The sequence below is a fragment of the Chaetodon auriga genome, chromosome 10, assembly GCF_051107435.1.
Source record: "Chaetodon auriga isolate fChaAug3 chromosome 10, fChaAug3.hap1, whole genome shotgun sequence".
NCBI lineage: Eukaryota > Metazoa > Chordata > Actinopteri > Chaetodontiformes > Chaetodontidae > Chaetodon > Chaetodon auriga.
This window is the reverse complement of record NC_135083.1, coordinates 4,173,400-4,286,089: the sequence shown is the minus strand read 5'-3', so window position 1 is coordinate 4,286,089 and position 112,690 is coordinate 4,173,400. Positions and strand designations below refer to the sequence as shown.

The window sequence follows — 112,690 nt, the reverse complement described above, 5'->3', positions numbered from 1 at the left end:
TTAACGCCAGTGAGAGACTCACATCAACGAGTAATTGTCCCAACTTAACGTCCCAGTGTTAAGTGACAAAGATGTGAAGACTCTGGATGTAGTGACACGTGAACATCATTTAATGTTTTAAAATGTTTTTGACATGAGAGCTGAACGATGAGTCGATTCTCCACTTCAGGCTTCCCAAATGTAATCATTTGCTGCTTTTCTCTCGTTTTTTAAATTATCGTAAATATTATATATTTAAGTTTTAGACTGCTGATCGGACCTAAGAGTATTCTTAACATGTCAGACAAGACGATGTGAGATTCACGAGCCTCCTCTGTGTCACAGTCTCCTTCTCTGTGAACTGAATGTCAATCAGATTATAAACACTTTGTTTCAGACAGCCAACACTTGCCCGGTGGATCGCATCAGCTTTGCTTACATCCACCAGAGACGGTGTGCCGGAGGGGACTTTCAAAGGAAGGTGATTATTTGCAGCGTGCTGAGGGAAGCTTTCTGCAAAGTGTTTGGAAATATGTGGACGGTGTTGGGGAATGAAAAGTTTGTGTTGCTGCAGATCAAAGTGATGATACAGAAAACGGAGGAGGAGGAGGAGGAGGAGAGCGATGTCTGTGAGCAGTGTGGGAGCAGTGACCGCAGGCACCGAATGCTCCTGTGCATCATGTGTGATTCAGGGTATGGCTTTACACTCCTTTAAAAACTCTGTCTGAGCAGCTGGAAATACAGCTGACACTCAGTGAACTGCAGCTCTGTGGTTGTACTATTGTTCCAGGTTTCATATGGACTGCTTGACACCATCAGTGAACACATTCCCTGAAGGTGACTGGGTTTGTCCAGAGTGTGTATTCTGTCATCAGCGTGAAGGTAAAGATTTTTTTTTTTCTTTTCTTTTTCTTTTTTTTTTTACTGACAACAGTTTTCCAAAATCTTCCTGAGTTCATGTATTGCACCAATCAACCTGTTTACCTGTGGAATGATCCAAACAGGTGTTTTTGGAGCATCGCACATCTTTCCCAGTCTTTAGTTGTTCCTGTCCCAAAATGTTTGAAACATGTTGCTGCATCACATTCAGAATAAACATATTTAAAAAAATCAATGAAGCTGAGGTCAGACATTAAATATATCGTCTTTGTGCTGTTTTCAGTTGAGTATACATCAGATTATCACATTCTGTATTATTTATGGATGTAAATAAAGTATGAAAGTCAATGTTTAAAAATCAAATAACACAAACAAACCAAAAGACATGTAAATGTTGAAGGTGAAGGCCTAAAGGAAGTTGATTTTTGTACCACATTGACATGAACTGACACTTGCAGTTGCCTGAAATTGTCCCCGTGCAGAAGGCTCCGTGGTGGAGGAGGACATCAGTGATGGAGAACTGACGGACCTCCTCGCTGAAGTCGGTGAAACTGCATCCACCAGCACTCGCCTTCGGCTCTCCACCATCAGCCGTCCCAGCAACTCCCCTGAACGACGCCGCAGCCAGAGGCTCCAGAGCAGAGCCAGCAGGGGTCCTTATCCTCGGCCCCCAACCTCCAGGGTCAGTTCACCGTCACACAGAGAGAGTATCGTCCGTTGTTTAGCAGGTGAAAATGGATTATTCAGTTTGTTAGAGTTTGTCATTTATGTGGCAAGATGTATTTACATGTATTTACATTATTAGTACTGTCTCTCTCCATAATACTGAGTTTTGTCAGTGTGAAGGTATTTGACAGTATTATGTCTTAATGTAAGTCACAGACGTAAACGTCCCTTTTCCTGAAAAACATATACCAGACGACCTTTGAAACAGTGTTGTGCGAGTTCACGCTTCACAAGAGCTCGCTCCAAGTTCAGTTCTCACAGATTTAGTCCCAAAAAGTTCAAATTACTTTCTACTTTCTTTCTCACTTTCTGTCTTTCATAATGAGCTGCAGATCTCCCACAGTGTCGTGTGGCACAAGTCCGTGTGCTGGTTGGAAATGACGAGCAGTGTGTTTTGTTCTTTCATTAAAACATAAAAATGATAGAAAGTAACATCACTAAAGACAAATAGGACTGATTTTAATTCACTAATAATAATAATAATTCACTTGGGTTTCTTCCCTCACATAGATACAATTAAATATGCTGTAAATCAGAAAATCCCATCATAAAGATGCAGCCTGCCGTTAACTTTTCCCGCTCACGTTATTCGTTTCAGGAACTTCACGAATGCCACAGACTTGTTTGAGAAAGTAGGGCAAAGGAAAAGTCTTGAAGCAGTTATCAGAGCCTGTGCTTTCGTTCATTTAGCAGATGCCAGTCAGGCCGATGACTGCGCGTTGTGGCATTCAGCCACGTTTCCTGCTTTGCTTTTTGCTTGTTACCAGCGGCGCTCAAACACTGAGGCCGCCGCTGGTGTTTGTGGTTACGGTCTGAAACGAGCGTCTCTGCCCTCATTAGGTTTATCTGTGGGCGTTAATGCTGCTGCTTCTGCTCGTGCAGGCATTGATTTATTGTCACCTCTGACATATCTGGTGTGGAGGCAGAGGTCAAGGCTTGGTTTCCTGCTTTCATTGCCAGTGAGAGGCTGGTGTCACCTTTTTAAGTTGGTAGAGCTTCAGGTGTCGGTGAACACTCAAGACGCTTTATTTACTCACTCAGAGACATCTGTGTGTACCCAGGATGCATTTCTCCTCAACAGAGACTTGAGTTATAGTTATAGCATAATTCACATTATTTTATCAACCTGGTCTTGAATATACAGGTAAAAAAGGCTCCATCCAGGCGCATCATCAGGCGTTTCTTCCTATGTTTTGCTTTTGATCTGTAAAAAAAAACAACAACCATCCAATACAGTAGTATTCTGTCACAAGCATCCAGAATCAAAGCCTCCAGTCACAACAGCTGAAGATGCTGCAGTTCATCACAGTGATGTCGGCAAAGTGTCAGTTCACTTCAGCTGCAGCTTCATGAGTCCATTCTGTGATATTTATGATCTGTTTGTGTGTTTCACAGAGTTAAACCAATCAGAGAAGACGGTGCCTGATAACTGTCAGAGCTGAGGAGGGTGCTGCTGTCAGAAATGACCACACGGTGGCAGCATTGTGCCACCAGTTGGGTGTTGAGCTCGAGCCATAAACATGTGAGGAACCTGACCAGAACCTTCCTGCTGCTGCTTTTCACTTTCTTTTTACTGAGATGTTATCACGACATCTATTGTAAAACTATTATTGAATGTGTTTGTTTTTACTTCTTTTAATTCTTTTAATTCAATCGTTAAATCCCATGACAAGATGAAAACAATGTGTTCAACCAACAATATGTGACTTCCCTGCTCTGTCTGTAGCTTTCAGCCCAAAGCCCAATGGCCTCCGCTGCGGCCATAAATCTTTAAACTGGTCACAAATGTGAAGTTTAATTTTTAAAAACAGCTCTGCACTGTAATTCATAATGAACATCACTCAGGCTGCAGTTAAGTAGCACATTTATTTCAGATTACTGTCAGTGCTTTAGTGAGGACTTACAAAACCAGCATGGTGTATGTGGGGTTGACCCAAACTACACTGCAGTGTGTGTGTTCATGATAATGAAGGAAAATTGTAGCTCACTAATGACTACAAGTAAAGGACAACTTCTTGTACCTCCTCAGCCACAAGGCACTCACTGTTTAGTTGACTTTAATTATAAGATTACTTTTTCACAATTACCTATAATCTTAATCATCTGTTTTGTAAAAAGAGTGCCTTCATAGTAATCCACCTCCAGTCTGTTGTGTGGGGAGAGCTTTAATCATTTTTGTACAAATTTGAAGTGGCACACAACCTTTACCTTAAAATTACCTTAAAGGGCTGCTATGTGTGGTGTGTGGTGTCCAGCCATGCTAGCTGCTCTGTCAGGCTGTACTTTGGCACAGAGTTTTGAGCTAAATGCTAACACTGATATGCTAACCTTCTCACAGTGCTAATGCTAACATGGTGATTGTTATTAGGTGTCACGTTTATCATGTTCATCATCTTAGTTTAAAATGTTAGCATGCCAATATTAATTAGCAGTAAGCTCAAAGTACAGTGGAAACTGAATGATGTTAGTTTTGCAGTTTAAGGGCCTGATGATGGCGTCAAATGAGAAATCTGGACCACCAAAGATCTAACAATTGAATCCGAGTTGATCATGGATGTCTGGACCAAATTGGTCCTGACAGAAATTGAGACATGACCCTCACAGTCACAAATATTAACCTCACTGGACAAACTCAAAGTTTGACCTGATGATGGCGCTAAGTAAAGGTTTAGGTTATTTCAGTTCATCCTCTGAAGGCCATGAATGTCTTTTCATAATGTAATGGCAATCCAGCCAATAGCAGGTGAGATATTTCACCCAAAACCGCAAATACCAACCTTGTCGTGAGTTAACCAAAGTCAGTAGAGTTTATCCTCTGGGTACCATGAGTATTGGTACCAAAATTCATCTCAAAGTAGTTGGACCGACACTGCCACTCCCAGAGCTGCTAACATGGCCAAAAATGTGAAAGAAAGTGAGTGATTGTATATTTTTTGTGTTCATCTAAAGTACCTCGTAAAATCAGTGTTCACGTAGACTTTGGTGTGAGCTGATGTTGACAGTAGGTGGATCTTGGCCAAAAGATGTATGTGAAGCAACTGGGGTATCTGAAAGACTTGGATAGGGAGCGCCTCCTCTGCAGGATCCCCTCATCCCACCTCTCTCAGCAGCACCAGCCCCGGTCCAGCCGTACCCGAGAGGAGGCCGCCTCAGTCAGACACCCTCACATCTGTCGTTCCTGGTCATCTAATATTGAATCCAACCATTGATGTCAAAAAGCATCACAGGTTGGAACGAATCAGCTCCTCAGAGTCGCACAAAAAGGGGCTAATGTGATGTGAAGAAATCATTGCACTAAAATAAAGCGCTCGGTTGTGATGTTACGTCTGCTCGGTGTGATCCCTGACATTACAGCTCAGTTATTACAGCTCATATGGATCCATGCTGCTCCCCGTGTGTGTGTGTGTGTGTGTGTGTGTGTGTGTTCTTTGTGATTCAGTGGGCGGGCACTTAACAAGCCTGCAGCTCATCTTGCCCTACTTTCCCCCCCAAAACAACACGACAGAAAAACAAATGTTCACCTTCACTGGCCAGACATGTTTACTGAGCAGCACTGTTGGGACGAACAAAATGTTCGAGCTGAGACGCTGTAAGGTGTTTAAAACCAAGTCTACACGAGAAAGCTTTCACCATTTCTTGTTTGTTGGTTTACCCGTACGGAGGCAATCGCTTTAGGTTCACTGAAGAACAGTTTCCTGCATTGTTAACCATCTCTGCTGTCTACACCGTTGTATTTAGTTGCAGTTCTGCATTTAAAGGACATTTTAAGTATTGAACGAACCTTCTGGCTGATCTGACCTTGTTTTTTTGCAACGTTAACTGTGGGCGCTAGTTTTAATGGTTATATGGCTGATACGAACAAAAATGTTTTGATTTAGAAACCTTTATTTAAAATGTGTCCAGCCAGGCTTCATAAAGCTTCATTTTGTGATTTGATCCAGACTGAAATATCTGAACTAAGGGATGAACTATGGGATGGATTACAGTGAAGTTTTGTACAGAACTTCATGGTCCACAGAGGAGGTGGACCATGAGGTTAGCAAACATTAGCATGCTAACACGCTACTAAATAGGTGAACATTATACCTGTTAGACACGAGCATGTTAGCATTGTCACTGTCTGCATATTCGCATGCTGACTGACGATAACAGAAACTGTGGTTCTGACGTCCAGTTGAGGACACTGAGAGATACATTTTTGTTTTATTTTGTTTTTTTTGTCCACTGTCATGTTCACTGAATATGAAGCTAAAGCCAGAAGCCACTTAGCATAGCTTAGTATAAAGACTTGAAGCAGGGTAAACAAGCTCTGCCCAAAGGTAAAAAACAAACAAACAAATAAACAAAAACAACTAGTGTCTCCCAAACTCACCAATCAACACATTTTATCTTGTTTTTTCAATCTGTACAAAAAGCTAGTTGAAAAAAAAAGAAGAAGACAATTTCAGTGTTCAGGGGGATCGTAGGCAGATTTTGTTACCTTTGAACAGAACCAGGCTATAATGCTAAGCTAAGCTAGTCATCTCCTGGCTGCAGATTCACATTCAATGATTGTCTAACCCAAGGCACAAATTGAATTAACCAAAACCTCAGGCTGTTTCTTAAAGGCCTTTTTGTTATTGCCAAAGAGGCTAAATGTGGATGAACAGGCTCCACTGTTCTTTTGTTGATGATACAGCTTCAGCAAAAATAATTAATTTTCCTGGTGCGGTCAGCTGCTTTGCTACTGCAATGATCTAAGTTTCACTCTCAGCAGTCAGCACTTCGACCCTAAACGACCCTTTGTTTCACCGTTCATTGAAACCATCCTTACGCCCAGTGGGAAGGATCTGGAGTGCTTTTCGGCCATCTGAATATTTGATGCAAGCTGACACAGTGAAAGTGGCTTCCTGAGAAGTACTTTCCTTTGTTTCTGTTGCAGCTGTGACCCAGTGCTCACCCTGTTCACTCTTTATGAGATCCTGTCACTTTCTCCCTCACAGGAATCCCTGACAGGAACAACATTCTGCAGCCTTTTGATGAGCCTTCCAGTGGATCAGGAGCTGGGCCGGCGCTGAAGAGCTTTGGGCTATGAAGTCTGTGACTCCTTAAGCAATTAGGCTTACCCTAACACGATTAACACACAATGGAGCCAAGGTCAAAACTTGTGATGATTCGCTGCCTCAGAGAGTCTGTTTATTAGTACGATATGTTCTTAAAGGTTGACGTGAAGTGATGATGATGAGTCTAAACCACATTCCAGTCACAAATACAGCATTTGTAGAGCATTAATTCCACATGTGCGAAGGACCTAAATGTAGTTTCTTCAGTGAAAGGAAAGACTTTTTGGGAAACCAGCAGATGAGAGGATCAGTGCCACTTGCATGTCTATACACTAAATATGAAGCTGTAGCCAGGACATTAGCTTAGCTTAGCTTAGTTAGAAGCAGCAAAAACAACTAGCCTTGTGCTGTCCAAAAATAAAACACTTTCAATTTGTCATATTCCTTAATTTAGCTATTTAACAGCTTTTCTCTTTAAGCATTAAAGTGTAACACAGCCACTAGCATGGCTGTGGTGCTCTGGAGGAGGCTGAAATAGGCTTATTTTGGTTAATCAAATTAAGACCGGTGTTGAATCTGTGTCCGTTGGGAAACTGGGAGGCTCTTTCTTTGGTTTTCTTGCATATTGTAGACCTCTGTAAAGTTCAAGAATGTAGAGCAGTGAACAGTGTTCAGTTTCCTGTCAAGGCATCTGTGATGATTTTTTATTCTGTTAGTGTTTCATTGGTTATGAAAACATATAGTTAAATCCTCCACCCTCCCACGTTCTTGTGCTGCAGCTGTAGTGATGCAGTGGAACCGATGCTGGAAGGCGTATCACCTCCAGGAGCAATGCTCAGAACTAGAGAGGCAGAGAGGCACTTTGAGACATTAGCTACACGGGCTAATGTGCATCGCCAGGGCTGCTAAATAAGTCATCAGTGATGTTAGAATGACTGCAAACAGCTTCTGGTAATGGGGGTTTCAAACTCAGAAAGGTCATGTGTCAAGGGCTTTTGGATGTGACCCAGTCTGCAGAACGAGAATATAATTTATTAAAATAGGTATAATTATCATACATGCAGTATCCCTTAGTTCAGTGGTTCCTTGAGACAAAGCTATGTTTACCTTGTGACTGGTTATGACAACCTCAAGCAAAGACCTTGTTTTATTTTAATGTTTTTACAAGAATCACTGTGCTGTAATGACCATGAAAAGTTCACCAATGGACACATTATGTCTCCTTTGTCTAATCCATATAAAAATTTAACTGTACAAATGACAGTTTTGGGGGAGTTACGTGCCAGACTCTTTCTTGGCTGGGATCACTAGCTCCATGGAGTCTTCGCTGGTTCCCAATATATGCCGGCCAAGAAATAGTTTGGCAAAAATCAACCCATAGAATGATGAAATGAATGTTTTTACACTTCAATTTTTGTACACATTGAACAAATGAGATGCGACATACAGCATACTATGATCGTGCCAGTATGTCTCTAGACATCCGTCCACCTTCTATGCTCGCATGCTTAGCACACAGACACGTTGAAACTAGTGTGAGTGCAGCAGTCCTGTGGCAAGATTAAAATTAATATAAGGAGTGCTGAGAAGACATATGCATGCATAATATGGAAGACTCGTGCAGCATCTGTACACGCCTCATTGGTAGTGGCTTGTAGAGCCTTGCACCTGCAGTCAGAAGGGATAACATTACAAGCTGTGTGCTCAGCAGCACAGCTCGCAGCTCTCTCCAGCAGACCAAAGAGGGGAGCAAAAGTAGGTCACCCTCCCAGAGACCCACACATCTCTCCCAGTGATTCCACACTGCAGCAGTGCTTGTGTCTGCCATGAGAGGGCCTCTGATGGGAGCAGAAATGGGAGTGGACAGCTCCCTTCCACTCATTTTCCCTGCACAAAGGCAGAAGAGCCTCATCCCTGCTTCATGCCACACAGAGACAAAAGCAGCAGGAGATGGGTTATGAACAGTCCATTACTGGTATGATAGCAGGGCAGCCTGCTCTGTAGATCATCTTGCTGTCAAATGAGCTGTTCCTTCCAGCGTATGACGCACAGTCTGCCCCAGAAAACTTCACAAATCTGAAAAGAATACTTTGACATTTTGGGAAACACATGTATTCGCTCTTGCTGAAATGTGGATGAGAACAGCGATACCACTTTCATATCTGTCTGTTAAATATGAAGCAACACCTGGCAGGAAGCTAGCTTAGCTTAGCATAAAGACTGGAAATGGGGAAACAGCTAGCCAGACTCTTTCTGAAAGTTGCAAAGTCAGTGCTGTTTTTCTGTCTGAACACTCATTTAGGCACAGTGGTGTTTTGAGCTAAATGCAGTGATCAGCATGCTGACTTGCTCAAAATGACAATGTTGAAGTGCTGATGCTTAGCAGGACAAATTTACCATGCTCACCATCTTAGTTTGGCGTGTTAACATGCTAACATTTGCTAATTAGCACAATACGCAAGGTACAGCTAAGGATGATGAGGAGGATATAAAACTTTTGACCTGATGACTGACAGTGGTGCTGGATGAAGTTGAGGGATCACTAAAGTTATTACAGATCATGCAAAAGGGGAACAGAAATGTCTGTACCTGAGATCATGTAATGCTGCTACTGCTGCGTGCGACTAAGTTTGCTTGTAAGTTTCTCCTGCAGTTTGCACTTTCACATCAGCCGACTGCTGACTCGACAGCTTCATAAAGAAGCAGGAGGTGCTTTGATCTCAGATTAGGAGAAGGAACTGGGGATGAGGCAAAGAGGGAGACGGGGGATGGTGGGGGAGTCAAATGACTGAGAAACTGCTCTTTTAGTCCCAAAAGCAGTGAGTGACATTCATGCAAGAATTACAGAGCTCCCTTATAGGTGAAGCACCTGCTTTTAATGCCTCAGGCTTTCTCTGTATAACTGGTGAAAGGCCTGGTTTTATAATCTCCTCTCATGGTGGGACTGAGTTTTGACCTCCAGCAAAAATAAAACTCTGTTCTGTGAGGCTATACACATGCTAATGTTAGCATGCTAACATGCTCACATGATAATTCTGACATGCTGATGTTTAGCAGCTCACCTTTTCAGTTTAGCGTGTTAGCATGCTCACATTTGCTAATTAGCACTAAACACTAAATCAATCAAATTTTGACCCAATGACAGCACTGATAGTCATGGGTTCATTAAAGTTATTGCAATTCATCCTGAGGGGACCTTGAACATCTATACCACATTTCATAGCAATCCATGAAACAGTTGAGACAATTTGCTCAGAAATACAAATCTCACGATGGTGCTACAAGAAAAGATAATGGGATCACCCATATCAGTAGCATGCATCCTCTGGTAACCACCAATGTCTGCACAACATTTCATGGCAAACCATCCAAAAGCTTTTGAAATATTTTGGTGTGGGCCGAAACGGTGGACAATCCCCACTTGTGTGGCTAGAAAAGCAAACAATTTAACACGACAAACCACTGCAGCAGCTGATAAAGTCTGTATCGTTCCTCTGAGACTCAGTGACTGATGGTGGTATTTAGTCAAGACACCTCTGCAGAGAGTGGATGAGATCATCTCCATTCATGGCCTGAGCTGCAGCCTTTTCAAAGCCGGGATACGAAGGAACAATGGCGCTCTATGAAAACCTGCAGTGAAATCCCAAACAGGCGCTCCTTCTCCAAGCTTTCCCATTTCCTGTGAATTAATAATAGCCGTGCCGGGGAAGTGGATTCTCTTTTAACAGCTGCATGGCAAAGTAGACAGATATAGCAACTGTTAAAGGGTGTGTTAAAGGCTTCTTTAAAGTGTCATTGAATGAAGCAATTAGTGTCACCGAATCAGGCTTTTACATTAATAGATTTCACAGCTTGCACAGCAGTAAAACATGCTGATGTGACATGGAGAACAAACCATACCGTATCAGAGGTGTGAAAAAGATCTGACTGCTGGGAGCTTCTCTCAGCCAAGAGCACCAACTGAAGCCGTGGTGGGCGTCTGCTTATTCATCGCTTGAGTTAACACACCAGAGAGAATAAAAATACCTCTATCACACTCCTCTGATGATCTGAAAAATCTCAGGCACAATGAAAAATTACTGTGTCTTAAGTTACTGAAAATGCAACGAATAAGAAAATGAGAGTGATTGTGATTATCAACAGAGCAAACTGACATGGACTCTGTAGTTATTTTCTGTTTCACCTGAAACTGAAAACTTTTCTTTTCGCTGATTCAACAGAAACGATAAAAAAAGACTAAAAATGGCTAAAAACGGTCTTTTTCTCAGAGAGAAACACGTGTGAGAAAAATCATGTATTCATTCAAATGAGTTGGAACGTGACGTCAGCGTTCTACTCCTCATGCAAGAGGCTGAGCACGTGCTGCTTTCATGTGCTATCGGACATGTTAAAATTGACACGAGTTGTGCGCAAAACGACACTCTACAGGTGTAAATGATGGAATTTGCTGTGACTAGCACTAATAAATAAAGTACATTTACTCAAGTACTGTATTTAAGTGCAATCTTGAGATACTTATACTTTGCTTGAAAACATTCATTTTATGTTATTTTATGCTGCACCACTGATAGAGAGAAATGTACTTTTTACTCCACTGTATTTATTTGACATTTGTAGTTAAGATGAAGATGTGACTGTTAATGTTACTGAAGCTGCCATCTGAAATGATGAGTGGAGTGTATACATTGCCCAGCAGATCCCTCATCCATATGTGCCAGGCATGGCCTACTGCACTGCAGTGTGGTTCATAAAGCATACTTCATCAACTCAAAATAGGCAAGGATATTTTTTTTGATAGAAGTGAGACCTCTCAAAGATATCTCCAGCTGACCATGTGTCCTGGACATGCCCCTCAGCTGTCAAAGTGTTGGGCCCTCAACACACTGATTAACCGCAACCCTCCAACAACCCTGTTCGGTTTCCCCACAACTCTTGGAACGCTTCAAATCTAAATTAAGATTTTCAGTCAAATGATTTCTTAATGTTTCTTAATGGCCTTACTATCACTCCTGACACTGATGGTGTTGCCTGAGTCAAACCTGTTGAAGAGCCTGAGAGCAATCCGTATCTCATCTTATCATTAACTCTCTAACTATTGTTTAATTTGATTTATTCTGTCCTATCTTACTTTTTTCATCATTTACTTTAGTACTGTGCACTGACACTTTATATATTTTTAAAGCTGAATTATACTGTACTGTCTGAAACCTGATGAAACGAGACAAATGAAAAGAGAAATTAAAAACATAATTTTATATTGTTGTTTTTGTGGAAACTAACATTTCATCAAATTATTCATAAGGTCAAAAACTCCTTTTTTTTTTAACTTTTGGTCTCTTTATTACAAAGTTGAGATTAAGTAAGAGTAGCAATACCATAATGTTTAAAACAATAAAATATAAAAGGCCAATCTGTACAATGAGTACTTTTACTCTTGTTAGTTTAAGTATACTTTGATGTTTTAAGTACATTTGGAAAATTTTTAACGCAGGGTTTTTACTTGTTACCGAGTATTCGTACATTGTCGTTTTGCTAATTTTACGTTGCAGACTACACATCGTACGTCGGACGTGGCAGTTTAGAAGTCCGAGCCTGGTAGGAGCACCTGAAGGCAGCACAGGGTTCAGGACTGAGTGAGGCGGATTCGGAGCCTCAGAGCGGGACTGAGGACCGCCGCAGGAGCCGGACACGGAGGGAGGCTTTCGCTGTCGGATACTGGCCTTTCTGCTTTACCCGGGACATGAAATCCGCATTTTAAAGGCGTTAAAAACTTGATTCCAGCCAAAGATGACGGTGGATTTTGAAGAATGTATTAAAGATTCACCCCGGTTCAGGTAAGAACGCGAAACTCTGTGTGCCGACGCACTCGTTGAACTGTTGAACGCCACAGTTCGCACCAAACATTTCTGGTCACATTATTTACCGCTGGCTTTGAATGCAACTGCCATGTCCATGGGTCTTCTCTGTCTGTCTGATGATGCGTGGGATTAATACCTGGATCCGATCGGCCAATCAGAGGTGTCTGGGTTACAGGAACGGTCAGATTTGTGGTTATTTTCACAGCCTCCACGTCAGGCATGTGTTGCAGTTGGCATGATGATGAGCAGTGAGGTGTCACATGGGAGCTGCTGAGATCAAAGTCTCATCTGTTGGTCCTCGCGTTGGCACATTGTCTCTCCTCCTCGTGTTGCCATAGTTTGGATTTTATCTGCATCCATGTTACAGACCAGATGATGTTCAGGAGATCATTGTAATAAGATACCGGAGCTTTGATCCAGAAGAAGTGAAGGCACTGGATGGAGATGATTTGCTCTTTTATGAAAGAATTCCTCACGACATCAAATGTCCAAAGGATGCAGTTCAGGGCAGAGCAGCAGCTAATGATTTTTCTTTCATCATTCTTTAATCGGTTAATCGTCTGGTCTGTAAAATGTCAGAAAAAGTCACTTTCCTATAGCTGAAGGCGATGTGTTCAGATGTCTTGTTCTGTCTGACTAACAGTGCAGTAATCTGTGGGTGAATCGATTCTGAAATTAAAAATGTTAGTTGCAGCCCTTCAAACAGTACGATGCTATGATTCAACAATCAAGAGACGACAGAAGGAGAGCTGCAACTGAAGCTTGTTTACACTGCCCGCTCTTTTCCTGATGAATCATTCTGGTCTCTAAAATGTGAGAAAACAGTGAAACATGGCCGTCACGATTCCCTCGGATCAAAGGTGACCTCTTCAAATGTACCAGAACACCAAAAGATTCAATTTCCTTTCAAACGAGGCAAAGAAAAGCAGCAGATCCTCAGAGAGAAACTGGAACCAGTGAATCTATGGGATTTTTCCTTTAAAGAAAAGAGAAATAATCAATTAAGAAAACATTTGCTGATTAGACTAAAGGTTAACAGACTGAGCCATCGGCTCTCGTTTCAGCCGTGTCACTAATCGTCGGATCAGAGGAAACTGAAGGTTTCCCCACACAGCCTGTGCCAGAGCCCCTGACCACCGTCCACCAGAGGTTACATAAACAAGGCAGGAATTTTCTACACCCACATCTAAACCTGGTCGTCTGCTCCCAACGAGGCAAGAGGCTCAGAGGGTCAGAGGGGGGGTCTTTGACACTTGAGTAGCGGGGGAAGATCCTTACTGAAGTAAAAGCACCAAAATGAGACTGTAAAGATAATCCACTGCAAGTAAAAGTCCTGCATTCAACATTTTACTGAAGGCTTTTCCCTTTAAATAGACCTTGAACTGTTCTCCAACAAAATATCTCATGATAACTACTGAAGATTTGTATGTTTTTAAAGCCATCTCTGCCATTTTTCTTGTGTTTTGCTTGTCAAACAGACTTAAAGTTAAAGGACGCCCTGCATGTGGAGTGACGACAGTTTAAAATGTGCTAAAAAGGACAAAAACAGATGCACAGATAGTCGGCAGAAGGAACCTGGAGTCCACAGGGAGTCAGACTGATTAGAAAATCAAATCATATATGACATTATTCGATTGTCGACTCTGATGCATCAGTGTGTGAGCAGTATTTGTAGTTTTATAAACAGTCTGGAAGTTTGGTCCCAGTCGAGGCATCGGGCTCCTCCAAAGGATCACGAGTTAACTCCGAGGGGTCATGAGATGATCCATTTTTATTCATATTTTGGACTTTTCTTTCATCTTCGCTCTGGTGGAAATGCTAATCAATCACAAAAGTAAATCTGCTCAGTAGTTTTATTATAAGGGGTCACAGGCTCATCACATGTCTTTATGTAGCATCTTAATCTGAAAGTGACTGCTGCTGTCAAATTAATGTAGAGGAGTAAAAAGTAGGAGTAAGTTCCCCAAAACAGAAAAGACTGAAGAGCAGTGTTTGAGTAAATACGCTCAGTTACTTTCCAACACTGCACTTGTGATAAAATCTCTGCTCCCAAATCAAAGACTTCCAGACTTGGCAGCAGCACCTTAATGACTGCCATCTGGGCTGCAGAACGGCACATCTCAGGAAGCGCTGAGTGAAGGGTATTCGCGCTCTCCATCTCCTTCCTCGTTTCATATGCAAAGCAGCGAGACAGGCTGCATGCTAAGGAGTCACCTACCTCTTTATTCACAGCCCTGAGACGCCTCTGTGTTCTTATTTCATGAATGGCTGGAGAACGTTATCTCTTATCAGGCTGGAATGAAAATCCGCCTCCTCTTCGTGCGCTGCACAGATGCGTCTCAGCGGCTTGAGAGGATCAAACACCCACTCTTACAAGCTCCGCAGCTCCGTCAGCTCGAGCTGCCCCCCAGTTTTTCTATCTGCTGCTGTTTAAACGACTCGAAGAGACGCTGAAAGAGACAAAGCAAACGCATGTTCTCGCAGCCACTGAAGCCTGTAACAGCGTTTTCACTGAGCCTTCAAACGGCTCCTTTGTGGAGCTAAAAGCAGCGCAATGTAGTGTTATGTAACAAGCCTGGAGGTGGACGGCTGGAAGGAAGCAACAGGCCCAGAGTGCAGGAAAATCAGGGCTCTTCACTGGGAGGATTGGCGTGATTGGCTCTGCTTCCTGCACGCGCTGGAAAATCATGCAGGAAATCAGTCCTGCACAGTTTTCTCTCACATGTCCCGGCTTCTCTGCTTGAGCTTGAGCCCAGCACGGGACATGGCAGGTTCGCGGTCTTCTCCTTTAAATCTGCTGTGTAAGCACTTCTCAGCGGCGTGATGAATCACCCGTCCAGTTCAGATGTCCTGAACAAACTGTTCGTGCTCTGTGTTTTGTCTCCATGGATACCCGGACAGATGTGAGGTTGCGACCGGCGATGCTCTCCACATCTGCTTTGAGAACGCGCTCTGTAATGATTACACGGCCACAGCAGCTCGTGTGTTTGTGTTTGCCCCGGCAAAACACAGCGCTTGAGCTGTTTTCTCCCCGCTGACATGTTAATTTGAGGTCACACTCACATACTGTCGGAGGACGATAACGAGGGGACTCGCTCACTCACAAACCAGAGTCTTGGGCTGCAGTTCATGTGAAGTGCACAGTTTTAAAAAGAGAAGCTCGTCTCCGGTGTTACTGGATTATGTGGATTTGCAGGTGCTTCCTTACTAACTTTAACTTTATTATTGTATTTTCAACAACACTGAAACAACAAGGTGCATTACCTGCAGCATCGTACTGACTGTGAGCAGGTCTCAGGAGTCATCTGGACTTTAGTGCTGAAAGGCTTTATACAGTTATGATGCATATTGAGGAGTTTCTCCTAACTCTGTCACTTAAGAGCTGCCCTTCGCCTCAGGTCTTCAGGACCTGAACCACTCTAAACGCCTCTTTATGCTGAGCTTCTGAGGACATTTCATTAACGCCCTCTTTGCTGTTTGGTGGGATTTCCAGCGGCCTTGCCGCTCTGTTCGTGTGTCCTTCAGCAGAATAAAACTATTGTCCAGAGAGCGTCTTGCTTCCGCTGAGGGACAGACTCAGAGGCAGAGAGCCACCATGATCCTTCCTCCCTTCCCGTGTGAACAGCTGGAGGCGGAGAGCTGAGGCGAGGCCGCCTTCACAGTGACGGTTTGTCATTGATTCGCAGAGCAGAGCGCAGAGCCCCGACAGGCGGCGTGTCCGAGGCCAATGACCTGCGGCGCTCGCTGCCACGGCGTCTCTGTGAGAGAAGGACCTGACGGATGGATGTGTGACACAGAGTCAGATGACTGGGTGACGGGGGCGTATGTCAGATTCCGGGCGACGGCTGGTGTGGAGGAATGCTGAGCATCTGGTGTAACGTCTCGCCTTTGAGAGATGAGTTAGCTGCAGCTGTTTAGTAGAAGTTTAAGGAAATAATAAAACATTAAAGTTTGGAAGTTATACAGTAAATAAAGAATATACGTCTGCAAAGTCGAGTACAGAGCGGTCAAACTGATATTCAGTAGAGGGTGCTGTGATCCACTTTCACCTCATAACAGCAGAGAAAAACTCGTGAAAAACCAAAGGTTTAATGATTATTATTTCCATTATCAATAAAACTGATGGTTATTTTCTTGATTAATAGTTTGGTCAAATACAACATAGTGAGAAATGGCCATCACAGTTTCCTAAAACCAAAGGTGACCTCTTCAAATGTCTTATTATGTCCAACCAACCTGCCAAAGATCTGAAATACTCAGTTTATTACCATCAATCTTTACAGCTGAGAAGCAGGAACCGATCACAAATAAGCTCCAAAAGCTCTAAAAATGGCTTTGGAATCAATCATTTGAACAGCAGAGATGTGAAAAACACCAGCTCTGCATGTTTTTCATGATAAAATGTTTCCAGGCGAAGTGGGCCGATGATGGTCCTGAATTATCGCTCGCTCCTTGTTGCATGTTGTGCAAGTGAACTGGAAAGTACCTGACTCATTTTGCCTCTGGATTTATTTTTTCTGTTTCAAAATGTACTCTCGCCATCTGTTTCCTCCTCTGTGGGGAAGGAATTTATGGTGGGATTACATTAGCTGACTTCATATTTAATACACATTTACCGAGAGGGTCTTGTTGCCAAGGAGGGCTTCGCGCTGGAGTCTCGTAAACCACCGCACAGACCTGCTACGTACGCGAAGCTCATAGCGCCACCACCAACATCTGAAGCCCTTCATGCTCGGAGTCATGTTGGACTCATGCGGTTCTTCTCGGTTCATGGTTGTGACAAACACGTTGTGGGAGTTTGGAGGATGCTTCTGGAAGATCTGCATCTCCAGCTGCGTGGAGCTGGAAGGGATTTCCACCGACGCCGTGGTCTTGTTGCTTCTGCTCTATTTCAGACTGACCTCCTTCCCTGAATCTGTGTCAGTGGCCCTTCTGTTCAGCCAACAGTGCTCCTCCCAAGACTGTGACTTTGGCCAGCTAAGGGGGGGGGGGGACTCAGCGTTATTGTGACTGGAAAAAAAAAAAACACTGCTGATACCGAGCTGGTCTCCATCACATCCATCTCCTCACGCAGCAGCAACTGATATCTTAATCATTTATAGCCTCCTTTCATTGCATATTTAAGGTCTGAGCCACAAAAATGTTCCCCATAAAGCCCGTGTCCTGTTCGGCATCAATTTAATGACCTCTGCTTGTGATTTCCGCATTAGACGCATTAAACTCATGCTCTGCTGCCACCTCCCCCGCCCTTGTGAGTTTATTCTGCTATTTTAATTTTCATCCCCGTGCTTGATTTAATGATGAGAGAGCTCAGCGGCGCTGGCCCGCGGGCGCTTTCACCATCCCGTTAAGGGCGACCGTGAGCTCTGTGCGCTGGAGCCAACGACTCCAGGTAATGAAAGTGACAGGGATTAAAGCAGCAGTGTGCGGTTTGAAGGCTTGCGCGTCCTAATCAGGGATTGGCCCACATTCGCCTGCTCAGATCCCCGGACGGCAAGGTGTCACACCTGGAGGCTTAGCGTCCAATTGGTGTCATGCTGATGTGAAGGACTGCAAACAGATCTAATGATACATGGAGCAGTGTGATTTCTTAATCACGGCGTTGTTGCCCTCCTACGGAGACGGCTCGGCGCCATTAGCTGAAAAGGCTTTCATCTTTTGAAAATGAGACCGGATGAAGGGCTTTTGCCAGTTGGAGCCTCGGAGCTCGCCAGGCTCCAAAGCATGTAGGGCAGCTGCTGGAGGGTCGCTGCACGTAGATGATCATTATAGAGTGTTTGAAGCAGCATACACTCAGCTGCAGGTTTATTATGCACACCTGGTTAAAACCAACGCAGGCTGATACAACAGTGCTGCAATGAATCCTCCCTCAACAAAGTGTTCAGTGTCTGTTGGAGCTGTTTTAGAGGTGTTTCTTGCCGCATTAGTTGTAGCTAAGTGTACCTGATAATGTGCAGTAACGCAGCAGATATACAAGCCTTCAGGTGGATTGGGGTGGCAGTATCTCCTGCTCAGTGTGTGAGAGGGTGTGCTAACTGTCTGCCTTCACTCCTCCAGAGATGCCTCAGGGTCATTTTCATATTCACTGCCAGGTGTAGAGAATCACTGCCGTCATTTTTTTTACATCTATTAAATGTGGCGCAATGCATTGTGGGATTGTTCTTACTGTATAATGCAGCCTTCAATCACTTAAAACAATCACTTAAGGCACGGCCTGGTGCATCCAACATGTCAAGGGTCGCTCCATCTTTCTACCGGTCGATTCTACCTCTCCGTGAGTACAAGCAGCACCATGTGATATTTTTGAAGTTGTACACATGGCAGAGCGTCTTCATGCCACCCGTGAGGTCATGGAACATTTTAGTTGTTTCATACAGTGCTGCAGAATGTATCATATTGTGTGTGTGTTTATATGCTGTATATTCCCAAGTTAATTGATGATTTGTGTAAATGGAGATTAATCCCTGGTGAAATGCTTCAGGATGCAGAGATGATGTCATCCCTGAGCCTTTTGTGTTGAAGGACGGGGGCTCACCACATGAGCCCTGGCTGTCCCTCTCATTTCATTTTAATGAATAGCAAGACGTTTCACACACTGCTCACACAAAGAGCATTGAAAAGCACGGTGCTGCATGCTGAACACTGTGCTAATCTGCTTCTGTCGGACATCCTGAGGGATGACAAAGACCTCGATCAGCCAGCGGACAACCGGCAAGAGTGTGAACGGTTTATTAAGTGCGATGAAATCTAATAGCCGGAGCTCATGGCCGCCGCTCTGCTCAGTTCCCCTTGTCTCTCTTTCAAATCAGCCATCCGGTGTTGCCACAGGTTGCGCATGCTGGGCCGCAGACATTGAATCAGCACTATGGCAACATCCTGAGCCCTAAATGATGGATGAGTTGTAGTAAATTGGCATTAGTATTCCTATCACAACCCACGGCGAGTGAGACCAGCAATGACTAATGCGAGGCAGGGGATTTCAAAAACAAGGGCCGGGCCAGCGAGCGCCGTATCACACACACACTGAGCAGATTTTTAGCGCTGATAATCCAAGCCTTTGGTCTTACTTCACAGCGTGCAGGGGTGAACGAAATCGCTCACAACTCGGCATTGTTTTCCCAAGCAGATTGGATTATGGTAATGGAGACCGAACATCTGATCTCAATTCTGCGTGGCTGTTGATATCAGATGTCTCATACTGTTTGGAAGAGAAAACGACTTTCCTCTTCATATGTGAGAGAAGGGCTCCACTTTTCCCAGAGATGGGCCCGATCATGTGTTATGTCAAAGACAGAAACATCTGTAAACATTTGTGTACATGTAGCGTAGCTATCAACAGGTTGCTGGAATCCCTCATGTTGGGATCGGTATCATCTGTGCACCTTCAACCCTCTCTGACCCTGCAGGGAGGGAGTTAAGCCTCAGCTGCAACGTGACTCCGTGGAGGGCTGCCGCCGTTTATGCCTTGTGAAATGGGCTATAATTCTGAGTTAATATAAATAGTCTGACTAATGTTCTGGGTGGATTACCCATACCGTAAAATAGATCTGTCAGACGAAGTGCAGGGTATGACAGCACAGCAGTGCAGCTCTCTTCCTCCACACTCTGATCAGAAATCATTTGGTGTTTCCACATCACGATTTTGCTTATTCGCTCTCCGTTGCAGAGTTACATGATAAGTCTGATCGACTCATCTGTCTGTTGAATGTGAAGCTACGGCCGGTTAGCTTAGCTTAGCACAAAGAGTGGAAATGGGAGCAGGTTGTAGCCTGGCTACAGCTAACAAAAGCCATTTACTAGCACGTCTGAAGCTCACTAATTAACATGATTTGTCTTTTTTTTTATCAGTAGAGAAACCAAAGTGTAAAATCGACAGTTTCACATTTTGTGAGTTTTCTGGACTATTTTTTGGCCGTGCACATAACAGGTAGTTGTTTTTACACCTCAGTTTTCACAAGATATCGTGTGTAATTGAGCTTTAGAGCTGCTGCTAGGTGTATTTTGATACCTTTGGACAGAGCTAGGCTAGCTGCTGCCTAATGCTACATTGTCAACAACAATCCATGTAGAAATTGGCAGGAAGAGGGTTAGCTAGCTAGCTAGTAGCAGTTAGCATCTAACAGCTGATGGGCAGCAGAGTGCTGCAGGGTGTTTTGCTATTGCAGCTAACAGCTAACAGAGCTAATGGAGCTAACAGCTAACAGAGCCAAACACACAGCTACTTTTAACTAACTGTGGATGATAATAACAAAGTAAAGAACCAACGTTTTGATTCTTGGATGGTTAAAATCCTTTTGGGATGTTTCCAGTCCTGGACTCGGTCAGACACAAAGAGACCTACGTACGAGTTCAAAGTGTTCAACTTGAGCGAAAACTTTCCACTTATCCCGAGGCTCCACGAATCTGCTTCATAAACATACAGGCAGGGAAATGAGAGAGGAACAGAAACAGTTTCTGGTTTTGTTTTTCAGGCAGAGCTGAACGCGAACACGAAGGCACAAGCTCAAACACATGGTCGGTGCGAGCTAGCTTGCAGCTGATGTCTGAACACTTGCTAAATTGGCTGTTTTGCGTGACTCGACGAGCACAAACACTTTCTGTCTGGACTTCAACAGACAGAAATTTGAGCGGTATCGATCTTATTTCCAAAAATGTCTAAACTATTGCTTCAACTGCTCTGAGAGTCTGGATTGTTTAAAGTGCGTCGTTGCTCAAGAGTGCATGACCTAGAAACATTTCACAGAGGCTCAAGCTTTAGGTTTTAAAAATCAGATTAATCTGTATGAGGTTTTCTCATTAGGAGTGCAGTGCGTTTAGCCTGGACTGACCTCTTCTTGCATTCAAAGCACTAATTGGAAAATACCCAATTTCCTCGGCACATCGCTGCTATCTCGTGGCCCATCTCTCAGCTGTGTTTTTAGACTTGTTTTTTAAGAGCTTGCCCTCCAGTCAAAGACAGCATGTGAGGAACTTCCCCTCGGCGAGACGGCGACTGGGCTCGGCTCTTTGGTCGCGGCTGTGCGTCATTTGTCAGCAGACGCGATGACCTGCGTTCGTTCCCGCCGCTGTTCTTGAAGAATAAAATAAGCATGACACGCGGTTGGACCCGTGTTTGACGGGAGGAGTAGAACAGAGAGTTATGACTAACAGACTTCAGTGTTTAATGTCGCGTCTCTGAAGCGTCTCCCCCGATGACCCGGCAGCTTGGAGAGCGGTGATCTCGGGGGAGGAACGTGGCTGGGTCGGTTCCAGGTGTGTCAACATCAGCCCGTGCTGCGTGCGCAGGAAGTGGAATAAAGCTATCGATAGAAGTGGCGAGCTCAACCACGCAGCGGTGCCTTTTGGCATCAATGGGGGAATAAGAAGGGAGGAATCACGGTGCTCCTCAGGCGCCTCGTCCCAGCTCAGTGTTGAAATGCTGAATCACACGTGTACAAGCATCTGTTTTTGATTTGCTCCATCCCTCTCGCTCCCTGCCTCACACTCTCCCCTTCTCTTCCCCTTTTCCGTCCTCCCTGCCTTCCTCTGTGTGCGGGGGCAGGCCTCTGGTCGCGGCTGGGCCAGAACCGGGTCTAGGGACAGGCCAGGAAGTGCGTCAGTGCGTCGAGATATTACAAACAGGTTCAGAGTAAAGGGCAGCACCCCGGGGAGGCGATGGGTGTGAGGAGCTGCTGACTCCCCCGTTATGACACCCAGCCCTGAGTCACAGCATAAATCTCGTAAACAGCCTTAAACAACTTCTAGTGTTAATAAAGCATAAATGACCGCCCACCACCGCACACAAGACGAGTATTTACGCAGATTTTTCTTTATTCCACGAATCCATAAGTGAAGACACATGTTTAGAGGTTGACCTCGGATGACCTTCGGTTCAATTTAAAGCCAGCTGTTTTAATAATCGATTGATCGCTTGGGTTCATTTTTCAAGCAGTGATTCAAAGTATTTGATGGTTCCAGGTGCTTTTCTTTGTTTTACATCATAGTAAATTAAGTATTTTGGGGTTTTGGACTGCTGATCAGGCAAAAAACAAGACATCTGAAGGAGTGTAATTTCTGCTGCTGTCCACAGACCAAACTCTGAATTGATTAATTGAATAAATAACCATCAGATTAATCAATAAGGAAAATAATGGCTAGTTGCAGCCCTGTTGTTGAGGATCTGGGAAATCATGATGGACGTTTTTCACTTTTTTTCTCACATTTATGGACTAAAGAGGATTAGAGTCCTCACTTTAAGTCAATTATTCTTAAACTCTAATTGTGTGGAGTCACTTTTCATACAAAATGCAGCTGTTTGCTGGTACCACCTTCTTCAATGTGACTATTTTCAGTTTTTTTCCTGTTTTATATCACTGTAAACTGTGAAGGATGAAATTGTGATGACTGGATGAACTAAAAAGTAATCAGCAGCTTAAGCGATAATGAGAATAATGGCTAGTTGCAGCCCCTGTTGGGATCGTATTCAGACTGAATTTCACATTCCTCTTTATTCATTGTTTTCTCACTCTTGTTGATGCTTGTTGTGTTTCTCCCTGGAGAGCGTGGTTTGGTGAGGAGGCCAATGAGCCGTGACTCGACTTCATTTTTTCTCACAAAGCTGCACAATTCTGCTGTTTTCTCTCCTCGCTCTGATTCTGGCAGAAGTGCTGCAGCTGTGATTCTCCAGAGGGTCATTTTCAGTGCTGTGTTTCAGCATTGTTAGCCGAGGACGGGCAGCGAGCCCACGCTTCACTCCGCTGCGCTCCGTCATTGTGTCTGCACGTCCAGTGTCAGTGCTTTCTGCCTGTTGCATGGCTCTCGCGCAGTTTGTGGGTTTCACTCAGGAAAGCTGGCAAAGAATCCTTGTTTTCTTGACTTCTCCCCACATTTAACGCTCCCGTCTCAGGTTGAGCAACTCAAGCTCCAGGCTTTGGGCCCCTGTTTTCCCGGCATCCTCCCTGGCTTTGTGTCCTCATTGTGCTTCCTTGCTGATGTTAGTTCTCCGCTGGGTGACACAGGATCAACATTCAGGTCCATGGCCTCGTGGGAAGGGGTCGTAGGTTATGGAGTAGAGCCAGAGAGTGACATCAGGGGCATTTTGCTGACTTCAGACCAGAGGAAACACCTGGGGGAAGCCCAGAAGGAGGTGACAGGATCCATCATCTCTCCTGTTGATGTGGGGATGATGTATGAACAAGCTCCACATGCTAATATAAACCACGAGTCTGCGGTGTCTCCAAGGCGGTTGTGTCATTTCTTTTGCATCAAATGTAAAACAGCAGAGTTGCAGTTGACGTTTTCATGTTTGGAGAAAATGCTGTTGAGACTGAAAGGGAGCTCGGCCTGATTGACGTGGAGGCTGCCTGTCGTTCCTGCGAGCACCATCTCTCCGGCTTTCAGACAGGAAGGAGCTGAATGCTTCACACGTCTGGTATGCCTTTCTAGTGCAAGCCAAGCTGCGTGTTTAGCCCACAAAAATGCCGGGAAGACTCCCAGCTCAGCCCCACCACCGCCGGACACATCACGCCTGTGTGGGGATTTTCACTGAGGGAATTCAGCTATTTCACCAAAATGTCAGGGTGTTACGCCGTAGGATTGGCTCACTGTGAGCGGCGCTCTATTCTAGCCGCTTTTCACCCCGGCGGCCTGGTGAGCTGCCCAGAAAAAGGCTGCGAGGAGCCCCGCGTCTGTAGGCTTTATTGTCTTCCTCCCTTCAATGGAACATTGTCCAGGCCGGTTCCCATAGCCTCCTCTGGATCCACTGTGTGTGTGTGTGTGTGTGTGTGTGTGTGTGTGTGTGCGTGTGTGTGTATGTGTGTGTGTGTTCCTTCTTACGTCCTGAATATCTTCATTGACATTTTTATGTGTTGCCGTCATCCCAGACCACCCTGAGTTAATATAAACCTGCGCCGCCAGCCGAGACCTCTCATATCCTGACCTTTCTCTGGCCCGTCAGCCCCTCTCCCGTTTACCCCCGCTGATCAGCGGCGCCCCTCTCCCCACCCACTCTTACAATACTGTTGTGACGTCGGACACATCCTCTTGCATCCTTTGTAATAACAAACACCCGGTTTGAGACTGCGCGCTCAGGTCTGTTTCCCTCTTTGCGGTGCACAGGAAGCACTCGCAGACTCGTCCAGTTCAACGTTGGAGTGGTGCAAACGCTGCTGAAAGGGTTCATCTGTGTCACATTTCCTCTACATGACCGTCTTTGTTGGCTCGGTGTTGGAGGTGCCATTTACCCGTGGGCGGTGGTGGCCTAATTGTGCGACCCCCCCCCGACCGTAGCTGATGGGGGGATGGATGGAGGTGGCACTGCATTATGTATGGCGACGACACCCAGCTGGTTCGTCAAAAAGCCTAATTCATCAGATATTAAAGACCCTCTTCCTGCCGGGTGCCAATTTGACAATACAGGAAAGTGGAAACAAGAGATGATCCAAAGACCGACACAGGGGCTTTAAATCAATATTGTTTTTATTAGCCTCGCTACCAGCTAAGCTATGCAAAGTCGATCCACCAATTTGGACCAGATTGAAAAATATCAATAACTATTAGACGCAAATTTTGTGTAGACATTCGTGGTCTCCAGCAGAGCTAAAAGAAATGACCAAAAGAAAATTAATCGGCAACTATTTCGATTATCGATTGATCGTTTAATTTCTTTAAGCAAACGTGCCAAACATTTGCTGGTTCGAGCTTCCTAAATGTAAGAATTTGCTGCTTTTCTCTGTTATTTATCATTGTAAATAAAGAGGATTTGGATTTTGGACTGTTGGTTGGACGAAAAAGCAATTTTAAGATGTCACTCTGAGAAGTTGTGATCAGCATTTTTCAGTTTTATGACATTTTATAGACTAAACGATTCTAATAAAACTAATGAAGACTTTACAATACGACACCATACCCTCTAAAAATGGGCTGCTGATGTGAAGCGTCCATGTTTGTTTGGTTTTCAGGCTCTTCCATATTTTGAGGTGCAGTCAGATATATCTGAGCTGAGTTAGTAAGTAATTTAAAGTCACATTTCAATTAGTTATATTTCCAAATTGAATATTAAGTCAGCATCTTTTGTTCTTAGATCAGTGCCTCTTTATTTTTATCGTTTCTTAAAGCTTATTTAAAGTATATTATAATGTATTCCTCACATTTGAGAAGCTTTAACCTGCAACGTGCACCAGAATTAATATAAATGAATCCTCGTTGTTAATTGAGTCATTGAAGCGTCCACTCAGTCCGTTTGAGCTTTTCACATGTTAGAATCAGCCCACCGTTGCTCAAGACGAGCAGAAAGCCGCTGTGGTATGTTTGAAAAAACAATAATTTGAATGTGATGTTTGGTCAGGTCTAGTTTCAGACTGTTGCATCACACCAGCGGTGGTTTTTCCTCACTGATGTTTTATCCATTACAGACATTACAGAGTGAAAGCAGGATTGTTGTTTCTTCCTGTTGCTCATATCAAACTGGGACTTGTTGTTTATGGGCTTTCCAGAATGACTTCACCGCTGACCCACTGCAGCTCAAGGTCACGCGGGACCTGCCGGCCACGTTCCCATTCATTGTCCCTTTTTTCAGCCGCATTCCAGCTCAGCTTCCAAGAACCGCGCTGTCAGCAGGAAGTTCAACGCAAGGTCCACTGTAAATACTGTACACCGAAATCGACCCAATCCGCCTCATCCGCTCTGAGTTTATTGCATTACACACAGTAGATTTAGCTCTTTGTCTGGACTGAGTGTCATCCGTCGCTGCTAACTGATCTCTGTAATCTCCTGCGCTGTGGTTGTAGTGTTCAGCACAGACTGGGGATGTATTAGCAGCTAATAGAGTCCCAACCACAAAGCTCCAGAGGCTTTTTTCGAGGCATAAATGGTGTGTGGAAAACTGCTAAACGAACAAACCACATTAAATCTATCCTTCAAGACAGAATTGAATTCACAGTTTTAGGAAATAGCATCTTCTGTCTGCCGTCTGATGCCAGATTGTTCTGACTTGTTAACAGAGTTCGTATCGGTTACAGGGTCCGTGGTGGAAGCTGGAAAATGTGTACATGCTGTCTGTGGATTAACTGAATTCGCTCCCAATGAAGCTTTAGCACTCTGTAGAAATGTGTTTTAATAGAACGTCAGGAAATAGTGAAAATAGTCCATCACAGCCAGGGAGGCGTCATCAAATGTCTTACTTTGTCCAGGATACATGATTTACAGTGATGCAAGACAGAGGAAATCAGCAAATCCTCAGAATTTAGAGGCTGAAACCAGAAAAAAATGGGCATTTTTTTTTTTATAAAGATGGTCAGAATGATTGTTTTGTTGATATCCCAATAATCATTTCAACATTATTTTTGAAAATCAAACTTGTTCAGCCGAGGACGGAGCATCGATTCAACCTAATATGACATAACATGCTTTTTTTTAGAAATGCAAGAACATCTTATATATTCACACATTAAATATCATTATGTAATCAAGCAGATGCACCGAACTGCTTTGTGTTGTTCTGACACATTATTATTCATTTTCACTATTAAGTGTCATGGAGAGACTGAAACCAGCAAAGTGCGAGAGTCTGCAGCCAGAACGCTGCAGGTTTTAGCACTGAAACAGGAGATTGACATTGTGCATTAGTTGGGGACTATTTTCAGCTGCGGATTAATTCACATTTGGTGCATTTACAGCAGCAGGATGGTCAGTGCTGGATATGCAGACAATTGGCTGTAAGAAAAATACAGAATGTCACAAATGTTGCATTAAATTAAACTTTCAAATAAAGCTGCATAAAATGTTTTCACCTCATTTAATCGAGCAGTGCAGTTTGCATCGCAGTGCAACTGAAGACGCTCTGAAAAGACGTTTCTCGTAAAGGTAAAAGGGGAACATCAATAGTCTTTTGTGTGACAGATGTGTTTCTCTCAGAATTAAGAAGATGTGAAGCTGCTTTTAGACACTTTGAGTTTGTCCTCAGCACTGAAATCCATCCAGCTGTCTGACTGCAGAATGAAAGGCGATATTGTGCAGAAGACGTCTGTTCCACAGCTGACCTGTAGTTAAAACTTTGAAATATTAGTGGAAAGGCTGACACAGGAAAGAAAAGCCTGACAGACCCACCTCTGATGCAGCATTACGGGCATTTGGCTTCAGGATCGCGGAGTTTCAGCCTTCTGCTTTCTCGTCATATTTTTGACGCAAGCTGAAATAGTTCTGCTTCAAAACTAAGCTAATAACTCTCAGCTTTACTTACGTTCCCTTAAATCAATCTGTCTGCTAGAAGCTAAAATTAGATAATCCAGATGTTTTGCCGTTTGTCTGCTGCACAAATCCCCGAGCCAGACGAGTTATAAATGGAAACAAAGGCATTTTAGTTATTTTAGGCATTAAAAGAAATCTCAGCGGTGACTTTAATGAGAAGACAGCAGCAGTGTTTGTCACACTGGGCCTTTCATCATCGAGTGATATCTTTAAACTCGTGATAGGATGTTTGCTCCCTTCCAAATCTTGTGGATCTCTTGCAGTAGATGAATCCGTCTGCGTGCCGTCTTGGTGGATCTGAATTTGAAGCGGCTGGATTTCAGAAAGAGCGGGAAAGGCCGCGTCAGCTGTTGTTGGTCAGCAGCAGCCGCTGAAGCAAACAGGAGGAGATAGTTTTTATCTTTCGGCAGGTCAGCCCACTCCTCGCCTGCGTGTACCTCTGTGCTGCCCGAGCCTGGAGGCCGATCAGACGGGGGCTGAGGGCAGCTGCTCGCTCCCCAGGGGCCGGGTCACTCCCACGGGGTCGCCGCGGGGTCAGCCGGTATCTACTGTATATGTGTGTGAGTGAGTGAGGTGTGAAAGAGCTGCTGGTACGTTAACGTTTGGCGAGGAATGAGGTGCAGTGGTTTGTGAGCGATTACATCATCTGAGTAGAGACTGTTGGTTGGTCAGACTCAAATATCTCAACAACTATAAAACGGATTGAAATTTTGTGCCGACATCCATGATGCCAAGAGTTTTTTTGTCCATTACTGCAAATAACTGCAAAATTCCCATCAGCCTCAGCTGGACTTTGTGTTTGCTTATTAGCAAATGTTAGCGCTCTTACACGCTAATCCAAGATGGTGAAAATGGTAAACATTAACCCCGCTTAACATCCGTATGTTGTGTTGTCAATGTGAGCATGTTAGCATGCTGAAATTAGCATATAGCTCAAAATGCCACTGTGTCTAAAAAACAGAGAGGGCCTGGCTATCTGTGTCCCCCTGCTTCCAGTCTTTATGCTAAGCTAAGCTAGCCTCGTGCCAGTGGTTGCTTCATATTTAATAGACAGATCGTCTATCGACCGCTCATTTTACTCTTGGCAAGAAAGCTCACGAGTGTATTTTCCAAAATGTCAATTCCCGTGTTCAGATGCAAACCTGAATCCGACTTTTCCTTCGGTCAGCGAACAGCCCTGGCAGGAGTTTGTGCAGGAATAAGCTTGGCTGCAGAGGACTCGTTTGATTTGAATGCTTCTGCTGAAGAATGTCTCTCTGTTCTCTTTGTGTGCACATTTAGAAGATGGGCTGCGTCTGCTCAGATTAAGCGGGAATGTTATCCCCAGCTCAGGGACTGCCTGCCTGGCTGCTTTACTGCCTGTGAACCGTTGGTGGTTGGACAGTGCCAGAACTAATGTCTCTCGCCAAGGGAGGGCCTGAAAATATGCACACATGTTGTTCAAGGTCCAGCAAGACGCTAACAGCCTGATGCAGGCGGAGGATTCGCAACAGCAGAGAGAGTATTGGACTATATTTGAAAGCTTTTCTTTCTGGACTTCAGCAGAAAAGACGGATGTGTTGATTTTCCAGCTTTATTCTCATGCTAGCAGTCTTTTCTTAAAGGGACATTTTACACATGAGGGTCAGTTTCTTCATCACTAGACGTACCACTCAGCTTGTGAGGACAGCTGTATAATGTCCACCGAGGCTTTGCAGAGAGCTTCCTAAAGTCAGAGAAAATGACCCTGATGATGTCATAGTGATGTCATCAGGGTATCTCGACTTTAAGGGAAAGCCGGTGTCACAAACTGGAGGCATGGAGACGTGGACGTTTGCCTTTCAATGGCAGTCTAATGAAAAATCCTGTTAAGCTGCATTATGGGAAATGTAGGATCCAGTGATTTGGGGTCAAACCAGGCACTAAAGGTCTGGATATCTCTGCCTCAGCTGCATCAGTTTGACCCTTTAAATCTGTTTGTTATAACTCCCTCAGTTTAGGAATCCTAATCCTAAATCCCTAGAGTACCCCTTTTAAAGTTGTGTAGTATTTTTGAAAAAAATGGCTTTACAATTCGACATCAAACACTTTTATAATAATAGATAGATGCTGCTGATCTACAGTAAAGATACAGCTGCTATGATTCACAAAGTTCACACCCCCTTTAAATAAATAATAAAAAGGTTGCTTTAACCAGGGTTTATATTTGTTTGCCAGTATCTCAGTTAAAGTGTCCAGTGAAGATCTAAGTGTCATTTCAAAATAGAAAATTACGGGGGAGACATGGAGCATTTGTAATTTCTGGCATATATATATATAAAGATATTTAACACTGGCGTTAATCACTCAGTCCTCTTGGTGTTAGTGTTGGCCTTCAAAAACTCATTAGTTTAAACACTTGAAATATGTATTTCAAGTACTGCTTCTGTTTGTGGCTTCGCTGGATAAAACAAACACCAAATGTGTTTTCGACTTAGTTTTTTTTTAAGTGTTTTTGGCTGATTTCAGGCCCTCCGGCTGCTCATTCCCTCGGGATTTATGCGCCGCGGTCTGCGGCGTGCAGAGAAGCACCACGCAGCCAACCCATGAGCATGTGGGAGGGAGAGTTGGCAGGGGTGTGGCAGGGGCCGAGGAGGAGGAGGAGGAGGAGGAGGAGGAGGAAGGGGAGGAGGTGTTAGGGAGCAGACAGGCAAAAGTTCACCCACAGCAGGAAGACTGGTCATCTAAGGTGGAGCGCTCGACCCGCCGCCAGACTAGATATCTCCTTCAGTCAGAAAAAACATGAGGAGTGTTGACTTTGGAGAGGCCGTGTGCAGTCAGGAGAGACGAATTTGACTCAAGTTCCTCCTTTTCCTTTACCTCCTCTCCCCCTGCTCTTCAGTCTCCTTTTCCTGATCTCGTCAGTCCAGAAACCTCTCTGCGTGAGAGATGCTCTGAGATCCCTGTTCTGAGCAGGTTAGCCATGTAGCACAGGTTAGCACGGTCTACCCTGATTTAAAATGACACCAGAAATCCTGGATTAATCCCAAAGATATGTGACTGTGTAAACTTGCTTTATAGTACTTTGCAGTTCAAACATCAACTTTGAGTTTGCAGCTTTATTGTTCACTGTACTGATACATGGTAACAAGGACCTTAACAGGATAAAATCACCAGAATCACAATATATCACAGCTGAATTCTGCAGCTCTGAATCACTGAAATGCACCAGGGACTCAAATTATTGCTGCAAAAATGAAGCATGCTCCGTATCTATTTTGGGACACCTCATCTAATCTGATTTGCATTTCAAAGGCTCCCCGTCGCATGCAAAAACAAAACTGTGCAGAATTAGTTGAAATGAGTTGATTTTAAGTGCATTACTCTGTTTTATGCCTTTGTGGTTGACAGCAGATCCAGTGTGTCTGAGTCTCATGTGAGTGCAGTCATGTCGGGTGTTTTTATAGCTTTTCATGCTGTCCTCCTCGTGGCCTTCGTGAGGCTCCGTCCTTGTCTGTGATTTACGAGACCTTTCATTGTTGTGAGCGAGGGCACACTCATGCCCGTCTGCTAAAATAGAGCCAGCGTGTCGTTTGAGGGCTTCCCTACGTGGACGAGCGCGGTCAGGTGGCAGTTAGGCCAGTCGCTGTCGATTTAGTCGCTGCTTCAGTAACGGCCCTCAGGACAGCGTGGGGTTTGGCTTTCATCCTGACAGATTTAGATGGCGCAGCATCGGGCACGCGCTCCTTTATTCAGAGAGCGAGTGAAGTCAAGCAGATTTTATTTTTGTCTGCTTTAATGGTGAAAGGATTCTGCTTTTTGAGCCCTCTAAATTAGACTTTTGGGTTCTGTTTTTGCAGTTTAATTCATGACTGCTTCGTGTAACTCACAATTATTGCTTTTGATGACAAAAGCAGCGTCTCTGTTCTCTCATGCGTGTGCGACAGAGCCTCAGCGAAGGATGATTATTTTTCTGATTTCTTGATTATTCATCTACAGAGAAGGAACTTGTAGTCAATTAATCAAAAAAATGAATCTGCACAAATGAAAAAAATCACTGGTTCCAGCTTCTCAGTTGTGAATATTTCTGACAGCGTTATCATTTTCTGACCAAACAATTGACCGAGAATAGAATTGTTAGTTTTACAAATTATGAAAAGCATCGTTATTTGCAGCTCTTGACGTTAATAATGCAGTAGACCTGCTCCTGTCTGCTTGTGAAATACCATGAATGATTATTGTCTTCAATTCTTTTTTAGAAATTACTCCTGAAAACATCAAAAAAGTGTAAAAGCTCATCACAAATTTCCCAAAATCTTCAAATTCCTGTTCTTATCCAACCAGCTTCATAACTGAGAAGCCGGAACGTTAAATAAATGATTAATCGCTCATCTGCGTTTTGTGCAGACTGATGTATTGATCGAACACTCATGTCAAACCATGTGACCCCGAAGCTTCGGCGCTCCCGTCCTCTCCTGAACTCAACACCAGACGTCGTCTTTACAGACTCGGCAGAGGTCAGACACATGAGGCCCCTGTGAGGAAATAGTTTGGTGGGAGTGTTGGTGGTCTCTTGTATTGAGTCCGCTGAATGAGTGGGTGGGCTGGGAGGGCCGTCTGTCTGCCAGGGTGGATGAATGTTGCCGGAGAAACGGGGCTTGGTGAATGGCTGCCACTCAGCTGTTTGGCTATACACAAGTATTTGGCACAGTAGGCAGTCAGAGAGGGGGGATGGTGAGCACTAACCTCCACTTGTAGAAGAGCAACCGGGTCTTGATATGAATACTGGCATAACTGATGCGAGCACCTGTCCAGAGACATACATGTTAACCCCGTGATGGATCCCACACATCCAGTACATGCAACTAACTCTTAATGCTCAAGCCTCCAGCGTGTTGTAAGCGAAGCATAAATGAGTAGCTGCAGCAGACATGTCGCTTCTGAGGAGCCATTAGTGCAGAAGTGTGTTGTTGAAGAGGGTTTGAGGTTAATGCAGCGACGGCGGCGCGCCCGATATAGTCTGGTGCGGAAATGTGAGGAGTGTTTACAGTGCGGCCGAGCTTTCTCAGAACAGAAAGCAGGCCTGTTTAAGTATGAGGAGCACATCTAAGCTTTCAAGTGGGAATGAAAGCCTGGGCTTATGAAACAATAGTCAGGGCTTTGAACACATGTTGGAGAGGGTTTTACTGGAGACATCTGAACTCCCTCTGCACCTTAAATGCATTAGGCTTGGGTTACGACAGATTATGGGGCATTGTGATTCTTAAATTATTAGGATGGTGATGTAAATGTGACGCCAACTGGTTTTTTTTGGAGGTCATAAGATCGAGGTTGAGGATGGCGAAATGGGCGCTGCTCTGAAAATGAGCCGTGCAGGATTGTTTTGGAGTGCTTGGCATTGCAGAGCCAGCGGTGCCTCTTTGACCCTGCGTTATTTCATGTGGAGGTCTGGAGAAGGACGAGGTGGGGAGGAGAGATAGGCAGGGTGGGGGTCTGCAGGAGCCACCCAGCTAAGAATAACCCAAGCCTCTGTTCAGTGTAGCTGAAGGGAATATGCTCAGGGATCCCACCCCCCTCTGGTCCGCCATTCATCCCTGCTGTCCAGCCTCAATTAGGACACCAAAGCAATCAATATTATAACATAATGCTGCCATTTCTCTAGACAGGAAGTGGCTTTGTCACAATGGGGCCCTCAGACAGACAGGGCCGCCCCGTCTCCGACCCCTCGGTCCCGCCTCCTCCGCACCGCCTCCCGTCCCCTCTCTCGCCTCCGCACGCTCCCCGCCCTCATCAAACCTTCTGTGGTAGGTTTTGAATTAAGACTCAAAGGCGAGATGAGAGAGATTAAAGATACTGAAGAGTGTAGAAAAGAGCAAACAGCAGCCTGATATCAAACAGCCTGCTGATTGCTGAGGATCACTTGAAGCTAGCATGTCGTCTGCTCTACAGCTGTTCTCATTTGTATGCTGGCAGAGAGACTAGAGCGCCTTGACGCCGCTGCATCACTCGCAGGCTAATTCTCCTCAGCGGGCCGGCGTCTGTAGGTTCACTCAGTCTGCCCCAGCTGGCGGTTTGTTTGGGGGGGCTCACGCCTGTGTTTTAGGGGTCACTACCTGGACCCGGTGTTGGCTCTCTCCCCACAATCCCACCTGCTCGTTCTCCATCCAGGCCACCAGGCTGCTCTGCCGCGACTCGCCCTCTGAAACACAACCCTTTGGGGCATCTGTGCCCAGCTGCATCCCGCTCACACGCAGCAGATTACTGCACAAATATGAAGTACTATATTGTACTTGTATATTGTACTTGACTATTTCCATTTCATACATGCAAAACGTATGATGAGCTTTGGAAAATATGATGCGTGCAGAATTGTGTCTACACATTCATGCATCAGTAATGATGTTTACACAGGGGCCATCATTCTGTATTATCGATACTTTTACTTTTGATCATTTAAGTGCATTTTGTAAATAGTATGTACTTTCACTGCAGGACTCGCACTGAACGTGACATTACTACTTTTACTTATCAAGTACTTTTTTATACCACTCTTTACTGGATTAGCAGAAATTACAGTTCACACACCACTAAAAATACCAGCATGGACAAAATGTTATTTTACCTCCCAGCAGCTAAAAGGCTTGAGCGTAGCATCATGTGAAACTCTTTAAGACGTGTGGCGGCTCCTGTATTAAATAGAAACAGAGGTGTTCTGCCACTCTGGGCCAATAAACAGCACCTCAGCCAGTCCCCCGGACGCCCCGTCAGCATGTCACCAGCCAGGAACCACCGGAGCTGCAGCTTACTCAGCACAGTCTCAGCATTTATTGTGTTTTTGCACATAAATGATCCCAGACTGGCCCTGCACACTGACAGGTGCAACTTCAGTCTGTCTTTACGAGTTCTAAACGTACTGAGTCAATCAGTGACTGCATGTGCGTTCAATCGTCTCCTGACGAGGTTTTAATGGTGCAGTGATGGTCATCTCTTGTCACAGTGGCCATGTTGTGAGTTATTGTCCACTTCGCTCCCTGTGGTGTGAGTAAGGGTCAACTCACAAGCACATCGGGGACCTCTGCGGCCCACTTAGGAGATGGTTGCCGTGGCTACAGGCCCGGGGCGTCATGTGCATCCATTATGGGAGGCATGTGCAGTGAGATGGGGAAGTGGGGGGTTACAGCCTGGAGGGAGTTTAGCGGGAGCAGCTGTCCCACGAGATCCAGTCCGCACATCTGGAACAGCTAGCTGGGCTGTCGCTGTGTGGAGCCTGGCTGGTTCAGTGTGGAGGAGACGTTCCCACTGCTGAACTTCAACTTTCAACTGTGTCGTCATTGACTAAATCTGGCTTTTTTTTTTTTATTGCCACATAATTAAATGCATTCCTTTCGGTGTGGTTGGAGCTGAGACGGCCCGGATGAAGCCTGCCTGCTGAAACCTAGCTGCTAGCTGTCACTCAAACAGCCATGTCCTTAATTATGCATAACTTTAAGCCTTAATGCAATTTAAATGAGTGAGTTCTATAAAACTTCAGCCCTCACACAGTTGTCACGAACGGGGAAATTGCCTATAGAGACCAAAACTGTTTTTTGTACCAGGCTGTTTATTTCTGCTCTAACGTTAGACCTTTTAATATGGGGGTCTATGGGGATCGACTTGATTTTGGAGCCAACCTCAAGTGGCCATTCAGGGAACTGCAGCTTTGGCACCACCCTGTTGGTGTTTTTTCAGTCCTTACTAACTATAAAGATCCACATCTCCTGTTTCTGAAAACTGATCCAGACACACGAACACACCTTTAACATCCAAGACATAACTGTCCTTCTTTTTTAGTAAATCTTTCAAGAAAAGGATGAAATCAGACTAAAAATCTGTGGTATGCAATCATGAGAGACCCTCCCTTCAGCAAAAAAGAGAAAAGCTGCAAACGCCCCCTTTTTGTGACCCCTGCTCCTCGGCTAATAATTTTCTTACGGACCCTTGAAAGCTCTGTCTGAATTCTTTCAAGTTTTAATGGTTACAACCATAAAAAAGACACCAGTTTGGTCCATTTAAGAAAGATTGTTTTGTAAATATACACAATTGTGAATATTAAATATAATTTACTTGCAGGTTCTACAGTAGATGTCATGGAGGAAGCTTTATCAGGTCAAAAGTGATGCAGAAAAACGTTGTGGTTGATCTTTAGAAAACATTTTGCAATGCTTCTGGAAGCTTTTTTTGCTAATTTAACATTTGAAAATGAACTATTAAAATACCGTCTCCACATCAGTGTGGCTGCTGCTGGAAGGCGGAATGAACCTCCTGAAAAGCGAGAGCCTGCTAAGCTCTGCATTATCACATAAAAAGGGCAGTTTGAAGAATGACATCAGCAATGAAAACAGCTTTGCTCGCAGCGAGATTATCCCCGGGTGTGGTGGGCTGGAGGCCGTGCAGCCCGAGATCAGCTGAGGTTATAACAACACACGTCCACATGTGGAATAATATGGTATTGATTATTTTGGTAATGTATGTTTCCATTCTGCACGAGTCGGAGCTTTGCACAGATATTTCCTCTGTGGAGTATTTTCTCCTCATAAAAAGAGACGGTGAGAGTGAAAAGCTGTGGGGGTGGAGAGGAGGATGAGAGCACGCGCCGTCCTTCGTCCCCTGAGCTCGCTGCGGCCCGGCCAGGCAGGCTAATCCACCCAAGGCCAGAGAGAAGAAGAGGCGGAGATGCAAGTTTTATATCCTGCCAGCCATGGCCGATATATGCCACAGACGCTCTCATCATGGAGCAGCTGTGTGCGCGGTGCTGTGATTCGCTGATATCAAATGGAAAACTGGTCTTAAGTGTGTGTCAGAGAAAGCAAGACGGGAGCTGCCAGTGCGCTTCTTCTGAAGTGCTTCTGTCAACGAAAACTATGACGAGAAATAGTCGCAGACGACCTATTTTTCAAGACAAGCAAAATCTAAATAAAATTACAAGTGAAAACAAGAACTGGATCATCAAATTCAGCAGGATTCATCCTCTGGGGATGATGAATGTATGTAGAAAATGTATTATTATATTACATTTACACGCTAATGAAACCTCGTGGTCCCACTGAGCAGCAGGAATCAGATAATATCAAGATGAGCAGCAGATAGAAATGAACTCATATCAAGGTGGTACATAATAAACTTTTATTGAAATAAAGACATGAATCAATTTTTCATCACCTCGTTGATGTGGGACTTGAAGCTTAGATCTGAATCTAGGATAACACCCAGACTGTAACCTCAGATTTAATCCAGGGAGATAATTTCCCACATTATTAAGCAGCATTTCTCTTTTTGCTTCAGGGCTGAGTTGTACGATCTCAGTTTTGTCCTCATTTAACTTCAGGGGATTCTTGCTCATCCATTCATTTATTGCCAAAAGACGGTCAGTAATGGAGTCTGTAGCTGCAGCCTCATTGGTTCAGCACAGATGTACAGGTGTGTGTCATCTGTGTAACGATGGAAACACACATAGTGCTGTCTAATGATGTCACTAAGTGGCAGCGTGTACACTGAGAGCAGTGATGGACCAAAGCAGCTCCCTGCAACCCCAAAACAGATGTCATGTTCCTCAGACACATGATCTCCAAGACTGACGTCGAACTTTCTCCCTTTGATGTGTGTTTGAAACCAGATTAACCGTCAGAGAGACCAACCAACTGTTCAAGATCACTGAAATATAGATCCTTCATGATGCACATACCGCTTATTTCATCAGTGTGCAGAAGCAGCTGTGAGTCTCTGCGTGTAAATCACACCTCTTGCATGGTGCGGTTGGGTGTGGTGGTGGTGGTGGTGGCGGTGTTGACAGCAGGAAGGTGGATTGGGGTTTTGGGATGAACCAGACAGACGCGTCGGCCTCGCTGTGCAGAGACCTTGTCTGTCACTTTGTTTTGACAGAGCAGAACTGCTCCCAGGACGGCGTCTCGCTCACTTAAAGCACGCCCAAACCCTCGCCTGTTGCTGCTCGAACATGTCTGCGTTTGGCTCGGCCAAACTCCGTCTGTCACTCGCAGATTTATGGGGAGTCCTCGAGCTTTCGGAGAGCGTGGGAAATCACTCGCAGATTGTACAACGGCTGTTTTCCAACCAGATAAATGACCTTAATGGAAATTCTATCAGTCATTAGCACACATGCACTCACAGCTTCTCTCACTTTTGTTTTTCAGGGCAAATATTGATGAGGTGGAGACGGAGGTTGTGGAGATCGAGGCAAAACTAGATAAGGTAAGACATTTGATATCATCTTTAACTGTCAGGCCTGTTTTGGCTGTAGTCAGAGGCAGTACATTAAAAGACACTGATCTCTGTGGGATGAAACTTTCAGGAATGTCGCTCTTCTTGCTTCGCCCTAATCACTGATATTAACGCTGATGTGTGCATCACCTCTCCAAGGCCACATGGTGCAAGTGGAGCACGGCTTATAATCAAACTGTGATATCAGCGGGCGTATTTAAGAGCATCTGAAAACTCTGCTTTCTTAAGCTTTCAACTGATTTTATGCCTTTTATTTTGTAGGTTTTCCCCCTTTCTTCTTCCTGTAAAAGCCTGTATCAGGGTGACCTGACACTCATTAAAGTCAACATTTAACGCCGTCTTCATATCTTTTTGGCAAACACAGCACAACAGCTTTTCCATTAATATGCAGCCGTGCCAACTCACGCTGCTGCTACATGATTGTCTTCTTGCTTCACCGGTCGAGACCAGGCCAAGTGGCATCTGCTTTTCTGTCTGCTGGATTTAAATCAAATGGAAACCGTGCCCATCAGGGACGGCTCTGTGCCAGTCTACTACTCTCTAAAGTGCACCTGAAGGCAACACGCCGTGTGACATCACAGAAGAAAGCCATACAGCCATGTTTCCATCAACCTGTTTTAATGCACATTTGAAGAATCGCCATCGGAAAAGGATAATGGAAATATATATATATACATTTTGATGCCGACACTTTTATATTTTTACTTTTCATTAAGTATTTTCATGCAGTCCTATTACTGCTTTCACTGGATCTCAATACTTCTTTCACCACTGGGGCATATCTTGTTGCAGCAGACATCAGTCACTGCTTGGCCATTACACTCAGCTGCTCACTTCCAGCATTATAATACTCTGCAGTGCCTAATCCCACAGTGCTAACGTTGCTAGCCTCCGCTGACGGCGCTCTGCGTAATGGACAGCGTAATGTTGCTCAGTCCTGTCGAACAGTTCAGCTGAGATTCGCTGAAACGTGACGTGGCACTGAAAACATTAAACTGCATCACACAGGCTTTCAAAGCATCCAGTTGCCTTGTAATGAGGCAGCCAGATGCTTTCCCTGCAGTACTCACCGGTCCATCTGCTCCTCTTGACGTTGAATGGTGGTATGTGTCCATGGGAGCCAGGATTAGTCAGTTCTTCTTTTACTGCCATGAGTGTGGGAAATCCCCACTAAAGTTCATCCTCGTGGCTGTAAATTGGAATATTTAATACTTTCATGGTGGTGTCTTTGCACTTTAATATCCAGCAGAAAACTGAAGAGAGACACTTCCTCATTACCATCTGAATTTGATAACATCTGCAGTTCTAGGATCAGTTGATACTTTCTCTGTTCTGTGCATGAGTGACTCTAATCTAATGCAGTTGCAGAGTTTAAAATTAGATCATGAAAAGGGGGAAATATAAAAAAAAGAAACTATTCAGTGATCCACGTTTCAGCTGATTTTCGCTCTATCAGCTAAAAATAATTTCCTCTCCAGCTCACTCAAGGGCAGCTGCAGGGGACGGCAGCAGAGGAGGACGAGCCTGATCCAGCCCAAATATCCATTTTTAGTGTTATTTGTATATTTGATAGTTGTTGTATTTTTTAGCCATTCTTTGTGACATGGCTCTTTGACAATGTGTCAGTTCACTACCTTGGTCCAGAAATATCTCAACAACTGCTGGATGTTTTGGATGCGACCCATTGATTTTTCATTTTTTAGTGAAATGTCACAACAGCTTTCCGACAGGTGAATGTTTCACTCATGACCAAATATACTTTGGTGCTAATTAGTTAACATGCAAAACTAAGAGAGTGAACATGGTGATTTTTTTTTTTTTTTTTTTGGAACATGCTAACTGTTACACCTGCTAAATATCATTAGCATTGTCATTAGCAATAGTGTTATCATTGTGAGCATGTTAACACAATTCTGTTAGCATTTAGCTCAAAGCTTCATGCTAGCGTGGTTGTAGACTCTTTTTTTTTTTTTTACTGTTACAGTTGCTTTTACTCTCTAACGAGCTGTTGTTCAATGGACATAAAAGGCGTTGTAGTAATTCTTCTGGAGCAAGGAGAGACAATCAGACCTCTGCTTTTTTGTTTTCCCGCCTTTTATCTGTATTAAAGGGGGAATTTCCATTTCAGCACCTAGCATTACTCTGAACCCTACAGAACTCCTTCAGGGCGTTCAGGCAATAGTTTGACATTTTGGAAACAATCATTAAATTTCTCGATGACATTTAGAAGAGAGGATTGACACCACTCTCATGTCTCTACATGAAATGTAAAGCTAGAGCCAGGAGACTGTTAGCATAGCCTAGCATAAAGGGCAGAAACAGGGGGAAACAAGCTAGCTCCCTCATAATACCACAACTTACATTTTCTTTGTGTATGAATTGAACAAACAAGGTATAACATGTTAACTAATGAGCTTTAGAGGTGCCTGTAGGTGCATTTTTTTTTTTTTTTTACATTTTTGGCAGTCAGGCTAGCTGTTTCCACTTATTTACAGTCTTTATGCTAAGCTAAACAATCATGTTTTGCCTCCAGCTTCACATTTAGCTTTCAAACATGAGGGTGGTATCAATCTTCTCATTTAACTGAAGAAAGCAAATGCATCTCCCCAAATGTCTGTTCCTGTAAATCTTATGAAAAAGTGCTCAGTCTCATGTCTGGTCAGCAGCTGGGGGGAAAAATGGTGCTGGAAAACTGAAAACCTGGCACTGGAACATAGACTGAAAAACAAGAAGAAATTAATTTTCCTCTCATGAAAGTAGAAACCAAACAATGTGGGCTTCGTGGCAGATGTCATAAATTTCGCTGACAGCCGCAGAGAAAATGTACGTTGTAGCGCGTTCGCAGTATGTGGTCGAGATACAAGTCGTACGCTAAAACAAACTCACTGAATCATCAGTGTCTGTTAGCAGTTCTCCAGTCCTGGATAACATTAAGCACCTTTTTCATGTGTGACGGATGGCATGCTGATGACATATGGACCCCTCCTGAGAAAGCACCCACTACTGTCTGTTACCACAGGTCTTAACAGCACAACAAACATGCAACTGTACGCCAGACGTCCTGGTCCATGTGTGGTAATGTGCTGAAAACGGGGAGAAAAGAGTTTTGATCTGGAAACAAAACTGTGAGTGTTGTGGTTCGGCGTATGATGCTGAGTCATAAAAGCTGCCGTCCTCAAACGTTGATTGTGCCTCGGTGACGATCACATGGGGCCACTGGTTGAGCAGGTTTCACCAGAGACTTTATGATCTCAACCGACACTCAGGGCCCATTTTAGACATGAAGTCATGATTTCAAATTCCCACGTGCAACCCTAACCCCCTAAAACCTGTAAAGATATTCAGCCTATATATATATTCACATTTTATATATCTTTTTCACTGTTACAACGTAAATGTTACCTCTCTAAACGTAAAGCTCTAAACAAGGTCGTCAGAAGTATTGACACTTTTTTCAATACCATGTGTTTCAAATGATACGATCTGCGTATAGAAAGTACCTGAGGCTATAAAAAACAGATCTGCAGTCAGATTTTTAACCTAAGGCTGCACAGATGAGACAACTAGGAAGAAAATGAATTGGTCCTCAGCCTGTTGCTTTTGATGTGTTGGTGTGTTCAGACTTTAGCTGTGCCAGCAGCACGGTGTGCAGGTTGTTAATAAAAATGTATGTATACATATACTAGTATTATATCAAAGCTTAAAATGCTGGTATCGTGGCAACATTAGCTCTAAATGCTAATGCTAATAATGACTCTAGTTAATCTCAGAATCAGCCAAAAAATCTAAAAACAACCCCATAAAAATAAACACATGTATGGGTTGGTTGTCATTGTAAAACTTCTCAAGGTATGAAAACTCCCAAACTCCCAGGAGCAACACAGAGGACATGTCCTCGGTGTCCTCTAGTGACTGTGTCCCTGCTCACATTAATACGATGTGTGCGTGATGAAAGCGATGCCCTCGTTTGTCCCCTCTAAAATGTGCCTCTCTCCTCCACAGCTGGTGAAGCTATGCAGTGGGATGATTGAAGCAGGGAAGGCGTACATCAGCGCCAACAAACTCTTCGTCAACGGCATCCGGGATCTGTCTCAGCAGTGCAAGAAGGATGAGATGATCTCGGTGAGGTTCTGATGAGTCGGCCATTGTGTCCAAGTCGCTTAACCTCGCCCCTTTTTGATCCATTCTAGCCTTTATTGTGGTTTTATTGTCATATTTTCAGTCATTTTGTGAAAAGGACCGTTAGAATAAGTTTCTTCTGGGATGGGGACTTTCCAGCTCTTTAGCCTCACAGCTCTGCATGTGTGTGTTTTTGTGTGTGAGTAAACCTTATTACTAACAGATTAGTAAGTGAGGATCAGATCGGGTCTGGAAACTTACTTCTGGCTCGGCTTGCAGCAGCGTTTTGCTGCTGACTTTTACTACTATTAAAAGCCTTCTTGGCTTCATCCGTATGACTAATTGTGAGTTTCTTATTAAAGTCTTGTTCATATTTGTAGTTTCCATTGTAAAAAAAGAACTGAATCAGCCCTGCAATTATAGTTCCTTTTTCCCGTACAAGGTTGAAGGGAAAAACTCCTCCAGAGCTCAGAAGTACACCTCAGTGACATTAACCAGCTTTGACTTAATTTTAGCATTGCGGATCTTTTCATTTTCTTCCATTTAGAATTCAAATAAATTTTGGGTTTAGTTTGTGACAGCTTTTATTAGCTTCTTTTACCTCCAGATGCAAATACAGCAGCAGCCCTGAGAATATTTCTTTGTCTACTTAGAGAATGATGTTGTAATACGCTCCTTTCTGTGCAGGAGTGCCTGGAAAAGTGCGGCGAAAGCCTCCAGGAAATCATCAACTACCACATGGTAAGTCGGCCCGCTCTCCAGATCGTCCCCATATGCTCCACATACAGTAGATTGAGACGGAGCAGCATAGTGATATCATCCCATCGTGAAAAGCTAACGTTAACTGGCGTTTAAGGCCTCACGAGGGTCCTATATTCCCTTCAGAGCAACACTGAGGTCCAAGCTGGACTGTGTGTGAACTGATTCCACGTGGATTTCTTCTTTCACACATCGTTAAATCTGTCTGTCTGTCGCTGTGTAACTGTCAGTGCTCCGCCTGTCACTCAATATCCCGTCTCAAACCACAGAGGACAAAAAGACAGCGACACTGTCTTTCTGGAGCCCCTGTCAGACCTGCAGCCCTGTACGTTAATCTGATGGCAGTTTAACATGTCGGTCTTATGCCTGAATAAGCACACTGAGTTTTTTTTTCCTATTAGCCTGCCTATTAGTAGCATATTAGCTCTTTGTTAGTCATTATAAAGCACTTATTAATGCCTTAAGCTGCATGACCTACAACTATTGGGCTGTTTAGTAAGAGTTTTCACTCAATAATCTTCTAATTACTGCTTATTGGTTGTGAGTAAGAAAGTTGTTGTACGCGAATTATGATCTTAATAAGAAAACGCTAACTCTTAATGACCCTAACCCCCAGAATAAGGCATTTATGGCTAATAAAGTATGATTTTTTTATGTGTCTGACAGCACAGCAAAAGTCTGAACTGAATGCCCTCAGATAAACTTAAAGGCTGCAGATTAAACATGCAGAGAGAGAGAGAAATAGTCTTCTAATGCATTTTAACGTCATTGTCTGCTGTCTGAAAACTCTTTTCCCCGCATGGTGCAACTGATCAGAAGAGACAAAAACAACCACAGCAATGATCCGACAGCACTTTGTTCAGTGTTCATTCATGCCAGCTGCATGGCTGAATGTGCGTTTGCAGCAAAATGCTTTACATACTGGAGGAATGAAGCAAGTCCCAGCCGTCACTCAATGCTTGTGCACTTGAATCTCATAACCTTTAGTTATTAAACTGATGAAAATATGTCCGTCGTTTCACATTTAGAAGCTTCAAAGGCGAAATGTTTTAAAGTCCGTCAGTGACGCAGCCTGTGAGAGAAAACACATCAGTCTTCTTCCTCCTCATCGTAGCATTTTTGACTCGCCGCTGTGAGTTATAAACCCTCCATGAAGGGCCGTCTTATTAGAGCGTGGGACAGTAAAAGCCATGTGGAGTTTTCTGTTTTCAAACCAGTGATCTGCAGGTATTCGAGCCAAGGCACCCCGATAACATTCCTGAGAATTATAGCCTTGAGTAACAGAAACAAAAGGGTAATATTTTTCTTATTCCCAGCTTTGTTACTTACTACATTTCTCCTCTGATGTTAAACAGAGCTTCTGCTTTACTGCTGTGTCGTTTCCCCTCCCCGCCTTCAGGACTCCTGACCCCCTGCCCCCCATGCTGCCCCTCTTGGCCCCTTTGAAGTCCATTAGCTTGAACCCGTTGCGTGCTGGACGATGCTGTAAAGTGTAGTGTGTGTGTGTGTGTGTGTGGGTGTGTGTGTGGATCACATTCCTTTCTAAGATGTGTCATCGCAAATCAGTTACTCCCTCCGCCCCATTCAGTCCGAGTCTATTGGTAGAGAGAGAGGTCAGCGCTACAAATGGAGGGTTAATGGACCGGGTCGCTCAGCCAGGCGTGGATTAGCTTTAGCTGTTGGACAGTAGTAACCCCGTGTAACCTTGACATGTCACATATGGCCTGGCGTGAGTACAGCATGTATGTGCGTGACTGTCAATAATGTCCTCTTGTCAGATATATGTGCGTGTGGGGGGGGGGGGGGTGTCAACCTGAGTGGATGTGCTGGGTGAACCAGTGGCGATGAGTAAAGGTTGAAAAGGAAAACGTTGTCGTGCTCCAGTGCCTCAGTGCTAAAAGACAGATCTCCAAACAAACAGGAATGTACATAAAAGGACAATGAGCGTGTTTGTCTTAAGTTTGTTAACATGCTAAGCAACAATTAACCTTTGACATGTCGCAGGTTATTGGGCTCTTGCCTAATTGTTTCACTAATTTCAGCTATTATCAGTATTTTTATATTAGCAATAGAACGCGTGACCAGACGTTTGTGGAAAGACGTTCGTTCTGGTTCACGCTCACCTCTCTCAGACTTTTGTCATATTATTAACGAGGACAGACTGATAGAAACACCTCGAAGCACCATGCAGTTCAACAGCACCACAACCTTCAGCCTCCAAAATGAGCTTAAAGGTGAATCAACCTCTCTCTAAAGCACTTTCTAAAGCAATTATTGCAGGACTGCTGTATCAGCCTGCATCTGTTTGAGCTGAGTGTACCTAACAAAGTGGCAATATCAAGTACCAGTATCAAAAATCTTCCTGAATGTTTTCATGGAAAATAGATCTGTCGCTGAATATTTGAGAACGGCTGATCTCAAAACTTACATGTGCAATATAATGCAATAATCATGCAAACAGCTGCTTTGTGCAGCTTGCTTTGTTCATTATTTACATTCTGACAGAAGTGTTGATTCTGTGATGGAGGCTGTAGGTTGTGATGTTTTATTCAAATGCATCGCACCGTGAGGCTTTGCTTCAGTCCCACCAGCTCTCTGTAAATATACCCATGTGGCGGTTTTGGGATTACGTGCTTCTCTGTGTTTGCAACACTTTCCGGGTCCGGTCAGATGCAGTCTGTCAGTCTGTCAGTGTTTCTGTCAGACTGACAGATTGCCTGGTTCAGCGTGTCACACTTTAGAGACCATAAGAGAACGTGGTTTGGCCTGAGACCAGCTGGCCTCGCCCGCTGGCAGCTCAGCTGGGGTTCCAGCCTCCCGTTCCCGCTCTCCCTCCCTGCAGTCCATTAGAGCCAGCAGTCCGACTGGTTATTAATATGATTGGCTCCCAGAGGTTTTTCTTTGTGACTTTGATGAAGGGAGGTGTGAGCAGTGCAAGACTAAAGCGATAAGTGATTCCCCTGAGATGAGAGATTTCACAGAAATGATCATATTTGGAACGATGTGACCTTAACGCGGCCTCGTGATCCAACCACTTGTCATATTAAACCATTTCCTGTTGACATCTCTCACATGTTCACATTCTGATCAGGAAGGACACCATGTGCATTTAAGTGTGCAGCGCTCCCGCAGCTGAGGGACTCCAGCAGCGCTCCAATGAATAAGAAATGATGACGGTTATATCCGCGACTTTCGCCGTGCAGCTGCCGCTGCGCTCGCCCTCCGCGGCACACTCAAGAATATGAAATGGCTTGGTGCAAATGGGACCGCCGAGTGCCAACTGCCCTTGTAGCGGCCATGCTCGGGTGCCTTTAAAATAAGCACAAATGGCACATATGCTTGAGCGTATAGATGAATATGATGAGGTCAGAGCCTTGGCCCTCGCTTCCCTCCATTTCCTGATAGCTCGGCCCTCCTGCCAGTCCGGTACCACACAACAGAACCAACAGGCTCTGTTTGTACGAATGTCAAACGCAAGCCAAGCTCAGCTCCTCTTACTTCAGCTCGGAGCCTTCTCCCCTCCACAGATTTCACAGTACATTCTTCTTGCGGATGGGCAGAAGCGTCAACAGAATCAGGCCAACGTTTTTAACAGCCTCTGCTTAATTCAAGCATGAAACTCCATATGAATACTCAATGAATTATTGACTTATGTTTGACTCTCGGTGCATCCATTAGAAATGAGGGGAGACTGACACAGAGGTGCAAAGAGAAACTGACATCAGAGCTGCCAAGTCTTAAAGCAGCGAAAGCAGTTTTCACATGAAGGAGGATACGTAGGAGCTGATGGGATTTGCAGTAGGTAGAGACAAGACAAATATTATTATTTTCCAGGTGCATACATACAGTATGATTTTCTTCTCTTGACTCATTTGAATACGATAAGTACGTTCATGCGGTGGGCTGTACACACTGAATGAGTGAATTCCCTCGCGGGATGCCAACGCGAGTGTCTCTCAGTTATATTTGGAAACTGAAAAACAAAGCAAGACGCAGCAGGAAGGCATTTCTGTCTGCGACTGCGATCCTTATCGTTCCCCACAGACTGTAAGTGCCTCCTTTGTTCAGAAAGCACAAACATATGAAAATGTACCATCAAAGGAAGCGCAGTGGCCGAGCAGACACCCAAACTGAACTAAACCCTCTCATTTGTGCTCTAACACTTATAGTTTATGTGATATGTTGCAAGTTATTCTAATGTTTTTAGTCTAGTGCCTTTTCACCTTACATACACACTTGGTGGCCACTTTATTAGGTACACCTATACAATATATTGCAATTCAACACAGCAGCCCCGCCAGAAATATTACCTTTACAAAGTTTGTAATGCCCAGTTTTATTCAATAACATCGTTATAATTGAGATTATATTTAAAGGTCCAGAGAGGATTCTCCTCCATAGCTTGTTGCTATCTGCGACTTCTTTACTGGATGCCACTAACTTGTACACACTGGTCCTTTAAAGGTGCTGTTTTGCTGAACCACAGATAAGTCATATTGCATTAGACTGTACAAGTGTACGGACAACACTGAGTGTATACATCCTCTTACTCTGTGGTTTGGTTTGAAAATAAGAGAAGTAAATCCTTTGTATTTCAGGATCCTGGAGGATCAATAATTGAAATCTCTGATGCAGCTACCAAAAGCAGAGGACTGGCTTTACTGACTACCTGTGAAGTTTTCAATCTGACCTGTTTTAAAGCAGAATATGAATCTGATCGAGTATGATCTGTCAGTCTTCCTGGACGAACTCTAAAAACAACAGTTTTTCTGTCTGAATTGACAGACGTGCTTCAGTTGTTTGCTCACTCTTGTGCGTGGATCACCAATTTGGCTTCAGATAATTGCTTGACTGATTTCATTAGATCAGTCCGTGTCCCAGCATGCCAAAGGAATGAGAGGCTAAGTAGTAAACTGTCAGTACAAAAGTCCATTGTAATGGTGTCTGTAGCAGTTTCATTCCTGAGCTCTGATACCAGGTCATGGAAGATGTGCCGGATATTCTTTACTTGCGTCCTGAAAACATGTTTGACAGTGTCGTCTTTGTTCAACCACATTCCAGCTTAGTTCTGAATGTTGACCTGCCTGTCAAATGTAACAGCCAAATGTTGTGATAGTTGTTAATTGCTGAGATTTCATATCCGAACAAAAAGAGATCTGAGTCATAATGTTGACACGACTGGAAGTCAAGAGTTACAGCAGGAGCTCCAGCGGTCTGTAAGGAGCACAGCTTTTAGCTTATGGATAGCATTAGCACACTAACATATTCAGCATCACTTGGAAAGATTGCACATTACTGAAGCTAAAAACTTGCTAACTTCTGTTTCATTGTGATTAAAACATATGAGCATGCAATGCTATTGTTAGCATTAATGCTACTCATGCAGTTTTCATGTAAAGCTGTGTTCATGTGCACTGTGTTTTGACCTGTTGATGGTGTTTCTGTAGATGGCAGGTTAAAGGGTCTCATAAACTGTTGTGAATAAACCTCAGGGGACCATGAATATCATAATTTGATGACTGACAGACCAACTGACCAACAGCAGCATCCATATAACTTATAACTGTCACTCACAATATTCCCTTAGGCGTACTGTGGACCTTTGTGCCCCGTATTGTTAATCCTGCCTTCGTCTCTTTCAGTCCAGCTAGTTCACCCCTCACACAGACAACCTGCGGCATCTCGTCCAATGAAAGCAGGGTGTCAACTTGCCACAAAGCAGCTCAGGAATGCTACAGGCTGCACTACCCCCGAGCCAGGAAGTCTCCCAGCAGTTTTCCTGCCACCACTCACTCACACAAACATGGACCATGTGCTTGTTGACTCTACTTTTAAAGGTTGCGGTTCACTTTCGGCCACCGTCCACCTCAGTCCTGTCTGCACGGTGCCTGACCTCATCTGACACCAAAGTGTTTATGGTCGCTGCACACCGCTGCCCCGCCGAGCCTGTTCTTAGTCCTCGCATGTTTGTGGGAGCCCTCGATGGCACAGGACTCTCTTACGTTTTTCCAAAGGCTCGTTAAACTGCAGCCAGGAAAGCAGACTGACCACACATGCTCACTCGGACCCTTGTGATTTGCAGTCAAAGAGAGGGTCCTTTGAACATGACGCTTTGCAGAAAGCCATGAAAAAGCACTTTATTTACTTGCCTGGAAAGGTTGGCTCACCTGTTAGCGACTGGATGAAACAGCGCCTGGTGCAGTGCTGGAGGAATCCCTTCGCTCACTGATAACAGAAAGTGAAGTGGATGGTTTCTGATGTGCAGAAGCATGAAGCGACAAACAGGATGGGAGGACGCCTTCGTCGCTTTCACTCTCACACTTATTTGCACTCAGTGACTTTATGGAGCAGTAAAACGAAGCTTTAACCCACCATCAAAACAAACATGTCTCTCTCTCAGAGGTTGTGGCAGGAATACAATGAAACTGACCACTTCCAGCTCAGCCTCTTTTTTATTTTTAAGTCTGGTCATCAAAGTCATCTCAACTTATTTTCATGCTGTTAGCGGCTCTCTCTACATACCGCCTATGTGGCGAATATAGAGATGTGTCTTACTCATCATCAGCGCCTGTAAAACACCCATAAGCCCAGTTTTATAGCGCCTTGCAAACTCAGATCTTCTAATCCGCACACACAGTTGTATATCCACTTATTCAGACAGGATGAGGGTGAAAACCCTTTAACCAATCTAGCTGCTCAGTTGTGGTGATATCACATGGGCTCTGACAATTTGTCTGAGAGGGTTTGCACCCTGCGTTGGATGCAGAGTCTGCAGTGTCACATTGTACCAAAAGCCTCCTCTCCTCCCTCACACTCACTTCCTCCCTCCCTCTCTGCCCGAGTGACCTATTTAGCAGCAGCAGCAGCAGCAGCAGCAGCAGCAGCAGCAGCAGCAGCAGCATGGCATCACAGAGGATGTGCTCAGAGGGAGAGCGAGCAGACGAGGGATCTTGAATGTAAAACACCGAACCAACGGCAGCGTGTTATTGAGTTCGAGCGGGTGTACTTTGAGTCAGAGTGACATTCCTCCACCATTCACTCCAACAGGCTTTAAGGGCTGATTTGCATCCTCTGCAGGCATTGTGTGAAAAAAGCTGTGCTTTGTCGCCCCCTGTTGGTTAGACATACAATGTAGGTGGAATGTTGTTGTTTTCCCTCCAAAAGTCTTGATACTGGGAGTGAGATACAGCAAAATGCCCATGGTTGTGCAGACAGTGTGCATTATTTTTCATATATTTTGTGCTGTATTAATCATAAAAAATGCTAAAAAGGAGCTACATGTTTCTTTGTCACACTAAAAATTAAAAGCACTCATTCTGCAGAAAAATGTCAGCTGGCATAACTGTTCTATACAATTAGATGTCTTAGTCCAAATGTTCCCAGTAGAGGGTGGTCCCCTCTAAAGGGTCACATGCTAAATCTGAGGGGTCGTGAGATGATTAATGGAGCAGGAAAGAAGGAAAAACAAAAGTTCTTTTCTCTAAAATGGGATTTTTTGATGAAATATTGGCTAATTTGACCCCTTTTAGCCTCATGCATTTATTTAAAAGAGGCCACCTGAGAAATGTGGAGCTGCTATAACAACTCGGCTCAACTAACTGGTTCTACAAAAACATTTTTCCTGTGCTCATGCTAAACACTAATTTCTTCTTTTCATCTCTTTCAGATCCTGTTTGATCAAGCTCAGCGGTCTGTGAAGCAGCAGTTGCACAATTTTGTGAAAGAGTGAGTAAACCTGCGATTCGTGGCGCTCCGGTCAGGTGTCCCTGCAGAACTATAGGTGTATAAAATATTCAGCGCAGGTGGAAAAAGCCAAAGTCTGGAACCTTTAAAGAGCAGACGTACCTTCGTTACCTTTTTGGTGTTGTTAAATATTAAACAGTACAACCTTTTCCAGCCCAAATATGTTCTCAGACGTATCATGAACAGTGCATCTCAGGTAGCTTCCTGTGACCTCACACTGACTTTGAGGTCACTCTAAACATTCAAAGTCTGTAATTGTGCCTCTGAACTGCAGTTTGTTTGATGTCTCTCGTCTGTGTCTGTCAGGGATGTTCGCAAGTTCAAGGAGACCAAGAAGCACTTTGATAGGGTGCGCGAGGACATGGAAATCGCGCAGGTGAAGAACGCTCAGGCGCCGAGGAACAAGCCTCACGAGGTCGAAGAAGCCACCGGCACCCTCAGCATCACCCGCAAGTGCTTCCGACACCTCGCTTTGGACTACGTACTACAGGTTAGAGAAAAACAAAAACTCCATGAACCCTGGATTGAGAATATAAAGCATAGAGTTAAGTAGGCGAGATGAATGTTAAGTTCGGCAGAAGCGTCAGCTTGCTTAATGTCTGAGTGTTGAATGTAAAATGATCTTCATCTCCATGTTCTGAGCCTGTAGTCTTTTGTTTACATCTCGGTAAATCTCCGTCACGGGATGTCAGGCTGCTTTGGCTGTTAGCACTTCCTGTTTACACTGTACAGACAACAATCACCTGGATTTGACACTGAAGACAAAACCTGAATCTGACTCTGAGCTGGGATCTGAAGTCAGTAGTTTCCCTTCAGAAAACAAAAGTTTTTATGACTTGAGCGCCTGTTTTTGTTCGTTTCTTTGTAGATTTATGGACATTTATTGTTGACCTATATCAGAGATCCTGATATGACTGTAAAGAGTGATTGTACATATTCTGTGTTTAAGCTTAACTGAGAAGAAATAGTGTGAGTCATTTGAGTAGCAGGTCAGTGGAGCGACGAATACGGTCAAAAATCTGGACGTTCATATTCTAATCTCGCCTGACCAATCGGGGAATGACCGTGACGCAGCCTGTTAGCCTGCGGCGATGTCTGCCGCCGCCCTTCTTCCCGTATGACACATTCCCCTCTCTGTTCATATGCAGCATGGGTTTATTTTGCCCACAAGTTGTAACCTCCTGCCCGTGACTGCCGGCGGGAACAAAGAGACTGATTGAGTGTGATCGCTGCGATGGCCGTGCCCTCTTTTCCATTCTTCGCTCTGTCTGCTGGCAGCCTTCTCTCACTGCTGTCAGACGTCTCACCCTTTTGAGCCTTAATTGAAAGTGTCTCAAGGCAGAAAAGGTCAAAGCTGAAGGGAGATGCGCTATATGTATAAGTGACCTCTTAAATGTAGCACAAAATGTCATTTAGGTTTGCATCGGTTACGATATACAACGCTTTAATCCAGGAAGCGCCTGCATGTTTGTTCATGGCACTGTGCCAGTTCTTCCTGCTTCTACCTTTCACCATAATGGGATGTTTTGTGGTTTTTCTTGTTAACTCAAATGAAGGTTGACAGTATCACAGTAAGAAAAAGGACAAAATTGTCCACTAGAGGGAGCCATCTTAATAGCCTGTAGGTGTCAGAAGTTGTGTATTGTTGCTGATATCCTTCAAACCAATGATTTCTGCAGATTAACGTCCTCCAGGCCAAGAAGAAATTCGAGATCCTGGATGCTGTAAGTGAACACAAACGAATGCACCATCCTCTTCATAATATGAGTCATCTGCGTGTTCATAACGTTCAAAAACGACTTCTTCTGTCCCTCCCAGATGCTGTCATTCATGCACGCCCAGTACTCTCTGTTCCAGCAGGGCTACAACCTGCTGGATGAGATCGACCCGTACATGAAGAAACTGGCTGCTGAGGTGAGCGAAGCGTCTTCGTCGCCTGCTCGCTGTGGCTGTTGCTCCACCGGCTGAGCTGAGCTGTGTCGCTCCCCCCGGCGTTCTGTCTCGACTGCAGTTGGTTTGATCCTCATTTGAACTATTGACAGGAGGCAGCTGTGTCATGCATCACATAAATTTCTGCTTATTGATTGATAGGTTGTGATACGTGTTTTTTGATGTGATCTGTATCTAAATAAAAAGGCTCCTGTCTGCACACAATACAAAGGCTCCATTAGAGTTCAAACCAACATTTTACCTACAGCTGTTACTGTGGACCAACTTGTTTGGATGGCTGCTGCAGGAGCACTGAATCGATGCTTCATTACAGAACACTGACCTGACATGCCATCGGAGGCTTAGCCTGCATGGACAGTGTCACAGTCGGCTTCTCTGAATCACTGACGGTGCCTTTACTCCACCGTACTCTGCGTGTCACGCTTCACAGGATGCTCCTTTATTCTGAAACTCAGAACTTTTCCATTTTGGTCTGTGTTTCAGCTGGATCAGCTGGTGATTGATTCAGCCATGGAGAAGAGGGAAATGGAGCATAAACATGCGACCATTCAGCAGAGGGTGAGTTCCTGGGTTTTGTTTTTTAGATTCACTAAATCAGAGATGTCTGCAGTCAGAACCATCTCATAATGGGCAAGTGTCGATTTTAGAAAATGAAGTGAAATAATCATTTTTAAAATCCATCCATGCATACATCTTCCGATGCTTATTCGGGTCCACGTCACATCAATTTGATAAATATTATGAGGAATTATTGTTAGAAACTGCTTGGAAGTCCTGAGAATTGGTGAAGTACCTCATATGCATCATATTTTCTTTCTCATAGAAAAACAATGGCTGTGAAATGAATGCAAGAATGCAAAAAGGCGTTTTTTTGTTTTTTTTTTACCATGAGATGATGCTGTTTATCTTGGCTGCACACAGCCTGACAGCGCTCCCTGAAAACTCTGGATTCGAGAGCGCCGTCCCTTTCATGTTTGTTTGTCTTTGATATTTACCCGCTAGGAAGGATTCACACGGTTGGGTTTGAAGTTGCACGCACAGATTTCGATCCTGAAGAATCTTCCTTTCGACAGGCTGGCAGGTTGATACTGAGCTACACTGAGAATCTAACAGGGTGTGAATGTGCTCACGTCTCACCTCCAGGATCCAGTCTGCCACTTGGCCCAGTGCATCTGTTGTGACTGGGGAGGGATTAGAGCTTGGCAGCTGGGAAGTGTTTGATTAATCCCCCTAACAAAGTCCAGGCATTGATTTACGCATTAAAACAGGTGGGATTAAATGTTTTAAGAGCTATTAATCCCACTGTTGTCTGCTGTAGATGGTCAGCACATTAACTACAATATGTGCTGAAGTATCAGCAGGAGCCTCGCTGTGCTCTTAGTGCAGCGAAGTGCTGACCTCATGCATTTCCAGCCTCACTGGTCCTGAGGATGTCGGACTCAGTTTGTCAGTGGGTCCATCACTTTAGTCCAGATGGATGTATCTTGATAGATATAGGATGGATTGATGTGAAATTTTGCACAAACATTCATGGTCCCCAGAGGATGAATCACTGATGCTGGTGTCCTGACCATGAGGTTCATGTTTGGATTTTTTTGGAAGGATTGCCATGAAATTCTGTTCAGACACTCATTACACCCCTCTGAGTAACATGTAATAACTTTGGTGACCCTACGAATTTTCATCTAGCGCCATTGTTAGCACATTAGCATGCTGACATTAGCATTTAGTTGAAAGCATGGCTGTGTAGCCTCACAGAGCTGCTAGCATGGCTGCAGACTTGTTTAATTTTGATCAGTGGTGCTTATGATTTGTCTATCCATCACGCCATATTACGCCACCATTTTGCTCCTATTTTTACACATTTCGGCTCTATGAATATGCTGCATACTTGGTGCTAGGAGTGTACCATACCATATCATTCAGTTTCGTATCAGTTTAATTTTTAACATGATTTGAGAAATTAATACTATGATATTGGCAATATTCGGACTCTGACGTAATGTTATACCATCACACACAGCAACAACAAGCATGGCTGACGGTCAAAGTAACATTACTACCTGCTTCATGGTGGAGGACTGGGTTTGGACACAAAGGGTCAGATGTACAGCAAATCACGTTAAAATGTAAAAAGTGCTGTAACACCTAAAGGGGGCCAAACAACCTCAGCAAGCATCGATTATCGTTACCACAGAAATACCCTGAAATATCACGGTATTACTTCAGGGCCGCCCTCGCTTGATTCTCAAATAATGGAATCTATAAATGTAGGGTGCACTCACTGTCCGCCGGCTCGTCATTTAATAATTCAGAGAGCCTCCTTTTCAGCGGGCCAGTGTCTGGCTCCTCTGTACCCCAGGATCAGTGACCATCTGTCAGGCCGCTCCGGTCAGCCCTCGCCCTCCAGGCGCTGTGGTCTGTGCTGAGGATAGAGCCACGGGGAAGGGCTGGGTCACATGTGGGGCCGGTTATTGATCTGTTTTGGCCAGAGTTAGTTAGACACTAAGCTTCATGCACTATTCATCACCAAGGGACGTGTATTGTAGTAGTAAATTAAGCCAGGTCACAACTTGAAGCCACATTTTGCACAGCTTGAAAATCCAGTGGTGTTACAGTAGGTGGGGGATGTTTGTGTCGTGCTGAGGATAATCAGAGGTGCATTGAACCTGAAAGATTATTGTATTATCCCCTCAGAAACTAGTCTGTTGGTTTTAACGCTGTGTTTTCTTCTCTCCTGCTGCTGCTGCGTTCTCAATGCCTCCATCTCCCCTCAGACCCTCCTACAGGTGAGTACTCCTCCATTTGTTTTCCCAACTGAATTTTAACTTGAAACACGCCTTTGGTTTCAAGGGACGGTGCAGCGTAGCCCACAGCGTTAATACAGAACATTAACAGGCCTCTTTGAAGATTTCTTCGAGCTGTAGCCACACTCTCAAAACGTTGAGGGCGAGCTGAAGAGCATCCTGAATCATTTAAACAGAACAGTTACAGACGCTGAACAGAGTTTGAATGTGTCACTAAAACTGCTAACAGTGCAGTTGTTGACCACTGGAGATGCTTTTCCTGCATCCAAACCAGTCAGCTCTTCTGTTTTTGCCTTTTCATGTTGCTTTTTGCTTCTATTTGCATTACAATTAACATGAAATCTCCCTGAATCTTAAATATTGAATGTCTGATTTGAGATATTAAATGTATTCACTCACAAACTGTAGAATGTGGTTGTGTTCTGTGTTTGCCGTCTTGGCTCTCGGCGGCTTTTAGAACAGCGTGGCCTACTTTGTCAGAGAGATTTTTCTCCCTTGTTGCTTTTCTTCCTCGTCACATCGAGCATGTGCAATAAGCCTTGTGTAAACTTACACAGGACAAAGGGGGCAGCAGCCTTTACTCAGTACAAGCCAGGAGAGCAGAAGGGGAGTTAAAGTGCTCCAACCGTGGACGTCGCTATTGCTGGCTGGGCACACAGTGCAGAGAAAGCGTCTAAATGCCAGAGCCATTCATTTTTAACTGCAGATTTAATGGAGAAGTCCTGTCCAAGGCTCAGCCTGCTTTTCTATATTTCTGCGTTTACATCACCAGCGCAGCGCTACATGCTGCCCCAGTGCATCACCGGATTTATTTTTACTCCTCATAGATGTTAAATTATTAGATATTTTTGTTTGCATGGGGCTGTTTGTGATTGACAACAACACTGTAGATCAGCATCAGTCAGGAAAACACGTGTGTAACACGGTTTTAACTGCTGCATCGAACAGTTATTTTCATTATGGATTAATCTGCAGATTATTTCCAGGAATAATCCTTTTGTGATGGTGATAACTTCTCAGTATAGTTTTCCAACAGCCAAGTATTTGTATTCAAATCACTAGTTTTATTCAGCCAGAAGTCCAAAACACAAAGATATTCAGTTTCCTTTCATAAAAGACAGTCAAAAGCATAAAATCTTCACATTTGAGACGCTGGAACCAGCAAATATTTGGCATTTTTGCTTGAAAAATGACCACGTCGTTTAGTTCATTGTCAAGAATATCTTATTAATCTCATAAAATTATACCACAGTAGTCAGAAAAGCTTCGTCATTGAATTCATTTTTACATTTGGCACGTTGTTCCTCATTTTTTCAGCTGCCCCAGAACTTGTTTGTCTTTTCTATTTGAATATTCTCATCCTTCAGGAGGAAAAAAAAAAGTGATGCAGACAAATATAGCTAATTTATTCATTAACACATGACGCTTCAGCCCTGGGCCGTCACGTTAGAGGTCATCAGGAGGAACGACTGAAACGTCACTGCACACATTTTTTCTTTGTGCCGAGTGGCACCTCCTCATGAGAGGAGTCAGAGTGAGCCTGATTTCCCACTGACGTAACATGGAGAGACTTTTCATTCAACAGTGCTGTCAGGAGCTCTGTTAATGTTTGCTCCTGAGGACTGTGGTTAAATCTCATTTGTTAATTTAAGCATCAACGTCAGTCTGTCTGATCGCTGCAGTTTGGGCTCTTTGTTGTTTTCTTGTGGTGATTTCCTCCAAGTTTGCACAATAAATCAGTTACAGAAGACACAGTGGACCGATGCGTCTTGTGATCAGCACGGCCGGATGGCGTTTGAAAAGACCTCCGAGCTGTCAGGCTTTCGTAACTTTGTGAAGTGTGAAGTCCACCTGGTTTGTAGGGGATTAGTTGAAGCAGATGTCAGGCAGGTATGAACGGCAAGACGGGATGAAGACGCAAAGCCAGTTTGTGACAGATGAAAGCTTGTAGACTGTAGCAATAATGAGACACAGAAGGATCCGACAGATAAACAAACAACAGACTGAGCAATCAGTGCTACCAACTGGACTCACCATTTGGCGTTAGAGCTCTGCAGCGGAGCCCGCAGGCCGACCTCCAAGCAGCAGCAGCAGCAGCAGCAGCAGGTGGATGAAGCATCAGGACATGTTATCTGCATCATGTGTGTTTTTTTTTCCTGCTGCTCCACAACAGTTCACTGATTTGCTCCAAACATTTGGAAGTCTCTGTTTCCCTGCTCGTTGAATAATTCACTCATGTTCAGTTTCTGTCTGTGTGACGTTGCGTCATTAAAAATGGATGGCCTTTGTTGTAGGCTTGAGAGATTGCAGAGTACCACCCTCTGCACGTCTCGTTCAGCGCTGCCTCCTATGTTTGCCATGTTGCGTTCAAACTCTTCATCTGACAGCTGAAGGTAAGCTGCATCGACTTCTGACAGATTCCATGTTTGCCCTGCAGTCGGGAGCAGAGCTGCTGTCAGCATAGAGGGTAAATCAAGCCCTGGGTAGCGTTTGTTTGGTGATCCGGGCAGCCTGCCAGATGGATCCCCTCTGGGTCAACAGGGGACTGAAAATTCCCACCTTCTTCAGCAGGGAGGTGTGTTCAGGGAGCTGTAAAACAGAAGCAGACCCAGACGCTGAAGTGTCAAAGCAGCCTGCTTGTCTTTGGGTCAAGAGCAGCTACAGTACAGCGTAGTGTAGTCCAGCGCTCTCCCACAGCACCCTGCCATGGATACACTGGCAGCTGTATGGTAATTAGCCTAATCCTGAGGCTCGCAGGGCAGCAGGCAGGTGGCTGCAGTGCAGGGCACACATGTCAGTGCTGGAATTACGCACCCAACTGCAGCCACACAATGTGAGTGAGCCTGCGCTGTGAGAGGTGCAGCCCGCAGAGAGTGAAGGTGCTTCAACTCTGGGAGGTTTCAGCAGGATTTCGAAGCTTTTTCAAAGGCTTTTTGAGCTTTTCGATGTTGTTGGAACACACAAAGCGTTTGAGGATGAAGATCTTTTGCCGTTGGGACCACAGTTTGGTGGGTGGACTTGCATCACATTAGCTGTTTGTTTAGTATCGAGTGATGATTTTCTCTGATGCTGTGATTGTTTTTTTGCCGTGACTTTAGAGATGTGTAGGTAGGTTTTATTCAGCGCGATGCACTGAGGTAACAGCAGTTTGTAGAGTCACTGTTTAACTCTCATCATTTCTCTCTCTGATCCTCCACCGTTACTTTCACTCAGCACAGCGTCTCTCAGTAAGACCTGAAAATGTTTGGAGTTTAACACCAACAGTTGAATTTCTGCACACTTTTTAAAGTATATTGAAATGTACTTTTTTGTGATACTAAACTATTTGTTCTTCTCTGTGTAAATAGATGTATGATGAAGATACTGACAGTTTGGTTATGACATTCGAACTGTTTATTTCCTCCCTCAGCCCTCGTTTTGAACCATTTTCTGTTCAAACTTTTATAGTTTTAAAAATCACTTTCTTTTAGTCTCTTTTCACTTGTATTCTGTGGTTTCTGACATGCGCTGTTTGTCCCATTTTGAGGATGTTTTTCCGATCGATTATTGGCGTTACGTTTTGTTTCACGTTGTAAATTCGCTGCCTGATGAAGGTCCATGACCGAAACACTGCGTCTCTCGTGTGAGCTGGAACTCAGCCAGGTTTTTTCATGTGTGTACGAGTTGAAATGGTGACATGTGGAGAGCAGCAAGCCGATCTATTATTCAAAGTAGTTAATGGTGAGCTGGGAGCTGCTGTGCATACACACACCCTGTTATGAAACAGGAGAGCGAGTGAAGATCACTTTTTATTTGGGTCACTCCAGCAGACACTTTCGTTTATTCTTGGCTTTCTTTCTTTTTTATGTCTGATACATCTCTCTGCATTTGAAGCGTGCAGTCTAATTTGGGCTGCATGCAATGTTGAAATTAAAATTTGGATAACTTAATATTCTGTCCTCACTGCAGATTGCATTACTTCTAACATGCAGTTTGTTGGTATTCTCAGGACGTACTGAGTCATTCTTCCCTTCCTTCACATCAAAACACTGATGTTTCACTGTTCTTCCTAAAACTCCTCAGTCTGACTCTGCCCTAAATACCTGTGCACTGCTTTCTGCTGGCTAGCATTAAACTGCTAGGTGTCCTGTTGTCATCCATGAAAAGGTTAGAGGCTAATTTCCCATGAATCACTCTCTGTTTATGTAATAATCTGCGTCACACTCACATCTGTTGCGTTATGAAATGCCCCAGTGTGCCACGCAGGAACATGGCATGCAACTCCGATGCATACATGGGCTAACATGTGACCTTCTCTACATGATCGCACAATGTATGATGATTTGATTGGCTAATGGACTATATGTACAGCACAGTGCACATGAAATGTTACTGGTACTCCAGGAACAGCACGCATGCAGCCGCTGCAGAAAAGGGACAAGTGTTTAGTTTGACAATTAAAAGGTTAGAACAACATGCTGCCATCAATCAGCTGCTCTGTTGACCTTTCGTGTGCCAGCCAGGGTTCATCTTGTGGCTTTCTTTCTCTTCTCCTTCAGGACTTTTCCTATGACGACTCTAAGGTGGAGTTCAATGTGGACGCTCCTAACGGCGTGGTGATGGAGGGCTACTTGTTCAAGAGGGCCAGCAATGCCTTTAAGACCTGGAACAGGTAACGAAGGCAAAAATCTCTATGTATTGTAATAAAATGTCGAAAATTAAGTTACATAGAGGGAGAATCTCTAACTTCTAACTTTAAGAAAGCTAAATACAATATATGTGTTGATGTACCTTAAATTAGTGATCTGTGGGGAAGAAATCCTTTAGTGCAACAATAGGCTCAATCTATGATTGATAACTCAGTGAAATCTGAACTCAGAGGTATAATATGCATATTCTTAGCTTCAGGGTGACTTTCAGATCCTGAGGATGTCATTATCTCTGATTCACTGCCACCATCACGTCCATAAATCTGCTTAGAAATCCTTGAAAAAAAGACGCTTATCATCTCTCCAGAATTTGCCTAAAAATCATCATGTTTTTGAGTTTTCTTCGACATCAAGCTAATCCGGTGCTAATTATCTGTACATCCAGGAGTCCATTGCTAACAATAGGTGCTAATAGCTAACCCGGCTTACTTTTAATGGTGCCAGTTTGCCAAAATGTAAAAACACAAGATGCAAGTAACATTATACGTCCTGTTGACGAAGAGGGGGGTGGGATGTCTTGATTCTGTCAATAATTATCAATATAGTAGTAATATTGTTTTATATTGTTGTGAGCGATATGATGCAGTGCACCAGCTTCTCATTTGCTGGCAGATTTGTCAGCCTGGTTCGGGAGGTTAGTGGGGCTGTGATGTGAAGCGATGTCATAAATCCATCTCACGTGCTCATGATGTCCCTTTTCCAGGAGCCAAACCCATTTAACTCGATGCTTTTACCCGGCCTTGATCACTGCCATCCGTATCGTTCCCCTTTTGCACGCTGACCCTTTAACATCGGAGGAAATCCATCTATAATGTAATAAATGTATTTATCTCCCCCACTCTCTCTCTCTCTCTCTATCTCTCTCTCTAGACGGTGGTTCTCCATACAGAACAGTCAGCTGGTCTATCAGAAGAAGCTCAAGGCAAGTCCATATATCTTCGAGCTATCAGCTTTCCCTCGGGGAAAGTGAGCTCTAAGAGGTTAAGTGCACTTCAATGGGGGAGCGTTGAATGGTTTTGAACGTTATGGCGATAGTCACCGAAATCCATCATCATTCGCCGACCGCATGTTTGTGAGTGAAGAGATCTCTGCCGATCTGGTCCGAGTGCTCAGTGTGGAGCTGACAGTGAGGTTATTTTCAACTCTCTGCTTGACATCAGTGTGTGTAAATATTGAATGGTCAGGGAGCCTCCAGCTAGCGGGAGAAATGTCTTATCGAGGAGGAGCAGCTGCTCTGTGTTTGTGCTGTGTGTTGAGGCTGTTGATAAGCAGAGAAATGAGAAGTTTTGGTGTGTCTTAGCAGGATTCGCTGACGGTGGTGGTGGAAGACCTGCGGCTGTGTTCGGTTAAACCGTGTGAGGACATCGAGAGGAGGTTCTGCTTTGAGGTCGTCTCCCCTTCCAAGTAAGACTTAGCTATTGGATGGATTGCTGAGTACTTTGGTTCAGATATTTATGTTCCCCAGAGGGTGAACTGTGATATGTTGGTTGATCCCTTCACTTTGCATCTAGCGCCATCATCAGGTCAAAATTGCAATTTATCTGATGCTTGATTTTATGGCCAAATACCTGAGAAGCTAATGAGATTCCATCAGCTGTGCTTTATGTTTAGTGCTAACGAGCAAACATGCTAACATGGATATGTGTAAGCTTTTAAAAACAAAAAATCTGATCTCACCCACCTCACAGGTCCCATTTCAGTACAGAAATACAGTTTCTGATCACATTAACTGCAAACTTTGCATGAGATATTTTATTTGAATCTTCTATTGCTGGAAAAAATCTTAATTTGACTGATTTCTGGCACCGCTTAGTCGACTGACTCCATCATTATCATCAGCCACAGCTGTACTTTGTATTTAGCGATAATTAGCAAATGTTAGCAAGCTAACACCTTAAACTAAGAAGATGAACACCGTTAACATTATGATTAGGTAGATTATGATTGTTGATGTGCTTTAAATGTTTTACAGGAGCTGTATGCTGCAGGCTGAGTCTGAAAAGCTAAGACAAGCGTGGATTCAGGCAGTTCAAGCTAGCATCGCCTCAGCCTACAGAGAGAGCCCAGACACCTACTACATCGAGGTAAGTCACAGGGTCACAAAGCACGTACAAGTACATGTTTGATAGCCTGTTCAAGAGTTCGATGAGAAGATTGATACCACGTCTAATGTGTGCTGTTAATATGAAGCTACAGCGAGCAGATGGTTAGCTTAGCATAAAGACTGGGAACAGGGGGTTAGCCTGTTAGCCTGGCTCTGTCAAAATCTGCCCTTTTTTTTTTTTTTTTACATTTAGCATCTGGACAGAACAGCTTCTCCGTCCACCAGCAGCATCGATTCGGCCAGCGAGCCGCGGGAACGCAGCGTCCGAGGCGAGACCATCCTGCAGCGGATCCAGTGTCTGCCGGGGAACGAGCAGTGCTGCGACTGCGGCCAGGCCGACCCTCGCTGGGCCTCCATCAACCTGGGCATCCTGCTGTGCATCGAGTGCTCTGGGATCCACAGGTAGAGCGCTGTTATCTACTACTATCTGCTTGTTGAAGTTACTGAGTAGATTATCATTTTACATGCTGCACATTTTTCAGCGGAGGGGGCCTTTAAGTAGAAGATCTAATTACCTCCTCCTCCTCCTCCACTGCCATGTGCCGTGTGAGTACTGGCGCGGGAGACAGGAAGTGGTGCCAGCTGTCTGCTACCTTGGCCTCGCGGTGCTTTTAAAGGCAGCGAGCACGGTCTGCCACACACGCTGTGAGGGGATTAAAGAGCAGCACGTCGCTTATTGGATTTGACTGAGAAGTTTCAGTGAAGGAGGGAAGTGAGAAGATAAAGATGGCGGCAGACTCAACAGTTCAATTCATGTGCTGAATGTGATGTAATGCTGTTGAATGGGAGAACCGTGCCGCAGTTAAACACATCCTGTCACCACGCAGATCAATGCCCCGCGCTCATGGTTCGGTTACATCACGCTGTTGCGTCACCGGGGTTCGTTCTCGAGCTCCCGCTGGGAAAAATATTCCCTCAGGAGCCGTGTGTGTTATTTTTGAGCTGCAGTCATCAGTGCTGATTATGCAACCACGAGCCCCCCGTCCCTGTGTGCGTTCCCACCTGTTGAATATTCATGCTCCCTTTCGGGGCTCGTCCTCTCACGGCGAGATCAGACGCTCTTGTTACCGTGAAGGGCGACGAAGGGGAGAAAGACAGTATCGCTGTTGCCTGGATTCCACACAGCTTCATCAGAGGAACTTAGCGATTTGCATGACATTAGGAGCGGCTCCTCTCATGTCCCTCGGGATAACGCTCTTGTGATTTTAGATCACTTGCAGCTATTCAGACCAGGTTACCATGCAACACCATGGTGTATTATTCATTTGTAAAACTAAAAGAATTCAAGCTGCTGAGATTTCTTGTCATGTCGCCCACCATCTGTTGCCTCACAGTTATAACAAAGTCAACGTCTTTCACCTCTGAATTGTCTAGAGACGGTAAACAGAATATCTTCTAACTCGTTTTTGTTGCAGGAGTCTCGGAGTTCACTGTTCCAAGGTTCGCTCGCTCACACTGGACTCATGGGAACCAGAGTTATTAAAGGTACAGTTTGTCTCAGCAGTGTCCTCAGGAATAATGCTGAGCTAACAGTTTGTTGCCTTAAAGGAATAGTTTGACATTTTGGGAAACTCAAATATGAAGGTACAGCCAGGAGACAGTTAGCTTAGCTTAGCATCCAGACTGGAAGCAGGGTCAAGTGACTAGCTCGGCTGTGTCATAGTTTATCGACAAAAAACATCAGACAAACATGATTTAGCATGTCATTTAGTGAGTTTTAGAGGTTCTAATAGGCAGATTATTTTACCTATGGTCTTAATGCTAAGCTAAGCTAACGGTCATCTGTTAGCTTTATAATTAACAGACAGATATGAGACTAGTAATACGTTTTTTTTCCCAAAATGTTCCTTTAGAGTCAACCTTAGTGTGGAGATCATTAATGTCACGTCTCTTGTCTTTGTAGTTAATGTGTGAGCTTGGAAACAGTGTCATCAACCACATCTATGAAGGCTCATACCAAGAACAAGGTCTAAAGAAACCACTACCGTCCAGTTCAAGGTAGGAATAGAACTGAACTATAAACGAATACAGGTACGATCTCTCTCTGATTTAAATCTGTGACTTCTGAACGAGCCTTTCATGTGTTGTGTGGTCGCTCGCAGGCAGGAGAAGGAGGCTTGGATTAAGGCGAAGTACGTGGAGAAGAAGTTCCTGAAGAAGCTGTGCTCCACAGAGATTCTCATCAATGGAGAGAGGAAGTCGGAGCGGCGGTGGAGCGTGAAGAAGTGCCGGAGACACAACAGCGCCACCACGGTACCTAAAACACGGAGAAGATACCGACAAGACCCTGGAAGCACCTCCCCTTCCACCCTCTCCGCAGGTACTGTGATGGATCACAGTGGAGCTTTTTGAGGAATGTGCTTCTTTTGTTTGTTGTGTGCTTTGTTTGTGTAACGTATGACCTTTACATTCAAGTCTCAGCCGTGAGCACCTCATTTTTCTCCTAATATATATTCAAAAAAACAGCCATTGACAGAAATGGCACACCGTTTATCTTTGCACAACTTCTACGATGGGAAACAAGTTATATTATCAGTTATATTGGGGTAGATCAGACTGTGAGGGAGAGACTTGAAGCAGGGATACTTCATGAGGTGAAAGGGCCGTTTGCCCGCTGGCTGTTCCAGCACTGTCAGCTGTTGGAGGACACCGCTCATGGAGGCAATTAAGGTACTTAAAACTCTTAGCACCCGAATCAGTGGAGCTGAGGTGGAGCAGGTGAACGGCTTTAGGTTCCTGGGAGTCAGCATGACAGAGATACACCTCCACCCTGGTAAAGAAAGGTCAGCAATGACTGTGTTTCTGGAGGAAATTTAAGAAAGTAAGAGTCTCACGCCAAGTTTTTGATAACATTTACAGAAGAGTGATTTAAAACATCCACATGGAAACATTATGATCAGCAGCGTTTGATTAAAACACTTCAGAGCACTCCACCATTAAAAATAGCTTTTCTTGTGCTGCATAAAGAAAATACAAACTCCAGGATACATTTATCTTCAACGTCCACCGTGAATAAATGTGCATAAAGCCACTTAGAAATCAGAGAGTAGACACTGCTTATAATCCAGAACTTGCCTGAGAAACGTCACATTTCCGAGTTTTGTTCAGTTTCAGGTTCATCCAGCTGTAGCTGTCTGTACATTCATGAGTGCAGTACAAACAGGAACTGCTAAGAGCTAATTCGGCATACTTTTAATGGTGTCTACTGTCAACAAATACAGGCTGAAAAATGGGTTTGTTCCTGCTGGGTTTTTCATATTCTTAGTATTTACCTAAATTGGATGCTTAGTGCTGTGACTGAAACCTAATGTTAATACATGTGAAGCACAAACTGGGGCTAAGTCTGTATAAAGGCTAAACAAATGTCTTTTTGTTTGTCTCACAGCAGCTGCTAAGTTCAGACGAGACTCCCTGTTTTGTCCTGATGAGCTGGACTCTCTCTTCTCCTACTTCGACACAGGATCTGGGCCTCGAAGTAAGCGACTCAGCATTTTGACAATCTGTTCAAAAAAAAACAAAAAAAAAACTCACTTTCACAGGCCACTGCACGATACACAAGCCTTTAACTACAGTAGGCTCCTACCCAGACTGTGGATCACACGCTTGAGATTCTGTTTTGTTTGCACTTGCATAATTTTGTGTCTGTGAGACAAACCAGACGAGCCAGAAAGAGACAGCGGTAACTAATGTGTCCATGTTCTGGCGTCTCCCGGTCCGGCAGGCCTGAGCAGTGACAGCGGGTTGGGAGGCAGCACAGATGGCAGCACAGACATCCTGGTGTTTGGCTCGGTGGTGGACAGCGTCACAGAGGGTGAGTCCAGTGCAGGAACGTGGAACAGATGGTCCCTGGATATTAACTTACAGGATAAGCTGTGATATAAGATTGGAAATTTGCTTCCTGTCTTAAATGCAAGTACAGTCCGGTGAAATACTTTTCTCACTGTATGTGTCCTATGCTGCTGTTACATGAGTCCTTTTACCCTGTCCTCAGAGTGTGAGGTGTCAGAGGACTCGAGTGGCGAAGCTGAGCTGGAGGCCGAGCCGGAGACGTCGGACCCGGAGGACGTGAGGGACCTTCACCCCGGCGCGCTGCTCTACAAAGCCTCGAAAGCCCGCAACCTGCCCGTCATGGCTGAAGCGCTAGCCCACGGCGCGGATGTCAATTTGGTCACCGATGAGGACGAAGGAAAGACGCCCCTCATTCAGGCTGTGATTGGGGTGAGTCAGTCGACTGAGCGGTTCCAGAAATTAGTCATATCCGTCCGTCTCAGGTGATGTTTTAGTAAAGAACAAAGAGACTTAAAGGGGTTCTCATGTCCTCAAGACGTGAAGGTCAGTGTTTAGCACCTCGCTGTTTAAATACTGGGTCTGGGGGTTTTTTTTGTTTTTTTTTTCAATTTTGTAAAAATAACCCAGAGCCCATCATAGTGATGTCATCAGGGTTATGTCATCTTGGGCTGAGAGACTTAAATTTTTAATGGTAAAGCCTGTTTTACAAACACTTTAGTGAGTGTGGAGTTTGTTGGTCGTCACCCGTCAGAAAGGATGTCATGTGACAAGCTGTTGAGTTGCATTATGGGAAATGTAGGATCCAGTGTTTCCAGTGTTTGTTGGCTCATGCTTGGCACTAAAGTCAGGATATTGCAATGATATTGGAGAAATGAATTGATTACAGATGCTCAGTAATAGGTTTAAAAGAGTGAGAGACTAAACCCCAAAATATAGAAACGGCAGGCAGCAGGTTTGATCGCTGACACTCAGCCAGCGTCAGTGAGCGATGCATGCAGAAAACTGTTGTTTTGCATCCACTGCAGCAACATTTTGCAGGTGAGACACACCTGTAAAGCGCTGCTGTTGGTTGAAACTACAGTGTTTTGCTCATGCTGAGGTTGAGTCGGTCTAAATCAAGTCTGCCACAACAAATCCACACTGACGTCCAGATGTTAGACTAAATATTACAGTGTCGTCAGCGCCAAACAAACTGAGGTCGTTTTTAATTTTATCTTAGGGTTCGCTGATCGCCTGCGAGTTCCTGCTCCAGAACGCTGCTGACGTCAACCAAAGAGACGCGAGAGGGAGGGGCCCCCTGCATCATGCCACATATCTGGGACACACGGGGTGAGTCATGAGGCACGAAGGAGCTGTTTACTCCAGGAAGCGTTGGCAGCTTCAGTAAAACGTGCTCTGTTGAAGTTTTACTCAGTATGTCCAAAGCTTTTTTTTAAATTTAGCACAGAAACCTGATTCGCTGTGACTGATCTCTGTTCCTCTGGTGTTTTCAGGCAGGTGTGTTTATTCCTAAAAAGAGGAGCGACACAGAACGACGGCGATGAGGACGGCCAGGACCCTCTGAGTATAGCCGTACAGCAAGCCAACGCAGATATCGTCACGCTGTATGTTGATTTATTCACACGCTTTCCGTGAAGTTTTTTAAGCTCCGCCTCGGATGAATTTTTAAAATTCTCCTTCTTGTTCCCTTCAGGCTGCGTCTGGCCAGGATGAACGAGGAGATGCGGGAGTCGGAGGGACCCTTTGGACAGCCAGGTCAATACCCAGCCAGCAGCCCCACTGAGCAGCAGTATAAGAAATGCATTCAGGAGTTTATCTGTCTCAATATAGCCGAGTGCTAGAGTCAGGTCCAGTCAGGTTAAAGTGCAGCGTAAAGCCAGTGCTGGGGTGCCAGCAGACGCATGACCGACTGAGAGACACGTGTCGGGGAGCTCGTGCTTCAAGCTCGTTTCCTCCACTTGTTTTCTCTTAAAGGGACTTTTCACCACCAGATTAACTTCTTCTCTCCATCAGATGTATCAGAATAAGTGGAGAGTTGCTCTCCCCGGCACGGCCTCCTGACTTTACACCACAGCACTCCGCTCCCCACTCAGGATCACACACAAACTCAGTGTTAGCCTCCTTTAATGATGTCAGACGGTTCAAAAACTCAGCGTAGATGAGCTTCGTCAGGCGCTCGCCAGTCCAATCACAGCAGAGCTGACCAATCACTGCCAGGGAAGCCCCTTTTTTTTAAAGATTATCCAGCAGCACTGTCGTCAAGCAATCAGTAAACCACCAATAGAGTCATCAGCAGTGTGTACGGGAACAACTTTGACCTTTTGTTTGGAGGTTTTAGAGGAAACAGGGTGCTCTGAACCAAAGACCTGCCTCAGCTCATGTGTCCCAGCGATGCTGCGTTTAATGTCACCATGTGACTGAGGTGTTATTCCAGTGTTATTGAAGTGGGAGGAGCTCCGCTGGGCGCCCCTGGTTCTAGGAGTAAGTTCAGTTTCCCTGCAGACGATGTTACGAGACTGTAGGATCAGCATGAAACTATCAAAAGATTAAAAGCTGCATTAAAAAAATACCAGATATGAAAAAAGCCTGCGTACATAACGACTTAACTACGACTCCCATGGTGCATTTCAGCACAAAACATCCAGTCACAGAGCCTAAACTTCAGTTTTGGATGAATTCAGCATCTCTGCCGTCGTCTTCTGTTCTCAGCTGCAGCGACGAAGAGTTTTAAACGCGGCTCCTCTCACTTCAGAACAAAGCGCTCGAGGATCTGCTCTCTTTGCATGTGGGGTGAAAAGCCGGTGGAGCTTTCAACATGGCGGCAGGCGTGAGGGGAAAGCGAGGCGGCGGTAACCGTGACTGAGAGTTAATGATCGCAGAGGAAGAATCATTGCTCCAGAGGTTGATCGAGTAAAGCTTTTATGTTTAATCAAAAGCGAAATTATGCACTTTTTCTTACCACCAACCGCGATCCGACTTTTGTTTCTGCTCTCGATTTTTTTTTTTTTTTTTGGAAACACATTCGAATGCTTTTGCTTTTATTTATGATGAAACTTCCAGAGCAATAGTGCAATGATGATTTCAGTACGGATACTCTGTATTTTTTGTATTAAGTTGAAAACAGCAGTTGCAGATGGTATTTTTTTAAGCTGGATATATTTTGTTAGATTTTATTTTGCTGAGCACACACACACACACACACACACATCGCCAGTATTATATTCTCATGATGAGAAAGCCAGTACTCCAAGATATGATCACTTGGGTTCATTCTGCAGTGGAAGATGGACTTTTTTGATAAACGCCACATGTATTACTGTATATACAGTATTTGTATGGTTAAAATATTTGTTAATAGTAATCTAATGCATCACGACTAGGCCTCTGTTAGAGTTGGTCTTTGTTTATAGTGCATGGGTGGATGTTGCCCAGGTCTCCCTCTTGCTTTGCTTTACTTCTGTGCCCAGTGTATGTGAATACTTGACATTTAGTATTGTTGAATAATGTTAATATCCATATTATAAACTGCCAAAATCATGACAACCGTGCATGGAAGAAATGGATGCACACAGACTGAACACCCCTTTCTCACTGTCTTCCATTGGCTGACGGTGTTCGTGCAAAAAGCTTGATGACAATGAACATGGCGGCCTGGTCGCCCCCAGAACTGTATTTAATGATCTCGTTTAAGCTCTAAAATGATGTTCGGCCTGACGAGTGCTTTTAGTTCGACCCCCGTGTTAGCTCACAGTAACTTGGCAGTGATCCAGAAAGTGCTGGACACTCGTATGAGCTTTTTTTTTTTTTTTTAATGTTGTCTGAGGCTGAATTAGCCCAAAGAAAAAGCAGTTTCCTGAAGATGTTGCTTGTGTTTGACAGATGCTGTAGACTGTCGGGGTTTAGTTCAAGCCAAAGACCACAAATGGTTTCGTAGAGAGCCAGCAAGCGTTTTTAGCTCCTTTCTCCAAAAGGGATTTTTTCAATTCAACAGCTATTAACGTCTAGTTTGGACCCTCATCTACGTAGAGGGATATGCAAAACCCTCACCACTAATTTCTTAGCACGAGGAGTCGCTGAACCCTGAAAACCTTGTTGTTTGATGAACCTCAGTAGCTGCAGTGACCTACAGGAAGCCATGACATCAGTGAAGCTGAGTGTCATCAAAAGGCCTGTTTGTGCCGTCGATTCCGTCGATTTTTAATGGAGCCGTTTATACTCCAGCAGAGCAGGTTAATTAAAGGTGGATGTGCATCACAGCCAATGAGCTGTGAGCTCTGCAGGTCTCTGTTCCCTCAAAGGTCTTCGAGGTCACGCTCGCTGTTGGTCATCAGCTCCAGTTCATGAGTTCACCAAAGTTGAACTGATTCCGCCACCAAATGTCATGATCTTAAATGGCGGATAAGTGTCATACAGTCCCAAACTTGAGTTTTCCAAGTCTCATCCAGGTCAGATGTGTTTTTAAAGGACGCAGCAGCTCGTCGGCGATGCGTTCGAAGCACTTTGAAAACACAGCGTCCAGCCTTTTCTTAGCTTGTGCAGTACTTTGTGTGAGAGCTGAAGCGGCGACACACCGACCTCGCTAAAGCGAACAGGACGCAGATTTTCCTCGATGAACAACGTCGTCTCTCACACCGATTTGCGTCGAGCCGTCGGCCGGCTGCGTGTTGTACAGTGAGGTCAACAAGCCGACTGTTGTGTACATAAACTAAAAACTATTAACACTTTAACTGCTTGCTTCTAACATGCAATTTTTAACTTTCGTGTATTTTCTCTGTCTGACTGTTATCTGTAAAAACTGTCTTTAAATATACAGTACCTGCATATTAACACTGCTGCCTGTGTTTGCTTTCATGGCGTCTTTTTTCTCCCAGTGTCTTCTTTAAAGTGGTACTGAAAATAAATGGACGATGTGGCTGAAAGCTGACCTCTCCTTCTGCTTCTTTCCTTCTTCTTTTACACGTTTCCGCGCCCTTTTTCTACATCTAACAGCACTAACAGACTTCTCACCTCATGGTGCGCTAATTATGGACCGATTGTCTCTGATTTTCACAGCGTGGCGTTATAACATATTCATGGTGGAAACTAGAACAAGAGTGTGTTTAAATATGCATGGAGAGAAATTAATATTTGATTTTTAAATGAATATTTTTCCACTGAGGCTGAAGAATCGTTAGATTCTATAGTTCTAATATTAAACTTTGCTTTAAATCCCCTCGTTTAGCGTTTACAAGCAGTATATAGATGCTAATGAGTGTTTCTGAACACTGTGATGTGGTTGTACACAGATATAAGATCATTTTCAGGCTTTATTAATGTATTTGTCAACACTCATAACTGCTCATGCGAAGCAGAAACATTATGAATGATCGATAACACGATCATGTCTAATGATAACATGATCACACACAAACTTCAGGTTCACTTTGCGGAGTTCTTCTGGAGCTTTCAGCTGCATCTCATGGCCTTCATCGACTGACGGCGTCATCATGAGAGTGAAGAAATGGATGCGTGAATGAATATTTGATTCTTGACTGGACATTCGAATGATGTGGGAAGTTAAAACAGGCATTTTTAACTATTTTCTGATGTTTGATAGATGAAATGACTCCAGAAAATAATGGGAATAATAGAAAATAATCGTTTGTTGTAGACCTGAATTATTTCTAATAGCTTTCAGATAAATGCAGTGGATCAAAAATCACAGTATTTCCTGTCTGAAATGTAAAGGAGTAGAAGTATTTACATGTACTCAGTAACTTTCCACCACTACATGACCTGTTAAAGATGATTCACAGGAGGCGTTATATTGAAAATACCCTTAAATCTGCTCACCGCTGCACTGCATTGTGTTCTGGAGAGTTATAAACTGTGGCGGAGGCTTGTTTTCTCCAACCAATAGCAGAAGAATTCAAATAATTAAAAGGAAAAACAGCAAATCTCCACATTTGTGGAGCTGCAACCATGAAACGTAATGGTCGTCAAAACGGCTGATTAACTGATTAATCAACTAGTCATTTCAGCTGTACTTGTATTAACTGTTAGGTAGTTTAATTACATCAAAACGTCTGATTTATAACCTGGTTTTATATGCACAAATCTGGACGATGATCTAAATAATTAGTAACATAAGTGAAACACGTCTTCAAAAACACCCTGATATCCACCAACAGCTACATGATACACTGTTCTAATGTGCAACTTACCAGGTTAAAATACAGTGTTACCAAGAAGCCGCATTGAGTTTAAGCCTTAAACTCGGTGATCTCTCGGCCCGCGTCTCTTTCTCACACATGCATAAACAGGGAAAGCCGGGAATGTTCCTTCCCCTTTTTAATTAGCCAAGCCTGGGAGCTCTCATGGGACACAAAAGGGTTCGGCTGCTTTTGTCACGCCGGCGGATTCAGCGGTTACCATGGCCTCAAGAAAAGCAAAGGCTCAGAATTTGGAGAGTTGAAAGAGGAAAAGCTTCATGGTGCCTCCGCCTGTTTTCTCTCCTCCATTCATGAGGCTTCTTCTTACCCAGGCCTCCTCTGCTTTCTGTCTCCCTCACCGCTTCCATTCAAAACTGTCATATAAAAGATGTTTTGACTGTTCAAAGCAAGTCAGGCCTTTTCTGTCTGTGACAAATCGGGTCTTGTGCTCAAGCGGCATCATTTTCATCAGTATTTCCCGTTGTTTTCTTCAGCAGGAGACGCCACATACCTTGACATCTTCAGAGAATTTTCCCACATGGCGTCCCACAACCCAGAGAAGCTGAAGCGAAGGAGCGTGCACTTCCGGCACTCCTTCAGGTAGTCCACCAAGCGTCTGCAGACGAGCAAAATCAGATACTTGAAAAGTGCAGCAGCCACGTTCCTGATGGAGTCACACCTGGGGGATCACATATTCATCACAACAAGTCACTCGCCTGTTTTATTCCTCAGAGAAATTCACACAATCACCTTAAAAGTGAAGGAAAAGTGGCGGTTTTGTGAAGCTGTTCATTAAGATTCAGTGTTTAGAATATCTGCATTATATCTGCGAGAGTCCTGTGCCCTTCTTAGAACAAGCTTTTATTTTGAAATGAGGATCTGCTGGTCTTTTCCTCTGAAATGCATTTATAAATATAGCATTGCTTTTGTACAGTGTTAGATGAAATGCCGAGCACTTGTTTTGTTCTTTTTTTTTTTTTTTTTTTTTTTTTTTTACATGAATTTGTTTTGCTGCATCAGTTTCATCATCCTGATCAAAATGTTTGATTCATTGAAGGACTTTGATCGATCCGTTACATAAATACATTGTTCTGTGTTTGTCATGCATGCATGTACTCCCATTATATTTCATACTTAAACTTGAATTCAGTGTCATATCATCATTAATCATCATCATCATCATCATCATCAACACCTTGAAGTGGCAGTGTTATTTCCCCTGATGAGCAGTTTGTTTTGTTGTGAAACGTGTCGTCTCCTTTGCATGGACTATGCTGGTGTAGTCTTCAGAATATTTTTCTTTAAATGTACTTTGCTGTACCACTATGAAATGCAGTGCTTATGTTACTGTGTACATGCTGTAGAAGCAAAATTGCTAATATATCTGAATGAGCAGGAATACTGATGAAAGATGGATGAAAATAAACATTGTCTGTGTTTCTACACATGCAGTAAGAAGTCTCTGTGGAGTCTGACTGACCTGACACTGACCTGCATCACAGGTTGTAGCTCAAACAACAGCGCCCTCTTGTGTGGAAATATGGGTATCCTCCCTGTTTAAATAAAGGTTAGAATTGTAATAATTATTATGAAAGTAAATTAAACGAAACATGGGAGAGGTTTAGAGGGGAGGTGTCTTTTTTAAATGACTAAATAAATACATAAACACTACTTTTTCCAAAGGGGTCATAAGCCCCAAAAGTTCAGAATCACTGGTTTGATCTTTACAATGTGATGTTTTTAAGTTCGTCATTTTTTATGTGAAAACTTAATACGAAAAGAAACTTTGCAATTAAACTTTGCAAATAAATGTTAAGGATTAAAAAGTACAATATTTCTGTTTCTACATTTATAAAATGGAACTACTCCACCAAATCCCGAGTACCTAAAAACTGTAATTAAGCACAGTACTTCAGTAAATGTACTTAGTTACATTCCACTACTGCAGGATTCTGATTCAGCTGCACTGATACTGATTCAGGTTTCTTAAAACAGGTTTAATCGCTGGTTCAGTGTTTAAGCGATGAGTGAGATATACCGACACATAGACGATCTTTGGCTCCTTCACTGCAGGCGGCGGTGCGTGCCGGTGACGTCGGTCACGTCTCGCCGCTACGTCGGCAGGATCGGAAGTAACGTTACGGCGAGCAGACAGTCCGCGATGATGGAGCTCTGTCTGGGCGACGGTGCTCATTATGATGCCGTCTGACACTTCCAGTGACATTATGCACATTTTGCTCGCTTGACGCGCGATGTGACTGCGGATTCGAGTCAGGTATGACTCGGATGCTTGTAGCTAGCCAGCTAGCTAGCTGTTAGCTTAGCCCTGATCCGTCCTGCTGCAGTGAGGGCTCCGGCAGGCAGCTAGCAGCTCAGCTGATCAGCTGCGGCACCACACCGAGCCCGGCGAGAAGATGATGAGGCCTTAAATCAGGCATGTCAAACCTATTCCACAAAGGGCCGTGTGGCTGCAGGTTTTTCCTCCAACCAGTCAAGAGCACGCAGTCTGACCAATCAGCTGTCTGAAGACTGAGATCAGCTGATGGAATGAGTCAAGTCTGGTGGTGCTGATGCTTGGTTGGAAAGAAAACCTTCAGCCACTCGGCCCTTTGTGGAAATGTCAGATCGGCGACGGTGTGTTCAGTCATCCAATACAGGTACTGTCATTCACGGACAGGTGAAGCCGAGGGACTGTCAGACAGCTGCTGCCCGTATCGCAGGGGCAGGGGCCAAAAAGCAAAACCCTGACCCTGATGTGTTATCTAGGTGGGGCATAGCAGGTAGGCAGGGCACCTGGTGGGAGGACACAGACTGTATCAGTGAACTGGCACAATTTCTTTGTGTTTTTTGGTCCGGTTATCTCTGTTTTCTCATCATTAGTTTAGAAATGAAACAATTAAATTGATGAGTTGATTGAAAGAAAATGGATAAGCAGCAGCTTCTGCAATGTGAGGATGTTCTGCTTCTCTGTTTTAATGTTTTATGACTGTTTGTCAGACAAATTAAGCAAGATGTCTCTGGAAACTTGTGACAGTCACGTTGTCACTATTTTCAGGTGTTCATAATGGGTAATCATTGAAGTAAGACAGGTTGATTAATGAAGAAAATAATCTTTAGTTGCAAAATTGATCTCACTATCAAGTACTGCAGGTGTGGCTTCACTCGAATATATCTTGATCCTCTGTGCTGTAGACGTCCGTTGTTGATGAGACAGGATTTGAAACCCATCAGTGAAGGTATCAGCGTGCAGCTGGGGACCCAGACAGGGAAGAGAAGTCAGGAAGTACTGACAGACGTACTGACACATTGATGGTTTTGGTCTTTTAATGAGATTTGTTGAAAATAACAAAAATATAGAATTCTCATATTTAAGCCTGAATCTTCAGATTGTCTTTTTTTGCTTCAAAAATGACCTAAATGATGATTGATCTCTCTTAATTCTGCGTCAGGGTCTTATCTCGGGGGGTTCTGGACGTCGTGCTGATGGTTGCCGCTCGTCTTTGATCTCGTCCACAGACATGGCGTCGCAGCTCCAGGTGTTCTCCTCTCCCTCTGTGTCCTCCAGTGCCTACTCTCGTTCCAAGAGGCTCAAAGTGGAGAACCCTGCCTGGGATGTGTCCAACCAGCTGGGAGACAATGGTTACTACCAGCAGAGTCCCACCCAGGGAGCTGCACCCTCCACCTCTGGCTCCAACTTCAACCCGGTGTACAACGCCAACCAGGTGCACCCGCCGACCGCGGGCTCCCGGGAGCAGACGGTGGTGCGGGCGGCAGACAGCACAGGTAGCCTTCGCGGACCTCCCTCCTCCTCTTCCTCGTCCTCCTCCTCCAGCCGTCGCGTCAAGGATGCCGAATCCTCCTCCCAGCCGTGCGACCTCTACCACAAGCAGTACAGCTTGAAGCGGAAGAGCGAGGAGGTGGACAGCAGCGACAGCGTCCAGATTCTGGAGGAGCTCTCGGCCCCCGTGGTCTCAAACCGCACCGGCGGTGGAGGGGGGACCACCACAGCTCAGTCCATAGCACATTCCACTTCTACCACGAAGAGCAGCAACTCCCACAGCGAGGGCGACTACCAGCTGGTCCAGCACGAGATTCTGTGCTCCATGTCCAACAGCTACGAGGTGCTCGAGTTCCTGGGACGCGGCACCTTCGGCCAGGTGGCAAAATGCTGGAAGAGGGGCACAAACGAGATCGTGGCGATTAAAATCTTGAAGAATCATCCCTCATATGCTCGGCAAGGTCAAATTGAAGTGAGTATGTTCTTTAACCTCTTCATCAGTATCAGCAATCCAGTAATACTCCTCTGAGCATCCGTCAGCACAGTGCCAACAGGAACTGCTGATAGCTAATTAAACGTGTGCTGCGTTCACGTCGTGTGGGATGGATGGAAGACGTTAAAGATTCCCTCGTTCACATCATCATTTTATGATTCCAGAGTTTTTTCTTGTGAGGGTGAAAATACTGTACGCTGACAGTATGACACCACGTTCACTGATTTTGAATATGCCAGGCTGAGATGTGTAGTGATGCTCAGGGCTCATCATCTTCCTCTCCCTCCTCCTCCTCGTAGGTGAGCATCCTGAGCAGGCTGAGCACAGAGAACGCCGATGAGTTCAACTTCGTCCGCTCATACGAGTGTTTCCAGCACAAGAACCACACGTGCCTTGTGTTTGAGATGCTGGAGCAGAACCTTTACGACTTCCTGAAGCACAGCAAGTTCAGCCCCCTGCTGCTCAAGTGTATCCGGCCCATCCTGCAGCAGGTCGCCACGGCGCTGATGAAGCTGAAGAGCCTGGGGCTGATCCACGCCGACCTGAAGCCTGAAAACATAATGCTGGTGGACCCTTTGAGGCAGCCGTACAGAGTCAAAGTCATTGATTTCGGCTCCGCCAGCCACGTGTCCAAAGCGGTGTGCTCCACCTACCTGCAGTCTCGGTACTACAGGTGAGTATGTTAGCCTGGACTTTACAGTAAGGGCTTTGAATAACCTCTTAACTGTGTTTGCAGTGTGCAGGTTACCCGCTGTGACCTTGTCTTCTGTCGTTATGTGCTTGCAGAGCTCCGGAGATCATTCTGGGCCTTCCTTTCTGTGAAGCCATCGACATGTGGTCTTTGGGATGTGTGATTGCTGAGCTGTTCCTGGGATGGCCCCTTTATCCCGGAGCCTCAGAGTATGATCAGGTCAGCAGCAGAACTCCAACCTCTGAAGACATGTTTATTTACATTATTCGTAAGAAAAAGGAATAAATCATCATACACATTGCTGAACATGTCACCAGCACAAAGGAAGAGTTTGACGAAGGAGCTCATTTGCGTCACCTGTGAACTGCTGCTGAATGCAGTGTCGGTCGCTTGGTTTACGTTTATCTCGTTTATCCCATCTCTCAGATCCGTTACATTTCGCAGACCCAGGGCCTTCCAGCAGAGTACCTGCTGAGTGCAGGAACCAAAACCAGCCGCTTTTTCAACAGAGGCCCCGACTCCAGCTACCCCCTCTGGAGACTGAAAGTGAGTGACAGAGAACACTGAGTCTGAGACAGTATATCAGAAACACGTGGACGGCACGTACACTGACGTCTGGCTGCTGTTGTTTTTCTGCAGACTCCTGCAGAGCACGAGGCAGAGATGGGCATCAAGTCAAAGGAGGCAAGAAAATACATCTTCAACTGTCTGGATGATATGATGCAGGTGAGCGTTTAATCCCAGATGAGCTACCCGCCTCCAGCTGTCTGCGCAGCACTTTTACTGTTAACAGAACTTTGGAGTGCTGACGCTGGCGCGCGGGGACATCTCACAGTGTGGACAAACGGCGACTTCCTGTCCCTCTGCAGGTGAACATGACTAACCTGGAGGGGACTGACATCTTGGCGGAGAAGGCGGACAGGCGGGAGTTCATAGACCTGCTGAAGAAGATGCTGACGCTCGACGCAGACAAACGCATCACGCCCATGAAGACCCTGAACCACCCCTTCGTCACCATGACTCACCTGCTGCACTTCCCTCACAGCTCACAGTAAGATTTTTCATAGATGATTATTAAGATCTGATCAATATTAAAAGCCGTTCTGACGATTTTGTAACATTACATTTTTCAGTGTCAAGTCCTGCTTCCAAAACATGGACATATGCAAACGCAGATGCACCGCCTTTGAGAACGGAAAAAACATGTTTGCCAGCAACAATACCCCAAGCGCAGCCGCCAACCTCACCGTCACCTTCAGTAGCCAATTAAACCAGCACAATCAGGTGAGAACATGACCTGTCGTCTGCCTCAGGGTCACTTTGTTGATCCACTTGTTGCAGTGTGCAGTCATGGCTCCGGGGCCTCGTTTATCAGCTGTGTGTTCGTTCATCTCTGTGCATACGCTGATTTATGGATGTGCTTTCCCAAAGATGTGCATTTCCATTGTTATTCAGAATACAAAGTCATCTCTGAAATTAGACCATTAAAGCGTCTGATTGGTTTTGTTCCTCTGGTGCTGCACCTCTGATCGCTTTCAGCTGCACTTAGAAAATACAGAAGATCTGTTAGTGTTGAATCAGTCTGTGTTTGTGATCAGCTGTGATACGGTGCCGTTCATTTCAATTGATTTACCAAGCAGTGTCTGTTTTCCGTTATGCTAAAGCTGTAAAGTGCAGTAATTACAAAGTGAAGTAAAACCAGTCTATAGTTGCGTTGAAGTAATGCAGCAATTTCCTTTTTGACCCTCAAGTCAATGTAATCATCTGTCAATCATCTGTGCCCAAACTGTGTCTGTATTTGTTTAATTGTGTGCAGGCTGCGAGTGGAAGTGTCAGATAATGCAGTTTGGTTTAGCAAAATTTCATTTATTACAGTTTTGACCTCAGTGTTGATGCAAAGTCTGACTTTACAAACTATCGAGTAACAGACGCAGCATCATGTTCAAGTGAAACTGCAGAGTGGAAATAGTGCAAACATTAGAAATGACACCATTAGCAAAGCAGGAAGACAGAATGAGACTTTTACCCAGAAGTCCGTTCCCTGACCTGAGACGTCACAGCTCAGTAACCTCTGCGACGCTTCAGGCTGCACACGAATGCAGAACAGATGAGTTGTCTCATTGTTCAGATGTGAAGTGATGAGCTTGTCCAACACCAGTTTTCCTGTTTGCACCTCCTGCACACACATGCTTTGTTAAATGAGGTCTGTCTTGCTGATCTTTTCTGCCGTTGGACACGGTGTCCTCTGCATGTCGTGTCTCACAGATGGCCTCTACAGGCGGCCAGTCCCTGTCCCTCAGCAGTAACGTCCCCCTGCTGAACTACCAGCCCGGCCTCTACCAGCAGGCCACGATCAACATCCCCGGTCTGACCCAGCAGGGCGTGCCCCTGCAGACCAGACCCACCCAGCTCTGCACCCAGACCGAGCCCTTCCAGCAAACACTCATAGTTTGTCCCCCCACCATCCAGGGTGAGAATGCAAGCTGTTAGTGTCACGTTGCTTCAATGAAAAGACGTTTCATTAAAAGTAAAATGAAGAAATTATTATTAGACCAACCAGCAACAAAAGAAAGTGAGATTCATGATCCATAAATGGCTTCTTTTCCACGTTTAGTTTTTATTTTTGTAATTGATTTGACCTCACATAACCTCCCTCTTTCTTTTCCTTCAGGTCTTCAAACATCCAGTAAGCCCTCTGGTTATCCAGTGAGGATGGACAACTCAGTACCGTTAGTTCCTCAGAACCAGTCGTCCCAGTCTCTTCACATCCAGCCCGGCGTGCTGGCACAGGTAGGCCCCACTGCGCCAGGGTGGGCTTAAAACCAGAGCTTTACTGAACCTGAGTCCAGTGTTGAATCCACTGTGGAATGTAACTGAGTGCATGTCCATTAGTACAGTTTTAAGGTATTTGAATGTTACTCATGCAGTTCCATTTTATGTTATTTTATGCTTCTGCTTAACTATATTTCATTACATCAGAGTTTTAATTAAGTAAAAGATCCAAGTAGACATTTAAATAATGATCAGAATTTGCATAATCACCTGACATAATGTTCTGCTGGTGACATTTCTCATTGAAACGGGTCAAACTGACCATCAGCCATAAAAGGTTGAGAGGTTAACGGACTCATTGTCCTCCAGCTTTGTGAATCCAGGATTTTTATCAAGTGGGAGCTGGATCCCAAATGGAACCGGCTGTTGGGACCCGATGCTGATCTGTGGTGTGTGTTCACGTCGTCCCGTCATCATCAGACGCTCAGTGTTCACTGCCTGAAAGCTCTTGATCCAGAGCAAAGCCTCCGTCGTCTTTATGATTGAGTAGATTATGAATGAGCCTGTTGGGATGACTTAACACCTCCGCTCCTCTCATCCTCGCACCTCCTCCCAGGCCTCCCTCGACCCACTGCTGGTGAGCAGCCTGTACGCCTCAGTGGCGGGAATGCCGCGTTTAGACTCGGTCCGGCTGCCGGTCGGCTGCAGGGGTGAAAGCCTCGGCGGCTTGCTGGATCAGAATGCCTCCATGCTGGTAAAACGCCATCATCGCAACTGGCGACCTCAGCTGAAATCTCCTCTTCCTTCCTTCCTTCCTTCCTTCCTCCCTCCTAGCACGTGTCTGTCAGCTGGTGTGCAGCAGAGCGAGGGATGCATGTGCATCTCATCAGTCTGGTTTGTGCTTTTGCTGGCAGCGTCAGGGGCCAGAGGCTTTAAACTCAGTGCAGATTCACGACTAAAACTGTGTGTATGCACAAAGGCAGAAATATGCACACACATTACTTTCTCAGAATTTAAAATTAGGCTTAGAAATGTACCTTTCATTGATGCTATGTTGACGGCAAAAATCAGTAAAATTGGCAAAAAACCTAAACAAACAATCTCTCCGTCTCTCACCTTCGTATTTAGTCTCGTGACCTGCAGCCATCTCAGCTGAAACTGTGTGTTTACCTGATCTGATGTGTGTGTGAAGTGTGCACATTCTGCCTTTATGAAGATAGATTCACTTGGGGGGCGACACAGCTGCCCCCCCGGTGTCCCCCTTTCCCCCTCAGTGTTTAAAGAGCGAGTTTTAATGCAGGCTCTCAAAGAAAATTATTGTGTCTAATATCCATTAACAGATTATTTCAAAGTCCATCTTCGCTGATACCAAAATTGTTTTTCATTAAATTGGAATTTCTCCTTTCATTTCCTCGTCTGTGACTCCGATATCATGCGTACCGTTTTCCTCAGGTCCCAGGCTTCATGCTAAGCTAAGCTAAGCTAATCAGCTGCTGGCTGTTGTCTTAATCTTTGCTGACAGACTTTAGATTGATGTTGAAAATCTCCACTTCTCTGCCAGGAAACAGACAATATTTCCCACACAGTCAAATTTCAGCATGCTGACTCAGATCGTCACGCTTCCTTCACGTGTGGAACTTTTGCGCCTCCTGGTGGTAGTTTTAAGAAACAGCACTGGCACTGATGCTGCATAACGAATGTCACAGTTGCCACAGCAGCGGTGGGACCAGCTTCGGCACCTTTGTTTCTTCCTTTCCTCAGAGTAACACCGTCATTCCTTTCACTTTCAGGTGGGCCGTCTTGTTTCTGGACTCTGTTTCTGAGGGCTGGACCGGACTGAATGACGTGCATGCTGAGTGACATGTTGGGTTTTTCCTCTCTTTCTGTAGTTTGGTTCGGTCTTCACTGCTTCTTAAATCTCTTTTCTTTCTGAGCAGCAACGAGTGCAGCTCTGCAGATGGTGGCCGTGAGGCGTCATCTCGAGTGTTGTTCAGCTTTCAGTTGTGTGTGTGTGTGTGTGTGTGTGTGTGTGTGTGTGAGTGTGTGAGAGACACGTCTGCCAAGCGTCTTGTTGTAGGACAGACTTGCCTACAAACTGCATGTGCTCGTCATGCCTTTTATTTCAAAACCATTCACTTTGTTCTCCTCTTCATAAAGGTGGGGTGAGTCACTGTGGAGAAAGATGTTTCCATCTCTGCTTCTGCACAACGCATTCACACGCTGACATGCCAGAACACACGCTAACGTGGCAGGAGCGGTGCTGCGTGGTTCGGTCAGAGACGCTTTGCTTGTTTCCAGTCTGCAGTCAGGACGAACAGCTAGCGAGCAGATATTCACTGAAATTCAAATGTCAAAGCCAAAATCAACACTCTTTGTCCAGAATGACTCACCTCAGCTTTAAAGTTTCACTGCTGAAGTTTAAGGTTTTTTGAAATGAGTCTTTAACCTGTGTTTGTGTGTGTGTGCAGCAGGGCTGGCCAGCAGGCACACAGCAGATCCTCATCCCTTCCACATGGCAGCAGATGCCAGGCATGGCCATCCATAACCCCGGGCAGGCCGTAGTGCCCGACTCGCCCATGGGAGCCCCGCACTCGGACAGTCAGCAAGCTTCTGGCTGGAGGTGAGTTCAGGTGAACTCTGCGTCTTCGTGCTGCGTCGTGCTTTAAACGCACAGCTTCACGTCAACCTAATACGAAACAGTTCAGTAAAGTGGTCAGACAGAAGTGATGCGGTTTGAAATGAGAAAGCTCAATTTGTCCTTCCTCCCTATAGGGGTCGTCATGGAAGCCAGTACGACGGTGTCAGCCAGCAGGAATCTGGCGCTGGCCGTCACGCCTCCTCCCAAAGCCACAACTCAGGGGCCGCTCACTCGAGAGCCCAGCAGGGCAAGAGGTCAAAGGGTCGGCACGCAGAGAGCAGAGCCAGGTATCCTGTCAGACAGCGGCGTTATTGACGTGTTGCTGGGGGGGCTGCTGGCGGTTTGATGGCTGGTACACGTGTTCATAGTGTGAGCTTGAGTTTGAGACAACCCCACCATAAAAACTGGCTCCTCCAGTCTGCACTCACATGCCGATGCTGCATCATCAGTGTGTGTGTGTGTGTGTGTGTGAGTGGATGACTGTGGCATGTGTTGTTCAGCGCTTTGAGTGGTCAAAGTAACTGGAAAAGTACGGTTTTATTAATAACTACGTATATGTGCTTTTCAGCTTTTTATTTTAAGCAAGTACAGGACATTCAATGCATCATAAATGGGTGGTGGTCTGCCTCTGGTGTCTCAGCTCGCTGTGGATTAAACATTTGTCTCTGTCCCCTCCAGGCCTGTGTCTTCGGTGCATTCGTCCACCACTGTGGTCCACAACACTGCTGCTTTTGCCGGCGACCAGTCTCAGCCCATCGTCATCTCTGACACACCCAGTCCCGCTGTCAGCATCATCACCATCCACAGCGACTCAGAGGATGAGGATGACAGGAAGTTCCCCGCTGCCTGGTGAGCTCATTTCCTGTCTGTAGAGTTTGAACTGAGTGAAATTTAGAGAGGTTTGAGTTTCCTGACAGCTCCTCTCCTCTTCTGTCCCGCAGCTCTGGAACAAGCCAGAGGACCAACGTGATCAGCTGCGTGACGGTCCACGACTCCCACGACTCTGACTCCTCCACCAGCAGCCCCCTGAGCCCCAAGACCACCTCCCAGCCCACCAAGTCTCTGGCCATCATCATGCCCTCTGTGAAGAGCCAGCCAGGGGAGAGCACAACCCACAAAGCCCCAGCAGCTCCAGGTCTGGACCCACAATAACAGTATTCTCCCATCTTGATAGTGCACATTAATCTATTTTAAATAACTAACTGTGGTTGCATTAAGTGACCTCAGTGGATCCATTTTGGCTGCACTAATAATCAGCTCACCTCCCAGATTGACACAGATCCATTTTTACTTCATTGTAATCTGTACTCTTGTCAGTGCTCAGTGCTCTGTCTGGTTTTCGCCGGTAGATCAAGCTCCAGGCAGCTCTGGAAAGTCCAAGAAGGGGTCAGCTCAGCAGTCCGGTCGGCCAGGAGAGTCCAGCACGGATCGGCATCAGCGGGCTGCGTCCAGCAGGTCTCAGCCTCTCAACCTAAGTCAGGTAAGAGCTTTCAAACGTAGCTTCTCCCAAAGAAGATAGAAAATATATTTAATATTGATTACTGTGCAGAAACGCAACTTTAAACTTGATTTTGGGGAAAGTGGATTGTGGAACTGGGCTCAGCAGCCTCCTGGTGGACATGGCTGGACCAGGACCGACCAACAGAGGCCAGTTTAAGACAGCGGCGCCATCTTCATCCGCAGTTTCATTGACTCGAAGGCTCGGCAGGTTGGGGGGTGGGGGTGGGGGGTGGGGGTCAGTCCGTCCGTCCGTCAGTCAACCTGCCGAGCCTTCGAGTCAATGAAACTGCGGATGAAGACGGCGCCGCTGTCTTAAACTGGCCTCTGTTGGTCGGTCCTGGTCCAGCCATGTCCACCAGGAGGCTGCTGAGCCCAGTTCCACAATCCACTTTCCCCAAAATCAAGTTTAAAGTTGTGTTTCTGCACAGTAATCAATATTAAACATATTTTCTATTTCTATTTTCTAGTGAGGCCCAGTCCAAAGAAACACTCTTATTGTTTCTCTAACCAAACTCTTTTCTCATTTGTTGTCTGATAAACAGTCAGATCATCAGATTCAGATATTGTAATTTTTAAAGCTACAGAAGCTGTCATTCTGCGGCTCTGTGCGTCAGAGAACCAGGCTGCTAATGCTGAGATATTACTGTAAGACAACGTTGCACCAGCAGATCATCAGTTTGGACATTAATAATAATCCATCTAAATCCAGCAGGGCGTAAGATGAAAGCTCCTGGTGTGTGTTGGTTGTCTGTCTTAAAACAAGCTTACGCTTCATGTTATAGTCACACTGGAAAATGCAAACTTTCCAATCCTGTTTCAAAGCGATGTTCAGAGCTAAGAGTATCCCATGATGCACCGCGGCCTGCTGTCACACCAGTTCAGCTGTTGGTCAAAGTGCACCTGTAGGCAGGTTTGAGGACAAACATAACTCAACAGACATGAAGAAGTTTAAGTTTTTGACGTCATGAATATTATTATTATTCCAAACACTGTGATGGCTCAACCTCCACAGATTAAAGTCACATGTGTCGGCACAGGGACGGACTGTTTGTAGACGCCAACGCTCTCTGCTGTTTCAGGTCCAGCAGTCTGTGATGTCGTCATCGCATGACCAAACAGGAAGCAGCAGTTCCCTGAGGCGGCAGCCCACGTACCCCCCTCCCGTCTCCTCCCACTCGTCCTACAACGCCCTCTTCAGCTCGACCCCGAACCTGTACGCCTACCCGGCATCTGCCGCCCTGGCGTCAGTGTCCCAAGCCGTGGACCAGATGCAGGGTGGCCCGTCCCGCCACAGCAGGGCGAGCGGCGCCTACTCTTCCCTGGCGCTGCTCCAGAAGAACGGCGGCTTGGCTCTGGGAGGGTCTGCAGCGGGACAGTACGGCAACCACCAACAGCAGCAGCAGCAGCAGCAGCAGCAGCAGCTGGGAGCGCAGCCTTTCCACCACTCCAGTGCCACTTACCAGCGAAAACTCAACCAGTACCCCTACCTGTAAAGAGTGAAGACCAAAAGGAGACCGAGACCAGGAGCACAAGCTCGTCACGGGTGACTGTGATTCGACTTCAGCTCGACTTACCTTTGCTTTCCTGTCCTGTCCTTATTTCTCTGATTCTTATTTTTCTGACCCGCTCGTAAAACTGCAGCTTCACTGATTTTCAGCGTCGTCCGCAGGAGGATTATCATGTTTGATTTGTACAACAAACACATTAACGATATTGGGAAACTGTAAAAGCTCTTGTCTTGTGACGTGATGTTTGTGGAGTACAGCGTGCACATAAAAATCGGATTGGGTTTCACGATCATGTCAAAGTCAAAACCATTTAGATTGCAAATGTAAACGTGACGGTAATGCGTTTGAACTGTGAATAATCCAATCTGACAAAGATGATTTATAAAAATATGAATTGATGTTCAGTATGTAATCGCTTCTAAACAAATCATTGGTTTGGTGAAATGATGGTTGTTCTTACAATCCTGCTGTGTTGTGAAGTGCTACATTACATAGAACACGATGAACCTTAACTCGTATATACGCAATAAAATCTCCAACAGAAATCTGCGACTCATTGATGATTAAGAATCTTTTTCAGGTTAACCAGTGAGAAGGTTTCATACACGACCAAATTACAGCTGCATCCAACCACTATTTTTATATAAATTAAAATTAATGAACAAATGATTTTCCTATTATTCAATTTGATCAATTAATCATTTGCTTTAAAATGTAAATCATATTTTTCAGTCTAAAACAAAGATTATTCAGTTTTTAATTACATAAAACCCAAACAACTGACGTTTTCATGCTTGAAAATAACTTATATGATGAATCATTAGGGTTAATCAATTTTTTGACTATCAATTAATCAATCATTGAAGCTCTAATAATCACTTGGATGGAGAACATAGAACACACCTGCTGAACACCAGCATGTTAGCAATGACCCTGCGAGTGTGTTAGCATTAGCATTAAGCTAAAAGCACCGTGTTAACATTAGCATTGAGCTAAAAGCGCCATATTAGCGTTAGCATTAAGCTAAAAGCACCAGGTTAGCATTAGCATTAACGTAAAAGCACCAGCACCAGGTTGGCATTAGCATTAAGCTAAACGTGCCATGTTAACATCAGCGTTAAGCTAAAAGCACCACATTAAATTAGCATTTAGATAAAAGCGCCATGTTAACGTTAGCATTAACGTAAAAGCACCAGCACCAGGTTGGCATTAGCATTAAGCTAAACGTGCCATGTTAACATCAGCATTAAGCTAAAAGCGCCATGTTAACATTAGCTTTAAGCTAAAAGCACCAAAGTACACCCTCACAGGGTCGCAGACTCTTAGTTGAAGCAAAAATACCTGTGGGCCTACATGATAGAAAACATACCATCTTTGGGTTTTTGGAACATTTGTATGTGCAACACAAGCACCTTGTGGTCATTTTTTACTAACGTTTTTCTAACGTTTGTTTTTACTTAATTATGAAAATGGTGAAAGTAATCGTTACCTAGTCCCAAAAATGACTAAAACACTAAAGAAATCCAGAAGCTACTTAATTGATAGGAAATATTTATTGTTTACCGGCATATTTGCAATACATTTTATAAAGCTGTGTCACATTCTGTAGTCATCAATCTTATTTTACAATCCAAACAGGACAGAGACGCCTGCAGCAGGATCCAAATACACAAAACAAAACGGAGGAATGTGGTTCCATTGTTCGTCCATGCAAGTTAAAACAAGGTACAGGTGGAAATGTACGCATTAAAACCTAACAGGTAAACATAAGGAGTGAGCTATCCGTCGTTTGTGCAGCGACACGAGCCTCCTACAGCCAGTACGAACGAGTCCAAACCTGCAGGATGTTCGAAGATGCATCTGATCCAAATGAAACCGGTCCAACAAGAGAACTCACGTGCATCCGAGGATGAACAAGAGCGAAACAAAGCCTTCATCACGGAGACATTCTGACCTACACACATACACACACACACAGGTGACTATAATGATGTCATCAGTGACACCTGTGCTTTCCCTTCAAAACGCCTGCGGTGAGGAGGACACACTGTGCTCATATATTAACCTCTTTGCCTACATTTTGTGTCACTGGCAATAAATTATGAATGATTGTGCGAAGCAGGATCACTGAACGTTACTGAAGCTGTTTTTATGTTTTTCTTACACTATCAAATACCCTGTTTTTACGTAGAAGGACAGGAACCATCTATAATGGAAACCAGTGATCACCTTTTGAATTATAAACTCTTTAGGATACGACACCTCGGGAAGGCTGTTCCTTTCAGCAGCATTACATTCAGCTCCTCTCTGACCGTGACGGTGAATATTTACACTGTGTACAGACTCGTCGGCTGAAAACGTCGGATCCTGCAGAACAGATCGCTCGGCGAGCTGCGCCGTCTCTCTCGCCACTGCACCGGGAACGGAGAATCTAGCCAGGGTTAAAATTCCTCATATACACACATTTCACAATATAACACACATGGATTTTAGTTGCTGTGGTGCCTCAAATTTGCGGAAAAAGCCCGACGTTTGAAAGTCAGTAAGTCCAACGGCACACAAAAGGCAGACCAGGTTAACGGTGATGGCTAGCGGGCAGTCCGGGCTGAAGGAGGGATGTTTTCATTTTAGTCAGCAGTGAAAGAGGCCGTTGAGGCTTTTAAACACAGAATTGCACACTAGATCATCCTATCATTAGGCTGCCCCCCTGTCAGCTTGTCTCTGAAGCGGATGTAGGATGGGGGGGGGGGGGGCGTTCATCTTCAGAACTCCTCGTGGACATTTCTGGCGTAATCCATGAGCTTGCTGCCCGTGAAGTATTCGCTGTACTTGAGAATCTCGTCCAGCTCCAAGTTGTGGTTCTGGTTTTCGTCTGCGACGGCGATCATCTGCCGGGCCTCGTTCAGAGCGTTGTGCTCGTTCATCGGGTCCATGTACTCCTGAGCGGCACACAAGACCACGCAAACGTTCAGGTTTTAGGAGCCCAGGTTTAGCAGACTAAAACAAACATTGAGTAAATATTCAACAGAGCAGACTTCTCACCTCCAGTTCCTCCATGGTTACGATGCCATTACGGTCTGAATCAATGACGTCCTCAAACTCCTTCTTCCTCTCTCGAACCCAGTCGTCATCGATGTCCTGGGCCTGCTGGTTCTCCACGGTGCCCACAGGCAAAGAGATGAACTCCGACAGCGTCAGTTTCTGATCGCCGTCCTGGTCTGTAAACGCAGCACAGAACACACCTGAGTTCTACCGTCTGTCTGTTAAACACGTGTTCAAAACGGCCTCATCACGGAGCAAATGCACGCGGACACTGATGTGAAAGCACAACGTTTAGCATTTCTAGCATCAAATACACAGATCCAGTGTAAAATGTAATCACAGAAAAAGATACTTGTTGATAGAACAGATTAAAAAGAGCTTGTCACCGTGTTCCACTGGAAAAACTATTGAATTATCCACAAAAAAATTTTAAAAAATGCACAATTAATGCAATTATATTTTGCCTTGTTTTAATCTATGTGGGTGAGTGAGCGTCAGCATTCATCCATAATTCAAACAATTGCTAGTCGCAGGACTTTGAACTTTGACTTCCTGTCACTTTCTGCTGTCACCTGAGGCAAAGTCCCAACAGGCAGGTGGTTATAATAATGACCTTTATCTTTATGGCACCTTTCATACAAGTAGGAAGATGTTTACACAAGCAAGTGACCTGTTTAATACCAGCTGACACAAATTAAGTGGCAGCATTGACATGTGCTGACTCCAAACCAGGTCATCTAACAAGGTTAAGACCAGACTGTCTGCACGTAAACACACCGACGGTTGAAAAAATGTGCCATCTTAAATGTCTTAAAGCGTGTTCATTAAACCTGCTAAAAGCAATATTCATGTATTAACAATAGACCAAATTAACTGTGTCATATGTGTTTTGGTTTTACAGCCTCTGACTTCACTCTTAGCACCTCATCAGCAGCTGGCAGCTGTTTTCAACTGAAACGCTTTAAAAACCCACAATTCACACCATCGGCTGAGCAGCACTCTCCACAGACAAGGTTAGCAAAGAACTGGTGCACAAGGGGGAGATTTTAGCAGCTAAACAGACATACATATTTCCCTCGGGAGGGTTTATGGAGATCCAGTGAGAAGCAACAGGTGAGTCAACATCGGAATTACATTCATCACGTAGCAGAATATGACGCTCGATGCTAAGGATGCTGGGTGTGTGAATAAGTTGCTGTTTGCTAAAGGTGACGACATGTCAGCGAAGATTTAGGACAGGCCATGACTCCCAGGATTCAGGTGTGAAATGAGCCAAATGTACCTAAGTCGCGCACGATCTCCTTGACCATGTACTTGAGCATTCCTCTGCTGTGCTCAGGGTGAAGGAAAGAGAGGAACTCCTGCTCGTTCAGCAGCTGGTCGGCTGGCGTGTTGTCAGCCTGAAACCAGCGGTCCTTCAGGCTCTCCAACACCTCCTGAGCTGCAGTGATGAAGAGGAGAAATTCAGATCAGTTGTACTGTTAAATAAACGGACATCTGCAGCAGAGACATTCTTTAAGCTGTATACTTACTTTCCTCATCCAGTTTCAGATCTTCATTATTCTTTATTTTCTCACCGATTTCCTTTTCATTGAAACCTTTGCTGGCCAGAAATTTGACTCTGTATTCATCCCATGTCACGTGACCTATGGACAACACACGAACAGAGGATTTTGGTTTTGACTGAACAGAAAACACTGATCAGTTTAGGACACGGCGATTTGAAAGCAGACGGCGAGCTCTGCGCTCTCTCTCACCGTCGCCGTCAGGGTCCACAGCTCGGAAACTGTTCTTGTTCTCCACCATGGCCTCCTGGAAGTGCTCCTCCGTCTTCTCCATAATCCAGCGCTGCATCTCTTTGGCACTCACGCTCCTGTCCTTGTTGAAATCCACTCTGTGGGGGGAGAAAGATGCTGATTTAGCTTCAGTTATCATTAAACTTTGAATTATATACAATCAGCCGTCATGAGTGTGATGAATTATCTGACTGGCTTGTGTCCGATCCTATGCTTTGGATTAAACTTAAACACCTTTAACGCTGACATTTCTTTACCATTTAAGGCAAAATAAGAGAAGAACAGTGAGGATTTCTGAAGCGCTTTCTTTCTTGAAAAAGACATTTTCAAGTCAGGGAGAAGGATTTGTTTAAAACTGCACAGCAGCCTTTTCCTCTGTCATTATTCTCTGCTGTAACAATGGTACTTTGCCTTATAACTGAATATACTCAAATAATGTGCTGAAGTACAAATTTGATATAACTGTACCTCAGTTTATTTCCATTTCATGACACTTAAACTCCATCTTGTACTTTTTATTGAACCACAGTTATTTAAAACTTTTTCTTTTCTGTCTCTGTTAGGACAGATTCTGTGCCACTCATCAGCTTCTCTGAAGAACCCGATCAGCAGCATGCCGTTAGGGAATGCTGAGTGACACAATGAAAAACTTACTTGGTGAAAATTTCAATGAGCTTCTTCCTATTCCTCCTTGGCTCTGAGTCCTCTTCAAACTCCTCGATCTCTTTACCCAGGAACACCTCCTGATGGAAGTCCTTGTTGAGGTGGCCATCCATCTCCATCTTCACCCCATTCAGGTGGTCTGGAGGAAGAATCTCGTTCTCATCCTTGTTGGGTGGAGACTTATCTTTGGATGTTGATGTGTTGGCTGGTCGTGCATGCACATCCATGGTTTGGAGTAGGATGCAGAAAAGCAGAAACTCAGCCAGGAGGCTTCTGCACCACAACTTTCTCCCAACAACCATGACTGCCTGTAGAGGAGATAATAAAGAATTAGTTATGTGAGCTAACTCTGAAAACAAAGATGTCAACCTAAGTTAGCTAAGATAAGACACTGCTGATGCACACAGTCACTTCCAGAGTTTTATAGTGTTGCATGGACTTTTATGCCGCGTTCACGGCCAATAGGATTTTCCTGGATTGCAACACGCCCACTGGAAAATCCCGTTCACGTCAACGTAACTCCTGGCATACTTCTATGGGGGCTCGAGAGGAAGGAATATTTTCAGGCACAAAACAACTAGCGTCAACGAAAGCCTTTATTGTCCAGTAATACACAAGCAGTCAAAAGCACAATAAACCACATAAATCCACATTAGCTATCAAACAGCGTGAACGCCTCCGTGGTGCTGTAATGAGACGTGTATTCTGAACGCTACATTAGACACACCGATAATTTAGCTGTCAAGCCTCTACGTCGTTATTTTTACCTGGATTGCCTATGTTTAGATTATCCGTTTTATTGTCATTTCGCTGCCCGGTGTTAAGTTTTCGTAAGGAAGCTAACAGCTTCGTAACGTCAGTAACGGTTAGCTCGTGAAATGAGCCTCGTCACATCACTAGAATCATTTGATACGGCAGTTGACTTTACTAGCGAAGTGGCTAACACAAGCAGGCTAATAAGGCATTACAGGTTACCGTTAGCTGGCAATCAATACTCAGTGTAAACTTAAGAGGTAAATGAGGACGACGCTCACAGAGGACGACAAACCTCTCAAGCAGGACACTTTGAAGAAGTTCCAACGACTTTGGGAATGAGAGACGGCTAGCTGCTTCCGTGTAAGTACCCGCTAGCTAACGTTAGCTGGACTTCCTAAACAAACCTGCGGCGCTTCCAGTCAGGCAAGCTGTCAGACTCCAGTTCCTGTACACGTGGCTCCCCCGCAACACCCCCACCCCAGACTATGGGACGGCTCAGTCTAAAACGCCACTGAGGGAATACGGGTCGGACGAAGAGCCCCTTCCGACGTTCCAGTTAGCGTTAGCTCACGCAAGCTCTTAGTTGTAGCTGGTTCCTGGCTAGCCGCTAAAAATTATATCAAGCTAGCAAAATTCACAAATATGAAATTCCGCCAACGCTTTCAAAGTAAAACTCACATTCGTTTATGTCGAGCATTCCTGCTGCAGTAATTTCCAACAGGGGTGAATCGAAGGCGTAAATTTCTGCTTTTGACAACCACTAATGGAAACATGGAATTCCTGATTTGAATGAAAAAATAGCCACATGTGCCCTCCGTTGTAACACCCGAACATCAAGTGTTGGAAGAGATAATGCAGCTAGAACTGCTAGAAAATGAAACACTAACCAAAAAGTAATGGGTACATGGTTGACATTGACAGTTTTAAGTACATGATAAATGGTTAAAGGGGATTGGTAAAAGTGATCAATGAAGCTGAAATAGCTGGTTAAAATTATGGATAAATGTTAGGTTAATAATGCATTAAGTCAAATAGGTTCTAAATAAAACAGATACATAATGAAATAGAAACAATTCAGCTAAAATAACAAATGTTTGAAGAATGCTTACTAGAGACAAAGTAGGCCATGGATGCACAGAACACACCTGAGCTATAAAAAGCATTTAAAGAGACAGTCTCATTGTTGAGGGGGAAATAAATGAAAACTTGTTTTTGCTTGCTTTAACACGCAATTAAAAATTCTCTCTTTTATATTGCAGGCAAAATTACCTGATTTCCGGTTTTGTTCTGCCTCCCTTTGACGAGCTTGACGCGGTTGGCTGTTTCTGCGTTTTCAGACAGGCGCGCCAGCGGATCCAGGAGCAAGGATGACACCAGTACGGTTAGTTATTTGTACTTCAGGCTGCTGCCTCTGGGGGGCACTGTATTAACATACAAACATAATAGTGTCAAGCACGCTAGTGAAGTTGTCTGAAAATGTGAGTTGTGAAGTTAAAAAAAAAATCTGGTAGGCACTCATGAGCTAACATGTTATTTGTCCTAATAGGAGTATGAGAGGGCTTATTCCTTTCAGACAAACAAGCTGAGTGTAGAAATACCCAGACCAACAATTTGTTCACATCAGTCATGCGTTATTTACTGAAACCTGCAATTTACACAACTTGAAATATAAGTATTACTTCAAATCTTTTTCTAATAGAGCATCCAGAAAAGTGAGACATTTTACTGAACAACAACATGCATTTAAATAAAAAAAAGGCTTGCACTGTGGTATATGGGACTGTCAGGATTCTTTGGCAGGTTTTCAAGGAACAGATTACACAAGATAATGCCTTCAGGTCACGAAAAAAGTGCATTTCTATTTCTTGCTTGGATCAGAGCTTTGGAAGAGTAGTCCAATATTGAGCCAAAATGACAGACAGACAGATACACAAACTTTACACACATCACACACACGCAGCTTGTCTGCCAAAGAAGCTCTTCAGCTTGAGCATTTCATCTATGAGATAAAACAGAGCTGAATAAGCTAGTGAGGTTGCCAATAGAGGCAAGGCAGAAGAGAGGGAGTGGGAGAGGGGGAAGCGGGAGGGAGAAAGGGTGATGATAAAACTCCACTGTGAGCCCTCCTGTAAGCTCAGTCAGAGCAAAGGAGCAGCTGAGACCAGAGGGACGGGGAGAGCCAGGCAGCAGGCGGAAAGGGACGAACAGATCTGACGTGAAAGCTGCACGTGGCCCTGGACTTGGCTTGTTGGGAGAGTTAGCAGGGAGCACCTGAGTCGTGTCGGGAGAGCGCACCGCTACCTGTGAAGTTTGACGTCACAGGAGCTGGTTTCTGCTTTAAGGAGAAGAGAAGGCGGCCGGGCAAAGATCAAACCTGGACCTCATCCATCACCTCCTGGGCTGCATCCCCGCGGGAGCGTGATGAGCGCACAGGCAGATTGATTTGAACGCCGAGCTGCATCTTTTGATGAAAAGCCCAACTTCTGTGGAGCTTTTCCAGGCGCCTCACAACATTGCTGGAGACTGGATCCACCACTCAGTGTGAAAAACAGCAGGAGAGAGCGGGGGAAAAAGAGAATATTACCATCCATCTCTAGCCCCCACAGCCCACCCTCAGCCTCGGACGCCCCTCCTCTCTGCCTCTTCTTTTGCCCCCTGTGCCCCCCTCCTCCTCTGCACCTCACCCCCCAACAGAGCAGAAAGCGTGAAAAATCTCACTAATGGGTTTATTTGCTGTCAGATCTGCGCCGATCTGTCATTCCCTTGGACCATTCTGCTTGACACATTTCATAGTTGAGTAAGTCTTCTGGCTTTCTGGCTAGAGTTAACAGTGCCCCTGCGACGCTGTGCTGCCTGAGAGCTCATCAAGAGGGGAGCAACGGCGGCAGCAGTCAGTCTGACAGTCTCTTGGACAGGGAGTCCCTGAAGCTGCATTCCTCTGGTCTCCTTCTCCCCGTTGGGACTTTGTGTTTGTGAGCCTTGTGGGCCGATCCGGCGCACAAGATCCAGGTTGTTTCTGCAGGGACTGTGGTGCTGATTGAAAAATAGTGTGAAGATGTGGTGTGGGGCCGGGCCTCTGGCCGTGGTGGCTGCTGTGTTTTGGACTCAGTGTGTCCTTCTGGATGGGGTGGATGCCAAAAAGGAGAGAAAGAGGCCGAAGGAGACCACCCCACAGCACACAGAGACCTACAATGCTACTCTCTCCAACAGCGAAGAGGTCGGTGGAAGCATCAAGGTAGTGACTGAATCTCTCTAAATGTAAAAATGTAATGTTTAACCTTGTTATTCACTTCATACACACATCATAGAGTTATCTCTCCGTGATGATGTTGCATCTAGAAGAGACAGTCGAGGAGATTAAAGTTTGAAGTCAACCTGCAGATATGTAAGATATGTGCAGATTTCTTGTCGGCACAGGCAGATAAATTGTGGCAAAGGTAAGAGCGAGGACAGGACAGGTGTGCCCCCCTGGGTCAAGCCTCAGACAGTGAGACGGACCAAAATGTGTGAAACACTAAATGGATGGCTTCCGGAGGTATGCCAGGAATGTGAACATCTAAAGGCTGATCAATGCATCAATTAGCACGCGCCACGGGTGTCTGTCACCAATTTTCCAGCCTATGAACAAATAAACATGAAGTAAAGTTTCATGTGTCGGCCTGGAGGAGGTAAGATTTTTATAAACGCCTCATCACTGCGGCAGGAAAGTAAGTTATAAACACGATAACCGACAAATAAGACTGTTTGTGTTAGCCGGAGAGAATTGTTACTATGACAAGAAGTGAAAAAAGGCAGCCATCTGTAACTGAAGACCAGCGCTGTTTTCATTAGAAACGGTCTCCTCCAGCAGAACTGCATCACGGTGGTGCAAGTCCATTTTCAGGAGCAACAGTTGGCCCTTGACTCTGTTATTTATTGGTTTATTGCTGGTGTTGCATATTTGCGAGGGTTTTCCAACAGGCTATTTGTTTTGCTTTCGGCCCACCCATTATGTTGGCATTCTCACATAACTCTCACTGCCCTATATACCAGCCTTCAGCTCCTACCGGCAGCCAGTCTCTGGAATCCTAACCGTAACCATCACCGCCTCCACCCCCCCACCCCCCTCGAAACCAAGCAGTGAGGTCTCCTTTGTAGCTTTAAGAACACATTGTAGGTGGTTGTGGCCCGGCGGTGTTTATTTGACTTGGTTTGCCCTGTAAAAGCAGAGGCTATGAAGGATGACCTTGTGTCAACCCTCGAGCCCGCTGAAGATTGCACCCCGCTGGGATTTCGCTCCTCTTCCTCGTCCCACAGGGTGCTGGGCGTCTTCGCAAACGCCGTTTCCCCCGAGGTCCCTCGCAGGCCCGCTGCCATGATGTAACTCCTGGGAAAGTTAGGTGGGCAGATATTTAAAGACCTATGGTGATGTTGTTCCCAGCCCATTGATTCTGTCATTCACAGGCCTAGTCTGACTCCGCTGTGTCTGGGACATCCGATAGGGGCGGTGCGGCCCCGAAAACTGGGGCAGCATGCCGTGTAAGCCCTTCACAAAGCCCCATAGAAAGGGTCCTGAAAGAGAACACCTCGGTGAGGATTAGCCCCCTGCGCCTCCCTCGCTAACATTCTTTTCATCTCATCTCCCACAATCAGAGGGTAATGACATAATCACTCTTAAGACGCGGTGTTATGCCAGATAGTGTCTTTGCCAAACATTGTCACCTCTGATGAGAACCTGAGCTTTACGTTTGACATCTGTGGAAGTGGCTTCATTCAAGGTCGCGTTTTGTTGGTGCCACCCTATCCGGGTTTCTGTTTGAGAAGAAAATGCCACACACCACGAAAAGTGGCTTCTTTTCATGGGTAGTTTGTAAGTTTATCCTATTACACATCTGTTAGGTCCTCGAGAAAACAGCCTGTCCGTTGGAGCTGCCTTGGCAAGAAATTTGTGTTCTCAAACAAGCCAAACATTTACGCTCCACATTTACATGTTTTTCCCTTGTGCCCAGTGGAAACAGTGGAAACAGTTCTTATGATGGCATTCGCTCTCTATCTGACCAATCCCGTGTGTGGGCTGTTGGCAGCCTGCAGTCGTACATTGCATTCCTCGGGAGATTTTCCATTTGAAAGTGATCACAATAGCGAGGTGTGGAGTTGTGCTGCGAGCGGAATTTTTTTTAATGAGATGATAACTGAAGTGCATTTCAAACAACCTCACGTCGTACAATTTTAGAGCAAAATGGTGCGTGTATGCAAGTGTTATTGCTCGCCACTCTGAAGATGAGAGGAATCTGTCATTGGTGAGAGCAGTGAGGGATCTGTGATGGCTGTAATTGAGGGAGTCAAGTCAAACATCACGCCTGGCGTGTTGAGTAATGGCTGGGTTTAGCCCGAGGCGAGGGTTTTTGTTTCCTCGCTCTCATCCCCAGTGATGATTAATGTGGCAGTGTGTGGGACCTTTTCAATCAACCTATGCTTGGGAGACAAGGCCGAGCCCCACAGGAAACAGCGCCACACACACCCTTCATACGCCGCTGACGGTGTGAACTACTGACAGTCTGTTGCATGATGGCGAGCTCTGCTTTCAACGTGTCAGACGTCTGAACACTTCTTTAACATTAACATTACTTAACGAGGTCCTTTGACAGAGAGTGAAAAAGAAGAACAAAATAAACACTTTTGTCACTGCAGTAAAGTAAAATAAACAGCACAGTGTTGTGTTTGCACCATGCAGACATGGAGGGACTGTTTTATTTGGATTTTGGTTCATTTCTTATAGCTTCACATTGATGCCAGATTTGTAGAAATCCCTTAATCTTGCCTGATTCTTATCATGTGCCGGTCATGTTCCTGAAACCATGATTTCAAAATTATTGCTAACACTGCATTGGTCATTTTATGTTGTTTTTAACAATGGAGCGTAGTATTTCGGATGTATCCTGCAAATGCATATCATATCCCAATAGTACTGCATTACAGAGTACTGTTATTGTTAAATACTTATCAGTGTTACAGTTTGTGTGCAGCTGTCAGTTTAAAGGTCCAGTGTGGAGGATTTAGCATCTAGCAGTGAGGTTGCTACAACTGAATTTCCTCCCTTTCCAAGTATGTAAGAGAATCTGTGGATCCAAAAATGCTAAAGTCTCTCTCTAGAGTCAGTGTCTGGTTTGTCCATTCTGGGCTACTGTAGAAACGTAGCTTAGCTTATCTTAGCATAAAGACAGGAAACAGGGGGAAACAGCTAGCTTGGCTCTATCGAAAGGTAACAAAAATATGCTGGGTGGAGGATTTCTGTGGTAAATGTGTCATAAATGTGTTGTTTTTACACTTCTGTTTTTAGTGAGCTGCAGAGATGCAAATTTTGTTACCTCCAGTCAGAGTCAGACTATTTGTTCCATCCAGGTTTTATGCCAAATTAAGCTCTTGGCAACATAACCAATAAGCGTTTCTCCCAAAATGTGCAAATGTTCCTTTCAAAATAAATGTAGCTGTTGTTTGGCATCTATCATAAGTTGTTTTTAAAATGTACACGATGTACCACAGTTCTGCAGTTTCCGTTAATACCCTGCACCCCAGTTCGTTAGATCACCTATCATATTTCTCCAACGCTTGTAAGTTGCAACCCAACAGACCAGAGGCAAATTGGTTGCATAATAAAAGTAAAAAAATAAAAATGAACCATTTTGCAGTGTGTACTTATGTAACATAATGCAGAGCCACAAATTAGCCATATAAAAGGAGGAGGCTCTAATGACTTCTTACCTGAAATGTTCTGCCTACAGTCAAACCACGGGGCAGACCTGTTTACCTGAGATGGATCAGGATCACTGGTGCTTTTCAACAGCTCATTTTACCTACCACAGGGAAAATGAGCACTCACTCCAATTTCAAAGCTATAATTCGTACACAAAACAGATGTGACACAGCGCTCAAGGTTTCTTTATTGCCTTTTTATATCAGGAGGAAGCCAAGATCGTCTCTGGTGATTTCTCAAGCATAAACACAAATTTATTCACTTTCTCTCACACATAATAAAGGCATACACGCCTGTGTTGGGACAACAGTGAAGTTAAAATCAGGCCACATTATAAGAAGCATGTTCAGCTATATCATTATATAGTAACTGTGTTTCATTTACACTTCCAAATGGTGTTGCTTCAACATCTGTTGAACTAATAGCAGCATCCTCGTGGTGTGATAGAGTAATTATGTTTTGCACATGGCGCTTGCCAATTGAGTAATAACACAGTGAGAGGAGAACAGAGTCAACATTGCATGCCTAACTGTATTTAGCTCTTTGGTGATAAATCCTCAAGGCAATCTGTGTCCGTGAAGTGCAGCGGCGAGGAACACGGGGGTGGTGCATGACGACTGGGATGCACGCAGGTTTCCAGGATCCCCTCGTCCCACACGGCCCGGGGATCCCTGCCTCCCGGGGTGGGATCGGCCCAGCGCTGGGCCCGTCCACCCATGCATGGATGAGCGCACAGGGAGCAGTACGGGGATGTAAAAACAAGGGATTATAGAAGGCCCTCCATCATCCTGTCCAACCTTAAACCTGCCTGTGCAACGTTTTTTATCAGCAGCAAAAAGTTTCATGTCGTCGAGTGTGTGTGAACAGGTACAAAAACAGATAACACACAAAAGAAAACAAGATAAGTTCGACTGTACACATGGAAGAATTCAGGAGCTGCCTGCGATGGAGTAGAGTTTCAGTATCTGGTTGCAGCCCCAGAGACATGTTTTAACAGTTGTGTTTGTGTTTTTGGTGGCACGCTGCCCCAGGGAAATATTTTCCCATTTTATTGCTTCAAATAAATTCAACCTAATTTTCCCCAAACTACATGACAAACACACTTAAAGCAGCGCACATAGAAGCATTATTCATGCAGACCCACATCTTTCTTTTCTGGGTAATAAAACCCCAGAGGACTTCTGTGAATGATCAACAGTGATTACAACTGATTCACTAATTGATCCAAAGACTCCAAACTCGCTGTGCTGTAGGTTACTAAAACAAACTCTCCACTTTTATTGTTTGCCACGGGTTCTGGGCACAATCCATGGTGGAGAGTAACTATGTATGTTTACAAGTTTGAGGTAGTTGTACTTCACTTGAGTATTTCCATGTTATGCTACTGTGTCCTTAAAGTCCTCCACATTTCAAAGGCAAGTATTGAATAATACTTTTCACTCCACTGCATTAAACTGACAAGTTGGATTTTACATAAAAGACATAATAAGCTTATAAAATACAAAACATTGCTCAAGAAGTTTGTTACCAATCGTTTGGCTCCTGACTCCTTATAATAAGCAGTGTGCAGTCGGGGCCCCTTGTTTCATTTGTCCATCAGTTGTTAACAGTTCCACCAATGACATTTCCCCTCAGAGGTTTTCATTTTAATAACTGTTCAAAGCCATAAAAGGTAAAGTTATACAATATTTCACAACAAAGCTAATATTTGAGAGGTCCAAAAAAAATACTGCAACTTTGTTTTTGCTTTTCTCTACCCCATTAATCCTCTCATGACCCCTCAAATTTATCTTGTGACCCAGGTTGGAGACCACTGGACTAAACTACCTGACTGTGTGTATGAAGAAGTTAAAGGAATAGTTTGACATTTGGCAGAGAGTTTTTAATGAGAATATAGACCCACTCTTATATGTCCGTTCAGTTTTCAGCTAGCAGCCTGTTAGCTCAGGTTAGCATGAAGATTGGACATAAGGGGAAACAGCTAGCCAGTTCAACTGCAACAAGAGCAACTTTAAAACTCAATCTGTATAAAGACCAAAGTGTTGGCTTTACAGGGGTTTTTGTGCCTGACTGTTTTTTGACTCGCCGCAGTAACTTCCTGGAGTCTCTGTTGCTAGCTTTGCAACTGCTAAGAGGATTTTGTAGCTTTTGGACAGAGCCAGGCTAACTGTTTCCCCCGTTTCAGTTTTTGTGCTAAGCTAAGCTAACCGGCTGCTAGCATTTCTGAAAGGAAGCAAATGATGTTGAACCATTCCTTTAAATCGAGCTCCCTCTTGTCTGCCGACAACAATAAAATGCCAACAAAACAGAACAATATCATACAGTACATTATCTTACAAGTCAGAGCATGTGCTTTTACTTTTTACCTTAAACACATTTAACATTGTTGTGCTTTACGTACCAGGACGAGAGCACAATGCATCCCATTCTTCAGATCTGAGCCTCAGTAATGTGTCATGCTTCAGAGCCCCGTCAATGAGGATAAACACTGTCTGGAAGATTTAAAGTTTCTTACCTTTAGACAGAATACCTGACACATTCTCTCGGTCTGCGCTGCGTTCACACCTGCTGACAGATGAGGCCACTTTGAGGCACTCACACATCAGCGCTGATCAAAGCCGGAGCCCTGGTGTTCTTCATCAGCTCTCAGACTGATACCTGGATCTGCTCCCTCCCCACTTTGTTCACGGGTCGTACGTGCTGATACAGGGCCACGCTAGGGAATCCACAGTTTACTTTACGCCACAGTCAATAGCGGCGGGTGAGAGATTGAACGCCTCTGACAGCTTTTTCTGTGTCATCAAGCAATATGGTTTTCATGTCTGCATGTGAGGAGCCTTTGATGTTCTGAGTCCAGACAGAGACTCACCTGCAAACAATGAATCAAATTCTTTTTTGGCACGTTGTGTGAGCCATCCCAGCTGTCACTATGTAGTGAACACACTGGGTTTGATGGAAAGAGTTGAGCATTCTGTAAGCTGATGATTAAATTATTTATACAGTGATTCGCTGTTATTTTTTAGTGCAGAAATGAAGGTAATAATTACCTTGGTTATAGCCTTTCTTCCCTGAGCACAGAAAATCCTCGAGGGCAAGGTTTTAATGGTTTAATTACAATGGTGTGTGTTAAAGAGGATAACAAGTATGGCCGATTTCCTGGCAATGATATGTTGTCTTTTTTTATTATTATGAAGGGAATGGCTAAGATGTGTAATTATAAGTCACAAGTGTGGGCCAACTTGCATTGTTTCATATCTCTGGAGAAGTAAGACATTGATATAAACACAGGAAAAAGCTTTGACTTTTTTTGGAATTAGCATCCGCTGGCTCTCATAGTTTGGTGGGTGTTTTTTATATATCGCAGTGTCAGAGGTGATGATTCATAGTTTTACAATCAATTCCAGTGGAAACATACTCAAAGTGCCACAGGCAGGGAATACAACTGCAGCAGCGCCGCAACCCCCACTCATCAACATGTCAATGTTTGTTCAAGCTTACAGAACTGGTATGTTAAGGAATAGTTTGGAAAATTATGTGTCTGTGTGGTAAACATGAAACTACAGCCAGCTTAGCATAAAGACCAAAAACAGGTAGCCAGTCTGTCCAGTTGTCTACCAAGCTAAGCTAACTGTAGCTTCATATTAAAAGGACAGATATGAAAGTGGTATCAAAGCAAATGACCTTTAAAGCAGCTTGTAACACCATCTAGCGGCTGAAGAGGAGGTGGAGGAGACCAAAACAGAGCTAAAATGGGTGAATTTTGGACCTACATTCATCAGGTGCCCACAGAATGAATGATAATGATGCTCCATAACTGCTGAATGTTTATAAGTAAGCAATTGCTTGCTAACAGGTGCGCCACACCACCTTAAAGGTGATGATATGCGTAGCTGTAGGAGCGTATTCTGAGCGAGGGCCGAGGAGGGGGCACGACTTTACTGACAGGGATGACTTTATGAGTCTGTGTATAGATGCTGAGCTAACAACATTTCCTTTCTAGCTCAAGTGTGTTTTTATTTTTCTTCTTTTCTATTTTTCTATATTTTTCTGGAAGTTGTGTTTAAAACTTGTTTCTTCTGCACCCAAGTCGACCAAACATCAGTTATTGCTGGTTTAAGTGTTTCCCAATGTGTCCAAACTATTCATGTGAGTCTCAGACCTGGTATGTTAATGATATGAAAAACTGCCATGGCCATGGAGAAAACAGTTTGTCCAACAGCCACCCAGTCTTATGGAAACAGAATTGAGTCTTGACCAAATCTGTCTTTCTTTTATCTGCTTCCAAACCTCAAACTCACAACAAAAACACAGGAGGATTCGACACGAAGCCGGCTCAGCGCCTGTTAAGTTGTTTATTTTGTCTGCTGTCAGAGAGAAGAGAAAGTCACAGAGATAGAGAGACTGTAGCAAATCCCACATATAAAAAAAAACTGTTTTTATTCCCGTATATTGAAAAGACAAACAAGGACTTACTTTGTTTCAGTGGAACTAGAGGCAAGACTTTGACAGTGAAGAGAGGGGCATGTTGGTTTTTCAGATAAGTGATCCATGTCTCGCTGCCAAACCTAAACAAATTCCATTTCAGGCGGCTCACCTCGTCTTTATCTCCTCTTCTATCTCCACCGAAGGCACATGACATTCGGGGAAGGGTTAGGCTAAGATTCAGGCTTTCTGTAATTGGAATTCATTCAGCCTCACGTTTTACTAAAATGAAAACACGCCAGTTGTAGCGCAGAAATGTTGCTTGCGGAGGAACTTCTCAGCGTGTGTTCCTTATCTCCCTGACAGATCCCAGTCTCCTATGCAGTAATTTATTATAAATGAGTTATGTCAGATAAGAAGATGGAGCATACACACCAGTAGGAAACAGACTAACAATCTTAAATCATAACTCGCCCTGTTGTACATACTGTATATACATTTGTTATCTTGTTTATTAGATTTTCCATCTTTAAGTTGCTCAAACAAGCAGTATTAATGAAAGAAAATACTAGTGTGTCTTTGGGTGGGGGAGAAAGTGTTGGCCATTTTGACATGTTGTTATAAACTACAGTAATTGAGGTCTGCAGTCCACAGCATCTACATCACACATACACGGGCAGACTCATTTTTCACCACAGTGCTCATGGAAATTTTCATGCGCTGAAAAAAAAAAAACACTTGACAAGGTTTGTTTACACTCATACAAGCTTATTGGGCAAATGAGAACTGACGTGGCACCTGAGTGAATTACACGGAATGAAAAAATAAGCAAAAGGTGAGCCTTTCGGAGCAGAGTGGCGACTAAACCTGGATGGCGAATCGCAAAAGCCTCGTCGACTGGGCAGCAGAGCCAGAGAGAAAGAGGTTTCCCTGTGTGACCTTCGCTGGTGTCTGGCACCATTTAATTGTATCTTGGGGCAAGATTTTCCAGTGATGGTTTAAAGGAAGAAATAATGACTCATTGGATTTAGCTTCATTTGCATTATGCCCCATTTTAGGCGAAATTATTTCAAATAAAATATATGATTAGTTGTGGTAAACAGCACTTTTTAAAAGGTTGTTATTACTGAATGAGAGCACAGTGTGGTGGCTTTAGAGAAAAGTCTGCAGCTTTACTTTTATCCCGTCTTATTGACTTTATCATGCAATATGTAAAGCACTTTGAGCTGCTGCTGAGAAATGAAATATGTTATTTAATAAATTACCTGACAGCTCGCCATCATTTCACCACGTCATTACTGATCATACTGTAATTTTTCATACCGGCTAATACTCATGTTTGCCTCGTAATTCATGTGGGAAAATCTTCTCTTTCTGTGTGTTTGTTTCTGCTGCAGATTTCTGACAACCAGAGAGTGGATCCACTGGGATCATGGATGGACTTTGTCAAAAGACCTGTTGGCAACTTCCCTGGAAAGTGTCGCAAGCGTAAACGACCCCTGGTAAACCCTGTAGATGGACTGTGTGTCTGACAGTTTTTCAATAAAATTGAATTTTACGGATAATTGTTGGATTTTTGTTTTATTCCCCGCAGTAATTGGTAAACAAGACAAACTCGCACCATGATTTTCAGGTCAAGTTTGAGGCGTGACAATGTTTTTGTTGATCTTTCCTCCACTAGCCGGGCCCACCCGGTCCTCCAGGTCCTCCTGGCCCACAGGGACCACCTGGCTCTCCTGGGGCTGAGGTGACCCAGGAAGTTCTTCTCCAGGAGTTCAAAGAGATGATTAAAGGTAGAAAGATGTTGATTTTAAAGCACAGACACACTTCAGCTCCTCTTTAGGCTACAGGGTTGCTCTTTTAGAAGTTTTGCAGAGATAACCAACAGTTAAACATTTGGGTATGCACAGTTTTATGTCCACATTTTTGGCATTTCAGCACATTATCATGAAAGAATAGTTTGAATGTTAACTCTTTCTGCACTGTAATAATCTGGATGTTTTTTTTTCTGTCAGAGGCTACAGAGAGGAGAGCAGCAGCACTGGACAGACAAACCAGCCCCAGCCAGCTACCTACGGCTCTCCTCACCCTGGAGGGAATGACCTCCTACCGGCGAATAGAGGAGGCTTTCCACTGTAAGCTCAAGGGACCTGTGGTGGTCGACAAGAAGACTCTGGTGGAGCTCCAGAACTTTCAGACAGTATGTTTGTTTGAAACCATGTAAATGTTTATGAACGGACTCAGCTTCGCTCCCTGTGCATGGCTGAAAAAGAAAAGTTTTGGCTAATCCTCCTCTGCATGGTTACGCGCTTTGTTTCTGACCCATTTGCTTCTCTGTCTTAACTATGTTTGAAAGAGCAAGTGTTTGGTAATCATCGCTTAGTTTGCATGTGGGGGAATTATGAGAGGATCATCCCCTCGCTGGTAACTGGCACTGGCAAAGCCTGCGCTGCCACTCTGAGACTCAGACTGGCTCTTTGGTCAAAAATATCTACTTTTTCAATTCTACACATCACTCTCTGGGCGGCATACAAAAGGCACTCTGTCTCTGACTTGGAATAAAGTGTGGAGAGGACAGAAATAGACACTGTTTGAAACAGCATGCTGTAGTGGAAGAACTATGCCGTGTTGGGATGGGCTGACAAGGCTGGAGGAGGGAGGATTAAGCTGCGCTAAACTATTTAACATGCTAACACAGCACTATGTTAGAATGGGCATGTTACAATGGCTTTGGAATGGATATTTTACATGTTTTTGCAGAATCAGGAGTAACTGAAGGAGGACACAAAGAGGCAGAGGATTAAAATGGCGCCAGGATCCAGGTCTTCAGGGGCCTTAAAGCCTGGTCACACCAGAAAGTGGGACAGTGAAATTCATCTGCGTGTCTTTGCAAAATATGTGCTTCTATAAGCTTGGTAGTGACAACTCACAGGGCTAGCTGCTAAACTGCAGCTGGAGAGATAACCGCTAACACGCTAGCCAGCCCCGTTTACACTAATCAGTCACAATAGCTCTCAGAGTTTCTTTGTATTTTCTTTGTACTGTGCTGACATTTTGTTTTTCAGGATTGTACATCATTTCATTTCAGCACAGAGTTACTGAAGGGGGGAAAAGAAGCTCTCCAAGCGAGCAAACATGCTAATTGCGGCAAAGGTCACCAAAGCTGAAATCGATATAAAACATCAATGCGTTGACTGATTTTGATTTATTTAAATGCTGGTGTGACCAGGCCTTTAGGATCCCTGCGGAAGTGCCCTTGAGCAGTCAGTGAATACCTGCCTACACCTCTGCACCTTAGCTCTGACATGAAAACATATTGATTAAAATTTTCTGTGCTTTCAGCCACCAGCTAAAGGAGCCTTCCTCAGAGGGTCAGGAATGGACCAGTCTACTGGGAGATTCACAGCTCCCATCACTGGGATCTACCAGTTCTCTGCTAATGTCCACATTGGTAAATCACTGTCTTATATGGGGTATTTCACTACATATACCACGACGTTAAGGCCAGTATGCTCCATGTAGCTACAGTGCACTTTAAAATGGCTTAATCTGGAGCTGCTACTGACATGTTTCCTCAAAGCAAATAAATTCTAGACGGCGGGCCAGTAGTCATGGTAGTTTGGGATGACAGAACAAGGTTTGAGGTGGTGAACACATTAGCTAGCCAGCTAATGAATCTCTGGGCCACTAAAAGTTAATGATTAATGGGTGGATGTCATGATATAACAGTCCAGCTTACATCAGTGCACATCATATTTCACTTTACAGGAGGAAAACATGAGTGGATTTTGATATAAAAATACAAAAATTTGACTTTTTGCTTCAGCTCCATGAGTTGGTTGAAATGCTGTCTCAAGCTGACTCTTTATTAATGTTTCCAACTGACATGTTTTAAAATGACAACCCTATAAAAGGCATGTTAAATATGGACTTGATCTCAGTTAATGTTGGCTGAAGTTGCTGGAGCGTAAACCTCAAAGCCAAAGCCGGTAAAGAGCAGCACAGAACCACTAATGTTAGCCTAAACTCTGAATTGCATCCACACACAGAGGGGGAATATGACACAGTGGATGTGCTAGTTGTGAACAGGGCTTTTTCTTAAAAAAAAAACAAAACACCTATAACCCAACAAAGCATCCAAACTTGCGAGCAGTCACTGTAGGGGGATATATATTTGCGAGCTGTGCCTGAGCCAGTATTTTTCTAACATTTTGCCTCCTTACAGACCACAATGAGGTGAAGAGGAGCAAGAGTCAGCTCAAGGCCAGGGACAACGTTCGGGTGCTGATCTGCATCGAATCGCTCTGCCACAGATACACGTAGGTATCTTTGATCACTGAGTTCGACTACATGTGTACTCATGGAACAAGGGAAACCTGGTTATTCTTATCCCTGTATACATGATTACTACTACTACTATTACTGCTACCTCAATGTCCATGTGATTCTCATTTGCTGTAACACAAGCTGGTGAGCTCTACCACCTATAACCAATAAAAGCTAATAAAATTGATCTTGGGAAGTAATTCATCTGACCACAGAAACCACACTTTGCATTCTTTACATTCCAGTTTTGATAAATTGTTTACTTTCCTTATGTAACAGGGGTATTTTATTGGTGTTTAATGCTTCCTTAACTTTCACCAGAATTTATGAGCTGTTAAAGGTTTTGTCTGTTACACTTTGTGTGGAACCAGTGTGGCATTTCCTGTATAAAAGCAGAGCAGGTCTTTAAAGGAAATGTCCTCTCACTCAGAGCCCTCGTCCCTGTCGCCTAACTAATCTTTATAGACTCACCTTTGACACTTCAGGCAGACTGTTAAATTCAGCAGCACAGCAGTGAAATGCCCTTGTTTGGGATGTGGGAAACAGATATTGAAGCATCTAATACGTTGGTTCTACATGGTGAAAAATTACAAATCCAGTTGTGAAGGGTTCTTTCCAATATTTCAAAATTTCTATTTACATAAAGAATGAAATGAATTGCTCCCTAAAGTCTCTCCCGGACTGTGCAGAGCTCCACTGCCTCCCTTCTTGCTTGGTACAATGAGGGGAAGGAATAAATAATATTATTATGATGGGTTACCTAACCCAAAAAAGTCCTTGGCTCTCGCTTTTTCAAGCCGAAGCCCCAGCCAGTCTCGCCCTCCCACACATGAAAATGCAGAGAATGTGCAATGAGGCTCATTGTGATGGCAGTCGGAGTGAAGACAAACATGATTGATTTGCCATAAAAATGTAGCATTTTCCACTTAACAGGAGCCAGTGCTCTCGCTGTGTGGTTGAAGCCAGCGATGTTACAACCATCTCTACACGCTCTGAGAGCACTGAGCTGCTAAAGAGACCGTCTGGGAAATACACTTAATCTCATTCTCACTGAGAGTTAGCTGAGAAAATACCATCATCGTGTCTGCACGCTGTCTGTCTGCCAGCTGCACCTGTGAAACTCACTGATCAACACGTTGTATCTCAGAAAAAAAGAACTGTGATGTGGATTTTTATGTGCTTGAATGATTGAGAGCTGAAGTGAAACTGAAACTGGTTTCTGTTGCAGAAACAAGAAAATTTCATCCAAAATCTCACTGACAGTTCTGATAACGCAAATAACTGAAAATGTGTGCTAACAAACAGATTTAATTACCTTCAGACAGAGCCAGGCTAACTGTGTCCTGTCTTTGTGCTAAGCTAACACAGCCAGCTCCTGATGGTAGCTACATTTTTGCACAGAATTGCACAGATGGATTGTGGGAAACACAATATTTATTGCTCTTAAAATATGTTTTCAGCTCACTGGAGATGATTGTTGGATTAGAAAGCAACAGCAAGATCTTCACCGTCAGCGTGCAGGGGCTGCTGGAGCTACAGGTGAGCAGCACACCAAGAGACACACAAACATCGAATATCTGTGCAGTGTTTCTGCATCACTGTCGTATGTCTTCCTCCGCAGGCCGGGCAGTACACCTCCATATTTGTGGATAACGCAGCGGGCGCGTCCATCACAATACAGAACGGCTCTGATTTTATGGGCATGCTGCTCGGTGTATAGCCTCACACGTGAACGGGGCATCGTCCAAGCCATCCACTGCTGCCGCTCTCTTTTTGTCAATGGACTGCTCATGAGCACCACCACGCAGTACCAAACCACAGGGGAGGTTCGAAGGAAGGAAGCGAGGCTGACAGTGACTTGACTGGTTGTCAGATGGTGAAAGGACAGTGTGAAGAACTCCAGGACTCAGTTTGTTTTTCACAGTTCGCTGCCACTTCCCGGAGGAACTTGGACGCCTGTTGCTTCACCAATAAAATAACCTGAAAATAAAGCAGTGAAAATGTCTGTTTCAGTATATTTTTCATGGATGTTGAAGACATTTGCGGTAAACCAAATATCAGCGTTTTTAGCTCTCTGGGTAGATGTTGGAAGAGCTGGGGAACATGAGAAAGTACATTTGTCTGTTTAATGTATACTGACATGTTTATATTTTTGTCTACATGATCTATTATGTCCACACTCATGAGCTACAGTTATTTTTTACCATGGATTAAATCTCACATTTATATATGTTATATGGTACATAGACTGTGAGTACACTGGACAATGGAAACAGACAGAATACAGCCTCACATGATCTCAGAAAAGCGATGCCCCACATATGTAATTATATGTTTTGTAACTTAACTATTACTGCATTTTTAGCTAGCAGCTAGCGGCTCTGTGCGGCATTGTTGGTCGTTTTGTCCACCACTTTGGTTCAGACTGAAATATCTATTTGATGGATCACTATGAAATTTTGCACATTCTGGTCCCAGAGAATGAATCCTACTGGCTTTGGCGTTCCACTGACTTTTCATCTTCTTGACATTTGTGGTTTTGAGTGAAGTATCGCATCAACTGTCGGATGGATTGCAACAAAATTTGGTCGTCCACAGGAAGAACTGTAAAATTATACCTGCTGAACATTAGCATGTTAGCAGTATCTCTATGAGCATGTTAACATGCTGATGTTAGCATTCAGCTCAAAGAACCATTGTGCTTTAATGAGTACAGCTTCACAGAGCCGCTAGCATAGCTTTAGATTCCTGTGGCGTATTCACATTACAATGGAAAAACAAGGGTCTTAATCTCCCAGTGGTGCTGTACTACTACCTTCATATGAGGCCAATTTATTATTGCACAGTTCTGGAAATTCAGAGACACATTTAATCTGTTTTTCATTCATTGGCTGGTCCCACAAAGGTCAGCACAGTTCAGCAAAGTTCAACAGATCTGAACTTTCAGCGCTCCCCCGGCCAACTCGCCGCTCCACAGACAACCATACGGACAAACGAGGAGACGCATGCTTTGACTGTTTCTCCACAATAATGTGAATACGCCTTTCCTCTTGTTTGAATGTGCCAGACAAATCGCGATAGACCTTTTAACTGTACGAGAGCTGTAAGAGAACGGTATTTGGGTAGAGCTAAAGATTATTTTTACAGTCTTTTCTTGTGTCTTCATTTATCATCTGTTTTGTTTTTACTGTATGTTATTCTTTTCTTGACATATAGATGTTTGTAATTTATCATAACTGCGACACCAGTAACTTTGGAAAGCATTGGAATTTGATATTGGTATTTATGTGTTGATTTATACTCTTGTGGACTGTTAAAACCACGGATTACTGCAAGAATAAAATTATATCTTTCTACTATTTTTTTATTACCCATACTATGCTGTAATTTGAAATTAAACTTTTTCAAAATGTTACCACTCGGTCTCTGCATGTGATCATCTAAGTTATAGTGATTTTGTCCATTCAAAATACCTCAAATACCCTTGCAAACACTGGCAGACTGCCAAGTAAATTCATGACTGACCTGCCTGTAAAATATTACCCAAACATCTTGTTTCAAATGAGACTCTCTGCACGTCATTCAGGATCACGTGTCAAGGGAACTAAATCTAATGGATCCAGTCTGCTTTTCATCTATTTTATATTCCTCAAGTTTCCAGTTTAATTAAAACCGAATAGCTGTTGTCCATCACGAGGACTGCAGCCCAGTAAATGTGACTTTACTCTTTGGAGATTATTAGAGAATCTTTAATATCACTACAATGTTTCTTGGGTGGTCCCACAAGGCACTAATAAGAAGGTCTTGGACTTTATTGCACAAATGCTTGTCCAGCCAGTAAAATGAGCTTGTTAGCATCATTGCATGAATGCTTTATAATAGAGGCTTCTCATGGAAGCATTGCTGAGATGCCAAGTGTCACATACTGTACCCAAGGACCGACCACAAGAACATTGCACCCATGTGCTATTTCAGCCACCTACTGTAGCACACATTTCAGACAGGAATGGGCCGCTTGCTGAAAAGCATGGCCAAAATTTGGAGAACAAGCATTACTTTTTTATTTTCAAATGCACTGCCTGACATTTTTAGGTATTGGTTAATATGTGTTCTTATTTCCCCACAGATTAATTTTCACATAAAATACCATTCGAGAGAAATGTTTTGAAAATGACAAATGAAAACAAAGATGTTGAAAATAGCTCAGCCAGAATTTATAGTGTGTATTAGGTGACTGGGATCGCTAAAGCATATTCACTTTCCTTTTTTTCATACGCTCAAGTCTTTCAACATGTGAAACAGGCCAGGGATGACAGACGATATACGTTTACATAGTATTTGCCTTTTCATTGCTCAAGAAGCGAGAGAATGGCACACACTTGTGAGTTTTGATTGTCTTATGTTTTTTTTTTCCTCAAAATATGTTTAATGACAGCTATGTGAGCATGCCGTAACGCATTCGCTGCCCTGCAGTGGAACACGGAGCCTGCCAAAGTGGTTGCGAAACCACCCTGCGCCACGACTCTGACAGGAATTTCCCATCGCCCCATTATCAGCATCAGACAAGCTGAGTGATTGCAATTACATCTGCCCAAATGCTAAGAGCAACTGCTTTTTCTCCTTTCCTTCAGAGAAGTGAGGTATTATGAATGGCCCCATTGTGAATCTGTGAGGTTTCTGTCTGCCCTGTAAACCAACATAGTTGGGCTGTGTAGCTTTAATGAGACCTTAATTATGAGATTCCTCTACCTTAGTGACTGACTCATTGGGTGATGGCTTTAAGCAAATCCCCCTGTGTACAGGCGTCCCAAAGACAAGGTGAGACTAGAACTGAATGTGACCATATAATGACACCACACATTTTTAATACCTTGTGCTTTGTCTACAACCTCAAAACTCACATTAAGCATGAAAGCCAAATCACATCTAGTTATTATTGAAAGTCTTGAGGTTTACTCCAAACAAATACAATCAAGCATGGCTATGAAAGGTGACCATAGCTGGAGCCCAAATATGAAGAGGACGCGACATTTTGGCGAGGAGCCAGCCACCGGCCCGGACCCCATGCATTCTGTCTTTCTTCTCTGTTTGTCAGCACTTCCAAACATGGCTACCTGCAGAGAGGAACAGACAGTCAGACTCTCTCTTAGGGATGCCAGGCTCCTGTATATTATGTTTTTAGCATGCCACAGATTTTTTCACAGCAGCCTAAGTTACTCCAAACAGAGCCGAGCAGTCCGAGTCCTGCTGATACCGAGGCTGCCCTAAACAAACCTGTTGCTGTGATACCGTCCCCTCTGTTCTCCAGGCGGAGAAGAAGATGAAAGATAAATGCAGCGCAGTGGAGCTCATTACTTGCTGGTTTTCATTTTGTTTGTAGTTGTCCCAGCACCACTTTCTAATAAGGCACCTTTGAAAAAGCCTTGTAATCTGCCACATTAATGTTAAATAAATCATTTACGAGTGATTTATAGATCTGT

At 44.4% G+C, this 112,690-nt stretch overlaps 4 protein-coding genes across 19 annotated transcripts; 3 read left to right on the top strand and 1 right to left on the bottom strand.

Moving 5' to 3' along the window:
• Positions 1 to 12,280: 12,280 nt before the first annotated feature.
• LOC143326615 (arf-GAP with coiled-coil, ANK repeat and PH domain-containing protein 3-like) lies at positions 12,281 to 73,694 on the top strand. Of its 7 annotated transcripts, none has more exons than XM_076740326.1 (24): positions 12,281 to 12,460; positions 37,855 to 37,912; positions 41,945 to 42,064; positions 42,749 to 42,802; positions 50,487 to 50,545; positions 50,870 to 51,053; positions 52,243 to 52,287; positions 52,382 to 52,477; positions 52,997 to 53,083; positions 59,859 to 59,971; positions 60,879 to 60,930; positions 61,312 to 61,412; positions 61,981 to 62,092; positions 62,306 to 62,514; positions 63,528 to 63,597; positions 64,016 to 64,110; positions 64,215 to 64,432; positions 65,501 to 65,589; positions 65,827 to 65,923; positions 66,104 to 66,330; positions 67,121 to 67,230; positions 67,395 to 67,505; positions 67,595 to 67,656; positions 72,587 to 73,694. In XM_076740326.1, the coding sequence occupies exons 1-24, from the start codon at positions 12,414 to 12,416 to the stop codon at positions 72,694 to 72,696; spliced, it is 2,526 nt and encodes an 841-aa protein (XP_076596441.1). In that variant the 5' UTR covers positions 12,281 to 12,413; the 3' UTR covers positions 72,697 to 73,694. The 7 variants fall into 7 exon arrangements, with proteins under 7 accessions (XP_076596441.1, XP_076596443.1, XP_076596442.1 ...); XM_076740328.1 differs by having other exon boundaries at positions 65,498 to 65,587; positions 65,834 to 65,923; positions 72,590 to 73,693; XM_076740327.1 differs by having other exon boundaries at positions 65,498 to 65,587; positions 65,834 to 65,923; positions 72,587 to 73,693.
• Positions 73,695 to 74,186: 492 nt separating this feature from the next.
• hipk1a (homeodomain interacting protein kinase 1a) lies at positions 74,187 to 86,016 on the top strand. Of its 8 annotated transcripts, none has more exons than XM_076741097.1 (17): positions 74,230 to 74,367; positions 75,609 to 76,342; positions 76,663 to 77,036; positions 77,150 to 77,273; positions 77,481 to 77,600; positions 77,694 to 77,780; positions 77,924 to 78,105; positions 78,188 to 78,338; positions 79,320 to 79,524; positions 79,726 to 79,844; positions 80,443 to 80,580; positions 82,295 to 82,446; positions 82,599 to 82,751; positions 83,143 to 83,313; positions 83,406 to 83,599; positions 83,814 to 83,944; positions 85,044 to 86,016. In XM_076741097.1, exons 2-17 carry the CDS (start codon positions 75,611 to 75,613, stop codon positions 85,455 to 85,457), a joined length of 3,447 nt encoding a protein of 1,148 aa, XP_076597212.1. In that variant the 5' UTR covers positions 74,230 to 74,367; positions 75,609 to 75,610; the 3' UTR covers positions 85,458 to 86,016. The 8 variants fall into 8 exon arrangements, with proteins under 8 accessions (XP_076597218.1, XP_076597217.1, XP_076597212.1 ...); XM_076741098.1 differs by having other exon boundaries at positions 74,234 to 74,367; positions 75,542 to 76,342; XM_076741096.1 differs by lacking the exon at positions 74,230 to 74,367 and adding an exon at positions 74,618 to 74,749 and having other exon boundaries at positions 82,298 to 82,446.
• A 990-nt stretch (positions 86,017 to 87,006) lies between these two features.
• On the bottom strand, positions 87,007 to 92,347 carry sdf4 (stromal cell derived factor 4). 2 transcript variants are annotated; one of them, XM_076741594.1, is made up of 7 exons: positions 92,022 to 92,347; positions 90,965 to 91,281; positions 90,272 to 90,408; positions 90,047 to 90,160; positions 89,797 to 89,955; positions 88,515 to 88,690; positions 87,007 to 88,411 (listed from the first exon to the last, which is right to left on the bottom strand). In XM_076741594.1, exons 2-7 carry the CDS (start codon positions 91,273 to 91,275, stop codon positions 88,235 to 88,237), a joined length of 1,074 nt encoding a protein of 357 aa, XP_076597709.1. In that variant the 5' UTR covers positions 91,276 to 91,281; positions 92,022 to 92,347; the 3' UTR covers positions 87,007 to 88,234. The 2 variants fall into 2 exon arrangements, with proteins under 2 accessions (XP_076597709.1, XP_076597710.1); XM_076741595.1 differs by having other exon boundaries at positions 92,134 to 92,320.
• Positions 92,348 to 93,860: 1,513 nt separating this feature from the next.
• On the top strand, positions 93,861 to 110,625 carry c1qtnf12 (C1q and TNF related 12). 2 transcript variants are annotated; one of them, XM_076740013.1, is made up of 8 exons: positions 93,861 to 94,964; positions 104,282 to 104,386; positions 104,566 to 104,677; positions 104,900 to 105,084; positions 106,227 to 106,335; positions 107,110 to 107,203; positions 108,671 to 108,749; positions 108,832 to 110,625. In XM_076740013.1, exons 1-8 carry the CDS (start codon positions 94,785 to 94,787, stop codon positions 108,928 to 108,930), a joined length of 963 nt encoding a protein of 320 aa, XP_076596128.1. In that variant the 5' UTR covers positions 93,861 to 94,784; the 3' UTR covers positions 108,931 to 110,625. The 2 variants fall into 2 exon arrangements, with proteins under 2 accessions (XP_076596128.1, XP_076596129.1); XM_076740014.1 differs by having other exon boundaries at positions 94,650 to 94,946.
• Positions 110,626 to 112,690: the final 2,065 nt, after the last annotated feature.

Excerpts from the sequence above, each read along its gene's own strand:
- LOC143326615 (XM_076740324.1), top strand. The coding sequence starts at position 12,414 with ATGACGGTGGATTTTGAAGAATGTATTAAAGATTCACCCCGGTTCAG. Across the intron at positions 37,913-41,944 it reads TCGAGGCAAAACTAGATAAG|CTGGTGAAGCTATGCAGTGG; the intron begins GTAAGACATTTG and ends TCTCCTCCACAG. Across the intron at positions 62,515-63,527 it reads GAGTGCTCTGGGATCCACAG|GAGTCTCGGAGTTCACTGTT; the intron begins GTAGAGCGCTGT and ends TTTTTGTTGCAG.
- hipk1a (XM_076741095.1), top strand. The coding sequence starts at position 74,710 with ATGTCAGATCGGCGACGGTGTGTTCAGTCATCCAATACAG. Across the intron at positions 77,601-77,693 it reads ACCCCCTCTGGAGACTGAAA|ACTCCTGCAGAGCACGAGGC; the intron begins GTGAGTGACAGA and ends GTTTTTCTGCAG. Across the intron at positions 83,600-83,813 it reads CAAAGCCCCAGCAGCTCCAG|ATCAAGCTCCAGGCAGCTCT; the intron begins GTCTGGACCCAC and ends TTTCGCCGGTAG.
- sdf4 (XM_076741594.1), bottom strand. The coding sequence starts at position 91,275 with ATGGTTGTTGGGAGAAAGTTGTGGTGCAGAAGCCTCCTGGCTGAGTTT. Across the intron at positions 89,956-90,046 it reads TCTGAAACTGGATGAGGAAA|CTCAGGAGGTGTTGGAGAGC; the intron begins GTAAGTATACAG and ends TCATCACTGCAG. Across the intron at positions 88,691-89,796 it reads GGAGATCGTGCGCGACTTAG|ACCAGGACGGCGATCAGAAA; the intron begins GTACATTTGGCT and ends CTGCGTTTACAG.
- c1qtnf12 (XM_076740013.1), top strand. The coding sequence starts at position 94,785 with ATGTGGTGTGGGGCCGGGCCTCTGGCCGTGGTGGCTGCTGTGTTTTGG. Across the intron at positions 104,387-104,565 it reads GCAAGCGTAAACGACCCCTG|CCGGGCCCACCCGGTCCTCC; the intron begins GTAAACCCTGTA and ends TTCCTCCACTAG. Across the intron at positions 105,085-106,226 it reads AGCTCCAGAACTTTCAGACA|CCACCAGCTAAAGGAGCCTT; the intron begins GTATGTTTGTTT and ends CTGTGCTTTCAG.